This window comes from Mus musculus, chromosome 15 (assembly GCF_000001635.26).
Source record: "Mus musculus strain C57BL/6J chromosome 15, GRCm38.p6 C57BL/6J".
In the NCBI taxonomy this organism is placed as follows: domain Eukaryota; kingdom Metazoa; phylum Chordata; class Mammalia; order Rodentia; family Muridae; genus Mus; species Mus musculus.
In genome coordinates, this window is record NC_000081.6 from 5,141,888 (window position 1) to 5,247,144 (window position 105,257).

Here is a 105,257-nt window from a genome sequence, read left to right on the forward strand (position 1 = left end):
TCACAAAACTCAGCTTCCTTTCGCTCCTTGGCAACATCCTGTTGACGTAACGGGACTGTTTTGTGATTATTTGCTTTTCCCCTTTTAAAGCCTTTACTTAATGTATGCATGTGTGTACTGTAGGTAGGCCTGTGGAGATCAGAGTATAACTTCTGGGAGTTCACTTTCACCTTCGGCCATGGGGGTCCTGGGGTTCAAATTCAGGTCTTCAGGCTTGACAGTGTGTGCCTGTAACTGTCGAGTCATTTATCCCACTTTAGTTCATGTTAGTTTTGAGAATCTCAGGTAGTTCAAATCAGCCTTAGTGTCCCTAGGTGGAGAGGATGGCCTTGAACATGTGATCTCCCTAGCGATAATCCCCAGAGTGCTGGGATGGCAGGCATGAGTCATCATTCTCACTTTTATAGGCTACTGAGGATCTAACCCAGCACGCCAGGCCAGCACTCAACCAAACGAGCTACAGCCTGAGACCACTGATTTCTTGTAGATTAAAAGAAACAGTAGAACCTTCCTGGGCAAATGTGAAGTAACTTAAAATGCCAGATCAAGGGGTGGGAGAATTGAAAGGGTTTCCCCCTCCTTGAGAGAATCCAGAGCTATTTCTGCCTTATAGTAATCCTTGTAAAATAGAGAGTTGATTAACGAAGATTGCTCCCAGTTATTGTTCTTGGCGGAGAAGCAGGTGTTTCTCAACCCGTGGGTCACGACCCACTACGGGATCAACCCCCTTAGATCATCAGGAAACAATGATATTTACATTGCGATTCATAAAAGTAGCAAAAAAAAAAAAAAGCTATGAAATAGCATTGAAAATACCTTTATGATGGGAGACGGGTCACCACAACATGGGGAACTGTATTAAGGGTCATAGCATTAAGAAGGTTGAGAACTATTGCTCAAACCTTAAAGCAGCTTTCTTCCCCCTGAATACTTTTTCTTGGAACAAAAGCGTTTGATGTTACATTGCTTTGATGTCATAAGCCAGAATATGGGAAAACTAGGAGTGTTGGTAATTTTCATCCCAAAGAAAAATGACATTTTTCGTCTCCAAAAAAAAAAAAAAAAAAAAAAAAAAAACCACAAAAACAAAACTCCATCCTTTTTCTCCATCGACATTGATAGAGATTCAAATTGCAAAATCGAAGGATGACATATATATTTTTACCTATTGTTAGAACTGAGTAACAGATTCACTTCAAAATCCTGTTACAAATAAACACACTTCTTTGGTGACTGGATATGGCTCCATTTATACAAACAACACACTTTTTCAAGTGGACTGAAAATGTACATTTTATTGAAAATGTAAAAATATTAGTTTCTAAACACGATAAGTTCGGGATAACACCTCTTTCTGGAATTCACATAGCTCACACACATTCCACAGGGGAAATTTGACGGTAGCAAATTTCCTAGGAAGTCTCTCCAGGATGTGCGGTGTCCCATAGTAATTTACTGGCTCAGAGTTTTTTTTTGTTTAAAGCAGTGGTAAGTATTAAAAGTGCAAGTGAAAACACCCTTGGCTTCCAGATGACACCGAGATGAGATGAAAATCAAGATTTCAAGTCAGTGGTAGGGCGGTGTCCCCTGTCTTGTTTCAAAGCACGCCGCGCTATCCCCGGGCAACGTGTAAGCAAGCATCGTCCTCCTGGGAATTACGGGGGTGGGGTGCTGTACCGCACCCACAGACCCTCGGGTGGCCGCGGTCGGCTCCGCGGCGGGGGAAGCCCTCCCGCGCGCAGAAGCGCGGGCGCGCGCAGAGGGATGCGGGGCGCCGAGGCGAGTACCGGCGCCGCTCCCGCCGCCTAGCCCGCCAGGGGGAGCGAGTGCGCTCGGCGGCCGGCTGCGGGGACTGCGGGGCCTGCGCGGGCGGTGGCCGGCGACTGCGCCCCACCGCGGCGCACCCGCGTCCCCACCCCCTCGGCGCCCGCCCGCCCCCGGCGCGGCCCTGCCCGCCCCCTCCGCCCCCTCCCGCGGCGCCATGCGCAGACTCAGTTCCTGGAGAAAGATGGCGACGGCCGAGAAGCAGAAGCACGACGGGCGGGTGAAGATCGGCCACTACATCCTGGGGGACACGCTTGGTGTCGGCACCTTCGGGAAAGTGAAGGGTGAGGACGCCCGGGCCAGCGCGGACCCGGCGAACGGCGAGCGACTGCGCCTTTCGCACTCCGCATCCTCCCCCGCGCCCGCCTTCCGGGTGTCTGGGCTCCGTATCCCCGGTCCGGGCGGCGCTGGGAGCGGAGCCCGAGGCTGCCGCGGGCTGCAGAGCTGTGGGGTCCGCCGCGGTGGGGTGGGGGCGGTCGCCATGGCGACGGCGCGGCGCCGGAGGGGCGGGGATGGCTCTGGGTGCAACTTTCCCAGGCGAGGGAGTTGGGCACTGAGCGCGCGGGGGCGCCCGGCGCGGACGAGGGGGTCTCTTGTGGTCTTCTGATCCCCTGTGTGCCCTTGGCGCAGAGCCAGCCCATCGCGCCCTGGCGGTCCTCGGAGTTGTCGCTGCCTCGCTTTTAGGAGGTTGTGGACTAAAGTGCTTCTTCGGTTTCCTGAATCGAAATGTGTTCTTCCAAAAGCAAGGTAGCTGTGGAGATACCTTTCAGAAATAGTAATGCCCTTGTTAGGACTATTGATCTCCGTCAGGACTTTTGATGCATATGCCTGTGAACTGGCGCGGTGTTTCCTATGCGTGGTTTACAGTTGGATGCAGATGCTGCTTTTAAGTGATTCCGTTTTCGGAAGTTTTGCGGTTTCCGAGAGCTATACCTGGTAGGTAGGGCATATGTTAACTCCAGATGGTATTTATTAGCTTATAGGTATAGTTTCCGTTTATTCTCACAGTATATTTATATTTTAGTAATTCAGTGCACATCATTTGGACTTTTTGTTCGTTTTGGTAGAATCCCCTGTTACCGCCTTAGCAAAAGCACAAGCATTCTGTCTTCAACTAACTACTCTAGCCCACCACCTGTGACAAGGAAAATTCTGATTACAACCTTTGTGAGGTGGACTTTTTTCCCCTTTAAAATATTTAAGCCTGCTATTAAGTATTTAGAGGAAGGAAGTTTGGAGCTGATAAGAAATAATTCATACATTGGTTTTGGAGAAATAATAGACTATGGCCTGCATATATAGTAAGCTCCTTAGTAGATATTTGATTGAAGTGAAAAAGTTTGTCAAATTACACAGCAAGCTAACTGAGCTCCGTTCTCCCAGGAGGGCAGAAAGAGCCCTTCCTTCTCTTGCCCTTTCCCAGTCCTAAACGGAAAGTTGCTGTGTTACCCTCAGGGGAGCAAATGCCTAAACCTACCTAGGAAAATCAGCAAGCCAGACAGTGTGAAGGAGGAGTAGGTGTGGTCTAGGGCCTAGCACTGATCATGGTTCAGCCAGTGTTCGTGAACACTCTCAGGGTTTTGCTTTGTCTCTTTTTATGCATGCATGCATTTATTTATTTCGAGAGAGTGTTACAATGCTGTCCAGGCTGGCTTTGAACTTGTTATTCTTCGTGCTTCAGCTTCCTAAGTAGTTGGCATTAACAGGCAGCTAGCTCTTCCAGTGTTTTGTTTACCTTTAGCTAGGCATCCTTGTTTGCCATTAGAGGTGGTAAGAAGTGCTAATTAAGGCTCTGATGGAAGTGATAAGGCAGACTTGAACTCAGAAGGCTCCTTCCGAAGGCCCTGCTTGGAATGAATGTGGCATCCAGTCCGCCATTCCTTTGACACAGACCAGAGCGGATCAAGCAGACAAGAAAGGAAGAAGGGATTGTTTTCCCGGCCTGGGATTTGACCTGGGAAGTAGCAGTGCCTCGAACCTCCCTCCCAGTGACTCTGCTTTTCCTTAACCTTCACTTCTCCACCCACCCACACAGCCTTCTCTTGAAATCCTATACCATCAGTCATAAGCCTCCTCCAATACAGAGGGCCAGTGTGAGTCAGAGGATCCTAGGCTTCTCGGTTATAATTAAACTTGTCCTTGAACTTGTTAGTTGATGTGGGTCTAAATATTCAGCCAGTTCATTTTAAAACTGTTAAATGGTTGGGATGCTTTTTTTTTTTTGACATTAGTAATAATGTCAAATTAGTAACCACAGGATTTGCTATGATCCTCTCCTTACTAAGGAATGGCTGGACTGCCATATCCCATTTGGTTTATGCATCAGAGTGGGGATAGCATGACTGTCTTAGTTAGGGTTTTACTGCTGTGAACAAACACCATGACCAAGGCAACTCTTATAAGGACAACATTTAACTGGGTTAGCTTACAGGTCCATTGTCATCAAGGTGGGAGCATGGCAGCATCCAGACAGGCATGGTGCAGGAGGAGCTGAGAGTTCAACATCTTCATCTGAAGGCTGCTAACAGAAAACTCACTTCCAGGCAGCTAGGATGAATGTCTGAAGCCCATTCCCACAGTGACACACCTACTCCAACAGGACCACACTTTCTAATAGTGCCACTCCCTGGACCAAGCATATATAAACCATCATAATGACCATAGGAGGAATGTGACCCAGGTTTGGATATGTGTGGGAGGGGGGGGTGTCTTTTTTTTTGTTTTTTTTTTAACCTGGCTACAGTGCATATTTATGTGTGTGCTTGCCTTTGCTGCAGGGATACTATAAAGAATGAGTATTGTTAGGTAGGTGAGAAAGTGGGAGGCAGGAATGCACAGAGAGTGGGCCAAAATAACCACTGTGTCTGGTCATATTGGAAATTAACCCCAGGCTTAGTTTGACAAGAACTCTTTTTTTTTTTTTTAATTACTTTATTTTTATGTGCATTGGTATTTGCCTGCGTGTGTGCCTGTGTAAAGATGTTGGATTCCCCTGGGACCAGAGTCACAGACAGGTGTGAGCTGCCATTTGGGTGCTGGGAATTGTACCTGGGTCCTCTGGAAAAACAGCCAGTGCTCTTAACCTCTGAGCCACCTCTCCAGCCTCCATCTCTAAGAATTCTTAGAGATAATAGCATCATCCATAAATTCTTTGTTTCTATATATCTGTGTATGTATGTACATACCGATCTATATTTCTATGTATGTGTCTATCTATATCTATCTATCTATCTATCTATCTATCTATCTATCTATCCGTCGGTTTTTGAGAGAGATTTCTCTGGGGAGCCCTTCTATCCTGGAACTCACTCTGTAGATCAGACTGGACTTGTACTCAAAGATCCACCTTCCTCTGTCTGGGTCTAAAGGGGTACGCCACCACCACCCTAGCCTTAAATTCTAATTCAAAAAATGTAGAGTACATTTTTCAAGTATTATGCGTGTTGGAAAATTTAACATAAGAGATTCTAACAGAAACTGTGATGGTGATAGATGGATAAATCATCCGTGTGCTATTTAGTCCTTTCAGGGAATTTAAGTGTGTTTTGGTTTTCTTTTTTCTATTTTTTTTTTTTTTTTTTGTTGTTGTTGGCTTGTGTTGTTGTTTGCCCCCCCCCCCCTTTTTTTTTTTTTTTTTTGAGATAGGGTCTCAGTTAGACAGGCTGGCTGTTCTCAAACTCACTCTGTGAATGAGGACAGCTTTGGACTTTGATCCTTGGGTTTCTGCCTCCCTAGTGCTGGGATTAGAGGCCTGTGCACCACCATGCCTGGTTATATCGAGTGTTGAGGACTGAACCCAGGGCTTCATGCTAAATGCTCTACCAAGTGAGCCACTTCCCTAGTCCTAGAAATTGAATTTTGGGGCTAAATTGGTAGTGGCTGTCATGTTATGAAGTTAATAGTAATGAAAATAATTGGGTTACTTAATGATAGCATTTGGAGGGAAAGTTTGGGCAGAAAACAAGGGTTTGGGGTTGTGCTTGAATTATTATTTTCAAGGTATTCTTTTTTTCCGTCCTGTCTTTTTTTTTTTTTGAGGCAGGGAGTTTGAGACAGGTTTCTCTGTGTAGCCCTGGCTGTCCTGGCACTCACTGTAGACTCTGGCCTCAAACTCAGAAATCCGCCTGCCTCAGCCTCCCAAGTGCTGGGACTAAAGGTGTGTGCCACCACTGCCTGGCCTCTCTCCTGTTTGTTAAGGTGTCAGTCTCTACTCCTTTGCTTGCTGTCTTCTACCTCCCATAAAACAGTTATACACGCACAGACGAATAGTCATGCACAGTCAAATGGCTGTTCTTGACAGTTTTTATGGGTTGTGTCTTCACGAAGCAAGTAAGTCGCTTCTACATATAACCTGTTAAGTTGGTGAGTATTTCCACATTAAGCCATTACTTCAGGTAAATAGATACCCTTCTCTTTGAATGAATAAGGAAAATTTCCTTAAGGAAAAAAAGAAAAGATGTACATATGGGCTGGAGAGATGGCTTAACAGTTAAGATAACCGACTGCTTTTCCAGAGGTCCTGAGTTCAATTCCTACAAACCACATGGTGGCTCACAAGTGTCTATAATGGGATATTATCCCCCTTTCTGCTGTTTGTGAAGATAGAGCATGCACACACACACATAATAAACAAATATCAAAAACCCTACATGTAATATGTACATATACATATGTCATATATGTGGCATGAGTGACTCTTTAGAAAATAAAGTTAGGCATCTAGTGCTCCTAACCACTGAGCATCTCTCCAGCCTGCCACAGTCATTTTTAAGTACCGACATTTTATGAAAAGGACGAGGTGTTGCTATGATTTAATGGATTTATATGTAATAAAATAGGTTAGTGTGTGGGAGAGGGACACTGAATTCAGAGTTACTGGTCACCTCTGGGGAGAGATGAGGAGAGGCGCTGGGACTTCACATGTGTCTGTAATGTGTTGCTTAAGCTGCTGGTATTTGAAATTTTGTATGATTTAAAAATAAAAACGTTCTCTTTTTATTTAGTGTGCGTGTGGTGGGGGAGGGGTGGTGTTGGAGGTGGTTCTTTCATTGCGTTCACCATGTGGGTCCTGGGGTGTGACTTAGAGTCTGCTGCCTAACAGAGCAGTCCCGTGTTCTCTCACTGGCCCTTGTATGTTCCCATGTTCCTAAAAGAAATCCTTTAAGCTCCCCTCTCAATAGGATTAAACTATTTCCTTACAGTTTTATTAGTGGAATTTTCTTCTAATTTTAGAAAGGAAACGGAAATGGTTAGGTGGCTAGAATGCTTTCAGGGGATCTTTCTATCTCCGTGGCATCTCTAGCCTGTTAAAATCCTTTCTTTTAAAAATAGGATCTTGTTACACCTCAGCATTTTGTATATGACTATGAAACATCGTCATTTGTTGACGATGTTTTGTAGTTAACAGACTCCAAGGTTGAGAGAACAATGAGTTTGTGGTTAGCTCATCATTAGTTGATTAAGCTGTTGCTCTTGGGAGGTGAACCTTGTAGATGGCTAATGCCGGTGTTGCAGTTTGCTTAAAAGCAACAGTTTTAGCACTGTTGAAAACAAAGTAACAGTCTGAAATATACCACTTAAGCTTCAATAAAGGGCAGGCAGGGCCGGCCCCTCAGGGAATATATACTCTTGGCAAAGTCCTTTTATTACATTCACTGATTGATGGGAGCAGCAATTCTGGGGAGCAGCAATTACTTTGACTCCGCCTTAGTTTACTCAATAGAGACTCTTTAGCCCAGTTTTGAGAAAAACAGTTCTGATTCTCACATGATGCCATTCCCTCCCCGCTTCTCACTGCATGTGGTTGGTAGGACAGAGTGGATGGGTTGAAAGACTAAAGAGTCAGAAGAACTGTAGAACTTGATCAGAATAGCTGTCTTTACCCTGGCAAACTATGGACCCTGAGCGTCCTCAGTTTCTTCATCCTTAAAATAACAGGCTTTGAAGACATATCATTAGGCCTGAGATACTATGTTTAAAAGTGTTACACTGCCGAAATGTTAATGTTGCCAATCATTTGTTCAAAGCAAAGGTTTCTGTGTCCCTATAGGTCAACATTGGCAACATTGTAACACCATAGCTTTAAATGACGGACTTAACTGGGAAGAAGGAAGGTGGGAAGGACGGATAAAAGGAAGGAGAAAATACCTAGATGTGTTTGTTTGTTTGTTTGTTTGTTTAGACAGGATTTCTTTGTGGTGTAGGGCTGGCTGTCCAGGAATTCTCTGCAGACAATGCTAGCCTTGAACTCTGCAGTATATACATCTGCCTCTGAGTGCTGTGATTAAAGGCATGCATCACCATGCCCAGCTGAGATAAGGCCTATGGTGACAGAGAAAATATTTTATGATCATCAGGGTCTAGACATTGTTTGAAAACTTTGGAAAGCGAAGTTTGTATTACTTTGATTTATTTATTTATTTATTTATTTATTTATTTATTTATGAATCTGTGTGTTAGTGCCCCTTTTCTCCCCAGGGTCTGTCACCTTAAGTCAGAGCTCACACCTTTGGCTAGTGTAGCTAACCAGCCTGCTCTAGGGGATCAAAGCCAGTTGAAACAAGTGTAGCAGGACCTACTCCACACTTAGCTAACCAATGTGCGAGTTGAGCTCTAGCATATGGCAGAATAATCTGCAGCGGTCCCGTTAGTCTCCTTTAGTTCTCACGGATGAACCATGAAGGTTTAAAATGAAAACAAATTGGAGGGAAAATGTTGCCATTCTCCTTTCCAGGGCCACGATGCTCCCAGATCAAGTGCCTTAGTGGCAGGGATGGGGAAGTAGGAGCGGCTTAGTTACTGTCCAGTCGCTCTGCAGAGACACCAAGACCAAGGCAGCTAATAAAAGAAAGAATTTTGCCAGGCAGTGGTGGCACATGCCTTTAAGCCCAGCACTTGGGAGGCAGAAGCAGGTGGATCTCTGAGTTTGAGGCCAGCCTGGTCTACAGAGTGAGTTCCAGGACAGCCAGGGCTACACAGAGAAACCCTGTCTCGAGTCCCCCCCCCCCCCCAATTTTTTTAAATTGAGTTTTAGAGGATGAGTCCACGTCCCCTCCTTATGGTGGGGAGCATGGCAGCAGACAGGCAGGCATGGCACTGGAGCAATAATAACTGAGAGCTTACAGCTGATTCAGAAGCAGGAGGTGAGGAACGGGGCCAGAGACACAGACAGACAGACAGACAGACAAACACACAGTGAACCTGGTATGGGCTTTTGAAACCTTAAAGTCCACCCCAGTGACTCACCTTCACTAACAAAGCCATATCTACTAATCCTTCCCACATCGTCCACCAAGAACCAAACATTCAAGCCATCACCAAGAAATACCATATTTAAGTACAGTATACTTTATGTTTGAACAATGTACCTTAAGAAACTCAGTTCCAGTACTTTTAGCTGTGTGACTTTTCCAGCTAATAAGAAGTACTTAGAGCATGGAGAAGGGGCCGTGAAAGCTGACTCGTGATAGGCTGCGCAGGATGCAACTTAACTTCGATAGCAAAATCCCATAGGAGCATCCGCTAGTCATGGGAAGTCCTCTGAGCTGAACAACTCCCAGGGAAGAATCATACAAAGGCATGTTGTGTGTGTTTACTTAAGATGAACATTTGTGTCCCTGTCCTCGTGAATACTGTATTTTTTTTTTTTTTGCATTTTTTAAAAAATTTTTATTAGGTATTTAGCTCATTTACATTTCCAATGCTATACCAAAAGTCCCCCATACCCACCCACACCCACTCCCAAAATTCCTAACTCCATCAGAATAAATGTTATTTGTTTTTTAATTTATTTTTATTTTTATTATATGTAAGTACACTGTAGCTGTCTTCAAACACTCCAGAAGAGGGAGTCAGATCTCATTACAGATGGTTGTGAGCCACCATGTGGTTGCTGGGATTTGAACTTCGGACCTTTGGAAGAGCAGTCGGATGCTCTTACCTACTGAGCCATCTCACCAGGCCCCGAATACTGTATTTTTGAAACCTTGGAAGTATATAATCCAGTATAGAAAGCCTTTTTTATTCAACTCCTGTTTTTAAAGCTTATTTTTAAAATTATGTTTGTGTGTGTTTATATATATGCTTTTGATTGAAGGCGGGTGTGGAGGTCAAAGGTGTTGGAGCCAGCTGAAGCTGGGGTAACAGAGGGTTGTATGCCTCCTGTTGGTGGTGGTCCTGTGGAGGAGAAGTTTGTGTTCTGAACTGCTGAGCCATCTATCTATCACCCTTGAGTCCTATAGCTTGGTCTGGCCTGATCTCCCAATTCTCCTGCCTACTCCTCCAGAGTGCTGGCCAGTGTTTATTTTTTATTTATTTCTATTTTCTTAAAGATTTATTTATTTATTATATGTGAGTACACTGTTGCTGTCTTCAGACACACTAGAAGAGGGCGCCAGATCTCATTGCAGATGGCTGTGAGCCACCATGTGGTTGCTGGGAATTGAACTCAGTCAGTGCTCTTAACTGCTGAGCTGTCTCTCCAGCCCACTGGGCACTTCTTACATCAATAAGCATATCACCTTGCTAGGGCTGCAATAGCAGTACTAAAGGTTGGGGGCTTAAAACTAGAGAAAATTATTCTCGGACAGTCGAAGGTCAGAGGAGGGAAAATGGGAGTCTCAAGGGCTGTGCTCCTTCTGAAGGTCAGTGGCGAATGTGTGCCTTACCTCTTAGCCTCTGTTATTCCTGGTTTCTCCGGGCCTAGCATAACTCCACCCTCTGCTGCTGCCCCCACCGTATGGCTACTCTCCTGTTTCTGCGCTCCTCATAAGAGAGCAAGTCCTTAGATAACTGTGCTCATTCTAGCATCATACCATTTTGAGAGCCTTTTCTAAATTCTATTTTTAAAATTATTTATTTAATGTATATGAGTACACTGTAGCTGTCTTCAGACACACCAGAAGAGGGCATTGGATTCCATTACAGATGGTTGTGAGCCACCATGTGGTTGCCGGGAATTGAAACTCAGGACCTCTGGAAGAGCAGTCAGTGTTCTTAACCACAGAACCATCTTTTCAGCCCCTACTAATTTTAAAGATTTTAAAGAACTGCTTGTAAGTAAGACAACATTCTGAGGTTCCAGGTTGACGTGGTTTTCAGCTCGCCAGACTCCCTCTACTCTTTCATGTTTTGTTATTTATTTGTGGACACAGATCCTGGTGTCAGGTGTTTACCTGTGTTGCTCTCTGTTTTTCAAGGTCCCCCACTGAACCTGAAGCTTACTCACCTTTTCAGCTAGGCTGCTTGGCATTCTGGGATCTGCCTGCCTCTGCCCTCTAGATGCTGAGGTTACAGGCATGGGAACTGAAACGTTGAACTCAGGGTCTCTCACTTTCTTTTTAGGAAGGTCTCTCAAGGTTAAAGTTGTATGCCTTTTCAAAAGATTCTTTAAAGGACTTAGTAAATTGATTGTGTTGACTTTTTTTTTTTTTTTTTTTTTTTTGAGCAAGGTTTTTCTACGCAGATCTGGATGTCCTGGAACTTATTCTATTGAGATCAGATTGACCTTAAACTCAGAGATCGGTTACCTTTAATCCTGAATTCTGAAATTAAAATTGTGTGACATCATGCCCCTTTTCTTGATTTTAGGGTAACTTTTTTTTTTAACATTTATTATCATTATCATTATTTAATGATAATTTTAAATATTTATTCTTCTCTCATATACCCTTCCCTCTTCCCAGCCTGCCCCTCTCCTCCTTAGCACTCCTCTCCCCAGATGTTCTCTTCCCCCAGGGGTTAACTTGTAACTTGATTTGAGAGAATGCTTTAATCAAATGCCAATGTCTCTATAATATCTCTTGAGATTTTTAAATTTCAAAAACTAGAATAAAAAGATTTTGAAATTGATAGGTAGGTTTTCAGCAGGCAAGGCTTATGGTCTAATACAGGAAAAAGATCAAATGAAAGAGTGAAATTTTAGAGTGATTTTTTTTTTTTAAGTATGGAAAATTCAATCTATTTTCAAATTTTCATTATAAGGTATCAGAAGATGTTTCTGATATGTGCAACTTTTATATGTTTTATTAGAAGGATGCATATATATGCATTATATATACTGTGCAACTTCTGTTTTGATTTATCTTTTCCTGTTTTTTTTTTTTTTTTTTTTTTTTTTTTTTTTTTGGTTTTTCGAGACAGGGTTTCTCTGTGTAGCTCTGGCTGTCCTGGAACTCACTTTGTAGACCAGGCTGGCCTTGAACTCAGAAATCTGCCTGCCTCTGCCTCCCGAGTACTGGGATTAAAGGCGTGCACCACCACGCCCGGCGATTTATCTTTTCTTAAAGGCTAATTTTATTATCATTGGCATAATTTTAGGTAGGGTTTCATTCTTTAGACCGTGAGGCCTTGAACTCGGAGATTCACTTGCCCCTGCTTTCTTCGTGGTAGATATTACATGTCTGGCTATTTCATTATTTTAAATCACGTACATGTCTGTGGGTTTGTACTTGTGAGTGCTGGTGCCTACAGAGGCCAGAAGTCTTGGGTCTCTCTGGACTGGGGTTACTGGTAGTGACGCAGCCCAGTGTAGGTGTTGGGAACCGAGCAGATCCGTTGCAGAATCATTACGAGCTCCTAACTCCTGAGTTACCGCTCCAGCTCCTAGAGTTCTTCTAAAACTATATTATTATGGTCTGGCCTTGACTCTGTGGGTACCAACCCGCCTGGAAGGACGGTACTGTCTCCTGAAGCTTAGCCTCTGCCCTCTCTGCAAGTGCACTGTGGCACGAGGCTTCGCCACACTCATACGTGGATACCATGCATTCAGTAATAATACTTAAAATAAAGAATTTAAAAATGTCTAAAGAGTGCTGTCATGTTTCCTCTCCTGGAGGGAGCTTCCAGTGTTGAACCCAATCTGAGTTAGAGCTTTGGGCTGTGCCACGCACCAGCCGTGTACTTAGGACACATTGTGTCTGTGGGTGCCTCAGTGCCCCGTAGAATGGTATTCATAATGCCAGCCTTCCAAAGTTGATGACTGTTCCCGTCTGTGGCCATAGAAATGTTCTTGAAAAATTTTAGATAGACAGCGACCTCGTTGTAGAGGACTGGTGCTGTGTGTATGAGCGACCTGTTGAATATTAACTGTTGAGGAAATGGGCTGAACTTTGGAATCCAAAAATCTCGGCTCGGTGCTTGGAGTGGTGGGATTTAAGCTGCCGAGAGAGGGTGGCCCCTGAGGCTCTTGATAAGGGCAGGCTGTTGAATACAACTGAACAGAAGGCACTATTGGAAGAGCTGAGATCCAAAGCACCTATTCCCACATCCAAATGGATAGTTCAGGGATGATTAAATAGGAACGGGGGACTGGTTTGGGAATGGTGGAAACTTATCCCTCAGTACTAATAGCTACAGTTGTCTGTTCACTTAGGATGTGCTGGTAGGGGGGAAGGTCCTTTACAAACACGGTTTCATGTGTCATGTGGCCACCCTTGTAGAGCAGGAGATCACATTTACCAAGGGTTTTATATGTGTAAGTCAGAAGTCTGTTAAGTACCTTCAAAGAGGAACAGACCTGAGGCTACAGAGTGCACGCACACTGCCTTCTGGGTTGGAAGGACACCTGGGTATTCAGTCTGTTCCTGTAAAGGGCTGGATCTGCCAATGCCTAGCGTTGATGCCCTCCCCTTGGGTGGGCGAGCTTTCTTTCTTTCCTTTTCTTTTTCTTTTTAACTGAAAAAAATAAAAATAAAACAATACAATTTGAAAGACGGTGGCTACAGCATACCTTTCTTCTTATTTCTTCTGTAGCTGGCAACTGTGGCAGCCTGTGTAACTTTATTCACCATGGTGATTAGAAGGAACATTTCTCATAGTCTCCTACAAGAGTCTGCTGTATTGAAACAATACAGTGGATTAGCTGTTTTCTGAAATTAGTCATTAGGAGATCTGCAGGCTTTTGTTCTTACACAATAAGCTGTAATAAACCGAGACATATTTATGCATGTTTTCAGCTTCGTAGTTCAATTTGGAGACGTATGTTTTTTCTTTTTAAATACAGTGCCACCTTTAATTCTCAAGAATTTTTTTTTTTTTTTAAATTTGGTTCCCTAAAGTGTTCCCTTGGTTCCTGCAGCCATCCCCGTCAAAAACAACAGCAAAAGGAATCACTATGGTAACTTTCTGTTAAGCAGACGGAAAGCCAGTGCTCTCACTTTCTCTGTTCCGTCCATTCTGGTCCCTTCTGTGTACCAGGAGGTCGGCTGACCACTTGCTTTATGATGGCTGACGTGGCTCCTTCGCCTCCCAGTTAACTTTCTCAGTTTTTGTTTGAACACAGTTTTACTTAATGTGATTTTTTATTTTTTTGCACTTCAGTCAGTAGACCCATCCCCGTTTTCATTTATATGTGTGTGTGTGTGTGTGTATGTGTGTGTGTGTGTATGTGTATGTGTGTGTGTGTGTGTGTGTGTGTGTGTGTGTGTGTGTGCATACTGCAGAAGTCTTTCCTCCCCGTCAGCGAGTGAGAGAATAGGGGTTGAACGAAGGTCCCCGTGCTTGGAGGCCAGCAGTTTACCCACTGAAGGCTCTCTGGAGTTGTTTTGAAAGTGAGGACTTATATCTAAGTGCTCCTAATTACTTTTGTAGTTTGGTGAAACACTCAAGTATGAGAACAAGATGCAGTATGCTTGGATGGATATTGGCATCCTTCCTTCATTTTGCTTTTTAAACAGGGGGACGTCGTGTTTGCAGGTGAAATACTGAGATACCCCTTGCTGAAACTATATACTTGATTATATACTTGAAATGATATACTTGATTCCTATCCCTTGGAGACCTTTATCCTTGTTAAATTCTCTCAGTTCTTAGTATCCGACCATAGAATGTGCCACATTATTGCTGAGTCATACTAACTACTAAGTGGCACGAACTGTTCTATTGTAGAATTTTCATTGTGCCCTTTGTATCTCTGTACTCTTAAAAAAATAGTGTATGTTTGTGTATATGTGTGTATATGTGTGTGCATGTGTGTGTGTATATGTATGGATGTGTGCATGTGTATGTGTGTATATGTGTGTGCAAGTGTGTGTGTATGTATGGATTTGTGCATGTGTATGTGTGTATATGGGTGTGCACATGTGTGTGTATGTATGGATGTGTTATGTATATATGTGTGTATATGGGGGTGCACATTGTATGTGTATGGACATGTGTATGTGTCTATATGGGTGTGCACATGTGTGTGAATGTATGGATGTGTGCATGTGTGTGTGTGTGTGTGTGTGTGTGTGTATGAGTGTGTGTAGGCTTTATATCCATGTCAATTAAATGGGATCAGGGATCACTTTTGAGGTCCTTTCCCTCTCATTAGCCTATGATGCTACACAAATTCATGCTAAGGGGACATATTACTAAACAGACCTCTGAAAATTGCTTGCTGACACTGTAATGCAATAAGGGGGACAGAGAGTTACCAAACTGTGTACAGGATGAAATGAGAACTGCTTACCCTTCCATGTTGTGTTAGTGGAGGTCAGAGGAGAACTCTGAGGAGTTGCTTTTTCCTTCCACTTTGTTGGTCCCAGGAACTGAACTTATGTCATCAGGCTGAGTCAAGCTAAAATCTCTCTCTCTCTCTCTCTCTCTCTCTCTCTGAGAAAGGGTCTTACATGCTAACTTCTATTGGCCTTAAACTCATGGCAATCCTCCTGTCTCAGACTTCTAAGTGTTGAAATCATAGGCATGAGCCACCATACCCAGCTTTTCTTTAAAATGTCAGTCTTATGTGTCCCAGGCTGACCTTGAACTGGCTGTATATTGGAGGATGACCCAGAACTTGTGATCCTCCTGCCTCCCTCCTGTGGGCTGGCACCATCACACCCAGTTCAAACCCAGTGCCTGTTGTCTGTGCTGTGCAAGTACTTTACCAACTGAGCTACATCTGCAACCCTGCTTTGTTATTTTGAGACGGGCTTGCTCTGTAGCCAGAGTAGTCTCACATTCTTGGCAGTCTTTTTGCCTCAGCTTCCTCTGCTAGGAGGACAGGTGTCTGCCAACACTCAGATTGCTTTTTTCTTCTCCCCACTAAATAATTTATTTATCCACTTTACATCTCTATCACAGCATCCTCTCTTCTCGCAGCCCCTCCTCACACTGCCTTTCCTCTCAGCTCCCCGACCCTTCATCTCTGAGAAGGCGGAAGTCCTTCCTGGGGAACCAACCCACCTTGGCACCTCAAGTTTATGCAAAACTAGTTACATTTTCGCCCACTGAGGCCAGACAAGGCAGCCTAGTTAGGGGAACCAGATCCACTGGTTAAGCCCCTCCCCCAGTTTTGGGGGGGACCTGCTTGAAGACCAAGCTGCACATCTGCTACACAGTCCAGGGTCTCTAGGTCCAGCCCTTGCTTGCTCCTTGGTTGGTGGTTGATTCTCTGGAAGCCCCTGTGAGTCCAGGTTAGTTGACTCTGTTGGTCTTCTTGTGGAGTCTGTTTGTCCTCCGAGTACCTCAGTCCTTCCCCTAACTCTTCCACCAGACTTCCCAAACTTGGTGTAATGCTTGGGTGTGGGTCTTTGTGAGCCTCTCGGAGGACAGTTATGCCAGGCTCCTTCCTGTCTGTGAATCCAGGCTGACAGATACAAACAGCCTGGGACTCCAAAGAGGTAGAAGGGAGGACAGTAGTCCAGAAATGTGTCTGTAGCCTGGGCTAGCCTAGAACTCACTATGTAGACCAGGCTGGCCCGCCTCTCTCTCTAAGTTGCTGGGATTAAAGATGTCCACTTAGGTTTTTGAGACAGGGTTTCTCACTGGCCTGGAACTCATGGACTAGGCTAGATTGGATGGTTTACAATAAATGCTAAGTATATAATCCCAAATGAGTCAAAGAGAATGTTCAGAGCTTCCTACCCTAGTTTCTTACTTGATGAAAGAAATTATATCTACAGTTTTGGATAAACCTCAAGTGTTTTTGAGAAACACTTATTAATGTGTGTGTGTGTATGTGTGTATGTACATGGTAGGGGCGTGTGTGCCACAGTGTGCTTGTGAGAGGATGGCCTTAGGAAGTTATTTCTCTCCTTCTATTATGTGGACCCCATACTTTCAAAGGCATAGGATTATCTCTGTTGCCTCAAAATAAGGACGCTGGCTCCTCTGCGGGTTGCCTTGCCTGGGTTTGCTGCTGTGCAGACCAGCACAGCTGTCGCCGTTTGGAGGTTTCTCAATTTGCCTCCTGCATTGGATTCCTGCTCTTTTGGGGACAGAGTCTAAGTCACCAAGGCTGGTCTTCAGCTATCTTTGGAGCCAAAGTGACCTTAAACTCCCTGTCTCTTCTCACATGCTGGCAATTCAAGCATGTACTACCACAGCTGGCTTTGTTTGCTTTTCCAGGCAGCGGCCCTACCCCGTGCTGCAGCCAACCCTTGCTGGCCTGAAGCTACCATCGCTAGCAGCAATGCTCCCATGACCAGGACATCAAGCCTGAGCTGGCACTCTCTTCACTAGATGTGCTGACTTCTTGCTGACGTTTTTGTTTCTCTTCTGATTTTGATAGTATCTATGTTTTTCCATAAGTTCCTGAGAAAGGGTACACAGACGCCAGACTTTTGGGGACTTTGCCTCAGCAGCAGTATCTGAATTCTTATGTGCACATAGACTGTCTGGGTGAGTCTGGGCAAGATGGAATCTCTTTAAACATGATTTATCTACTTTTATTTGCATAGATGTTTTGTCTACATATATACCCTTGCACCATGTCTGTACTTAGTGCCCAAGAAGGCTAGAAGAGGTTCTCGTATCCCCTGGAACTGGAGTTATAGATGGTTGCAGGTCGCACGTGAGTGCCGAGAGTCTGACCTGGACTCTCGAGAAGCGCAGCTCGTGCCACTGAGCCATCTCTTTAGCCTAAAATCCATGTATTTTTAAATTTTCTATTTGAAAATGGAAACTACATGCCATTGAGCCAAAACTGAAAACAGAACAAAAACAACAGCAGCAGCAGTAGCCAATCACGGGGGCTGTTAATGATAGGGGATCATGTGCAGTAGCCAATCACCAGGGCTGTTAACGATAGGGGATCATGTCAGTGTCCCAGGGGAGTTCGTGTATGTAGTTTTGGGCATATGTGTGCTGTATGTGTATGTCAGGCCAGAGGACATGGCTTGCTTTATCATTTTCTGCTTTTGTTTCCTTGAGACAAGATCTCTTATTGAAACTAGAGCTAGGTAGTTAGCCAGTATCACCAGGAATCCCCCTGTCTCTGCCAACCTGTGCTCTTTCTCCCAGTGTTGGGCTGATAGGCAGGGATCATGCTAGGTTCTTCTCTTTTTCTTTTTAAAAGTGTGTTGTGGGAATTTGAATTTAGAGCCTCCTGCGTATACAGCTCTTTGTTGGTGAGCCATCATCTCTCCGGCCCTGCAGGGCAGTTTTCTGAGGGGAAGATACACCTATTCTATGTTATGGCTTTTGTTTGATTTTCTTGTTTTGAGATCCAGTGTTACCACATAGCCTGGGCCTTCCCTTAGTTCTCAGTCCCCCGACTGTGCATCTGACGATTGCAGGCATAGGCTACCATGTCTGGATCCTTGCCACATGATTATTTTAATGGTGGTAGACCAGTTCCTCTGTTCTTCAGTTCTACAGAAGGTTTTCCAATAAAAGATAGTTTCATTTTCTATGTACAGTAGTTGAGAAATGAATAGTGAGCTAAAGGGATTTGAGTACCTGAAGGCATACAGGAAGAATTTTTCCTCTTTCTCTCTTATGACTGGTCCAAATTCCCTTTTCCTAAAATCCGCTCTTGGTGAGCAGTTCCTTGTGTGTGTCAAACTAAGGAGGAGGGCGGCAAAGATGCTCCAGTATCTTCTGAGTGTTTAGCTTTCTAGTATAATACACCAAAGTATATTATCCATCAGAACCGGTGCGAACACACTAAAAATGATTCCTTCTGCAGTGGGCAAGCACGAGTTGACCGGACATAAAGTGGCTGTGAAGATACTCAACCGGCAGAAGATTCGGAGCCTTGACGTGGTGGGAAAAATCCGCCGGGAGATTCAGAACCTGAAGCTGTTCAGGCACCCTCACATCATCAAACTGTAAGTCCACCTCTTATCCCTCTGCTCTCCCTCACATCATCAAACTGTAAGTCCAGCTCTTATCCCGCTGCTCTCCCTCAAATCATCAAACTGTAAGTCCACCTCTTATCCCGCTGCTCTCCCTCACATCATCAAACTGTAAGCCCAGCTCTTATCCCGCTGCTCTCCCTCACATCATCAAACTGTAAGTCCAGCTCTTATCCCGCTGCTCACCCTCACATGATCAAACTGTAAGCCCAGCTCTTAGCCTGGTCCTCACCCTCACATCATCAAACTGTAAGCCCAGCTCTTAGCCTGTCCTCTCCCTCACATCATCAAACTGTAAGTCCACCTCTCATCCCGCTGCTCTCCCTCACATCATCAAACTGTAAGTCCACCTCTCATCCCGCTGCTCTCCCTCACATCATCAAACTGTAAGTCCACCTCTCATCCCGCTGCTCTCCCTCACATCATCAAACTGTAAGTCCACCTCTCATCCCGCTGCTCTCCCTCACATCATCAAACTGCAAGTCCAGCTCTTAGCCTGGTCCTCTCCCTCACATCATCAAACTGTAAGTCCACCTCTCATCCCGCTGCTCTCCCTCACATCATCAAACTGTAAGTCCACCTCTCATCCCGCTGCTCTCCCTCACATCATCAAACTGTAAGTCCACCTCTCATCCCGCTGCTCTCCCTCACATCATCAAACTGTAAGCCCAGCTCTTAGCCTGGTCCTCACCCTCACATCATCAAACTGTAAGTCCAGCTCTTATCCCACTGCTCTCCCTCACATCATCAAACTGTAAGCCCAACTCTTAGCCTGTCCTCTCCCTCACATCATCAAACTGTAAGCCCAGCTCTTAGCCTGTCCTCTCATCCCGCTGCTCACCCTCACATCATCAAACTGTAAGTCCACCTCTTATCCCCCTGCTTCCCCTCACATCATCAAACTGTAAGTCCAGCTCTTATCCTGCTGCTCTCCCTCACATCATAAAACTGTAAGCCCAGCTCTTATCCTGCTGCTCTCCCTCACATCATCAAACTGTAAGCCCAGCTCTTAGCCTGGTCCTCACCCTCACATCATCAAACTGTAAGCCCAGCTCTTATCCCGCTGCTCACCCTCACATCATCAAACTGTAAGTCCACCTCTTATCCCGCTGCTCTCCCTCACATCATCAAACTGTAAGTCCAGCTCTTAGCCTGTCCTCACCCTCACATCATCAAACTGTAAGCCCAGCTCTTAGCCTGTCCTCTCATCCCGCTGCTCACCCTCACATCATCAAACTAAGTCCAGCTCTTATCCCACTGCTCTCCCTCACATCATCAAACTGTAAGCCCAGCTCTTAGCCTGTCCTCTCATCCCGCTGCTCACCCTCACATCATCAAACTGTAAGTCCAGCTCTTATCCCGCTGCTCTCCCTCACATCATCAAACTGTAAGCCCAGCTCTTAGCCTGTCCTCTCATCCCGCTGCTCACCCTCACATCATCAAACTGTAAGCCCAGCTCTTATCCTGTCCTCACCCTCACATCATCAAACTGTAAGCCCAGCTCTTAGCCTGTCCTCTCCCTCACATCATCAAACTGTAAGCCCAGCTCTTAGCCTGTCCTCTCCCTCACATCATCAAACTGTAAGCCCAGCTCTTAGCCTGTCCTCTACCTCACATCATCAAACTGTAAGCCCAGCTCTTAGCCTGTCCTCACCCTCACATCATCAAACTGTAAGCCCAGCTCTTAGCCTGTCCTCTCCCTCACATCATCAAACTGTAAGCCCAGCTCTTAGCCTGTCCTCTCCCTCACATCATCAAACTGTAAGCCCAGCTCTTAGCCTGGTCCTCACCCTCACATCATCAAACTGTAAGCCCAGCTCTTAGCCTGTCCTCTCATCCCGCTGCTCACCCTCACATCATCAAACTGTAAGCCCAGCTCTTAGCCTGTCCTCTCCCTCACATCATCAAACTGTAAGCCCAGCTCTTAGCCTGTCCTCTCATCCCGCTGCTCACCCTCACATCATCAAACTGTAAGCCCAGCTCTTAGCCTGTCCTCTCATCCCGCTGCTCACCCTCACATCATCAAACTGTAAGTCCAGCTCGTTAGCCTGGTCCTCATTCTCACATCATCAAACTGTAAGCCCAGCTCTTAGCCTGTCCTCACCCTCACATCATCAAACTGTAAGCCCAGCTCTTAGCCTGTCCTCTCATCCCGCTGCTCTCCCTCACATCATCAAACTGTAAGCCCAGCTCGTTAGCCTGGTCCTCACCCTCACATCATCAAACTGTAAGCCCAGCTCTTAGCCTGGTCCTCACCCTCACATCATCAAACTGTAAGCCCAGCTCATTAGCCTCGTCCTCTCATCCCGCTGCTCACCCCTGTACTTAACCCACCTGACCTGGCAAACCAGAGCGAGGCTGGAGGTGTCTTCCTGCTCTTGTCTCTGACCCCGGTTCACTGCCAGTCACAGGGCCCGCCCTCGGGTTTTAGCATGGCTCACATCCACTGTATTCCTGTTCTTCCTGTTGTCTGGAAAGAGGCCCCTTTGACAGTACTCTGGGCTACTGTTTTTACAGGTTGGGTTGCTACTAGAAGTTTCTGTAGCAGGTGCCAGGCCCTGTTTGGTCTCCTGTACCACCTGAAAGGAAAAAAAAAAAAAAAAAAAAAAAAGAGGCGAGAAGTTCTTGAGTTTAAATTTCAAGTTTTTTGCATGCTGGGAATCAGGCTCAGGAGAGACTGTGTACTAGAAATCTTTTTTCTGTACCCTGCTTGTACTTGACCATACAGACCGGGCTTTGAGGAATCCAGAATTTCAGAAGGACAGTAATCCTAATGGTAGTTTTGAGAAAGCCTCACTAAGGCTTACAGGTAACGTACTTCTTACCTTCGGTGTTACCTTGTAGGCTATACTTTAACGCTGCCAGGACTTCTCCGTTAAACTGGAATCGTGGAGCTGGCTCCACAGTTGTTTTGCTTTTAGCTCTCATTCATTAAAGTGTTTGGCTCTATCATGTGTCCTGATGGCCCCCAACTGTACAGTCCTTGCTTTGAGACTCATTCTCTGAACTCCAGACCCTGTGCCTGCTCCTCACTCATTGGGGTGTCCGAGAGGTCTTTCAAAGAACCTGTTCCAGGTCTCATCTCCCCATCATCTCCTCAGCTCTTCTTCCTACACTGTTCTCACCATCATCGCAGTTAATTGTCACTTAACCCCGGGGGTGGGGTGGGGGGTGGGGAGGACAATGACGAAGACGGATGTAGGAGCATCTTTAACAATCCTGTTTATCCCTCTTCCCACCATCACTCCATCTCTTCCTCCAGAATGTATCTCTGACCTTTTCCTCCGTCCTTTAACGCCATCACACTGGCCTGTGCTACCTCACCGCTCAAGGGCATCTTCTGAGCGTTCTCTCCGGTCTTCATACCGCCACTGCTTACTCTTTTGACGTGACTGCCAGCATAAAAACATCCCATAGCTTTCCACATTCCTTTAAATAAAGGCCGAAGATTTCTTCCCTCCCGGCTTGTGGAGCTCTGCATCTTTGGTCTCCAACGACTAGCTTCATGTCCTGTTTTCTCTCCTGGCTTGTTTTGCTCTTACCTTACCATAAGTGTGCCAAGCAGGCTCCCAACTGGGCCCTGGCCCTGGCTGTTCCTTCCCCCTGCCCACTTCACCTTCCTCCTGGCCAAGGTAGTCTGCTCCTCCCTTCCTTGGGGCTCTGCTCTGGTGTACTCTGTGACCTTCCTGGCATGCTCTGCCTCTTACTTAATTACTGTCTGTGTCCTGGCCCCTGCATCAAGAACATAACAAACTTGCTTACTGTCTGTCTCCTGGCACCTGCATCAGGACCATAACAAAAACAGGAGATTGGCTTTGCTCCCCCACAGACTTCTAGCAGCTAGCACAGTACCTGGTATCTTATAGGTGCTTAGTAAATCTTTACTGAATGGATGAATACACGTGTTTTAATATTAGTAGATAATGTTTTCTCTCACCAGGTACCAGGTCATCAGTACACCATCTGATATTTTCATGGTGATGGAATATGTCTCTGGAGGAGAGCTATTTGATTATATCTGTAAAAATGGAAGGGTAAGCAGTTCTCATTTAATTCTGTACACAGTTTGGTAACTCTCTGTCCCCCTTATTGCATTATAGTGTCAGCAAGCAATTTTCAGAGGTCTGTTTAGTAATAAGTCCCCTTAGCATGAATTTGTGTAGCATCATAGGCTAATGAGAAGGAAAGGACCTCAAAAGTGATCCCTGATCCCATTTAATTGACATGGATATAAAGACTACTTGTTGAGTATTTGTTCAAGGTCACGTGATTTACTAGTGATTTACAGAGTTCACGTAAGTCCCTAAAATTTATTATCCTCAGATTTAAGGTTTTTAGCAAAACAAACTTTTATTTATTTTTTTGGAGACAGGGTCACACTATGCCACTGTGACTGCCATGTAGATCAGGCTGGCCTCCAGTGCATAGCCATGCCCCTGTCTCTGTCTCCCAAGTGCTGGGATTGAAGGTGTGCCTGGTCTGTGCTCACCCTTAATGTGCTTCCTAAACTTTCCTAACACGCTTTCCTATGTGGGCCTCCCAAAATACGTCAGTAAGTACTTAAACGATGTAGGCCTTGTTCTTCAACCCTGGCCACATTTCAGTTGTGCTCGTGTGTTGGTTTCTGATGTGCCTGCAGTAGAAAGGAATAGGGATTTTGAAGGAGCTAGGAAGTAGACTTACAGGGCTTAGTGTTTGAAGGAACCTTGAAGACGTTTAGTTCTAAGCACAAATTCTGAGCACCGTCCCCTGCCCATACGCACTCTCACGTTATCTGACTGGCACAGCGCCCTGCTGAAAGGCCCCACACCTAGGAGAGAAGAGAGCCTGGCTCCCCTTCAGTCGGAAGCTATTTGCATTCTTCATTCTTTCATGTTACGCACTGTCTCTCTTTAATCAGGATCAGACTCATTAAGCACGCTAGTCTGTTTTTTCTCAATGTGGTTAATTTCTACCTAAAGTTTTCCCTTTCTCATCCTTCAAGGCCCTATTCCTGTCCACTGGAGGAATTCTTCCAAATTGATCAATGCCTGCATTTCTCATCTCTCTCTTTTTTTCCTCCCATTTGTCATTTCTAGTCATTTTGCTATACATTGTGGGGACGTCTTTAGTGTTACCTTTTGAATGCCAACCTTCCAGCTGTCACATGTTTGTATTTCAGATTTCTGCCTTATTTTCTGAAATTCCCTTTGGATAGCTGCCTGTTTGGCCTTACCTGTTTGAGAATGACATTTTGGTTTTAAATGTCTTTTGGCCACTGCACCGCTCCGTTTTCCGTGCTTTCCGCTCGCCTCCTCTTTTTTTTCCCCCCTTCTGTTCATTTTGTCTCCCCCCCCCCCAACCCTCCCATACTCTTAGTCAGATATCTGGCCATTCTTAGCTGTCCACTTAAATTTCAGAACAAAGTCACACCACATGCCAAGCCAGTGGATGTGTGCTGTTTATGGTTTTCCCTCAGGTTGCATTGTTGGAGACATTAATTTTGGTAGGGTAAATTCTTTGCTCACAAGCACAAGTGTTTTTCTTCGTTTGATTTGGTATCTGCTTTTTCCTATTTTCTTGAAGGTATTGGTTTAGCTGTTGGAACTGAGTCGGGAGATGGGGTCAGGTCTTTCCTGTTAGTATGCACATAATCTACATCTTCCTTAACGGCCTGGCCAACCCGAGGAGCTACAGGTCTTACTCCCCCTTGGTGGTACCTACAGCTTTCTGCACAGGCCTGCTGTCTTGTTTCCGTCCGCCCCTCATTGCTTCAGAAAGTCATGGTGCACCCACTGCTCAGCGTTCCCAGGGTTCCGCTGTGCACTTGCGTTCATTTTCTCCTCTAGGATTTGGTTTTGCTTTTCTCTCTTTTGCTGAGTTTTCATCTGCTGTCCATACATTCCTCTTGATGGCCGCTGTCTCTCCATCTTTTTGTTTTATGGGCCTTGTGTGTTGCTGACAGCACCCTGGGGCGACACAACAGGGAGTGACACAAAAGACTCAGTGTGGGATGTTTATCAGCTTGGAGTGTTCTTTTACATGGCTCATCTTCCTTTAGTCGCTGCCATTCTTTGTACTGTATTTTTATAAATAAAATTCTTTTCACCTTTGCAGCCTTTCTGTTACTTATCATTTGTTAAGTTTTCTCTTCCTCTTGCATAATTTTTTTTTAAATAAACATCTACTTGAACAAAGGTGTGAGATTGCAAAAGTATTAATGTCTTTTTCTTAAGGGAGAGGACCTTACATTTCAGGGTAAGGGTATGCTACACTTCAGTAGCATTTTTAATTTTGTATTCAAAGCAATGGCTGGTTTCTCTTTGTCCCACGTTATCCATGCGGTGAAGGTGTGGGGTTCTGGATTTAGAATGCTCACTCCTGACCTGCCAAGGACCTCATGTGAGCATCCTTGCCTGGGCCAGTAGCTCACTTATCGAATCCCCTGTCCTGGAACCCGGGCAAAGCAGTGCTGCTTCCCCTGCTGAGCAAACGCCAGAAAATGCAGAGACTGGAAGATGATTTTTAAAAGATTGTACTTAAAAATTGTAATTGTAGTGTAAGTGTTTTCCTTCAGGAAAGATGCAAAGGGTAAATGTGCTAAGGATTTTCTTTTGGTGAAGTGAAAACATCTTAGACCTGAAGAGATGGCACCCATGTCAGGTGGCTCTCGATTGTAACTCCGGGTCCAGAGGACCCAACATTCTTAGCATTCTTGTCTCTGTAGGCACCTGCAGGCAGATGCACACACACACACACACACACACACACACACACACACACACACACATATACACACACACACACATATACACACACACACACACACACACATACACACACACACATACACACACATACACACACATACACACACACACACACATACACACACACACACACACACACACACACACACACACACACACTTAAAAATAGCTTAAATTTCAGAGTACAGGCTATCTTTGCGTTGTGGCTCAATTCCAATACTTACCTGTCACTTCTTTGTGGTCTGTAATCGTCCCCCATGCAAGCATCACTTGGTATATTCTCTTTTTCTTTCCCTTTTCTCCGATTAGATTTGCTCTTTGACAGTTGCGTCCATGTGTTCTGCGCCCTCTGTGTACGCTCCCACCCTGACCCCCTTCTCTTCCTTCCCCTCCTCCCTGCAGGTCCCTGGTTTACACTCATGACTTTGTTCTGTTCTGGGAACCACTGAGTTTGACTAGAAGCATCTGTTTCCCCCTGGGTTTGGATCTGCTCATTGGAACGCTTTCTGTATCACTCTGTGACCCTTTTTTCCCACTGTTACGCTCATGTTTGGTTTGGTTTTGGCCTTATTTTGTCTACTAGAGTAGGGCCTTCCTCTCACTCATCTCTGTGCTATGGATATCTAACCAGTACAGCATATTGAATATCTAATACTATGGATATCTAACCAGTACAGCATATTGAATGTGCTCAGTAAATATTTGTTGAAGGAGGGAAGGATTAAACACCACTAATTGGAAAACATTCCCAGTTTCAGGTAGAAGTTGAAAGTACTAGAAATAGCCCATGAGCTCCAGAAGAAGATGTGTTTTTAAGTGTAGTTTATATATGTGATAGGGTCAAAGAGTTGAGTTGCTGATTTGGTCCCCGTAAGCCCTTGCTTGGCATTTCAGTGTAGGGCTGCAGGCCTTACTTGCCCATTTCAAAGTACCTCATGGGTGAAGTTCGCCTGGAAGCTTTCAGGCGTTGACAGTCCACAGGCTGGAGAATTATAAGAATGTTTTCATTGAGAGACACAGCTTAAAATGCCTTTCTTCTTTTCCTAGTTGGACGAAAAGGAAAGCCGCCGTCTGTTCCAGCAGATCCTTTCCGGTGTGGATTATTGTCACAGGCATATGGTGGTCCACAGAGATTTGAAACCTGAGAACGTCCTGCTTGATGCACACATGAATGCAAAGATAGCCGACTTTGGTAAGGATGGTTGTGATGTTTAATGAGCATAAGTATCATCTTCTGGTAGTGTTTATGGGGTGCACTAGAACCCCACTCTGCAAGTGAACATTCAGAAGGGAAAACAGTAAGGTACGCGCGCGCGCGCGCGCGCACACACACACACACACACACACACACACACACACACACACACACACGCCACAGGATAGCTTTGGGGGATGTTTCTATTCTTCCAGCACGTGGGTCTTAGAGGGTGGATTTAGGTTGTCAGGCATGGTGGTAAGCACTTTTACCTGCTGAGCCTACCTGCCAGCCCTGAAATTCAGTTTTGTGATCTTAAATATTTCAACTTCTTAACATTAGAGAGATCATTTGAAAAGAAAAGACTATTATTTGTCAAGAAGGTAGCAACTTGATTTCTAATATTTCTTTTTGGTGGAGTATGGAGAAAATGGAAAGTGGGATGGAATTATTGACATAACATTGGAATCTAGAAAGATGAATTATATGAGGAAACTTTTTTTATAAAATTAATATTTAAATGCTGTAAAGTTGGTTTTCAGATGTAGTGGTAGGTGCCTTCAGTCTAAGAATTCCAGAGATGGAGGCCGGTAGAGATCTTTCTGTTCAGCTGGGTCTATTTTGCCTAGCAGTATCCATATTAAAAGGTAGACATTTCAAGGATCTTCTAGTATTCAAAACCACCACTAGCTTAGCACATACACATTAAACTCTAGATGTTGAAATTCATTGTACATTTTGTGTATAAGGTCAGAATATTTAAGAAATAAAGACTATAATCAAGTTAAAAGTTTTTGTTTTTTTGTTTTTTTTTTCTGTTTTTATTTTATTTTATTTTATTACATATTTTCCTCAATTACATTTCCAATGCTATCCTAAAAGTCCCCCATACCCTCCCCCCCCACTTCCCTACCCACTCATTCCCATTTTTTTTGGCCCTGGCGTTCCCCTGTACTGGGGCATATAAAGTTTGTGTGTCCAATGGGCCTCTCTTTCCAGTGATGGCCGACTAGACCATCGTTTGATACATATGCAGCTAGAGTCAAGAGCTCCAGGATACTGGTTAGTTCATAATGTTGTTCCACCTATAGGGTTGCAGACCCCTTTAGCTCCTTGGGTACTTTCTCTAGCTCCTCCATTGGGAGTTTTTTTTTCTGTTTTACTTGCTTTTTGTCCTTAAGAACTCTTGACTGGTCACTTTTTGTCATTTCAGGTCTTTCAAACATGATGTCAGATGGTGAATTTTTAAGAACAAGCTGTGGCTCACCCAATTATGCCGCACCAGAAGTCATTTCAGGAAGGTATTGCTGCCATTAGGCTACTTTTGATGTGCCTGTTGTTGCTTATTTCTCTTAAGTTTGTTAGTCTGTACTGTCGCCTTGAGGATGTGATGTCACTAACGAGGACATAAAAGTAACACATTGGCCTGTGGTAACTGTCATCTCCGAGGCTCGCTGCCTCAGTCTGCTAACGTAGGTCTAGGCCTGGAAGCTTCTAGCTTGTGTACAATCTAATCTAGGCCTAGAAAGACTTCAGCTGCTGAGGCTTGCTGCTGGGTAAGCGCGCCCCTTCCTTGTTCTTTCTGATCTATGGCTGATTCAACTCAGATGTTTTGGCTCTCAAACTCCTCTCCACGATAACTGATTCAATCTGGCTTCTCTGGGCTTCTCCTGAATTTGCCCTGCTTGACCTCCAACTCTGTCATCGTTCTAATCTGGCTCCTTCTCAGTCTCTGCTTGTTCTGTCTTCACCTGTGTCTGGCTTGTCCTTCCTCTGCAAGCTGTCTCTGTACATCTGTCCTGGTACAGTGGCCTCCTCTCCCTGCACTGACCCTCAAGTACTTCCTCTCTCTTCCCGTGAGAGGTTGGGCATATCCTATTCTGTCAGGTCTTTTTCTGATTTGTCATTTGTCTGCCACTCAATTAGAAGTTACTTTCAAACATGGGTGCTTTCTTCTATGAACTAACTTTGCCACAGGGATTAAAAGTGTGTGCTGAGGCCGAGGCACATCACAACTAGAAGCAGCTTTTTCAGTAAATAACACAATCTTGAGGTTTTACAATATGATAAGATATCCTGCAACAGAAAGAAGGGAATATATTTCTGTACTTGCAGATTTTCTATTTTATGAATAATCACAAGGAGCTGGAGAGATGGCTTATTGGTTAAGAGGACTTGCTGCTCTTCTAGAGGACTGGAATTTGGGACCTGGCAACCACAATCTGGGTGGCTCACAGTTGTCTATAACTTTGCCTCCAGGAGACCCAACACACTCTTGGTTTTTGCAAGCAGTTACATACATGGATGCACCTCAACACACACACACACACACACACACACACACACACACTAATAATAATAATAATAATAATAATAATAATAATAATAGAAATAAATAAAAAAAACAAGTGGAAAAACAAGTCCATCTTTGGAGGAGAGTGTTGGTTTGCAAGTCACAGTAAAGTAGTTAGAATGAAGTGCTTTCATTTTTGTCTCTGGTGGGCGAATTGAAAGCCAACCAGCTGTAAAGGTGGATAAGCCGCTGAGAACCTGCCTACTGCAGTACTCACTCCCGAGGAATGCTTTACTTAGGCGAACATTAAAAAATGTAACATGATGGGCAATCCTTGCTGGTAATTCTACACCTTCTCATGACACCATCTCAAGAAAACCAAACCAAACTAGACCGCACAGAGAGCAGAACAGAGTTACAAGTGTAACGTCACGTGTAGTTGTATAAGTATTCAAATAGCTGGCATTCATGTAGTAGCTTCATGTTTTATGAGGAAGGAAACTAAAGAAGTGGTCCTTTAAAAAAACAGACCAGCTGAATGTATTGCATGCCTATAGCCTGAGTATCGCACATGGATGCCAAGACAGGGCTATATAGGCCTGGTATCAAGGAAAATCGAGGTGAGGTGAGGGGCAAGAGGGTTATAAAAAGGGAGAAGGAAGGAGAGAGACTCATTTATGTTCAGTCTTGATCTAGATCTGCTAGAGATTGAAGTGTAAGACTGCTGAACTCTGAACTACTATCTAGCACTAAAGGACGGATGTATTTTCATTAGTTACTTTTTAAATAGCGTGAAAACAAAATTTAATTTGTGTTTTATTTCCTTGTTTTGTTCAAGGTTCAAGTTCCTCCTCCTCCTCCTCTCCTTCCTCTCCCTCCTCCTCTCCTTCCTCTCCCTCCTCCTCTCCTTCCTCTCCCTCCTCCTCCTCTTCCTCCTCTGTGATAGAGACAGTTCATTAACAAAGAGAAGGCACGCCTAAATTTGGAAGTGGGGTAGTGGTCTGGGAAAAGATATTTGCTTAAAGTTGTAAAATTTAATTTAAAAGACAGACTTTATTTTAAACCATATATGTATGTGTGTTTGTGTGAGGGTATGTGTACATTAGTGTAGGTGCTGACAGAGGTCAGAGCCCCCCAACCCCACCCCCCCAATCCTCACCCTTCAGCTATTGCTACGGGCAGTTGTAAGCTGCCTTGTGTGTGTGTGTGTGTGGGGGGGGTGAGAACTAAACCAGGGACCTCTATAAAAACAGCGCAGGTTCTCAATGGCTGAGACATCCCTCCAGCTCAGAGAATTTATTATTTTTTTCCATTTTTTAAAATTAGGTATTTACTTCATTTACATTTCAAATGATATCCCGAAAGTCTCCAATACCCTCCCCCAACCTGCTCCCCTACCCACCCACTCCCCCTTTTTGGCCCTGGTGTTCCCCTGTACTGGGGCATATAAAGTTTGCAAGACCAATGGGCCTCTCTTCCCAATGATGGCCGACTAGGCCATCTTCTGATACATATGCAGCTAGAAACACGAGCTCCGGGGTACTGGTTAGTTCATAATGTTGTTCCACCTATAGGGTTGCACACCCCTTCAGCTCCTTGGGTACTTTCACTGGCTCCTCTATTGGGGGCCCTGTGATCCATCCCATAGCTGACTGTGAGCATCCACTTCTGTGTTTGCTAGGCACCCGCATAGCCTCACAAGAGACAGCTATATCAGGGTCCTTTCAGCAAAATCTTGCTGGCGTAGAGAATTTATTTTTAAGATCAACGCTTTGGCTAGGCTTGGTGGTGCACCTTACCCAGGAGGTTAGACAGCAGTTTGTCTCCAGCTCAGGCTCCTTAGTGAGACAGGGCCAGCTTGGGAATAAATAAAATGCTCTTGCAAAAACAAGCAAGCAAAGAAAGAAATAAAAAACAAGTAAAAGTCAAAGCAAACAAAAACACATTGCTTCCTCATTGCTGCTGAAACACTAATGAGGTAGGGGAGGCCTGTTGCTCGCCAGTGCCCACAATCCCGTCCACCTCAACCATTTCCTTGTTTAAATGCTTCAAATGGTGATGGACCTAATTTAAAAAAAAATCCCTGTGCTTTCTATGTTCATGTGCTTATTTTTTTTTGACTGCTCAAAGAAAAGGTAATGAAGTGAATTAAAAAGATTCATTTGTGTTTTCTATCTTAATTCCTTTGATTTGAGAAAAATTCAAAATCTAGATGCTACAGGGAATATAACTAAAGAAAAAAGGCATGCGTCATGTTCAAGCATGCATAAAATGGGCTCTTGGGGAAATGTACAGTTTGGATGTCTTTCCTTGAGGTCTGTGTGAATAGGAGCACTCATTTTGAGAACAGTGTTTACTGCTGTCTATAGGAAGGAAGCACTCTCGTCACTCTGAGGGTTCGTTTTCCCCCTGAAGGCAGCCTCGGATGATTCAGCTGGTTTGCAGCTAGTTAGAATCCGTGTCTCCAGTGCTTCCTTCACGTAGACGCACTCACGCACGAAGAGGGCGAGTGTTCTGTGAGCTCCACTGCCCTTGGCTTGCTTCTGCAGCTCCAGCTTCCTGAACTGTGATGTGAGGGTTTTAGGAGAAATGGGTTCAGAGTCTGTCACTACAGACTTGAATCATGGGCCCAGCGAGTTGGCTCAGCTGGTAAAACATTTGCTGCCAAGTGCCTAGAGTCTGACCCCTGAATCCTGGGTAAAGGTAGGAGAGAACTGATTCCACAGAGCTGTCATCTCAGCTCCACACCCACTGTGGCATGTGCACACCATACACACGCACATGCATGTGCACACACACACACACACACACACACACACACACACTAAAAGTTACTTAAAGGTGAGGGTGGGGGAACAAAAAAGGTACTTAAAAAAAACTATCCCTGTGGCTCAAATCAACATTGATCATGATGGCTCAAGGGTTGACCTTATTGGTAGGAAGTTTGAGGGTCATAGTAAGGTAGTACAATTTGACCCATGGATCACAAGTTACAAAATAGCTTATTTTTAAACAGGTAATACTGATAAGACTAGTATCTTTATGTGTGATGTGCAACAACCACTATAGATACCATATTCTGACCACTGATTTCTTTAAAAATTATTTTCTTATATTTTTCATAAAGTATTTGTATTTGAAGAGTGTTGACCGATGCTTTTTGATATTGTGATTAATACAGTTAGCATTCTCTATGCAGATTGTACGCAGGCCCCGAGGTGGACATCTGGAGCAGCGGGGTCATTCTCTATGCTTTGCTGTGTGGAACCCTCCCTTTTGATGATGACCATGTGCCAACTCTTTTTAAGAAGATATGTGATGGGATCTTTTATACCCCTCAGTACTTAAACCCTTCAGTAATCAGCCTTTTGAAACATATGCTGCAGGTGGATCCCATGAAGAGGGCCGCAATAAAAGATATCAGGTAACTCACTTTATCTGCCTACTTGACCAACCAGCCAACAAACCATCTGTCTGTCTGTCTGTCTGTCTGTCTGGACTGTGTAGTCTTGGCTATCCTGGAACTCACTCTAAAGACAAGGCTGGCCCTGCCTCCCTCTGCCACCCGAGTGCAGTGCTAGGATTAAAGGCGCGTGGTATTACCATTGCACAGCAATATTAGGTGATTTTTAAACCAATGTATTTTTCTACCTTTTCGAGTCTCTAGATACCAGAGAAATTTCATTTTATTTTTTATTTTTATTTTTATTTTTTTTTTTTGGTTTTTTCGAGACAGGGTTTCTCTATATAGCCCTGGCTGTCCTGGAGCTCACTTTGTAGACCAGGCTGGCCTCGAACTCAGAAACCCGCCTGCCTCTGCCTCCCGAGTGCTGGGATTAAAGGCATGCACCACCACGCCCAGCTGAAATTTCATTTTATTAATGACACACTTTTCTTGTGGCAATATACTTTGAGTCATAGGAAATTGATTATTGTGCTCAATTGAGTATTGAGAAATGGCTGCATTGTGTATCATGGTTTAACCTGATAGTTTAAATAAGGCATGACTGATAGTGGCAGCTGTGCTTCCCGGGTTGCGGTAAGTCACGTCTCATGAACACTCAGTACTCCCTGGCCACCGTACTCTGTCATCAGTGTTTCTTTATTTTTGTTTTCCTTAGTTCTTTGATCTTCTGATGTCTAGAGTACACGTTTTTCTGATACTCAAAGTAGAAGGAACTAAAGACGAATAATAAGTAGAAAACATTAGGGCACATGGGACTTTGAGCTGGATTCCTTGCCACTGACTCCTTATGCTAGAAGTCCTGTTGAAGCTGGGTGTGGTGGTCCACGCCTTTAATCCCAGCACTTGGAAGGTGGAGCCAGGGAGATCCTGTTAGTTCATAGCCAATCTGGTCTACATAATGGTTTCAGGACAGTCAGCTCTGTAGAGAGACCCTGATTCAAAAACAATAACAAACAAAAAGACCTGCTGAAAAGAAGTCTCCATGTCGCGGCATGGCAGATGGGGAGGCAAACTCAGTTAATTAAATGGATATTATAAAATATGTAAGTGGGATGTATATTCGCACATGTTTTAGATATTTTTCATAACTGAAATGTGATAGCAAATGCTGGATCTGGTGGCGCACACCCATGATCCCAGGACTTGACAAGCTGAAAGAGTATGACCGTGAGTGTGTTTCCAGCCTGGGCTATGGAGTGAAGATTCCACCTCAAAAACCAGTCAGATACCCTTAAAAACCATTATTCTTTTCAGTGTTTGCTTTGTTTGTTTGTTTTTAAGTTTTAGTATAGTTCTTGTTATGGTTCCATGTCCTTTCATATATAGAATTAATGAATACAATATGAAATTGTTCAGAGGTTGGTCTTTTGAGTCATAGAACTGGGTTGAAAGGACGAGGGTAGATTTTAAATGGATGAATTGTTTATCGTGAAACTCAGCATGGAGTAAGAATGCATAGGATGATATTGCACACTGTTTTTGTTAGTAAGCTCTTTTCCTATAACATGAAATAGTGTAAAAAGTGAAGCCACACAACATAGTTTCTTTCTGGGCTGGAAAAAGACTGTCCTCAGTCATTGTCCTTTGGGTAGACATACCAAATTTGGCTGCCTTGATCCTCAAAAATTAGTGGCAGGGGACTAGAGAGATGGCTCGGCTGTTAAGAGCACTGGCTGCTTTTCCAGAGGTCCTGAGTTCAATTCCCAGCAACCACATGGTGGCTCACACCCATCTACGGTAGGTTCCAATGCCTTCTTCTGGTGTGCAAATTGTACATACAGACAAAATACCCATACACATAAAAGTATATAAATAAAAAATAGGTTGTAGACTAATGTTTTTCTCAGCATATTCAATGAAGTATGAGCTAGAAGGGGAAACCAGTTTAAAGAGAACAACTGTAATAATGTAGCATGAGTATGAACTCATTCATATCCTAAACTCTGGAAACTATTACTTTTATTCTTGGTTTAACTGAAAACCCTTCTTCCACCATTGCTGTCTCTCTTAGGGAACACGAGTGGTTTAAACAGGACCTTCCGAAGTATCTCTTTCCTGAGGACCCATCTTATAGTTCAACCATGATCGATGACGAAGCCTTGAAAGAAGTGTGTGAGAAGTTCGAGTGTTCGGAGGAGGAGGTCCTCAGCTGCCTGTACAACAGAAACCACCAGGACCCACTAGCCGTCGCCTACCACCTCATCATAGACAACAGGAGAATAATGAATGAAGCCAAAGATTTCTACCTAGCAACCAGCCCACCTGACTCTTTCCTGGACGACCACCATTTAACTCGGCCTCACCCTGAAAGAGTACCGTTCTTGGTTGCCGAAACACCACGGGCCCGGCACACCCTGGATGAATTAAACCCACAGAAATCCAAACACCAAGGTGTACGGAAGGCAAAATGGCATTTGGGAATTCGAAGTCAAAGCCGACCCAATGATATCATGGCAGAAGTTTGTAGAGCAATCAAGCAGTTGGATTATGAATGGAAGGTAAGAAGGCAAGTGCTCTCTCTGTTTGGTGAGCCTGTAGCCAAAGCCCTTTGTAGGAGAACTGATGTGATGATGTGCCTTTGTTTTTGTCCATATCCAATGCTAGGTTGTAAACCCCTATTATTTGCGTGTACGAAGGAAGAATCCTGTGACAAGCACATTTTCCAAAATGAGTCTACAGCTATACCAAGTGGATAGTAGGACTTACTTGTTGGATTTCCGTAGTATTGATGGTATGTACACGCAGAACCCTGGAGGTCATGTAGTTATATAGCCTGCTTACCTCATTTGCTTTATAGTCTTTGTTTTCTTTCTTTCTTTTTTGAATAAAAACTAAGCATGCAAAGTAGTAAGCTTCATATGGCGCCTTCCTCCCTTCTCTCTCTCTAGCTTTTCTATCCTCCCTCCCTCCCTCCCTCCCTCCCTCCCTCCCTCCCTCCCTCCCTCCCTCCCTCCCTCCCTCCCTCCCTCTGCATGTGTCTCAGAACACATGGGACAGGCTGCAGAAGTCAATGTCAGGTACCGTCCTCCTTCACCTTCCATCTTGCTTTGGAGACAAGGTCTCTTTGCACACGGGTGGTTGCCCTTCAGGGTACACTCACGGGCCAGCAAGCTCCAGGGATCATTTAATTTCCGACTTCCAGCTTTGGCGTAATGGGCGTGCCCTCGCTGGCCTGGCTTTGACATGGGTCTGGGGATCAGCGGCAGGGCCTCCTTATCTACTGAGCCTTCTCCCCAGCCCCCCAGTGCACGCTGCCATACATGTCCTGCGTCCTTGGCATCCTCCTCACTGCCCTCCACCTCAGCTATGTCTTAGGAAGCTTCCTGGCCTTTTCCTGCTAATTCATAGGAAACATGACTTCCTATGTTCTGCAAGACTGACGTTTGTGAAACCTGTTATTCTTGCTCCATGTAGCATATTGATTTATAGATTATTGGGGCTAGGGATTTAGGTCAGTATTGAAGTTCTTGCTTCACTGGCTTCAATCACCATCACCTGACTATTGTTCTGTAAAATCTTTAAAAATATACAGGGTTTTTGTTTGTTTGTTTTGCTTATGCTCTAAGTGATGTTTGAGAAGCTGCAGGGTAAGAGCGCTGATCTGAGGTGGGGAGGGTCGAGCTCTTGAGAGGTGGGAACTGTCCCTTTGGTGCCTTGGACAAGTCCCTCAACTTCTGGCTTTTTATATCTGTAAAATGGTTCCTAGGTGAGACAAGTTCCAAGATACCTTTCATACTGCAAGTGATCGATTCTGTATTTTTTGTTTTGTTTTGTTTTTGAGACAGGGTTTCTGTGTAGCTCTGGCTGTCCTGGAACTCATTCTGTAGACCAGGCTGGCCTCAAACTCCCAGAGTTGTCTTTGCCTCCTAATTGATGGGACTAAAGGTGTGCTTGCCACTACCCAGTGAGTCTGTGGTTTTAATAAATATCTCCTAGCAGTGATATTAATTTACAGGTTATTAGTTTACTGTTTCTTAGTTGGTGTGAAAGTCAAGAGTGCTATACTATGTATCCCATGTTGACTGGCCATTGTATGTATTTTTTGTGCTGTGTGTAGAAGTGGTAAGGTGCTTTACAAAGGCACGCTTGCTCTATTTGAGAATGTAAATAAAACCAGTGTGCTTTGGAGAACTGGTTAGTAGTCTCACTTAGGTGCTGCTTAAACACTTGAGGGAGAAATAGATAATAAAACATTGAAATTCTTTCCACCCAGATGAGATTACAGAAGCCAAATCAGGGACTGCTACTCCACAGAGATCGGGATCCATCAGCAACTATCGATCTTGCCAAAGGAGTGACTCTGATGCCGAAGCTCAAGGAAAGCCCTCAGACGTCTCCCTTACCTCATCTGTCACCTCCCTCGACTCCTCCCCTGTCGACGTAGCTCCAAGACCAGGAAGTCATACAATAGAATTTTTTGAAATGTGTGCAAATCTAATTAAAATTCTTGCACAGTAAACCTAAAATTTTGCTTATTTCTTTGATGCAATAAGCATGCATAATAAATAATAGCCAAATACTTCCACTTACCAAGTTATATATATGTGTGTATATAACTGAGGATTGGCCTTTTGGAATGCAGTTTGCACAGGGACTGGAAAACGATTGATCGTTAAAAGCCTGATGTGCAGAATTGAATGAGGATCACTCTGTTATCCCGTATTCAGTAGGTACACACAGCGTAACACACACACAATGGACTGTAGGTCTCAAGCTTACTTGACTTTTGGCCATTTGAATTTGCTGTAACAGGTCTCAGTCGACCATAAATTTACCATAAAGCCTTCACATATTAGTACATGTTGATGTATTTTATATTAGCTTCATGAATTTATTGAGTTGCCTGGAATCCTCATAGACCTTATTAGATAATGCTGTTTTCTGGGCTCCTTAACTTCCAAAATAGCTACTAGTTTCCATTTTTGGTTACATTGTGAACTATTTCCATATTCCTCTTAACATGCTATTTTTGTGTAGTAAGTCATTTCAGAGAGCAGTCTGGATTTAACATTTTTCTTTGGCTTGTGAGCCCCCAAAGCCCCAGAATTTATATGTTCAGACCCTCCAAGCCCTGAATTTACTTTTTCAGGTTTGCCCTTTTATATATGAAGTGCTGCTTTGGATCCAAGAGCCGAGTTGCTCACACTGTAGTGAATCGTGTTGCTTCTGTCAGTGCACAGAGACGCTATCATGTCAGCCAGTGTTGAATGTCTTTGGTATTTTCTAAGCCAATCCAGTGCATAGAAAGGACAGTGTTTATACGCTCTGAATGCTAGGATTGGGGTTTTAGCCCCTGATTTTATTCTGGACAATTTTTAAAGAAAGAAAAGTTGCAAGAATTTAGTGACTGCATGTGTATTTACTACTTAGCTCCTACAACTACTGTTTGGCCATATTTGCTCTCTAGATCCACACATGTATAATATACAGATATGCACATATATTCGAGTATATGTTTGCTTTTATTCTGAACCACTGAGATGTTAAGGTATATATATATATATATATATACCAGCCCTGAATACTTCAGCACTTCCTAAAAATAATAATAATGTCCTTTAGAAACCTTCTGAAACCATTATAAAATCAATAATTTCCAGATAGTGCCTGGTTTTCCAGATTAGCTGTAACTGCCCAGAATTCCATTTAAGTTACAGCCTGATTTTATTTGCAGTTCTTTAATCAGGTTAATAACACTATTTTGAAAAGATGTAGAAGAAATCCTTTCTTCAAACTGGCCAAGTTTATTTCAGGTTTTAATTCAAAATAATGAGTGGCTAAAGAAGTGTGATTTTTCTTCAATCTCTGATTTATATGCCTCTCTCCTTTTAGTGGTAGCATAGCATAATGGGTGTAAGTGAAGATTTAAGTCACGCTAGACAAAGCCGGTATTGTGTGAGCTAATAATTAATGTCATATTGGCCATATTTGGTTTCCTTTAAGTTTAGGAAATTGGTCAGAGGCTCTAGCCCAGTGGTGAGGCTGGGTCATCTCCAGCAACGTGAAACAAAATGCATTTTCTTTAAACATTAACCATCCCCCCTTTGTAAGAGAGACTTTTCCCCCCACTGCATTCATTTAAAAATATTTTGCCCCATCCCCAAACCTGTCCAGCACTTATGTAAGAACGCATTTGGAGGACATGATAGCTTGCATAAAAGATGACGCTATAGTTTATGCACTGATTTCCGGACAAAAATGATGCTTCTTTTTGTTCGGGGCTTGTTTTATTCAACTCCGAATTGAATGCTGTATAAAGTAATGGAGACTCCATTTACCTGAGTTCCTGACTGTATTTATACCTGTGTGTTTGTGCCCTCTGTGTGGGGCTCCCTGATGTCACGTATGCTGTCTGAATGCAGCGCTGTATTCCCGCTGTGTAGAACAGAAGGCTGCATTTGTAAAGTTATAGATTTGTAAATAAAACTGAGGAATATCTCTATAAACTGTTGGGGGGACGGGGCACAAAAGGAGGAGCCAACTAAATAGGACCTTCTAAAATTTGTTAATTTTGTAATCTTTGCTTCTTTTATAAGTTATTCTGTGATTCCTTTTAGTTACCGAGTTTTATTTTGAAGACATTAAAATATTGCACTTGTATAAATAGTATGATAAATGCAGACTATTGCAGTCAAATTTTTTAAAAGCTAGGATATCTGAAATGACAACTTTCAGTTAAGTATGTCAAGCCCAGGACAGGATTTTCACAAATGTATTGTAGTTTGCAAATTCTTACACTGAAAATGTAAAGGGAGTCAATGCAAATGATTTTTAATCTTTTTTTTATTATCTTTTCAGCAATTTATATTTTCTTGTGATTTTATGCAACCATATTTTTACTTTGTCTTGACAACTGAAAGCTGTGTGATGTTTTTGACAGAAAAGTACTGTATACATAGTTTTAAATATAACAGATTTTGCTGATATGTAAAAATTTTGCCATTAAAGTTGATTTCTCATGAAAGGAACTTTTCTACCAAGTCGGGAGACGCAAGAGCTTAATATATCTAATTTAAAATAATTTCACTGAAATAAACACCATTGCTTTTACTTTGATTCTATTTTTTTCTTAAGATGCTTTTATAGTGTTTGGGAGTTTTAGATAATTTTATATGAATTCTCTCCCTACCTTGCCCCATCCTTTGGATCTTTGATACCATTCACAAATAAACTCATGTGGCTGGGTGTGTAAAGATATGTACCCCAAGGGGCATCTTGGGAAAGAAAACCATAAATTCTTCTCCTTAACTCCTCCCTCTGCCTGTTCATTGTGGGCTCTGACATGATGAATGGAATGCCACACACAGCCTGACTGTAAGCCGTTGTTGGGAGGAGTCCACCATTGTGGCTTATGTATGTTTGCCCAGAGTAACCTGATTTAGAAAGATGGCATAATAAAGAAAAAAGTTCGTTTTTCATTTGTTACACAGTATTTCTTATTTCATCAAGGTTTGGGGTGGGGTGCACTTGTTCATCGTTGAGTATCGGGGCTCGTTCAGGTACTGAAATATTACGATGCAGACAGTAAATGCTGAAGCAGCTGTCACAGACCAATCACAAACACAGGCCTTGAATTCCATCCTTGCTAGAATTCAGTTACTATTCAATCTAGAAACTCAGCGTTCTTGAGGCTTTTGCAGGATTGCTAGCTTTCTAAATCAGAAAAGCTTCATTTTAGATGTTATGAACAGCATGTGAAGTTCTTTTGGAGAGCTAATTTTTCTAGATCTTCATTACAAGTTTACACAAGAAACTGGCATGTGGAAACTTGCATCCATTAAACTGTCCTGTTCTGAATGAGTAAGCTTCGGGTTGTTGTAAATGCCAATCAATGGTGCCAAATATTTAGAGGCTGTTCACTGACTTGGAAGACATGGCCAAGTCTTTACTAGAGTTGAGGGCATCATGGTTAAGCTACCCTGAGAGACTGGGAAGAGGAACAGAGCCTCAAGCACTGTGTATTCATCCATATGGCCACTGTGAACCATTCATGACAGATGTCACCAGGACAGCAAGATACAGGTCCTGCGCCAACCATCTTATTAGGGATGGATGGAGATAGATATAGACACTAAAGTACAAACATGTAAGGATGGACTGAGTTGTTGGGAATGTGACCACGTGAACCTCCATCCAGACTGAGGAACAGTGCATCCACCAGACTGTCTATTACGATTAATATGAGCGTGAGGTGCCACAGGCCAACTCTGACATGGAAAGACCTTCACAGAGCTGTGAGCACCAAGAGCAGGAAACACTGAAGTTCTTTTATAGGCTGACTACCACAGTAATACATTGGTTATAGTGAATATACCAACTTACTTGACAACATTAATGAATATAATCAAATTATAAATAAAAATTGTATCTGAAGTTACCATTGATCTCAAAGTCTAGACACACTGGGAAGCTGTCAAGATTATTATATAAGGAGTACAGTTTTGTCATTGGAACAGACATTGTCAACTTTTTAAGTGAGAAAATTTGTGTGTGTATGTGTGTTTGCATGTCATAGCACATGTACGGAGCCCAGATGACAACTGTCTTTCCAACGAGTACGCTCTGCAGACATAACTCATGTCACAAGGCTGAGCAGCAAGCATCCTTACTTGCTGAGCCATTTCACAAGCCCCTTGCTTTATTCATTTCAAGAAAAGGTCAAAGACCTAAATATGAATATAATCAGTTTGTCAGCGGTTAAAAAAAAAAAACAAAAAACAGTTGTGTTCCACAAGATAGTGGAACTTTATAATAGCCTTAAAGAACTGGGTTTATTGGGTCTGGAGAGATGGCACTGACTGCTCTTCCGGAGGCCCTGAGTTCAATTCCCAGCAACCACTTGGTAGCATACAGCCATTTGTAAAGGGATCTGATGCTCTTTTCTGGTGTGTCTGAAGACAGCTACAGTGTACTCACAGAGAGAGAGAGAGAGAGAGAGAGAGAGAAAATAATTGATTTGATTCTTATGTATGTGCAGCCACTTGCAGAGGCCAGAACGTGGGGTTGGAAACTCCCAGAGCTGTAATTACACAGAGGCTGTGAGCTGCCAGATGCTGGTGTTGGGAACTGAACTTTGGTCCTCTGGAAGAGCAGGAGCCAGTGCACTTAACTTCTGGACTCTCTGTCCAGCCCTCATGGTGGAATCTTCACTCGCTTTTGAGAGGCATCACACTTCCGTAGCAGTAAAAGCACTTGGTATCATAGAAATATGAATGCCATCGTTTAGAAATGCCCTTGACGAAGCAGTGATACTTGGCTTATTAAAGTGAGTCTGGAAATTGGGACTCTTGCTAGGTGACATAGCTAGGTCTCATCTCAGGAGAAACTTGTGTTCCAGAGTTTCACTGTAACGGCGTGACAGAGGACTCTATCACTACCATTAGAGTTTGCATCATTACCTCAAATCCACGTAGCTGCTCTATCACTGTGGCGTTTTAACAGCCAGCACCAATGTTTACTTTTGTGAAAAATGGCAATATGTACGAGTTCTGGGTACGGAAGGGCCTTTGACACTTGGTATCTGTGGGTGTCAGAAGAGGGCAGCAGTTCCCCTGTAACTGGAGTCACAGATGTTTTGAGTCTCTCTGTTGAGTGTTGGACCTGAACCCAGGTCCTCTACAAGAGCAGTAAGCCATCGCTGGGGCCAGCATCAGTGATTTTAATGCCAGCGTTGGGTAAGAGTGTCCCTTCAGGGACTATTTGACATTTTGGAGAGAAAGAAGTTAGTAGTCCTTTTGGTAATGTATGTGTGTGTGGGGGGGGTGGGGATGGGGATGGGGGTGGGAGGTGGGGAGGGGAGTATTACTAATGGTATCTCAGAATCCTACCATGTTTCTGTTTGGTTTCAGACCCAGGAACAAACAACTTAGGTGTATATTTTACATACCAAAGCAGACCTGGCCTCCTGGTTCTCCCAGCATCCCTCAGTCCCTAGTATAACTGGCCCCCAATCCTGAATTTTCAGCACAGGGCCTGGACTCCCTTCCCCCAGAGGATCTTTGCTATATAATCCATTTTGTTTTCTCCCTCCCCATCTCCCCTGCCCCCTTGTCTTAGCCTGAGGGCTCTCTTTCTCTTCCTCTTCTCTCCCTTTTCTGGCCTCCTTCCTTGGGGCCAGTGAACTCACCTGCCCGAGAGCAGCTTCTTAATAAACCTGCAGTTGTATATATTTTAATCTGGCTTGAATTGGCTCATTTTACCAGTGGAGAAATAACTTATCAGTTTACCTCAACAAATAACTAGCCAGTAAGACATGCGGTGGCGCGTTGAAAAAGCGTGGTCTCCATAAATCGATCTTGGCTTTGTGTAGCACAGCTATGTGGATAAACTTAAGGAGTTTTCAATTCCCTCAGTGTGCCCCATTGTTAACATCAGCCTGCTAATTTACTTGTAAGAAGTGACAGGTGCTACTTTCAGGCTCTGCTGTGGATTCTCACAGGAAGCTTGCAGTTCAGCCCAATCCTCCCTGATCGGCTCTTACTTAAGGTTTCTGTTGCTGGGATAAAACACCATGACCAAAGTCATCTCGGGGCGGAAAGGGGTTATATCAGCGTCTAGTTTCACATTATAGAAGGAAATCAAGGTAGAAACTCAAGCAGGGCAGTAATTGGTCCTTTTTAAGGCTTGTTCAGTTAGCTTCCCCTTGGGCCAGACCACCTGCCAAGGGTGTGGCACTGCCTGTAATGGGTTGGGTCCTCCCACATCAATCATTCATCAAGACAATGCCCGCATAGATTTCCCTACAGGCATTTTCTCAGTTAAGATTCCCTGTTTTATAGCTAAGTATATGTTTGTGTCAAGTTGACACAAACAAGCCAGCACCCTTTGCACTTATTTCAGCTCAGTCTCCGCCCCCCCCCCCCCCCCCCCCCTTCTGCATCTCACAGACCCTTCAGCGGCTAGGCCGGTCAGACTAGGCGGTAAGCCATTTATTTACCTGAGGACTGTGTGTATTGCAAAGCACAACCTCAAACACGGGAGTCCATTCCCGGCTGCAGTTAGAGGGCGCTTCGTCTGGTGTCTTTATTACAAATCCCATAGTCCCTAGGGCGCCGCAGTGACTTCTGGGATTAGTGGTCCTGCAGAAGGGCGCTGGCGGGTAAGAAAGTCTTCTTTTCTTCTGTCCGCCTTGCTGGACTTTAGAACGTCCCAGGATGATTTCATGCTTTTTTTTTAAAATAAAGAATCGGGAAGCACAGGCAGGCAAGGCAGATTAGAATCCCGGCAGAATAGTTTCCGTTTCCGGTGCCAAAGGGCACGTGGAATGTAAACACGGCACCACAGAGTGTTTTCAGGTAACTGGCTGCGGGTAGGCGGTAGACAGGGCTGAGGGTTGCTGCGTGCGGGAGGGAGGGCCGAGGGTGGCCCGGTGAGGTCCACAGAGCCCTGGGGCGTGCCTCCGACCTGGGCACGGGGCGCGGGGCGCGGTGGCAGGGTTCTGGGTGCCGGCCCGGCCGCCCGAGGAGCTGCTATGGCCGGAGCTCATTTTTATTGCAGCCGAGGCAGGGGCCAGTTTTGAATCCTGTGTTCTCCTCGGGTAGCATTTTAAGGGAATCCGTTTCTCTCGTTCTTCACCTGCGGATTCATCTCTCCTGTTCGGAGGGTGGTTGTTGTGATTCTCTACCTCCGGCCGGTGTTTTTCCATCTTGGGTGGCCGCATCCTCTCACGCAGTCAGTTCAGGAGGACGTTTTTAACTCTGTGGCAAGCACCCAGCTTATTTATGGCCCGGTAAAGGGTCAAGTCGAGCGGTTGCGGTGGAGAGCATCGTACATGTTTAGAATCTTAATGCCACTCATCGTTCTGTAGAGCACGTAGACTTTTAACTCCAGATGAGAGTTAGCACGAAACCTTTACAGTTGTGATTTACCCACTTGATCTGTTATCGGGTTGGAAAGAAGCTTGGTGCCTTATCCATCCAGGTACAGATCAAGCAAAGCTCCTTCTGTACGCGGTTTTTAGTGAGTACTAATTACAAGCACAGCCTAGAGGCACAAGAAGCTCATAGCGTAAGATGAAAACAGTTTAGTTGAGATGTAAGTGGCGTGTTATACAACTCCTCCTAATAGAGTCTATGACTCAGTAACCGTTATTGCTGTTCACAAAATCGTGCCATTATACCAATTGATGTTAGGACATTTTAATCACCGAGAAGGGGAGTCCCGAATCATTAATTGACTATTGTCTGTATTTTCTCCCCAGTAGCATTTCAGATCCCGGATCAGATCAGAGCATTACATTTTCCTTGGGGAAGATGTTCACACATGCCAGGAGTCTTCCCTCTTTTAAGCCTGGCCAGCTTCTATTCTCTAAAGCTCACTTTCATGCAGACACTAGTGTGCGTTTGTCTGACAGGTCATTGGATCACGCTTGATAGCACTTACCGGTATTGTAATTGAGTTCAGTCTCCTTGTCCACAGGCAGTTTGGGAGAAAATATAAACTTGGTATTATAAACTGGTAACACATTCCTGCTTTTTCACTTTAGTAGGCCCTTGATACCGCTTGCTGTTTCTTCATTATTAAGTCGTTTCTAATCTCCACAAGGACTTGTTAGATTTTTTTTTTCATCTTTCTCAGATGCATACATTTATTTATTTTTTTCCTTTATATTGAGTAGATGGCTATAACCTACTTTTCCTACTAATGTGAAATTTGGGAACATGAAATCCCTAGTTTTGTTTGGACTCTGCTCAGAAACTTTAGAAATGTGGAGGACAAGGACACAAGCTTCAGAGGGCAGCCGTGTGAGGCAGAGAGCTACCCTCTGAGACTTAACCCTTCCTTATGTGCCCTCAGCACTTAGCGCCCCCCCCCCCCCCCCTTAGCTTGGGAGGTGGGGATCTCAGTGGTTTGTTGACTTTCGTTTTCTCATTGTTCTCAGCTCATCCTTTCACCATGACTGGCAGATGTTTCCAGTGATTTAAAATGAACTTGCCTTCAGTAAGCAAAACAGGTTTTCTGTTTTTAATAGATCTGCTACACTGTCTGATGCCTCACGTTAGTCATGTAGAATGCAAGTCCCACATTCTCACTGCCTTTAGGGACATAAGTACAAGAGAGCTGCCACCTCTTCTTTCCTCTTCTTCCTCCTCCTCTTGTATCCTAGTATCCTTTGAAGGCATTCTGAGCATCCATTTTCCTAGACTGTCTTCACTCTATGCCTCTGGATTTGTGATCCATAGTAGCCATACTTTCATTTTACCTCCTTGTTTTCCCCTGGGATGATGGAGATATATATATATATATATATATATATATATATATATATATATATATACACCCCACACACATATATGTATAAATACATCCATATATACGTATACACACATATAAATGTATATATATGTTTACACACACACATACACACATATGTATATGTATATAGTAATTTTTCAGACAGAGGAAATACATTTCCTCGTGTTACGATGAGGCCAAGGAGGAAGCTTCCATAGCCCTCATTCTGTAGCACAATTTATACTCTATTTTGTACCCAGGATTTCCCAAAACTCACTGCTCTCTGGAGAGCACATGGTTCGCCTACATTAGCCTGTGATTGAGACTTTGTGATTGCTGTGATCTGTTACATTTTCTCTTGTTTAGTGACAGGCCTGTGACCTATAATTACTCAACTATGGTAGGACCTTGGGGTTGTCTGTGGGAGGGACTGATAGCCACCCTCACATGTTGCTGTTCTCTTCCTGGAACTTGTACTCAGCTGCAGCCATGTGCATCAGTGATGAACTTGGTGGTGCATGACACTGCTGTCTTCCCTACTTCCTCCTTCTCATAATGCCTGTTGTCGGATGATTTCAAAAAGACCTGAGCTCATTGCTTTCTCTTCAGGGTTACAGATTCCTTTAAGAACAGATAAAACCTTACATGCTCCTGAATGCACACAGCATCTAAGATATTATACCTAATTGTAGGGATTCTCATGTATCTTAAAGCCCAGCTGTGTAGTTCATGAATAACTGGGTTTCTTAGTCTTATTGCTAAGTACTACTGAAGACTTCCAGTGTCCGCCTTGTTCTATCGGCTACTCTTCCTTTTCCTTAACGTTCACCTATCACACTAGGCCCACAAAGCCATTTTATGGTTTTTTTTTTTTTTTTGACTTTCTTAATAGTTGTGTTGAGTCATTAAGTATTTAAACCTCCTACAACTCTCCTGTAGTCAGGGGCAGTGGCACACACTTGTAATTTTAGCATAGGGGAGACTGAGGTAGGAGGATAATGAGTCCACTCTGAGCTATAATTCTGAGTTTCAGGACAGCTGTCTGTATAAATAGTAGGTCTTGTTTCGAAAAGACAACAAAAACCACTCAAAGCATAAAAAACTTCTATTAAGGGAGGCTTTCAGGGTTTGTGAAAGGAAAGAGGCACAACGAGTTGTCCATGCTTGCCTCCCAGCTTCCTTAGTGACTTGAAGTGAGCTCTGTCATCCGCTCCATGCCACTTCTTACTGTTAGTGACTTTGAAGAATTCCTAGGTATTATATAGTTTCATAGCAAATACATTGCTGTTCTTAAAGGAAAAGGTTTTTTTGAAGTTCAATCCTACTATTATGAAGACAAGTAGAATCCAGGAGTGGCTTATTTGTACTGTTGGCTGTCTAGTCTGTATTGTGATTTAGTCTTTTATATGGTAGTCTTTCAGTGTTGTTTTAAAGTCAGGAGTGAGAAGAGCACACTAGGCTCCATTTTGTCTTGTCAGTCTCTTAACCTAAGGGCTGGGTTGCCACCTTTCTTTCCCCCGAGTCCCATCCCTTCTCCCATTTGTTCATTCTTGAAGAAACAATCTTATTTTTCTTCACTGTCTGCTTCCTCTCACCCACATCTGATGTGTTTTTTGAGCAAGCTTCACCATATCATGTGTTTTTTATGAATTGGCAGAGGCCTGTTGGGATTTAGAGTTTGTCTGCAAGAGCACAGCACTCCCATTAGGAGATGAGGTTAGCAGTAGTGTCCAGATGTCACCTTTGAAATTAGTAGTCCTTGGTGATTGCTACCTCAGCCCACAGGTAGGCGCTGAGAGCCTCCTTCTGGTAGTCTGCGTCCGCCTGCTCATGAGAATACGTTCATAGCAGTTTATGTTTCTGAAATCTTACAGAATGGCTTCCTTTGGGTGGAAGAGGAGAATTGGCGAGAAGGTATCCAAGGCCACGTCCCAGCAGTTTGAAGCAGAAGCAGCTGATGAGAAGGATGCAGCTGAGAACGAGGATGGGAACTGGCTTCAGGCCAGCAAACGGAGGAAGGAAACCCTGCAGGAGGGCTGTAAACAGAGGAGCCAACAGCTGAAGGATGAAGGGGCTCAGCTGGCTGAAAACAAACGGTGTGCTTTTGAGATTTTAAAAAAGATTTTCTTTACTTTATGTGTGAGTGCTCTATCTGCGTGTATGCCTGCATGCCAGAAGAGGGCATCAGGTGGTTGTGAGCCACCATGTGGTTGTTGGGAGTTGGACTCTCAGACAGTGCTCTTAACTGCTGAGCTATCTCTCCAGCCCCAGAATTTTTTTCTTTTCTTTTTTCTTTTTGTAAGTGGAGGACAGTTTACTTTTTCTGGTTCACGATCTCTAATGGAATCAACTGTTGTCTTAGGTAGGGTTTCTGTTGCTGTGATGAAACGCCATGACCAAAAGCAACTTTGGAAGGAATGCGCTTATTTCTTCCAGGTAGCAGTCCATCATTGAACAAAGTCAGAGCAGCCACTCCATGCAGGAACCTGGAGGCAGGAGCTGAAGCAGACAACATACCATCGAGAGTGCTGCTTACTGGCTTGCTCCTCCTGGTTTGCCCAGCCTGCTCTCTTGTTTCATCAACCTAGGGGTGGCACCACACATAGTGATCTGGGCCCTTCCACATCAAACATCAGTCAAGAAAATATGTTCCACAGGCTCGCCCACTGGCCAGTCTGGTGGATATGTGTTCTCAATTGAGGTTTCCTCTTTGAAAACTACTGTCGAATCAAGTTGATATAAAACTAGTCAGCACAGATTCATGTTTTAAATATCTGATTTCATTTGTCAAAAAGACACTTGCAAAACTGCCATTTTGTAATAGTTCTATTACAATCTATACAGTGCTTTATTATACTCTCTGATGTTCGTCTAGGGAGGTGACATTGTCACTCACTGTCCTCTCACTTTCTCATTGGGTTTTCTTCTGTTTGCGACAGTCTTGCTGTGTAGCCTAGCTGAGCTCCCTGCCCTCCCCGCCTTAGTCTGTGTAGTGCTAGGATTACAGAGCCATGCTGCTGTACCACTTACCGTTGATTCTTAAGTACTTTTGTAAATGTGGTGGGTACACAGGAACTTGAAAATAGCATCTTTTATTCATAGCCCTTCCCTAGCTAAATTTCTACAAATGTGCCTGTTTCTTCCTTTATTTCCCCTTGATTTCCTATTTCCTTTCCCTTTACCCTGCTTAGATCTTTCAATGGGAATGAAATGTCTTCACAAGTCAGTGGAGAACAGAGAAATGTTTCGTAGCTGGAAAACAAGATTAGAGGACAATAAAAATGGACCTTAATTAATTAATTACTTAATTAATGGTGACTGTAAGAGACAGTCTCTTGAAAACCGGCTCCTACAACCCAGTTTGTCCTCCACCTTTTGGCCCTCCTGTCTTTACCTCCCAGGTATGAGGATTACAGGTGTGAGCCACTGAGTCTAGCTTTATCTGGTGCAGCAGTGCTGGTCAAGCCCTTTCCTAAGCAAGCTACATCCCTAGCCTAGTAAAGTCTTTAAGTATGGAATATACGTTAATAGAAGAATTCTCGAGTAGGAAAGATTTTTTATTTTTTTGTCTTTTCAGTGTTTGAGACAAGGTGCCGAGGTCTTATGGAGCTCAGGCTGTTGGGACTTGTGATCTTGGTTGTCCCTCCTGAGCACTGTGGTCATTGGCAGGTGCCACCATCCACTATTCTAGTGCAACTTTTTACATTGACAGATGTCCTGTCTGTATTAAAGTTGATGTATTCTGTATGCCTAGACTAAACCTTTTATTATAATGTACTAACTATACATACTAATGGGTTTCATTGGCTTTATTGTCCTATGTGTATATAGTGTATATAATGTATTGTGAGCTGCCTCTCTTTCCTCCCCCCCTTTGCTGATCCCCTTGGTCTCTGTGCTCTTGATGACCCAGTGAATTTCATTAGGGTTTCCATGGGTGCATGGGGTGGATGGCTATAGGCACATGGGTTATTTTAGTGGCTATGTTACTAAAGAAAATGTCTTTACCTCTTCTAGCAAGCATTAGTTACTTATAGATCCTTATGGAAGGTAACTTTTTTTTGTTTGCTTTGAGACAGGGCTTCGTTGTATATATATATAGCTTGAGCTGCCCTAGAACATGCCCTCAAACTCATTGAGATCTGCCTGCCTCTGTCCCAAGAGCTGGGTGAAAAGTGTGTGCCACCAAGCTTAGCTTTTTGTTTTAGGGACTGGGTTGCACATGGCCAGGATGATCTCCAGCTCAGGTCAGTTCTCTTTCTTCAGTCTGTTGAGTGTTGGGAATCTAGGCATGAGTGCCTTACTAACATCAGCTAAGATCGTAATAGTGTAATGCTAGTGTGTGTATTGTTGTTTGTGGTGTTTTAGGCATAAAGGGTTTTCTCTTGGGGCTGGAGAGATGGCTCAGTGGTTAAGAGCACTGACTGCTCTTTCAGAGGTCCTGAGTTCAATTCCCAGCAACCACATGGTGGCCCACAACCACCTGTAATGGGATCCAATGCCCTCTTCTGGTGTGTCTGAAGACAGCTACAGTGTACTCATATACATAAAATAAATTTTTTTAAAAATTTTTTTTATAAAAGGATTTCTCTTGGAGAATTTTGCAGATTGTGTTTTACAAGAAACCAATGTTAAGTTTTTCATTTATGAGATTACTTTTAAAATATCTACTGAACCGTCTTTAGAGCTCTCAGTCAGCTCCTGTTACAGGTCACGAACACTGTTGCGTTGCCTTTTCTCAGACCTGCACAAGTGTGATGAGGAAAAGGCCACCGGTTCCTGCCAGGACAGTCCCTTAGGATGCTCTGTGGTCAAGGAAAGATAACAACGTCAGAGATAAACAAAATAGCTCATGGTTTCTGCCTATGTTTTAAACCCCTGAGTCATGTCACTAAAATCAGCTAGCTCAGAGGCTTACTTTAGGATCATGAAGTTTTTTCTTTTCTGTTAGCATTTGTTTCAGAATAATGTATACATAGCTTTTGGAAAGTAAACAGAATTAAAGGGATTTAGTAGAATTAAGTAATTTGGCTATTTAAAACCAAACAAACGTAGAATTAGTGGTTTGAAAAATGCCTGAAGATATTGAATGTAATTGAATTACATTGAATGATATGCAATGTAAGGAGCAGCAGTGAAATTGAAGTGAGAAGCAGCCACACAACCCAGCTTCTCCCTGTCAGTCACCTTTATCCTTAGCATGTCCTTGAGCTAAACTGGCCTTTCTTTTCCCCAACAGTATGTGTATACGTGTACATGTTTGTGTGTGGCTGTGCATGCATATTTGTCTGTGTGAGTGTGGAACCAGACTTACTCAACAAGCATTTTCCCGACTGAGCTGTCTCCTGGCCTCTCATCCCTGTAATTCTTTTATAATTGTGTGACGACCTTGTCCAGTGTGTTTTCCTGCCCTTCAGATTTCTGCACACCAGTTGTTCTTCGCTCTCTCTGGTAGGCAGGCTGCTGGGCAGCAGCACTCTGAGGCCCGCCCGCCCGCTGGCCCACCTGCCCTCCCTTCCTCCCTCCCTCTCTTCCTTCCTTCTTTCTTTTCCCCTTCACAGCCGCTTGTTTTTCCTTTTTGTATTTCTGCTGTCTTCAAGTCACTTTACATACTAAGTTACTTGTTTTTATGTCCCTGTGAGTTTCTCTTGTTTTTTAAATTCATATTTCCTCACTGAGCTTTATTGAGCATGTAGAATTGTTTGAACACATTAATATAGTCTTGTCCAAATAGGCTACTGTCATCTCTCCCCCAGAGAAGTCTTCATTCTTTGATACAGTCTTCTACTGCTTGTTTGATGGTGGCAAGACTGCCTTAGACTTATTTTGCCACTTGAATTTTCTCTTCATAGTATTAATGATTCTTCATGACAAAAGGCTTCCTTCTGTGTCCAGCCCTAAGGATGCCTGATGCTTTTTAGATGGGCAGTTGACTATAATGGTTACGAGTGTGGACTTTGAAGTAATTTTACCTCCGTTCAGATCTTACCGTAATTATCATTTCTCTCTGTATAAATTTTGGGCAGGTCATTAACTTCTCTACCAGTTTCAGGTTTCCTCATATATAAGTGACGACATACATCTTAAAGATTGTTGAAAGATTTCAGAACAAGTTACATTGCATAAAAATAAATGTGTGTGAGATATTATGTATTAGGATTTTTATGGTATTGGTTTATTATAATGCTAAGCTTTTTAGAAGTTACTTTCTCCAATTTTTTTTTTTTAGACTTATTTCTAACTCGGATTTGTCTTCCTAAGGTAAAGGGTATAATCGCTCCCAGCATTTTAAAATTGGTATGCAGTTTCAACCACTAGATGGTGACACTTGCATAGCTAGACAAGTGGCTTTGTTATTGTGGCATGGGTTTGTGTGAGTGTGAAGGCCAAGTGTAACTGGAATTTATCATGAAGGTTAGTTAGGAAAGTATACCAGCCAAAGTGAACTTGTATATGTTTTCCCCGTGTGATGCACATCCTCTGACTCCAAGCTTCAGGGCATTTGAAGTCAATGGCTTTGCCTCACGTCTCACAAGAGTGGATGCAGTCAGTGTAGTGCGTGGATTCCTTACTCTCATGTCCTTGGAATGTCCCGTATCTGTAGATTATTTGTCTTTGAGCTGTTATAATGAATACCAAATTCTCATGAAAGCTCTCCCCCCTTCACTTATGCACTGGACTCATCCCTTCTTACTTCTCAGGAACATGTTCCCTAATTATCTCCTGGTGACTGTCTGTGTTGCCCGTTCCTCCCACGAGTCCCTTCTTAGCTTGCTGGCATGCCTGATACCGTGTTGTCCTACCATCTGAACCCCAGCTCTGTCAGTGTCTCTTCGCACCTCCTTGGATGCATAAAAAGCATCAAACTTACCAAGTAGAACATGTGAGTGTTTACCCAGGGATCTGCTGCTTTCCCAGATAAGTGAAAGGCACTGCCATTTCCCTAGTTACTTCAGCCTCAAACCATGAGTCAGCTCGCTGGCTTACTCACCTTCTCGGAGCTGTTCTGCCCCACTTGCTTATAAGTCACTGCCTGTCTGATAGCTCCCTCTGTTTCTGTAGCCATGCAGTTCTGGTTGTTACTATTGTAATAGACTAGTGAGACCCCATTTGTAATGCTGGTAGAAAGGCTCTTACCCCTTGACATTGACCAGATGAGACTTGGTGAAATTCTGGAGCGAGTGGTGAGGGTTAAGGCTGTGTGCAACAAGCTCTGACTTGTGGGAGAACAGCACGTAGGAAAGAGCCTGGGGACCACCCCTCACCCAAGCCCCCGATCATGGTCTGCTTCCGAGACACACTGATTTCATCGCTATCACTGAGAAGTTTCTCATGATAACGGTCCTCTAAGTTCATTTGCATAGCTGTTGGCCGCATCCCATAGGCCTGTATTTTCCTTCTCCCCTTTGCCCCGACCCTGTCTTGTTTACTTGAGATCCCAGTAGGGTTAGCCAGGAAGCTCTCACCTCCGGCTCTGTTGTCCACATAACCACTGGACATCATTTCTAGATGCCTTTCTTTCACTCCTCAGGCCCAGCCCAAGTGGGGTTTCTTATACCATATATACGCTTTTATCCACTCTCAGTTTTCACTGCAGTTATCCTGGTCTTATTGGGAGATACCTTATCCCTGGTTTCTTAAGAAACCTGAATTGGTCTCATTGTATGTGGTTTATATCCTGATAGCTTATTCTGCTCCCTTGACTGGACATCTTTTCGAAATGTAGTCACGTCAGTGTTAATAAAGCTATGAATTCTTCACCACGACTACATTAGATGAACACCTCTAACCCTAGCCTGGTAGGTTTTCTGTGGCCATGATTTGGCCTACTTCTCTAATATAATTACTTCCTTTCTCCTTATACTGTAATCGTACTGGTTTGACTTTCTATGTTCTGAACATGAAGTGCTTAGTCTTGCCTTGGGCTCTTGCCTTTGTCTGCAATGGACTTTCTTCAAATTTTCATGTTTGTCCTGTCTTGTCGTTCAGGTCTCAGGCTATATACATTCCTTGGAAGAATCTCCTGTTTGCCTATCACCCATTTTGAGAAGATACTTGGTCATTACATGTCACATCCCTCTTTAAACCATGGAATTTACATTGGAATCTTTTTCTCATGCCCTTTTCCCCAAAAAGTACTTTAGAAAGTTCTAGAAGAATAGTAGAGACCTTCTTTATCCTCGCCCAGAAAAAGTGACCTATAAATATTTATTAAATATGCCATTAACTAAATAGCTCACTGAATTGTAGTAAATTAGAAATACAGTCGGGAGCAAAGTAACTAAGCATTGTGCCCTTTCGTCTGGTGAGTGAGCATGTTATCAAACTTACTGGGCTTGGTCACCAGCTGTTCTTTGTCTCACTGTTGGGCATTATCTCACCCTGCCCTGTGTAATCCCTGAGCTATTCACCTTGCTTCCTTCCTTGTGCTAGTTTAGTTCCATGTTGTTAAGGCTGCCTTTAAACTGGCTGAATCAGACTTTGGTCATTTATTAACCACAGTGACTTTAAACCAAGTTTTTATCTTTTACTGTTTCCTATCCAACAGCTGTAACAGGGCTGTGTCTTTTCAGTCTGTTCCAGACTGAAGTTGAATTAGGAGATAGACTGCAGGAATTGGGAGAGACCACAGACTGACTTATTGGGTGCCAAGCATCCTGTGAGCCCCAGATGGAGGAACTAAGTGGGGCCATTGTTGAGCGGTGGGAAGGATCAGCTATGAAATGAACAAGGGCGTGAACGAGAGCCAGAGGGGGTGGGGCAGCTCAGGGATCTGTTAGGACTGAAGCTCTTCATTGCTTGCTTCACCTTAACTGTTGGAAAACAGTTCCTTTGCTCTTTAAATGTTTGTATATTTAGGCAAGAAAGGTCTTACCTGGAAGCATTGATTGAATTTTCAAAATAGAAGTGGTGGTGAGAAGCCGTTCTTTTCTTTTTGCTTTACTTTTGTGTTCCATACAAATCTGTAGGTGTGTTTGTACATGTGTGCGTGTCTCTGTGTGTATGCATGCATATCTGCCTAATGCAAAGAGGAAATAGAAAGAGTTATAGTCACTGTCCTGGTGAATTTCCTAGTTTATCTTGTTCTTTGTCTATGGGCAGCTTTGTTGGGTGGTGAGATGGTAAGTCCTCGTCCTTTGCAGCACTGGGGCAGTGACGTTTTGAGCAGTGTAACCTTTTGACAGCTGTTTTCCTCATGGGCTCTTAACATCCCTGACCCCGTGTGGCCCCTGCCACTAATTCCTTAAACACATGTGGTGACAGTTGAAAAAGACCTCTGTGAATTTCCATAAATGATACATGCTGCATTGTAATAACTGCTTCTAGTTTTTTTAGGCAGATAAGAACATGTGAAGTTAAGAGGACATTTGGCTAACACAGTAAACTTGCATCAGTAGCTAGGCCAGGCAGAGACTGGTGACCAAACCATTGCTTGTGTTTGAAAGTAAATGTTTTGTAGTGACAGAGCCATGCTTATCTGCTTCCGTCGTGACTGTGGCTGATGTGTGACACGATGGTAGAGCTAAGTACTTGTGACAGAGGCCATCCTGCTCACAAAGTCTAAAATACTCACTGGATTGGCTAACAACATGCCATCCTTTGCTCTAGAGACCAGAACCCTTCAAGGTAAACATCTCAGAGCTAAGACCTCTCTGCTGTACCTGGAATCTTTGTCCTTCGCCTCTCCTCTCCTCTTTCCCCCCTCCCCCACCCTTCTCTTTTCTCTGTTCTTTCTCTCCCTACTCACAATCTTCTGTCTTAGGAGTTTTATAATACTGGTTACTGAAATGATGAGATGGACTAAAGTAAGAATGGTGACTGCTTCTTGTGTTTCAGGGAAGAGCTTGTTTTTACAATCCCAACACACCACGTGTGTTCCCTCTTAGCATTTCTTCTATGCTTCTCTCTGTTTTCAGAAGTCTTATGGAGCAGGTAGGACAAATGGAGTGGATAGAAACTGTGATATTAGTGTCTTTTAAGTGCTCAGACATTTTCCATTTTCTGTGGGCTTAAAAGAATTAACACACACACACACACACACACACACACACACACTATGGGCCTAAAAGAATTAACACACATACATACAAAAAATCCAAACACCTGCTCAGGCCAGCTGTCATGGCTGTCATGGCATAGTCAGGTAGATTTCTGAGTTCAAGGCCAGCTGGTGTACAATAGTGAGTTCTAAGCAGCCAGGCTGCAGAGTGAGACCCTGTTGCAAAACAACCCCTCCCCCCCCCAAAAAAAAACCAAAAAACAAAAACCTACTCTGATTTCCGAGTTCAGAAAAAAGTACCCAGAAGGACTAGAGGAAAATTAAGTAAGACATTGTTGAGGTCATTGTAGAAGGCACTGCGGCCTTGGAAGAGCTGGGTTACACACTGTACTATCTTGGGAGGATTACTGCCACCAAGTTTGGGACTGGTCCTGTGGCTTCTCTCAGCTTTTGCTTTGTAAAAGGGGAGCAAGTCATACCACGTTTATAGGACTTTGAGTCAACTCTCTCCCTTTCAAAGCGCCATAGAACAGAATATACATTAAAAAGATAAAAAACATAATATTCCTAAAAATGAAAGAGTTACTCTGAGGTCAGTCAAGTGGTATCATGGCTAGTGTGTGGTACCATCAGCAAAGGACAGCAGCAGGAAGAACAGTGTTTTAATTTATTAGAGAACATCTTTATGGATCAAAAGATGACAAGGTGGAAAAGACAGTCCTGATGTTGGGTGTGTTTTCACTAGGAGCTCTGTTCAAACAAAGGCATTGTAAGTGGCTGGGCTCAGGGTAAAAAGCCAGCTGAAGAGTGCAGAGGTGCGCTGAGCAATGCAGACAAAAGATTGGCAGACACGCAAGTGCTAACTTGAATTTGCTACCACTGCATTAGAAAATTTACTGCTATAGTATTTGTAAGGAAATTGTGAATGGAAGGATTATTGTGAATTCCAAAGAAGGAATAGACTTTGCAGTTCCCAGCTTTTTCTGTTGTCAGTAGTTACACTGGGAACATTGTTTAGAGAGGCTTGGAAGCACTCACAGTCTACCTGAGAGGCAGAGCACTTACTTTTCATGAGATACATGGTTACTACCCTGTGGGTAAGTCATGAAAACTTAGTAGGCATAGTAGCAACAGACTGTTTGGTACTCTGTAACTTTGCTGAGAGGCACACAGAAAGCATGTGTACATAACCAGAAATCGGCGCTTCTGGCTTTTGAGCGGCTCATGCATTTCCCCTCTATTTCCCATTTCATTAATCATATTTCTAATGTTCTGCTGAGATATACGTTAGATTAGTGTATGTATATTTTGTATTGTAAGTTTCTGGATGTAATTTATTAATCTTCTTAGAGTTTGCATATTCATCTGATAGATGTGAAAGTCTTCAGTAATCACAAGGATAGATTCTCTTACATTTTTAAATTCTCCAGATAGGCTGAAATGATGTCAGGACAGTGAGCTCCATTTCTAGCCCAGGTTACATTTTAATTGTGAAATCTAATGCTTCAGACTAGTCAGAGGCAGCAGTTTTCTAGTCGTGGCTTGTTCTGCATCATCCCATGTCATAATATAATAAATATCTTCACTCTAGACTGCTCTGTGTTTACCTCACTCCTCCAGAAATGTGGATCCCTGTTAGGGGAGCTGAGTGCCGGTCCCACTGCATGCACAGAACCTGTAACAGGCACAGAAACAGATTCAAAGTTTCAATTTGTTCTCTAAAGTGTTACTGAGAGAGTGCTATTACCAATATTTACCAGGATAATTTTGTACAGATTCATTTTTATTTATTTATGGTACATGTACATGGTGGGCACATGCCATTGTTCACATGTAGATGTCAGAGGGCAACATGTGGGATTTTGTTTTTTCCTTTTCATCCTATAGATTTCAGGGATCAAAGTCAGGTCGTCAGGCTTGGGGAAAGCACTGTTACCGCAGAGCCGTCTTGCTAGCATGTTCCTAGAACACATTTGGTAAGGGGGGCTTTTCTTATGAGAGAGGGGGTTGGGTTTAATTCAAGGGAAGGAGTGAATTCTATTTATGTTTTTCCATTTCCATATTTTGTGGACTTATCATTAAAATAGGCAGATTTATCATTAAAGAGAAGACAAGGAACCGGGCGTGGTGGCGCACGCCTTTAATCCCAGCACTCGGGAGGCAGAGGCAGGCGGATTTCTGAGTTCGAGGCCAGCCTGGGCTACAGAGTGAGTTCCAGGACAGCCAGGACTACACAGAGAAACCCTGTCTCGAAAAACAAAACCAACCAACCAACCAAACAAACAAAGAGAAGATAAGGCGCATGGGTGAAGGAGCGATGCCCTCTTCTGCCTCTCCTCTCCCCACCTGAGGCATGAGTCATGACAGCAGGAGAGATAGCCCTTCCCCTCACTGGCTGCAGCACTCAGGATAGCCAGACCTTCATTTCCCTCCCCTGGGCAGCACAATAGAGCTGGCCTTGGGGAGCCAGCCCCCAGCCCTTAGGGCATGACAGTGGGGAACACTGACCCTTCTCCTTGCCAGCTGTGGCCTTGGGTGAGCTAGCCAGAGCAGTTCTGGAGAGCCTGGCCTGGTGAGGCTAGCCCAGGAGAGCTGGTGGGCTGACCAACTCAGCTCCCCACAAGGTCCAGATCCAGGGCTCTGAGCTGGCTACCCCAGCATCTGCTCAGTCTATGATCTGAAGAGGCCTGTCCTGCACATGTAAAGCCCCAGGACCTCTCGGACACAGAGCAACAACAGGATATCTGAGAGGAGTCCCAGTGAGGATCCAGTGTTGATAGTGTAGCAGAAGCCTGAGGCCTCAAACCAGACCAATGACTCATTGCAACGAACCCATACATGTAAAGATGTGTAGACAAAAGGATATACTGTGTGACACACTGACACACTACAGCCTCCATGACAAGATATATATATGTGTGTGTGTGTGTGTGTGTGTGTGTGTGTGTCTATTTTAGCTTATTTTCTTTTGTAGGGAGGTTGCAATGGTGGAGGGTAGATATGAAGGGATGGGGAGATGAGAGGATATAAGATTCACAAAGAATGAAAACCAAGACAAGACAACTTGCTATGATCACGAGGCTTATTTTTTATCTTTTATTTGGTCAAAATTATTCTGTGACATTGATTTCTGTTGACTTATAATTTTCTGACATGTGTGTGAAATGAATGAAAATATAGGTAGTACATATATTTAATTATCCCTCTATCAGAAGTCAAACTTGGAAGATTAAAACTGTGACTTTGTACATATTTCAGAAAAATTCACTTTCTAGTACAGATTTTCAACCTGTGGGTCGTGACCCCTTTGAGGGGTTTGAATGACCCCTTCACAGAGATGACATATCAGATATTTAAATTACTGTTCACAACAATAGTAAAAATATGTAGTAGCAATGAAGTAATTTTATGGTTGGGGGTCACTACACCCTGAGGAAGTGTAATAAAGGGTCATAGCATTGGGGGTGGGGGTTAAGAAGCACTGTTCTTTCTATGGGTGTACAGAGGATACTAGAAGTGGGTAACTGTAGTTGGTACAGTAAAACCCTATAAGTTTCTTGTACTAGTAGATGCTGCACCATTGTGTAAATTTGCTTTGGAAATGACCTTTATCCAGTGTTGTGTGCACCATCTTGCAGCATCAGCGCCTTCCTGCTGTTTCAGTTAGTCTTGTGTAGATAGATGTTTGGTTCTTTCTGACTTCATTAGAAGCTTCTGTGTAAATAAGCAGCTTAAATACCGGAAGTGGATTTGTGGTTTAATCCCCATAACTGTATAATTTCAGTAAGTGATATCTGCTTGTCTTAGTTAGGGTTTTATTGCTGTGAAGAGACACCCCGACTACAGCAAAGAACAACATTTAATTGGTGCTTGCTTCAGAGGTTCAGAGGTTCCATCCATGATCATTGTGGTGGAAAGCATGGCAGCATCCAGACAGGCATGGCTGGAGGAGCTGCATGTTCTGAAGATTGGCTCCTGTGTGGTTAGAAAGAGGGTCCCATTGTCCACCCCACAGTTACACACTTCCTCCAATAAGGCCACACCTACGTCAAATAGTGCCACTCCCTGGGCCAAGCATTCTACTACACTGCTGAAACTCTGACCAGATTAGGATTTATTTTAGGGCATAGTTATATCTTCTCCTTTGCCTAGTAGGACCATACTAGTCCTTTCGGTCTGAGCACTATCACCGATCCAGTTTCCTGTCTCCTATATGTGCTTGTCTTATCTGCATATTAAATTTCCTACTTTGTAAAATGTATTTTTCGCATACTTATAAAGTTTTGATCAGTTACCATCTACTACTTCTGCTCCCATGTGAATCCCAATCCCTTTCACTAAACGTATTTTACCTGCAGTCTGTCCTTGTTGGATAATCACAGGGGGACAAGAATAGCGAGTCCTCTGATGAGTATATTCTCAGCTGATCTCAAACAAGGGTGTGGTCTACCATTGTTTCAGCTGATACTACTATAATTGTTATTCTCTTCATGGTATTGGACACTTTTATAGTTGTGTGCTTTCTGTTGATTTTGTTATGTACAATCACCCCTAGATCTAGTGTTGAAATGCTGTTACTTAAGAGGGTTTAAAAACAGTGCCCGAGGAGAGAGCATCGGAGCCAGGAGTTGATGAGAGCAGGCAAAGCAGTATTTCGGGGCTCTGACTCAGGTCTTCATGCTTGTGTGGCAGGAAACTTACCAAACAGGCTATCTCCTACCTCTAGAAAATACTTTGTTAATGAGAAATTATTCAAAGCTAGTCTTATCTTAAAATTTAGGCATTTGATACTTCTATTTCTTCTTATTCTTAAAAGGATTCTTAGTGGATTTCACAAAATTATCCTGATGTCTTAATATGCCTGTAATTGTTTCAAAGTCTTAGTACACTATGACTAAATATGTGTGCTATTTTTAAATTTCAGGGCCCTGGGCGTTTCTTTTCACTTTATCCCTTTACTACTGTGCTTAACTCAGGCTGGACTGTATTTTTCCCTATAAATCGTATCAAACTTATTCATTTCTGCTCTTGCATTCTCTACTTATATTTTTTCCCCAGATTTCCATATGGCAAGTTGATTTTTATTTTCCGTAATGGTCCAAATCATACCATTTCAGGCAAGTCTTTTGTAACTACTAAGACAGAAGGTACTTTTACCTCTGGTACTTTTAGACTTCTGATTCTGTACATTTTCTTTACAGCAATCGTGTTTATTCAATTACTCATTTCATGTCGTTTTTCATATTAGAATGTAGGTTCTGTGTAAGTAGACATTTTGTGTCCTTCATTGCTATATGCCCAACCTGTAGCAGCTAATGTGTGTTCACTATATATTTGACTGTGTGAATGTGGGCCATATCAATTTGCTTTGATGATTTTCTTCGAAGGATTTATCAAAGTTTGGTGGAAACAAAAGAAATCTGAAAGTTGATTTGATAAAAATTTAGAGAAATAATGTGTTTGGCAGAAAGGTAAAGGTGACTGAGATTTGTGTACACTGAATTGTTGAACTAGTTAGACAATAATAATAATATCTAGGCTATGTGAGCAAGGGAATCTTGTGATATATTAGAATCAAAGAAAGTAATCTAGATGAGCCTTTAAGCATAGGGCATTTATAATATGATTATCTGGGAAAAGAATAGTCCAGGCAGAGGAAATAACAATACCAATGCCCTAAAGCAGATGTATGCCTAGTGTATCTGAGGAATAGCAAGGAGTATGGTCAAAATATGATTAAAGCACACCATGGAAAGGGGCCAGGTCAGAGGGGAGGTTAGAGACAGAAAAGGGAGCCAGTCTTTATAGGCCTCTGTAGTCACTGTTTTATTGCTGTGAAGAGACCAATGTGCCTCTAATAAGAGAAAGCATTTACTTGGGGGCTTATTTACATCTCAGAGGTTTAGTTAGTCCTTTACCATCATGGCAGAGAGTACGGTACCATGTAGGCAGGTTGCTGGAGCAGTAGCTGAGAGCTACATTCAGATTCATAGGCACAAAGAAGAGGAGAGGAGCTGCAGGGGAGGAAGAGAGGGAGGGAGGGAGGGAGGGAGAGAGAGAGAGAGCTCACAGTGTGTATGTGAAAGGCTTTCTATGGTATTTTGAATCGTCAAAGCCCTCCCTCCAATGACACATTCTTTCAGCAAGGCCACACCCACTCCAACATGGCTATGTCTCCTAATCCTTCTAATCTTTCCAAATAATGCCACTCTCTTGTGGCTAAGCATTCAAATATACGAGCTTTTGGGAGCCATTTTTCCCATTAATTATTTATTTATCACTTTATATCCCCTCCTGACATCGCTTCACATATGGCCTCTCTTCTCCTCTGAGAAGTGGGAGGCTGGAGGCCTTTTTTATTCAAAGTACCACAGGCAGTGAGTTTCTCTTCTGTATCTTATTACTACTTTTCTTATTTTGTCAGTTTGCTTCTCTACATAGTTTCAACTCTTGAGTTTCCTGTTTTCAGATTCCACAAAGAGGAATCTGATAGGCTTATGCCGGTTGGACCAGGCCATAGAAGTTATACAGAGTCAACTAGACAATGGCTTGGCTTGTTTGGATTACATAGTTTTCTTTGTTCCAGGTAGCTATGGCCTGGGTGAAAGAACTTGTGGTCTTCCTTCACTTGAAAAAAGGACTGGTTAAAACCCAGTTTCTAATACCTACCAACAAAGGTGCTACTGAGTAACTATAATATCTCCTATAACTGTATAATAGTCAGTCTTTAAGCAAGTATGCTATAGAGAGAATCTTTTGGTCTAAAGGAATGGAGGAATGTTTCATATGTGTATAAAAAGTACAATACATTTAAAAACCGAGGTTTGTGATTTCTTGGGGAACAACCCAGAATTGTGCTGATGCGTCATAAAGTTGGGGTAGAGCTGGCAGGTTGCCCACCCTCCTGTGCAGTCCAGCAACCATGCTTACATGGGTAGCTCTGATTGGACCTCCTGGGCTGTGGAGAAGAGGAGGGAAGAAAAATTGGGAGGGAACCTGTTAGGGGGTGAGGGGGGCTGCAGGAGGGTAATGGGGTGCATGGGATTGTATTTCATGCAAGAAACTCAAGAATAGAAAACATGGTAAAACGATACTGACAAACAGCTGAGACGAATAAGGAGGTAGTCTGAGTAATGAGGGGGGAAGGTGGCCACACGGTCCCCACATTATTAGAAGCCTTTCACCTAGAATTAAACAGTGCTCAGGTAGATGTCTTTTCATCGAGGAATTCTGTGAGCTGCAGGTTATGAAGGAGCTGGGCTCAGTGGTACATTCCTGTAATCTCAGCACTCAGGAGTCAGAGGCAGGTGGATCGGACTTTGAGGCTACCCTGGCCTATGTAGTAAGTTCCAGGCCAGCCAAGGCTACATTGTATAAGAACTGGTTGCAAAAGCCCCTCAAAGCCCCAAAAGGCTCTAACAGTGGTCTAGGCTTACTTATTTCTGTATGATTTGGCTGGAATCAGAGGTTACCGCCTTCCTTTAATTGAACATTTAACTCGTAGTTAAGCTTTGAGCACAGACCAGCCTGGTCTACAGAGTGAGTTCCAAGACAGCCAGGGCTCCACGGAGAAACTCTGATCGGAAAACCAAAAAAAACCAACAAAACACAAACCTGTGGTTTGACCGCCACGCCTTTAATGAGTATAAAAGCAAACTTCGTAAAGCACACTCCCACTATGCACTCTTTGTGCTTTGTCAAGATGGTATGAGACTTACCTTGGCTGGCCAGTCCATCCGGGAGATCCTCCTGTCTGTCACCACAGTGGTGATATTTCAAAAGCTTGTGCTGTGTTTGAGGTTTATGTGTGTGCAGAGGAACTGCACTCACGCCCTCAGGCTTGTGCAGCAAGCACTTTCCTGATGGAGCCACCCCACCCCCACCCCCTGGCTTTACGGAGTCCGGGTCTTTACATGCAGCATATTTTCTGTAATGTAGTGGACATGTTCTGAGATGTGGATCGCTAGGCAGTTTCATGTGTATACATGAATATCATGTATAACCTCTGAAGACTGCATCATGGAGTATACTTACAAAAACTTACATGGCCTTTTGAAAAGGATGCCTTGTGAGGAAATAGGACCAAGTGTGGCTTAGCATGAGGCTCTGATGTTACACTTGGTGCCTTCAAATCCTACCCGACCCTTGTAGCTGCAGCATTAGCTATATTTGGGAAGGTAGCTTCTTTAATCTTCAGCTCTCTTATTTATGAAGTGGAGATAATGACTAATGCCACCTGGGGTTCTGGTGAGGGTCCAGTTCCAGTAGAGTAATGAAGGTCACGTAACTGGCACTGCAGTCTGCTCAGTGACTGTTAGCGTTTGCTAACATATAACTCACAAATCTCTTTGCTGTGTCCAAGTGCAATGGAAAAGTGAGAAATATGTTTAAGGCCCACACAATTATGCATGTGGTATAAAGAAAAAGAATTGGACTAAATAACAACCTGGATGGTTTAGGTTAGTCTCTTGAGTTGCCTCTGGTGTGCTGAAGGGAGACAGTGAGAACAGGATGTATGGAGTTTCACTTCTGGTGATTGTACAAGATACAGTAAACTTGCTCTCCTAAGTATAAGAAATGAACTCTAAAATAGCAATAAAAAGTTTGTGAGTTAGATGGGGAGATGACTCAGTTGATAAGAATTCTTGCTGAATAAGCGTAAGGACCTTTGTCCAAATCTCCAGCACTCATTTAAAACCTGCACATGTGTGCCTGTGATCCCCGCTTTGTTGACTGTGAGATAGTGGATCCCAGGAGCTCACTGGCCAACTACCCTTACAAAACCTGCATTTTTCAGGCTCAGAAAAGACCTGTCTCAAGGAAATAACATCGACAGCAATAAAGGAGGATGCTGTCCTAACGCCTGCACACACACATCAGCACAAGTGTACACTATGCACACACGCGCGCACACACACACTATTATATGTATTATATGATTATAATTTATATTAGAGAATATGAATAGCAGTTGTTTATTACCAGGTATTGTGCATTGTACATACAAAACACATACTGAGAAAGTGAAGGGTCTTGAAAACAACAAGAAATGATTTAAGAGAAGATAGTACACAATGGCACATGACAGAGATTGTCAGTGATTCACAGCCCTGGGACTGCAGACGTGCTCAAGTACCTGGAAAGAAGAGCAGTCATTAACATTGCCTAGAGAGCAGGAAACGGTGCACAGTCTCTGAAGACTGCAGCAAGTGTGCTAAGGGCAATTGTGCAGTTACTCAGGTAGTTTAGCTGCTTGTGGCTACAGTTGAAGATATTAATTGAATACCTGGCTCTCAATCTTAAAATAAAAGGTGGGGGTGTGCATTGATTATTAGTCTTGTTGCTGTGACTAAAGACTTGACAAGAAGCCACTTGAGGGAGGAAGAGTTTATTTTAGCTCCCAGGCTGACAGGATACAGCCCATCATTGCAGAGAAGGCATAATGGCAATAGTTCCACCCTGGCAGGAGTGTGCTGTTGGGATTTCTCATGTCTCACACCCTGGTGGAACAGGACAAAGGGGAAGGAAGGAAGCAGGGCTGGTATTTAAAATTTTTAGGTCAGACCCCGGTGATCCATTCCCCACTGAGTCACTACCTCTTAAAGGTTCTGCAACTTTTCCAAATAGTGCCACCATTTGGACCAAGTGTCCATACATATACCTTTAAGGGACATGACACACTCAAACCATAGCTTACCAGAAGTTATCTGCTTATTATTTTGGGTGCATTTTACCCATCTTTTAAGCTTGGCGTGTGTTTGTATTATGAGCAAAAATAGATATTTGTCCTTCCCATGACTAAAACCGTTGGAGAGGAAAGGGGTTATTTTGCTCACATCTTCTCATTACTGCTCATCGTTGAATGAAGTCATGGCAGGAGCCTGGGGGCAAGAGCTGTAGAGAGGCCATGCAAGAGTACTGCTCACTGGCTTGCTGGGCCGACTTGTAGAGAAAGACTGCCAGTCCAGTGGTCCCATCCATAACAGGCTCAACCCCTAATTTAAAAAATGCACTACAGGTTTTCCTGCTAACAATCTGACCTTATGGAGACATTTTCTGAATTTGGGTTTCCTCTCAGATGAATTTAGATGTGCCAATTTGTCATAAAACTAGTCAGGACGACTGCCATCTCTGCCAGGTAGATTGCTATAGCAGAACCTAGGCATGGAACTGGATTGCAAGCTTTTAAGACAAATCCTTTAGAGTACATATCCTATCATTGAAGTTAATTCAAAAAGAAAGACATTTGATTTCTCAGGCCACAAATCGCTTTTAAAGAATAATAATAATACTGTATAAATGCTGTGGTGTGTGTGGAGGTCAGAGGACAAGCCTATAGAGTTAGTTCTCTGCTTCAACCTTTAGGTGGCATCCAGGGATTGACTCCAACATTAGGATTTGCCCCTTAGCCATTGTGCTAGCTCAGGCTCCAGAATCTTAGAAGGCAATTTGTAAGATCTCTTATGTATATTTTGCCCTATTCTCTTTTGTTGTTTTCTCCTTTAATTTCTTTAATTTACCTATGCTTTTTAAACAGCATTATTAGCAATCTTTAATAGAAAAGTTTCTTAGTGGATTATTTTCAAGTTCCTGATTTTTAAATTTAACATGTACTCTGGAAGAGTTAAAATATGATATTAATGTAACTTTAACAACTGCAGATACAAGGAGGCAATTCAGAAGTGGGATGAAGCACTACAGCTAACCCCAGGTGATGCCACCCTTTATGAGATGAAATCACAGGTAATAATGATAAGGAATATGATTTTTACTTTGTAATTATGCCGTGGTTGTTCACTGAGCAGAGATGAACTAATTTGTCTGCTTTTGTTCCTCTTTTCTAATACAATTGTTTTTAAACATTTTTAGCATATTGTATATAGCTTTGTTTTGTGTATAAAATTAGAAATGCATTTCCTTTTGCAGTGAGCTCAACTATTATTTCAACCTAGCTCTAAGAAGATGTAACATATAGATAAAATTACTAGTTAATTTTTTAAATAGATGGAAAGTTTCTACATTGCTTATAAATCAGTTGTCTACTAGTACTATTTTTGTTTTTTTCAAAATGAAAATGTATTGTGTTTTGGAAGATACTTAAAAAGAATGTTGTGGGTCTATTGCTTCAGCATCCCAGAGCTGCTACTAAAGCATGCGTTAGTCACTCAGCAAAGATGCTGAGGGAACCCAGACCTAAGCCGGACTATGGAGGAGGAAGAGGTTGAGGTTGCCTCGCCTGTACAAATTGCCCAGTTAATGTTACTTGATTATTAATAATTTCTACTCAGAGATCTATCTTTCTTAGGGGGCTCATTTCAAATTTTTCAGGTGCTTTGGATAATGAGATGTGAGAGCTTAACAGAAACGAGACATGGGGAAGGAGCCTTTACTGCTCCTAGCAAACAGGATTAAATAACGCGTGTGGATGCTGGGATGAGAATGACCAGGGAGGACTTGATCAACAGCCTTGGTGCTGTACCAGGCTTGCGATGAAGCCTTCATGGAGGCTTTGCAGGCTGCTGCAGATATCTTTGTGGTTGGCCAGTTTGGTGTTGGTTTTTTACTGGGTATGAGTAAGCAGTTAATCCCTGAGTATATGGTTGTCATTACAGGGGAGGCACAGTCCAAGGGTCTCCCTCCAAAGAGTTCCTGTGATAAGTTGTAACAGCAATATTTTAAATGTTATCAAAATGAATTTGGTTAAAAATTGCCTAGAACTATTCACTGAACTGGCAGAAGATAGACAAGTTTTATGAGCAGTTCTTGAAAAATATACCTTGGAAATCATTGAAGACTCTGCACTGCAAGAACTTTCCAGGGCTGTTCTAGTATTCATCTGCTCTGGGGATGAGATGGTTGTCTAGGACTGCTGTACCAGAATAAAGGAAAGCCAGAAAGGCATCTACTCCATCACCAAGTACTTTGTGGTTACCTTGGCTTTTGGGGAACATCTCCAAGCACATGGTTAGAAATGATAAAAACAATAAAGCCCATTGATGAGTACTGTGTCCAACAGCTGAAGGGATTTGAGTAGAGGATTTTAGTGTCAGTCACCGAAGAGGGAGAGCATGAAATGTCTAGAAGATAAAGAAGAGAAAAAATAGGAAGAGAAAAAGATAAACTTTCTGCAAAAGTATACAAAGAACCCCTGGAGATAAATTTGGAAAAGGTAGAGGTCATCCCAAACTTACTGGAAACCTCTCCAGGCTGTCTGTCACAAATACACATGAATGGACAGGGAACAGAGTCAGGCCTTAAGAGATGTCAACAGCGAGTTACATGGCAGTAAAGACACACCTGTGGATCTGACAGCCACAGCAGTGAAGGATCTGCTCATCTTGCTGCAGGAAACTGAACTTGTGCCTTCAGTCTGGAAGATCGTCACACACGTGCCAACAGCATTTCCAGGTCATCAGACTTGGTCTGAGTATTGTGGAAGAGGAAGGAGTCTCTGCCTGGGATACCCCTCTGCTGCGACCGAGGAGAGGACGTTCCTGGAAGGAGAGCAGCTTCATCAGAAGAACCAGGACATAACATTTTCACTAGATCACTTTCATTTCTTGTGTTTTCCAGGATTTTTTGTGTGTATTCTTGTTAACATTTTAAAGAGAATCTTGATGACGTGATAGAGACTACATAATGGTTCTTTCTCTTAGTCATTAAAGGAAAGCTAGAAATGCCTTCTCTGGTTTCATCTGGGCTTACTTGAATAGGTTAGTAGAACATTTGCTATAGGAAGTTATATAACCCATGTTAACTTTGTGATTGATATCAAGATGGATTTCTTAGTGGACCAGACCTTGCCACTGGACGGTTCTGAGATATATCTTGCTTAAAAGAACAAATGTTAAGATAATTTGAGTTCATCTTCTAGGATTTCCTTTCAAAGTTTACACCCCCGCTAGTTATCTCTGCATGTGCTAATCTTAGAAAAAAAGTATGTAAACTGAATCTGTCTGATAAAAAGAATTCCCCACAGCCCTTGCTGCCCAAAAGAAGTACAAGGAACAAACCTTTAAGCCTCCCTAGGTCTCGAAAAGCCAATGGAACTTAAGTAAGCTTAAGTAAGGTTTATGAATGAAAATGAACTTCTCAAGTCACATCTGCCCAAAAGGTAAATACAGACGAGGTAACGAGAAAACAAATGTGCAGATCCTACTGAAGGCTGGATCATCGTTACTACCAGCATAGTTACTACCAGCTAGAAAACTAGTGTAGTAAGCCTACTTTGCTAATATTTTGTGGAAAAATTCTATACAAGTCTTTGAGCATCTGAATTCGGTATTTAAGAAATATTAAAAGTCTCAAGCAGAGATGGGCATTGGTGGCACGTGACTGAAGTCCCAGCACTTAGACTGAGACAAGAAGAAAGACTAAGACAAAGGCCAGTTTCGGCTCCACAGAGAAACTCTCAAAAGTTAAAATAACAAAAGAAAGTCTCTAGAAGAGCATTAAGTGTAATTTTTGACAACTGTTGCAATCAAGCCTTGATCTGTGTCAACAGGCGTTGCCACACAATCCTCTCAGATGAGAGTCGCATGCTTTCCCCGACTTGAGCTACTTTACTGAGGAGGAATCCACATTAGTTGAGTCCACTGAAGCAGGCTTGGTAAAGCCTTCCCTTGGATGCTTTCAGGTGCAGAGCTAAGATATGTGCAGATTGAGGCAAGATTTATAGTGAGATCCACGAAGAACTTAATTTAGAACCTAAGACTGGTACTTGTGTCAAGAATGCTCCAGAATGTTCATAGACCCAAAGATTATAAATGCAATAAACTCTCTTCCATGGGTTGAAGTTAAGCGTTCAGTTCTCCAGTTCTGTGATTGCTCTGGTTTGTGTGACTTGAAAAGCCCGGTTCTGGGGTCCACAGGCTGTTTCATTTTCTTAACAGGTAGATGTGTGCTTGGGACAGGGTGGTTGGTTAAACAAACTTATTTATCTAGTTTTAGCAGCAAGACTTGAGTGTTCCCTAAAAAGTGCATTGTAAATAGAGTAACTAGAAGTGAAAGCTGGCCTTCGGGTAGCTCCGAGCTACTGTGGCTGGAATACAACCTCTTGGTTTTGACCACATGGACATAGGGATGGTTTATATTTTCATTTAATTTGGGAGTGAAAAAAGGTAACGAATATAAAGCAGGGAATAAAAGTCATGGAAATGCTGTGTGACAGATTAAAATATATATTTTCTACAGGAAAATCATTGTTTGTGTATGATTACCAACCAGTAGTTTGTCAGTTTATCTTACGTATGCTTATGACAGGTTTTGTTTTCTTTCTTTCTGGCACACAGGTCCTGCTGTCTCTTCATGAAATGTTTCCAGCAGTCCATGCAGCAGAGATGGCTGTCAAGCGTAACCCACACTCGTGGGAGGCGTGGCAAACTTTAGGTCGAGCTCAGCTTGGATTAGGAGAGATAGTTCTGGTAAGGAAATTAGATTGTTATAATGCTCAAATTGAAGTCTATTTTGATCTTCAAAGTCGATATTTTACAGGTGCCTGTTACCCCTCACTGCCTGACCCTGGTCTCCTGCGTTCTCTCTACCCTCCTTTTTTTCCGTACCCCACCCTGTTACTGCACTTTGTTGCCTTAGACTCATTTACTTTTGTGTCATTTAATGTATATAGAGATGACTTTATTTGACTATAAAATCTAGGAACATTAGATGAGAGAAAATATATGGTGTTTGTCTTTCTGAGATTGGCTTGATACACTTAATATGATTGCATCCATTTTCCTGAGAACAATATAGCTTCATTCTTCTTTATAGCTTAAAAAATGCATTGTATATATATATATATATATATATATATATATATATATATATATATATATATATACACACATACCACCTTTTTCTTATCCCTTGCTCTGATGTTGGACACCTGGGTTGTTTCTTACTTAGCTGTTGTGAGTAGTTGTTGCTTAAGTATTGATGTGTAAGTACCTCCGTGGCATGTCTCCTTGGAGTCCTTTGAGTAAATACCCAGGAGTGCTGTAGCTGGATCAAAGCTAAGTCATCATCAGGGTCGAGTTGGTTCGTTTTTCCTAAAAAGCCCTTCATGCTTTTCACGATGAAATCTTACTGAGTTTTGATTTATGTTCTCTAATAGCTAATGAGGATAAACGTTCCTTCATGTTTATTGGTCATTTGTATTCCATCCTTTTCTATTTTGACATTTTTAAAAGTTAAAATGTAGTTTCATCATCTCCCCCTTTTCTTTCTTGCCACCAACCCTTGCGATGTCCTCCTTCTTGTTCCTTCTCAAGTTCATGGTCTCTTTTTCTGTTATTGTAGCTGTATAGAACATACACACATAGTAAATCTACAACTGTATAAGTATAACCCGCGTGGTCAGTTCGGTGTTAATTGCTTGGTGTGGTTTCAGGATTGAGCACATGGGGTTGGATCACAGTCAGGGTGCCCATCCCTGCAGTGACCGTCTCTCCTCCTCTCAGGGTTCCGTATGTGCTTGCAGTCCTTTTTCTCGTGGTAGGGTCCTGCGTGCTTTACCCCTTCTTCATTACAATGTCTGATGGAGGTGTAGGTGGCCTTGTTTAGGCACGCAGATTCTTGCGGTATAATGGGTGAGGCTTTTCTGGGAAATACAGTCTCCCAGCACATTTCCTAGACCTCTGCTTCTTAGTTGTCCTTGATGGCCCCTGGGTCTTAGGTCCAGAAGTTGTGTTGTGGACTTGAATCAGTTGTTTATATATTTTGGGCAGTTGTGCTTTTCTGTAATGGTTTCCATCTGTTGCCAAGAGGGGTTTCTTTGATGAGTGGTGAGAGCTACACTTACTCGTGGCTGTAAGGATAAGTATTTACAGTGCAGTTATATATAGTGCTGGTTTATCAAAGTGGCAGTAGAAGGTTCTCCTCTGAGGTCAGAGACCTCAGGAGCCTCAGCAAGTTGGCTAGGTTTCCAGTACCAAGCATCATTGAGTGGGCATTAAATCCCGTTAGATAGCCATTGGTACCCACCAAGATACAGATATCCTTATTGCAACCTTAGGGATAGTTTGCCATGCTGATTGTTGTAGTGCTTCAGAGGTGTCACAGCTGAGTAGGACCTTTGGTGGCTTCCCCTCCGTGGTAGTTTATATATACCTCCCAGTGCTATGAGCATTCATGCCAGGGAGGGGGCTCTCTGACCAGATCCTGCTCAGATCTTCTGAGTCTTGTATCTCAAATGTATGATTTCTTCAGCAATAGGGATTTAATGCTCACCTCAGAGGCAACCAAAAGCAGTAGCAATACCCTATAATGTTTTGGAGTCTTTTGGACTACCCTGATCAACGCCTTGAAAGTGAGTTTCTCATGCCTGGAACTAGAGTTTTTCCTAGTCTATGGCTCTTGAGTGGAGCATTACTAGTCCAAGTGACATAGCGTCACTTAAACCATGGATGTACATGTACACAGATACACAAATATGCATTGTCTATAATGTTAGGTACATAAAAAAATCAAATGACTCCTCAAGAACATTCCTTCAGATATCTTTAGTGCAGTCTTCCCTGCCTCCTTCTCCCCTCCCTCCTCACCCTATTTCCCCTTCATAGCAGTGTATCTTGTTCTCTAGAGAATACTTAGAGGAAATATACCCACCCAGTGGGACGGAGACTGAGAAAGCAAGAGCAGCTCAGAGAGGGAGAGGCGTGTTAGGAGAATTCTAGTTTAGGGTGATAGGGGCTGAGAGAGTAAGAACGTGGAAGAAAGAGGGCAGACAACAACAGCAGCAACAAAACAGTGACGGCGACGAAAGAGAAGAGGATTACTGAAAAATATTTCCAATTTCCTGGAGAAGTTGGAAGGGAAAGGAGAGCAGGCAAACGAGTAGGTGGTGAACACTGGTTCTGTTCACTACACAGCCCTTAGCCTCCAGGACTGAAATTCGCTGGGTCCGCCTTGTCAGCTGGGGCATAGGTCATTATCACCTTTTGTTTTCCTTGGTGGCTGTTTGTGATACACACTGCCTAAAAGTCTTCATTCCTTGATGTTTTCCCTCCTTTTCCTAGCCTCATTTTACTTAGTGGTTTTAATACTGTAATGATTCTTGTGCTACTTGTTTCAATTGCATAATCGGGTATTTCTTTGCATCACTGTACTACTGTTTTGTGAACAATAACTCTTCATTTTTATTATATTATTTTAGTTCATTTTATATCTTTAACTCCATCCCCCCTTCTGGTTCCCTCCTGCCACAGCCCCTCCCTCACGTGAGAGAGTGGAGGCCCTCCCTGGCTATCCTCACACTGCCACATCGGCTCTGTACGGCTAGGCTCTGCTCCTCCCATTGAAGACAAATAGGACAGCCGAGTTAAGGGAACAGATTTCACACATGTGCCACAGCTTTAGGGACCAGCCCGCGGTAGTTGTTCATGGCTTACATGAAGACCAAGCTGTATATCTGCTGCATATGTGTAGGGGAGCCTGGGTCCAGCCTGTATATGTTCTTTGGTTGATGGTTCAGTCTCTGAGAGCCCCCAAGGGTCCAGGTGTCAGGTATTGGTTCTTGCCCATGGGATGGGTCTCAGGTTGGGCCGGTTATTGGTTAGCTATTTTCCTCGGTCTCTGCTCCATCTCCTGTGCCTGCATTTCTTGTAGACAGGATAAATTTTGGGTCAAAAGTTATGTGGATGGGTTGCTGTCCCTATTGCTCCACCTGGGTTCCTGGCTGGCTACAGGAGATGGCCTCTTAAGGTTCTATATTTCCAATGTAGTGAGTCACAGCTAAGGTCACCCCTATTGATTCTTGGGCATCTCCTCTATCCCAGGTCTCTCCTATGTCCTCAATATACTTCCCTCAACCCCCCCACCGCCATGCAAATTTCCATTCATTCTCATGGCGTCTCCCCTGTCTCTCCCTACATGTCTTAGTCAGGGTTTCTATTCCTGCACAAACAACATGACCAAGAAGCACTTGGGGAGGAAAGGGTTTATTCAGCTTACATTTCCACATTGCTGTTCATCACTGAAAGAAGTCAGGACTGGAACTCAAGCCGGTCAGGAAGCAGGAGCTGATGCAGAGGCTATGGAGGGATGTTCTTTACTGGCTTGCTTCCCCTGGCTTGCTCAGCCTGCTCTCTTATAGAACCAAGACTACCAGCCCAGAGATGGTCCCACCCACAAGGGGCCTTTCCCCCTTGATCACTAATTGAGAAAATGCCTTACAGTTGGATCTCATGGAGGCATTTCCTCAACTGAAGCTCCTTTCTCTGTGATAACTTCAGTTGTGTCAAGTTGACACAAAACTAGCCAGTACACTACACCTGGTCCTGAGCCTCACCCCCTGCCCCTCACAACCCATTCCCTTCAATGTCACATCTCCTACCCAGCTCCCTCCCTCCACTTGCTTCCTATGACTATTTTATTCCCCCTTCTAAGTGAGATTCAAGCTCCTCACTTGGGCCTTTCTTCTTGTTCAGCTTATTTGGGTCTGTGGAGTGTAGCATGGGTATCTTGTATTTTATGGCTAACATCCACTTATTAGTGAGCACAAACTATGCATGTCCTTTTGGGTGTAGGTTACCTCTCTCAGGATGATATTCTCAAGTTCCATCCATTTGCCTGTAAAATTGATGATGTGTTTATTTTTGATAACTGAATAGTGTATTCCATTGTGTAGATGTAGGACATTTTATCTATTCTTCAGTTGGCAGACATCTAGATTGTTTCCAGTTTCTGGCTATCATGAATAAAGCTGCTGTGAGCATAGTTGAACAAGTGTCTGTGGTATAGTGGGGCATCTTTTGGGTATATGTCCAGGTGTAGTATAGCTGGGTCTTGAGAGAACTCGTCCCAGTTTTCCGAGAACCTGGCAGATTGATTTCCCAAGTGGCTACAATTTTGCACTCCCACCAGAAGTGGAGTAGTGTTCCCCTTGCTCCACATCCTCACCAGCATGTGCTATCACTTGAGTTTGTGATCTTAGCCTTTCTGATAGGTATAAGATGGCATTTCAGATTTGTTTTTATTTGCATTTCCCTGATGACTAAGGACTTTGACTCTTTCTTTAAGTGTTTAAGTGTTTAATCATAGAGATCCAGAATTTTGTCAAATGATATATCTTCATCTATTGGGACAAATCCTATGATTTTTTTTCTTTTATTATGTGGTATACTAGTTGTCCCATGGTGAAATATGTGAATAGCATGATTCTTTTAAGATGCTTAAGCCCTCATAGCAGTGCCCCTGATTTAGTAGCTTTTAAACTAAAACCAGAATTTTGTCAGCCTTCCCCATCACACTTGTGTTTTGTCTCTACCATAATTATCTAATTATTATGACAGAAGCCTATCTTTTTAAAAAATTGATTGTAAAAATTATATTTGTATAAATGTGTGTGTGCCAACATATGTACCCATACTAACTTGTAGGTATGTAACTGTACCTAACTTGGCGACTTTTAGAAATAACCCAGATAAAACCATCTTTCCTCCCAGGCAATTCGAAGCTTTCAAATAGCCCTGCACATATATCCGATGAACCCTGAACTCTGGAAGGAAGACCTTTCTTGGGCCAGAAAGCTCCAAGAACAGCAGAAAGTAGCCCAGAGGATTGAAAACAAAGAAATGCCCCCGGAAGGCCCGGACCTCTCTCCAGGGTCCATCCCGGACTATGACTTTGAAAGCGATGAGATTGTTGCTGTTTGTGCAGCCGTGGCAGAAAAACAGAAGTCGGTGTCTGCAAATAAAACAATGGTTATTGTGTCGGCGTCTGGGACTGTAGAGATCGTAAACGAGAAGGAAGAGGGCTCTTCCACCCCAGATGGCTCCGTCTTTATCAAAGCCCGGTGAAGCCATACACAATGGAGAGATGTTTGAATCTTTTTTTTTTTGTTGTTTGCTTGTTTGCTACTTAATGTTTTGATGACATAGGATATGCACTGTGGAGGAAGAGGGGGAAAAAAGAAATCCTGTTTTAAAACGATTTTTTAGGTGAAACATAGAAAAATCAAGTTGTGGAATTATTCTTCAGTGAGCGGACTATGCTTCTGTAACTTCAATATATATACTTAGAGTTAGCATCTTACGTGAAATGTGTTCTGATCGATAAGCATTTAATTTGACTGTATGGGAAAGTACCCTTAAAGGCACAGTTTGGAAAGTGTGTTCTTGAATAGTGTGTCTTGACAGGCGTGTTACTACAGTGCCGACATGGAGACTTTGCTTTGTGATAAAGGAAGTGTGCGGTTTCTTTCCCTCCTGTAAATCTGCTGTTGTCATTCTCCCATTTTTCTTGCTTCACCAGTGTAAGTTTTCATCAAGATTGAATATTTCTGACATTCTTTTGGATTCAAAGTTATTGCTTTGTTATATGTGAATATTTGAAATATTTCAAGTTTGCCTAAAAATGCATGCAGATGTATGTGTCCTGAACATTTCTTTGAAGGTTTCGTTGTTCTTGTTGTTGTGCTAATGTTCTAATTTGTGCTTCTGTTTTGACTTTAAAGTTAAAAAGTGCTAACTGTCTTCTTCAGGACTTGATAACTGGATACTGGTGTGTCAGAGATGGATTCATTTTACTGTCAAGATTGAGTCATCTTTACCACAAGTCAGTCCTTTGTCAAGATGAATGGCATTTGCAGATTGTCAGTAAAGTCTATTTCTGCATTATCCTGGTCAAAAAAGTTTCTTTCCTTTTATTCTTTTAGGGGAGAGGCTAAGTACCCCAGAGCGCTGGATTAGCACCTGCCCGAGCTGCATCCTCAGACCTCTTTCTTATTTTTGAAAGTGTGAAGAAGCTTGAAAACATTTCTTGTCTTTAGCCCATGCTAGCCTCAGGGTTATCTTCCTGCCTTAGCATCTAGACTGCTGGGAATACAGGTATGATCTACCACTGCTGACAAATACTTCTTGCTTGTAACTTTGCAGTGAACAATTTATAAACATCTTTCTAAACAGCTTTTTTGGGAACTGTTCAGTGAAATGAAAAAAAATAGTTACAATTTCAATTAAGTATAAAAGTAAAAAGAGAGAGTTCTTAGAGTGTCAGGGTGTGACTGACGGGGAGCTGGGATGTGATGAATAGTGTAATCCCACAAATACGGGACGGGTGTGGTAAGGAGGCAGCTCAGTGTCAGGAGTGGTAGCAGAGGCCTGTAATCCCAGCACTGAGGAGGCTAAGGCAGGAGAGTTGTAAGTTCAAGGCCAGCCTGGGCAACATAGTAAGCCCTTGCCTCAGAAAAAAGCAAAATCGGTGGGAAAATAAAACAACACAAGAAAAAGTTTATTAGAGATTCTCAGTCACAGTCACAAATCAGTACTATTATTGCTATGAGTTACTGTTTTTGTTGCATATATTATAGTGCAAGTATATGCAGTTTACTTATATATATGCATATATAGTGCAAGCATATGCAATATACTTATATATATGCATATATAGTGCAAGCATATGCAGTATACTTATATATATGCATATATAGTGCAAGCATATGCAGTATACTTATATATATGCATATATAGTGCAAGCATATGCAACTGTTAGGTGCTGTTCATTCTGATGCTCAGGCAGTTATTATTGATGTAACTTTTTTTTTCTTTCAGAGATACAAATTATCTCAGTTGTATTATGTAATCTTAGCAAAAACTGTTGTGACATATAAATGTGCTCTGTATTTTTATGAGGATGGTATTTTTGAAGTATTTTAGAGGAATGTTCACTAGTTTTTTGTTTTTTTGTTTTTTGTTTTCAGAGTTAGAGAATCAGCAGTTTTCTTAAGAAGTATTATATACCGCCCTCCCCAATTATATCTTCAGATAATTAGCCCCTGGATAGAAGAGAGTTTTAGAATGACTAAAAAAATTATTTTGTTAAATAACAAGGGATATTCTCAGAGAGTACCTAGATGCCAAGAGAATTGATATGTTACATACAAATACCTGTTTATTATATAATTTGTGAATGGTTTTCCCTCTGTTTTGGAGATTTTCCTCTTAGATTTTGACAATTAGATTTGTATATCTTTTTTTTTTCCTGTGTAGAAGTATATGTGAGCCACTTGGTATGGCCCCTTACACATGCTAGCTAGCTAGTTCTAGGAAGAACTTGTCTTAGTTCGGAAATACTTCTCACTTCTTCAGAATTTTGAAAAGATTTTTATAGTCTTTTATCCGAATGAAGTTACTGCTTGTGAAACTGAAAGATGGTTGTCAGCTAGAGATTGTTCTTAGCGTAGAGTCTGTGCCTCTACCTCCAAAGAGGCAAGCCCACACGTGGCCTGCATGTTGCTGCTGCTGAACCTGTTGTTTCAACTGTCCTGGAATTGGCGGGTCATGCTGGTCTTTCTGTTACCCCAGTATAAGGTACAACATAGATGTAAGATGTGGGGGAGGGAGAATGAGTTACGAAGAAAAAAGAAAGGTTCATTTCTCCAGACCCCAAAAGATACTTTAGCTATCATTCCGTGTAGGAAGCTAAACATGCATCCATTGTTTTGCTGGGGTGTGAGCAACAGTATATAAAAGTTTACTAAAGCTGTTAATTCTAATAACACTCGAATTTTATGAATCTGGAGAAGATGATACTCATAATGATATAATTATATTTAATGGATGATCATAAACAACAGTGTTAGTGATTAAAATTATATTGAATATGGATTTGTGTTGTTCTGGTTTCAAAATTTATATGCTATAGATACTTACTCAAGTGTTACACGTCGAGACCATACGTGTAAACTTGAGACTCGTGATACCTCCAAGGATGCAGGTGCCCAGGGTACAAAGCATTGTATCGTAATTATCTGACAGTATTGGGAAGTTATAAGAGAGGCATGTCAGAGCTCATGTGTACTGCAACCAGAGCCTTTGGACAAAGCAGGATGTGATGGCATAAGCATGCAACTATTTTAAATCGCTGTTAGCTCAAACCAGTGAAGGAGTTGTTTTAGAAAACTGGTATTTTCATGATTGTATCAGGACAGCTCAGCCCTGTCCGCTTGCAGATTATGCTTTGCACGGTGACTCACAGGCTGGCTCCTCTTTCCCAGCAATAAGAGAATTAATTATTAATCAGCTTTTACATTTCCTTCAGTCAGAAACCCTTCAAACCCCACTTTGTAACAGACATCCTAGGCTGGGGTTTCATGACATAGCGTATGTCTGAATGATTTAGGAGCTAGCACAAGAACCACAGTCATCATCTTCAGCGTGTGTGCTAAAACGGGATTTTCTGAGATGAGTTTATGATTGCTGGCATTGTAGGTTAGAGAAACTCACTTCTAAAACCAGTATTAAAGCAGGGCAGTTTGTCAATTACCCCTTTACAGAAGTAAGTTTAAATGAAATGAAGATTTTTATCTGAAATTGTGTCCCTTAACCACGTGCAAAATTGACTAGGGCTACATTGAATGAATGTAAGAGCCATGGTGTCCCTTTGGCTATATTCAGTTCCTTGTGAGTATTAATGTGTGAACTGCCTATGTTGTACTTGGAGGGTGGTGGGAAAGCTAACCAATGTGAACCTGTTGGGCAAGCAGGTAAGCAGGTTAGGTAGGAATGAATTCCTTTCATTTTGCTTCTTAGACCAGCCAGTGACCAAGGAATCCTGCTCAGCCTCCCACCTCCCAGGGAGATGGAGGACAGGATGTACTGGTCTGGTTCTCCTGTTTCTCTGGGTTGGTCACGGCTCCTTCCAGCTGCATTGTAATGGGGAGCAATGAAAAGGAGGGGATGGGTGGGGATGGAGGTGGGGGGTGGGGGAACAGCACCCGTGCTTCAGAACTGCCAGTACATCTGTGAGGTCATCTGGCATAACCTGCATGTCCCCAGCTCTTCCCTTAGGTAGGTCAGAGGCCAAAAGGACTCTTTTAAATGCTAGGATTGGCTTTGGGCTCACATAGGATCATCTAAGACCCCCTTAAATACCAATAAAGACTGTATTTCAAAGCAAGCATGAAATTTAGTAAAAACAAAATGTGAAAATCCTAATTTTTGCTTTCTTTTATTTTTTTAAAGTTGTGGAGGTTTTATTGAAAATGAATGATGTTTGTTACAAGACAACAGAAAGATTTGCTAACATTACTAAAAGGTCTACTGCTTGGAATAGTAGTAATGCGTAAAGCTGAAGGGGGGAATGTGGAGTGAGTTATAATATCCTGTACCCACCTTTGTCTTTTCTTAAGTGACTATAATTTAAATATAGGGAACAGCAACCACTTTAAGTTTGCTGATGGTGCATCTCCACCGTCACTGCCACCACGAGTAGTTCCCCATCCACCCAGAAAGTCTCCAACATTTTATGCATTCTAGTTCGCCTGCACCCAGGACCGTCTGCTTTCCGTGCTGTCAGTTAGACTGTACTTTATAGGACTACAAACACATAGACTGTACACTTGCACTCTTATGCCTGGCATGGTTTGCTGAGCACAGTGTATGTGATCCGTGTTAGTGCGTATGTCAGCAATGTTGTCTGCTCTGTTCCTGAGTATTCTCTTGTAGGAATATACAACAGCTTACTATTGAACGTTTCGGTTGTTTTGCTTTATTCTGAGTAAAGCTGCTATGTACAGATTATTCATTCTGTTTATGGACACATGTATTACTTTCTTTATCTTAAATGGATACAACTCCTGTTGTTTGTACAGCTTACATGAAACTTTTAAAGGTCTCCCAAATTATTTCCCAAAGTTTGCCTTATTTTGGATTTACGAGCAGCTGCTGAAGAGTTGTTCATTTTCTGATACCTTTGTCAATCTTGGTATCGTTCATCTTTATTATTTTAGACAGGCTAGTGGTTGTTATATTTTAAGTCTGTATTTCCCTGGTGATGTGGGGCTGCATTTCTTCCTTTTTTCTCCTCTTTTCTGACACAGTGCCGTGTGTTCTGGCTCAGGCAGCTGTGAACTTGCCACACAATTAGGGACGAACTTGAGCTACTGATCTCCCGTTTTCTTCCTTTCAAGCTTTGACAGTAGAGGCGGTGTGGCCCATCACACCGGGTTTATATGATGCTGGAGACTGAGCGCCAGGACAGGTAAGCACTTCTGGTTGGCCTGCATCCCAGTGCCTGCTGCTGTTTTTCATGGACGTACCTGACATTATCTTTTGGGGAGAAGTATAGATTCAAATTTCCCCATTTTAAATTTTGATTTCTTTACTCCATTTTACAACTAACACTGGATAAGAATTCTTTATGAGTTACTGTTGTGAATATTTTCTCTCCTCTGTAGTTTTCTTCAAACACTATTCAGAAAGTAGACACGTTAGACTTTGGTGAAGGCCGGTATAAAGGGGTTTTCTCTTCTTCCATTTCGTGCTGAGAGATCAATTCTTAACTAAGTCACAAGGAATTTCTGTATTTTCTACTATATATTTTCAGCTTTGCTTTTTATGATCAGTTTTGTTGTTTGCTAAGTTCATTTTATATGTGATAATAGTAAAATCTGAGGTTTGGTTTTTGATGTCTAGCACTGTTCATAGAAAAACAGTTGTTTCCTACCTGGCATAGGCCTGTCATCTTAGTACTTGGGAGCAGAGGTGCCATTGTGGTATCCAAGACAGCTGGAGCAAGACCTGCCTCAGAAAATAAGCAAGTACATAAATTAATTAATTAATTAATTATGTCTTTTTGTGATAAGGTACACAGTTACTATACAAATGTTAAGTCAATTACATTTCTAGGATACATTTTTCTGAGTCATGATGGATTATCCATTTTAAGTACTGCTCAATTCAATTTGGTAATACTACATTAAGGATTTTTGTGTCTGTTCATAACAGGATATTGGCTTGTAGTCTTTTATTGAATGTCTGTGTTCAGTTTTCAAATAGGAATTCTGCTGAGTGCCCCAAATGAGAAGTAGCTCCACCCACCTTCTTAGAACGTTTTATAGATGTTACTATTCTTTCTGTAGACTTCATAGAAACTTCACATGAAGTCACTTAGGCCGAGATTTTTCTTTGGGGGATGTTTAATTACAAATTTTGTTTTAAAAATAGCTATAGTGCAGGTATTATGTGACATAGAATGATACTATTAAAGCTCTGAAAGAGCTTCACAGCCATGTTGATATGTCTTACAGTCTGTTATTACTTGAAAGTCTCCTTCCTGTCCCCCACCAATATTTTTTTTAACTCTTACTTACTTAATTTTTTTAAAAAAATTTATTCATTTACATTTCAAATGATATCCCCCTTCCCAGTTACCCCTCTACACCCATTCCACCCCCCCTTTCCCCCTCCCCTTTACCTCTATGAGGGTGCTCCTCCACTCACCCACCCACTCCCACCTCACTGTGGCTCTAGCTGGGGTATCAAGCTTCCACAGGACCAAGGGCCTCTCCTCTCATTGAACTCAGATAAGGCCATCTTCTGTTACATATGTATCTGGAGCCATGGGTCCCTCCATGTGTACTCTTTGGTTGGTGGTTTAGTTCCTCAGAGCTCTAGGGGATCCGGTTAGTTGATATTGTTCTTTAAATTTTGAGATTATCATATACAATATCATTTCTCCCCTTCTCTTCCTCTCTCCAAACCCTCTCATATACCCCTCCCCATTCTCCTTCAAACTCATGCCCTCTTTTCATTAATTGTGTATGTATAAGTATGGAAGCACACACGCACACGCACACGCACACGCACACGCACACGCACACGCACACACACACACAAACACAGATTCTTTAATCTGTCCAGTCTGTATAGTATTACTTCTATGTATTACTTGTGTGTTTTTAGTCCAGTTGTCTCTGGACAACCAGTTTGTGTGTTCTTCCCTGAGGAAGAACACTTCTGCTCCTAGCTTTCCTCAGTTGCCTGTAGTTGCTTGTGTAGCAGTGAGGCCTGTGGGCTTTCTCCTCTGTCCAGTGTTTGTTCTATGTTTGGTCAGTCATGTTGGTGGGGCTTTTTGGATGTAGCTTCTAATGTTTCTAGGAGACACAATCTTGCAACTAATCCCTTGATCGTTTGCTTTTTTTTTTTTCTTTTAATTTGATGCGCATTGGTGTTTTGCTTGCATGTATGTCTGTGAGTGTGTCAATCCCCTGGAAAAGAAATTATAGGCAGTTGTGAGCTGCCATATGGATGCTGGGAATTGAACCCAGGTCCTCTGGAAGAGCAGCGAGTGCTCTTGACTGCTGAGCCATCTCTCCAGTGTGATCTTCTGATTGTTACTATCTTTCTGCCCCCTCTTCTGCAATGTCCCCTGAGTGTTAGGTGCAGTAGTGTTTTGTAGATGTGGCCCCTGGGACTGGGCTCCGCAGCTCTGCATTTTAATTGGCTGTGGTTTTCTGTAGTGGTCTCCATCTGTAGGAGAGGTGTTTCTTTGAGGAGGGGTGAACACTTCACTTATCTTTGGGTATAAGCACAACTCTTTAGAGTGTAGTTAGGGATTATGCTGGTTGAGTAGAGTGGTGATTGTACATGGTTCTCTTCTAAGAGCTATGACATCCCGACTCCTGAGTGGTTGGCTATGTTTCCAGGGCTGGGCCTGATTTCTCTCTTGTTGAGTGGATCTTAAGTTTAATTAGAGAGCTGCTGGTTACTGCCAAGCTCTGTGTGCTGCGGCTGCATGCTCAGGGTTATCATGCCCTGCTGGTCATTGATGTGGTTCACAGTCATCTAGCTGGCTAGGACTGTTTCTTGCCTCCCTCCGTTGGAAGTTTGCATGGTGCCTTCTGGTGCCAGGGAGGGGGCACTCAGGTCTTTCCACCTCAGGGGCCTCTAGGCATTGTTTCTGGGGTACATGGTGTCTTCAGCAGTAGGGACCACTTTCCTTCTCCCTGACACCCCCATTATTTTGAAAAGGAACTTGTCGTTTTTTTCTTTAGTATTTTCACATTTATATATCTTGCTTATTGTATTCTACCTGATACTATTAATGTTCCTCTGTGTTCACACTGCTTGAAGATATGGGCACAGGGGAAAAATTCCTGAACAGAACAGCAATGGCTTGTGCTGTAAGATCGAGAATTGACAAATGGGACCTCATGAAACTCCAAAGTTTCTGCAAGGCAAAAGACATCGTCAATAAGACAAAGAGACCACCAACAGATTGGGAAAAGATCTTTACCTATCCTAAATCAGATAGGGGACTAATATCCAACATATATAAAGAACTCAAGAAGGTGGACTTCAGAAAATCAAATAACCCCATTAAAAAATGGGGCTCAGAACTGAACAAAGAATTCTCACCTGAGGAATACCGAATGGCAGAGAAGCACCTGAAAAAATGTTCAACATCCTTAATCATCAGGGAAATGCAAATCAAAACAACCCTGAGATTCCACCTCACACCAGTCAGAATGGCTAAGATCAAAAATTCAGGTGACAGCAGATGCTGGCGAGGATGTGGAGAAAGAGGAACACTCCTCCATTGTTGGTGGGATTGCAGGCTTGTACAACCACTCTGGAAATCCGTCTGGCGGTTCCTCAGAAAATTGGACATAGTACTACCGGAGGATCCAGCAATACCTCTCCTGGGCATATATCCAGAAGATGCCCCAACTGGTAAGAAGGACACATGCTCCACTATGTTCATAGCAGCCTTATTTATAATAGCCAGAAGCTGGAAAGAACCCAGATGCCCCTCAACAGAGGAATGGATACAGAAAATGTGGTTCATTTACACAATGGAGTACTACTCAGCTATTAAAAAGAATGAATTTATGAAATTCCTAGCCAAATGGATGGACCTGGAGGGCATCATCCTGAGTGAGGTAACACATTCACAAAGGAACTCACACAATATGTACTCACTGATAAGTGGATATTAGCCCAAAACCTAGGATACCCAAGATATAAGATACAATTTCCTAAACACATGAAACTCAAGAAAAATGAAGACTGAAGTGTGGACACTATGCCCCTCCTTAGAAGTGGGAACAAAACACCCTTGGAAGGAGTTACAGAGACAAAGTTTGGAGCTGAGATGAAAGGATGGACCATGTAGAGACTGCCTTATCCAGGGATCCACCCCATAATCAGCATCCAAACGCTGACACCATTGCATACACTAGCAAGATTTTATCGAAAGGACCCAGATGTAGCTGTCTCTTGTGAGACTATGCCGGGGCCTAGCAAACACAGAAGTGGATGCCCACAGTCAGCTAATGGATGGATCACAGGGCTCCCAATGGAGGAGCTAGAGAAAGTACCCAAGGAGCTAAAGGGATCTGCAACCCTATAGGTGGATCAACATTATGAACTAACCAGTACCCCGGAGCTCTTGACTCTAGCTGCATATGTATCAAAAGATGGCCTAGTCGGCCATCACTGGAAAGAGATGCCCATTGGACACACAAACTTTATATGCCCCAGAACAGGGGAACGCCAGGGCCAAAAAGGGGGAGTGGGCGGGTAGGGGAGTGGGGGTGGGTGGGTATGGGGGACTTTTGGTATAGCATTGGAAATGTAAATGAGCTAAATACCTAATAAAAAATGGAAAGAAAAAAAAAATAAAGTGGCTGTTAGATCTGGAGGCTTGTGCAGATTCATTTCCTTGGTGGGAGCAGGTGTCAGGGAGGAGGGTGGCAGCCTGGAGGACTTCTACTAGAAGTTAAATATCATACCAGCACGCACCGATTGCCCTTTTCTGGTGTACTTTCCTGGTTGCAGAGATGGAACACCTCACAAAGAAACCTGAAGGCAGGGCTTGCTTTGGCTTCTGGTTTGAAGATGCAGTCCACCAAGTAGTGGAATGCAAGGTGACAGGAGCTTAAGGTCACACTGCATCTGCTGTCGGGAAGCAGAAAGAGCTGGATGCTGGCACTCAGCTCTCTCTCCTTTTTATTCAGCCCAGGACCCCAGCCTAGGGGACAGTGCCACCTACATTCAGAGTGGGTGCTGCTTCTCAAAACACCTCTTAGACATTCCCAGAGGTCCGTGTCCTTGGTGATTACAGATAGCAAGTTGATGAGAGTAACCATCTGATCTAGGTTGTTATTTCACTAGAAGTCATAATAACACTAATAATTCTGTTTGTCTTTTGTTCCCCCCAAAAATTGAGGAGAAACTTTCTAAAACAACTGTATTTTCTTTCTCTGGGGAATAATTTATGTAGTGAAGCCATTAGGAGTAAAGACCTGCTGCTGCTGCTGCTGTTTTTCTTTTCTTTCTTTTTTTTTTTTTGCCTCATTTTCAATGTGAAAACACACAAAATGATGGGTATAATTATGACACTGTTATATGGATGTACTTTGTTCTTGTTCTTCATCCCTCCTCACGGGCCTCCTTGCTTCCCCTGTCCCTCTGCCCAGGTAGTCCCCCTTTCTGTTTTCTTGTCATATACAATCCATTATCTGTTGTGCCTCTCATGGCCTCCTTCAGGTCTCCTCCTTCCTTCTCATGGTCCGCTAGTCTTATATTTCACCCTTCTGCACACAGATACCCCCAACACAGCTAGGGTGTGCTCTCTCTCTGTCTGTCTCTGTCTTGTCTCTCTCTCTGTCTGTCTCTGTCTCTCTCTCTGTCTCTCTGTCTCTCTCTCTATCTCTCTGTCTCTGTCTCTGTCTCTCTCTCTCTCTCTTTGCTTGCTTTCTTGATTCTACATATTAAAGGAAATAAGAACAGGATTTGTCTTTCTGAGTCTGGCTTCCTCACTTAATGCAGTGATCTTTGGTCCTGTCCATGTTCCCACAAAGAAGTCTTGCTGTGATTTAACATTTGACAAATAGTATGTTGCTTCCCTAGCATTCTCCGGTGAAGACCAACGAACTGTTTAGTTTTGTTGTATTTTATAATGCCCTGCATTAAGACATATTTTGGTATATTTCCATTCCCAAAATTACCATGCAAGTTAGTTTTCAAGGTGGTTACATTAATTTTGCACTTCTACCAACAGTGTAGAAAATTTTCTGGAGTGTACATGCTGTTCTCAAACTTTTTGTGGTTTTACTGTCTTTCCACCACCTCTTCTGAGTTAAGACATTATTAATTGGCCTTGTACATCTAGCTTGTGGTATGTTTATTTACTACTGTCTCCATGGAGTTCATTATGATTTGCTTGTCTGTATTCACTATTATTTAGTGATTATGTGTATAATTGCTGCATATAGTTGACTGAGGTATAGCATACTTATACTTTTGTTCCAGAACTTCTTGTTTTTCCTGGAGTTAAGTAAGCACTTTTTGATTTCTATGTATATATTACAAAACCGCCCCAACTTTAATGAATTTAGAATTCTCCTTTTTGTAATGCAAACAATTTATTTTAAAAACAGAAATTTTGGAATGGCTTAGTGTTCCTTCTCTCTGTATGGCTTCACTTTGTTCTCGAGCCGCTGCACAGTGGATACTGACTGCTCTCGCCATGCGTGGAATTCTGTTCTCATTTGAATTAGAGTCTGTTTTATGCTTCTCGAGAAAGCAAAGTACTCACGTGACTATTGAAATTGTGAGCACGTGTTGTTTAAGACACAGGTAAGTTCTGTATTCTCTTCTGTCCCCTTCTTCCGTGGTGTGAAGTGGAGAGAGTGCCACAGCAAGGATTGAGTGAATGAATGAGTGAGTGAATTAATGAATTGGTGAATGAATGGCAGAGATATTGATGCTGATTTGAGAACTAGAGGTCAAGCTCTCTTCCTCTCTTCCTTTACCCCATGCCATACTTGCTTGGCTCTAAAGCACCGACTGTGGCCCAGGGCAGCTTCATGTACAATGTGACTAAATGGTCTCTTTTGCTGTAAAGTTTTGTTGTCTAGTTCCTGTTCTCATGGACGTGGAAAGCAATCATGTGATCAAAACTTCAGAGTCAGGCTTAGGTTTGGATGTGGTAGTCAGAAGGCATGAGGCAGGGGGATGGTAGAGACCATATCATTATTTTTTGTTCTGAAACTAGTTCTAATAGTTTATGGAAAATAAGTGTTTAATATTGCATGAAATTTTCTAATGTCATAATCAAGGCTAAAAATCATAGCTAACAGTATTATTGTGCCTGGATTTACCATGGCCCTTTGTGTTGTGTCTCCACGAGGAAACCCATGGAGAGAAACATTTGCCATTTGGGAAAATACCAATGATTGCACGACTCCTGACCCACTGCATTTCAACAGTTTTAGCAATCACATTTCTTTCTTGAACTTGACCCATGTTGCATTTACCTGCTTGTTCACCATGTCATACTAGACAAGACAGGACTCTGTACCAGCCAGTTAGTCAGAATTTTCTTACATAGAAAATCTGAGACCAAGTGATCTGAGCAAGTATTCTACAGCCAGGAACTGAACAACGCAACAGTTTTTACCATGGAAATGTTAAATCCTACAACCCACCATGGGCCGGAAGATGGAGCAATGGTGGCTTTCTTTTCCTTGGCTGTTCTTAAAGTATATACTAGATTCAACAATAAATGAAATTGTATATCTGTCAAGTTCATTTGTTGACTCTCAAATTCCTTAATGACAGTATTTGTAGATAAAGCGTTCACAGGAAGGATATCAACGTGAGGTCCTTTTCAGGGTGCCTGGTGTTTTAGAATGGGGTAGGGTTGGGTTAGGGGAGATTTTCACACAACATGGAAATACACACAAAGGCCATGTGGGAATGTATTGGGAAAGTTGTCAAGCCAACAAGAGAAGCCTCAAGAGAAACCAACCCTGTCAACACCTTGATCTTCATCTTCCAGTGAATAGAACTCTGAGAAAATAAATACCCGTTGGTTAAGCTATACTCCAGGGTATTTTTTTTTCTTTTTTAATATTTTTATTAGGTATTTTCCTCATTTACATTTCCAATGCTATCCCAAAGTCCCCCATACCCTCCCCCCCCACTCCCCTACCCACCCACTCCCACTTTTTGGCCCTGGCGTTCCCCTGTACTGGGGCATATAAAGTTTGCATGACCAATGGGCCTCTCTTTCCAGTGATGGCCGACTAGGCCATCTTTTGATACATACGCAGCTAGAGATACTAACTCTGGGGGTACTGGTTAGTTCATATTGTTGTTCCACCTATAGGGTTGCAGTTCCCTTTAGCTCCTTGGATACTTTCTCTAGCTCCTCCATTGGGGGCCCTGTGATCCATCCAATAGCTGACTGTGAGCATCCACTTCTGTGTTTCCTAGGCCCCAGGGTATTTATTATGGCAACCTTGGCCAAATATTGTACTCAAATGAACCACTAAAAATTTTTTAAAAATTTCTTCAATGGACATTTCTCTAAAATATAAAACTAGCAATTTCTATATGTATATGCTTTCAAAACATCATCTGCAGGAAGTGGGTGTGGCCGGCTGCAGGCCCCGTGAAACCCACTTGTTTACTGCCTTGTCCGAGCATGCGCAGTGAGGCTGCATGCGTGGGCTGCCTGCCAGGCTGGACAGTTCCTCGTGATCCAGACCTGTCAGCCTATCTGTGAACGACCTAAGCTCTTGCCTGGAGCGTGTGTGAATTCTGATTGGATGAGGTGGGGTGGCGCTAGAAGGAGGTGAGTAGACGGGAGTAGTAAGATTTTTTTTTTTAGCCCTTGCCCTAGGTAGAAGGCAGAAGTAGAATAGGTGTAGGTTAGCCCTTGCTCTAAGAAGAAGCTGCTGGGGAAGAGAACTGTAAAAGAAAAAGTCTGAAGTAAAGTTGCTGCTTGAACCCGACTTGGTGTGTGTGTCGTTCCGCGGGTCGGAGACTGCGGAGACTGCAACAATCATCAGTCAATAGGGACATGAAATTAAGCTATTACACACCCATTAGATGGCTATAATATATACAACCTTGTAATATTGACAAGGTTATTGAGAAATCAAGGTCTTTATGTTGTTGATGGGAGTATAAAATGGCAGTCATGTAGAAAACAGGTCAACATTGCCTCAAAACCCTGAACCTAGAACTTCTGTATGTACCAGCAGTTTCACTCCCAGTTATGAGCCCAAAGGATTAAAAACATTCATGCACAAGAAAGTTCTCAGCATTATTTATAGTAGCCGAAGAGTGAGATCAGTGGAGACTGGTCAATTAGAAAATTGGTATGTCTATTTCACGGGCTGTTTTTCAGACATGAAAAGGGCTAAAGTATTGACTAATGTCGTATTAGTGACTCCTGAAAATGTTATTCTACCATAAAGATGTACAACAAAATGCCAGTTATTACATTACTTTCTTTGTATAAGATGTTCACAGTAGAGAAATCCACAGGCATATACTGGTTTTCAAGGGCTGGGGCTGAGAACAATGGCCATTGATTGCAGCTGGCATGGGATTTCATCTTGGGATGATGAAAATGTTTGGGAATTGGACATCAGTGATAGATGCATTTTTTTAGTTGAACATACTAAAACATTTCAAAGGCTGTATACCTTAAAGAACAAATGTCATGTGACTATTTCAGTATACTTTAAAGAATAAATGTCATGTGACTATTTCAGCAAACATGATGAAGCCGTCAGTGTTTTGGATAGTGAACCTGAGGTAAACATGAATGAGGTATGTCTTGCTTATTAGTAATACCAATTCATGAATGAGGTTTTTGCTTGCTCCATAGACATAGATGAAGTTATATACACATTAATTTGTGTATCTAGGGATGGATGATCTCTATGGGTCATGTTTGTGGAGGCCTGCAAAGATAATGACTTGCTCTTTTGCCACTCTCTCAAAATATCATTCAACATTTGCAAAGAGTAAATAGTGAGTTTAAGCCTAGAGGTTGTTGCTAAAGTTTATCCCCATCAGTGTCACCTTAGAACATTTTAACATTGTGGATACCCACACTACTGATTCCACACCTACTGTAGATACCCACACTACTGAATAGGAGCCTTGCTGGGTGTGCTGGTACAGTGCCGTAATCTCAGCACGCCACAGGAATTACAGGCCAGCCTGAACCATACAGCAGGAGTCTGGAGAGATGGAGGGGTGGGGTGGGGAGGAGAAGAGAGGAGAGTGGAGAGATGGAGAGGAGGGGAAGGGAGGAGAGGAGAGTGGGAAGGGAAGAAAAAAAAAAAGTCTTAGAACTGGTCCTGAGGAAGCAAGTAGGAAGTATTAATGCCAATAGTTAGTGATGATTGTTTGGGTATTGAACTGGTTCTCCCACCGGTGGCATAAATTGGTGAAACCGAGTACTAGTTTATCTGTTCACTTACATCATGGTTCCTAAGTAAATAGACTGAAGGGTTTAGACTATGCTTGATGACTTAATAACATTATTTTAAAATTATGTTTAAAAATTCTAATTTACCTCATTAAGGGGAAAATTAATGCCTCCTATCTCTTTAGAATAGCTTAAAGTGGACCCTACTTCCTGAGGGTAGGGTCCCTTGGTCAGGTGATTGATTGGGCCAACAGGATTAACTAGATCTCCACTCTCCACCTAGAGATAACCCCCCCTCCCCCCCTGCTGTCGCTTCATGGCTGCCGTGAACTTCTTTTGGGCCCATCCATCTGGTGGCGTCCTCACCCAGAAAAGCATGACTTTTTCCTTTTTATTCTTTTCAGATGCTGGCTAGAGCCTACATGTGCTTTTTTTTGGTACTCTGGGCTTCCTTAAAACGCCTCTTCCGACCATGTGGCTGCTTGTGTGCCACGTGGCTGACCTCCATGTCTCTTAACTGAATGGCACAGCCTTTACTCTCTCCTCTGGGCAGCTGGTGAGATTTACAACTTGCTGCCTTGGAGTTTTTCTTTAAAATCAAATAAAAGGGTCTTCAAGCTTCAAGTCAACCAACCAGCCAGCAAACCCTTTAAGTTTAGAGTGATGTAGGTGTCCCAAAACAAAACAGCAAGGAAAAAAATCTGTTCATGTTTTCCAAAATTGAGACTATGGAACTCAGATTGAATGCAATTATTTATTGTAATCTCCATAATAGTTTCAGTCGGTTCAGCTACGCTTTAAAATCATATCAGTATCAGGCTCAGACTTTAATCAAAACCAAGCAATTCACAAGGACACGTTAAGCAACAGGACATGCTTGCTATTTCTCTGAGAAAGCTCCTCCAAACACAGGTACAGTATTCCTGGGAGTTACACGAAACTGTCAGTGTCTCTCGACACACGCAACAGAGAGGACACCACTGCAGAGAGCCAGCTGTGTCTCTTTCTGCAAAGTTGTCTTTCTCTTTAAGTTTTAAAGGATGCTGTCGGACATTCTGTTGAACAAGTAAAACTACACACACTTTCAGGACAGGATATGCTACTTAGACTTTTTATGCTATACACTTCCCTTGTGGGTAGCTAGAGACCTAAAAAAAAAAGTATGTTACATCTTTAAAAATACCAATTTGTGGGGACAAAGGTTGAAAATATTTACCAGCAATGTTAGGTAATCCTAAAATCACAGTTTTCTGGATAAATAAATGTAATGTTTTTATTTTTCATTATTATATATAGCTTGGAAAATATATTTTAGGTTGTTCATTTTTCACATCTTAAATACTACTTATTTTTTCTTTGATGATACTAAACTATTTTAAAAATTTATATCTATTTTATAGATATTAGTTTCACTCTGTTTTCAACACTTTGGCCTGAACTTGTTTATGGAAAAAAAAAAATAACATCGACAATATTAGCTGGTTATATTGGCAGGAGAGGGCATATCATGTGTTTTTTATACCTTGTATTAACAATAAACCTTCTCACAGAGAAGAACATAAATACCTTAAATTATATTTCCAACAATAAAAATTCACATTTCATGCTTTAGTGAGACACTTAAGTCAGCTGTAAGGTAGTCCTCAGAGTTTGGGGTAGAGCCCTTCCAGTAGCTGGACCCCTGGTATGTGCCAAATAGAAAGCTCTTTTGCTATGACAATAGCGTAGCTTCTGCCATCTTCCTGTCCAGTAGAAAAAAGCTGCCAAGTTGCAACTGCAATCTCGAGTCACATCAGAATGACAGCCAATGTGCTTCAAGCCTGGGCACTCAAGGACCTCAGTCTGCAGCCTTGGAGAGCCCTCAGGAGCTCGCCTGTTCTCTAGTGGGAGTCCAGATGAAGACAGCCCTTCTGAGTACAGCTATGTATGTCTATTGCACAGGATTTTATAAGATTCCCCCTTTAGCTACTATATACATTTTTCAGATAATTTCAGAGTTTCACTGGGGAATGTGACTTGCAGAGAGTTTCCTTTAGAGGCAGGCTCCTCTCTGTGGCTCCCACTAACCTCATCCACCAACAGGACACTCTCAGAGTCCTGGCCCTGGGAGGAGTCTGAGGTCTCGGAAATTCGCAAAGTTCTCAGCGAGGTGGTGTCTGCTTGGGTCAGGCCCATGCCATGCGAACCTGGAAGCAAATTCCTGCCTCCGAGGCTGCTTTCAGTCAGGTCTGGCAGGTACAGGAGGGTCTGGGACGTGCTGCTGATCTCCTTTAACTCCCGGGCGAGGAAGGAGCGAGAGTGGCCGGACATGGCGGAAGATGTCCTCCGACTCTCTGAGCAGTGCTGGGCCGAGCTGTCTCTGCCGGAACCGCCAATGCGGCAGAAGAGGCACTTGATCTTCTCTATGGCTTTACTGAGCACAGTCTTCCGAAGAAGGATGTAAATCCAGGGGTCCAGGATGGGGTTCACAGAAGCAATCCTGATGGCCTGCAAATCTGGGTTTCTGCTGATGTCTTTCACCACGTTTGGCTGATATAACTGGTTAATGAACACTCGCACCTGTGTAAACGAGAGGCAGGCCCACGTTGAAATTTTTATAATTATGCAATTTGGCAAAATACTTAAGTGCTCCATTTATCTTTGCCACGTGACGTGATGTAGCTGCTCTCATGTGGGAATGCCTGCTCTGCTACAGCAGTTGACACAACAAGCTAGTTACTGTATTTTAAAGGAGACTCATTTTGTAAGCCAATTAACGGTGAAATCATTACAAAAAGCTGAGTTGTCTATGCTTTACCCCCAGAGAAAATGCTTTGTTGTTTTGACCCACCGACGATCTCTCCTGTCACCCAGAATCACTGGAGAACTATGTTTTCAGCGAGATGGTGTCCGCTTGGGTCAGTCCTAGCTCTCCCTGCTCTCCCTAGTAGTTACATAGTGTTACTGTCTCTCAGCTACTGCACGTGGGCAGGCTCGGGAAGAGCCCTTCCTGAGAAGCAATAGCATTGGGCTTTGATGGAGGAGGGGCAGTCTGCCAGCTTCCCACGGAAGGAAATAAGATTCGGCAGGCAGAGAGAAAGTGCAGAGTCATGGAAGAGTGAAATGCTATGTCATCCTCCAGGAAAGCCGGATGATTCACTGGAATGAGCCAGGTCACCATAAGCCTAGGCAATGTTAGCATTCCTTAGCGGAGAAAGCACTTGTTAGTACTCTCAAGTGTATTCCCAATGTGTTGTAAAACTTGCTTGTAACCCAGGTAAAGTGAAGCTCTGAGATCATAATCACTGCCCTGCTCGTGGGAATTATTTTAGGTGAGGAAGAAATAAAAAGTTATTCTCGTAGTCAGGAAAGAGGAATACCAGTTTTAAAGGGCGAATGAGCACCCACAAAGAGCCTGTAGCAATTAGAAACAAACGTTTGTAACAAGACTTGATGTTTTCACTGTCATGGTGTTTGGTGTAATAACTAATGATTCATGCTATATTGCTTACCAGAAAAGGGCATGGATATGTTAAGAAAAATAGCAATTTGGGTAAAAGCTTTAAAAAATTAAAGATATATTTTTAAATTAATTTGTAAAATTCAATTTATATGCAACTTATTTCTTGATGATCTGAGCCAATGATACAACTCTATGTCTGTTTCTTCATTGATCCCATTTAGGCAAATGCCCAAGAGTCCTTGCACGTCCCCAGTGTTCTTAGTAGTCATTGTTTTTCCCCACTGGTTTTGGAAATATATTGGTTGTAAAACTTGTAAAAACCTAACCTAAATTTCTATCGGTTCCGATATGTTGTTAGCAGCTACTCTTCTAGGAGCCACGGAATTGTGAACTCTAAAGATTTTGGAGAAAGGATTATCAACCGCAAGTCTTGTAGAATAAAAGAGTCAAATGGACTTCAGATGAAATTCATCTTGTTCTCTTGAGGGCAGATCAGTAAAAATGATGGAAATTAAACAGCAGGGGATGTTTCTAAAGATGAAAGAAGTGTTGGGTAGGAACGGGCTGGTAGCCCTGTCGGTGGCAGGGTTTGTGTGAAACGGACACGCTAATCAGCCTCCAGAGGGCAGTGTTGCCTCACTCTGGAGCGGCTAGTGCTGTCTCTCCTGGGACAGGTTTTGTTTTGTTTTGTTTTGTTTTGCTTTGTTTTGTGAAAGAAGCTTTTAAAACAGAATCTTGGTTAAGTTTGGACTTTGAATGATATATCTTAACATGTTTTTATACTGGTTGCTTCTCCACCAAAACCTCAAAGGAAACACGGTTTACCTCTGAAAAGAGGAAATTTCTGAACGGTTAAAACAAAAAGCTGTAGTTACTTAAAGGAACGCATGAAGAATTCACATTTTGTTTTTAAATTAAGTCAATGTTGTAAAAAAAATGAATGATGTATTGTTTCATTTTATCTTCAGCCATAATTAAATTTGACAGCTATAAAAGGGAATGAAAACAAGGCATACACACACACACACACATATGTGTATATATGTATGTATATATATACACATATATGTATATGTATATATATGTTGTAATGTCTTTCAGTAAATGAGAGCTCATAGGGGTAGCATATGGATGGGTATAGAGTATAGCATTCTGGGCTAGGATACGATTCAGTGGCCTAGCATGCATGAACCCTGAAGCTTAATTCCCAAAAGTGCAGAATAAATTCAATAAATAATTCCAAATTCACATAAAAATTTCTCAAAAGCCCAGTTGTGGAAGCACGTGTTGCTGATCAAACAGAACCTTTGAGTCAGAGGGGGCGGGAGGAAACTTCTAAAAACCTTGCTGAATACAAATGAAGCTGCTTCCTTCCACTTCAGACCACGAGCGGCTGCAGGCCTTGAGACTGTCACTTGTGCCTCATATTGGCAGCGATTCAACAGTTCCGAACATCTTAAGACTGATCAGACAGTAAGCCCAGGAGCACTGAAATAGCACTTGGAGGGGCTCCAATAAAGTGAGAGGTATGGCTTCAGGAAAGTTGATGGGAGGGTGTATGGTAATGTGGTAGAGAGGCCTGACTGGACAAACCTCTCCATCGTTAGGCTGTGATGTGTAGGTGTTTATCATTTATACTTAAGTGGTTTGGATCTTTTTGTTGTTATTGTTGTTGTTGTTTCGAGACAGGGCTTCTCTATGTACCCCTGGCTGGCCTGGAACCCACAGAGCTTTCCCTGCCTCTATCTCAGGAGTGCTGGTCTTAAAGGTGTGAGCCACCACTCTGAGCTGTGCATACATTCTTACAGTGCTTGGAACAACACCTAGGACCAGCGTGTATTTCATCACCTTACTATTTTCTTATTAACCCACGTGTGGAAACCTGGCCCCTGCAGACTACACGGATAACTGCAGGTAAAACACAGCTTCGGGGTACAGCTGATGGCTGGCATTCAAAACATACTTAAGAATAACCTGTTCGAAGGGAATGTTGACTTGCATTGTTGAACTCTTGACTAGACTAATGTAATAATTGATTGTCTGAATTGAAACGCCGTCTAGTTAACGGCAGGCTCTGTCACTGGATTTGAGCATAGGGCTACTTGTTCTGTTCCAAGCACAGGAAAGGAATTATCTCTGTGTGCTCTGTTATCTCGTTGCCTTGTGAAGAGCCTAGAATTGACACAGCTGTTACTAGAAGTCCTCACCACACCCCTGGAAAACAAATGGCCAAGGAAAATGCCCTTAACTGAGTGGTGGTATGAGACTGTATTTCTTGTTACTTCTAGGCTACTAACGGGTCATTCATTGCATGCCAGTCGCCTAATCCCTACTGGTTAATATCTACATTGTGAATCTATTTTAAAAGTTGTTTTGCATTCCTAATTCACAGCTTTCACATTTCAGCTCTAAGGGAGACAATGTCCTGTTATAGATGTTCAATAAAAGCAAAGCTTGAGATGTCAGTAAAGATGATGAGAAGAACTGAAGAAAGATTCATTCCCAGCCATCCAGTTAGACACAGTTCTTCATCTGCAGCTGGGGAAACAGAGGCGTGGAGTGGGTAGGGACATGAGCCACTGAGCTGATTCCAACAAGCTGCTGGGTTTGGCAAAACCCTGTTTTTCTGTACTGCTCTGCAGTCCTCCCAGGGCTCCTAAAGGCCTTCCGTTTCACATTATGACTCAAACATTGCTTCTAGGAAGCGCAGTTCTTTTAAAACTTGGTTGCATTTTTTTTTTTTTTTTAGAAAAGTGATCCATCTCATTGGTTTTGCTACAGTGGCATCTAAATTAATCACCTCCCTTTTACCTGTGCATTTTCACTCATGCGATCATTTAATGAGTCCACTTCCAGTTTGCCTCCTACAAAAAGTGTCCCTGTTTACAGTTTTCATCTGCTTTTATAAGCTGCTGGGGATGCCTTGATAGACTTTCCAGTAAGCAACCAGAGAAACGCAGGAAACTCTTTCCCTAAGGATGAAAATTTTACCTGACTGAGGTGGAAGATTAATTAATTTGCCATACTACTGGTAGCTCCAAGTAAGAAGAAAAATAAAAAAATAAAAAATAAACAAGCAATAAATATGTCCCTGGCTCCCTGCTTGTGGAAGAAAATACCTTTCCAAATCTGACAGTCTAGTTCTTTAGCCCCGAGGCAAAAGATCTGATTATAACTGTTGTCTCAACATTAGTATTACAACCGCAAAAATAAGTACCAGGAATTGATCTAGCTGCCGTACTTAATATGGTGACCTTAGGGGTTTCCATTGATTATATTGATTGATTCTAAAGAATGCAAGATATTTATCTTAAGCATGAGCTTTCACTTCTTCAGCATCTCCTGAATCCAACAGCAGCAGCCACCCAACCCCAGAGCAGTTATCAACCGCAGAAAGGACACAAAGACAAGCAACCCGCCTCCACCCAGCATTGTTTGTGCGATGGTGTGTGCTTCCACTGTCTCTAGTCCTTGGTTATTACCCACGTGGAGAAGTTTGCAGACTGGGCCCATTCATCATATCCACAGTGCAGTTCTCAGTCTTTCTCAGTTCTAGCTTTCAAGCTGGGCTCTGTTTTGCAGAACAAATTAAAGTTCACCTTCCAGACTAAATTATCAACCTTTTGGTAAGACCTCATCTAGCCTCTTCCTCCCACAGGTCCAAAAGACAGACACTGGCGTATTTTTCAGTGGCCGCCTGTCCTCCCTCTGCCTTGTATGTAGCTCTCTGAAAGTCCAAGTCAGCTATAGTTGCTCTGCCAAGTAGCCTTCCTAAAGCATTGGAAACGACCTGGACACTTTCCCTCCCGTCCAATGGTATGAGAACTCAGTTTCAGTCCATAATGTTAAAGCAGATGCTTTGCCAGTTCCCTCTGAACTGAAAGCATGTACGCCCAACTGCTTTAACTGTCAGAGAGCTTGCAAAGCTTTAATCTCGAGTATTCCCAGAATATGGGGGCGGGGCTGTAAAAACAGCCAAGAAAAGACTGTAACTCTGACAGTTTCTTTTGGTCCTTTTAGCAAGCTTTGCATTGTGGGTGACCACACTGGGTTCCATAGTGCCTTATCACTTGTCACAATTGGTCTTTATTTAAACTGCCTCTGAGAGAGGAGATTTTTGTAGCCCAAACTCAAGGGTAAACCGGAAGCTACTCTTTTATTTGATTACTTATTTCTCACGAAAGCAAGGAGCATTCTGACCAGCGTGCTCACCCCTTAGCTGAGTCCGTTTCAGCTCTCAGAGAGAGATTATAACTTAACATCCTCTACCCAGGGCTGACTTTCCACAGCAGTTTTCATTAGCTAAAATGTGATCCACATGCCAGCTGTGAATACAGTTCTGGATCCTCTCTCACGCTGCAGGCTTTGTCATAAAGGGCTCTGAACCCGAGGGCCAGGTTAGCCCATTGTATTGGTTTCGTGTGCCTCTCCAGAAGACAACGGAGACTACTTTATTGGTAGCTTCATGTGAATTGTAGAGTCACATGTTCACTTCTAAGCATAACATCTAGGGAGCCTGTGCACCGTTACTAATGGCCTAGCTCCGATTCCTCAGTTCTGTGAAGTGGATGTCCTGTAAATAACAGCTACTTACTTTGTCATTTACTGTCCCATAAAATAGAAAGCAGAGACTAGAGGCCTCAGCTCTTCCCTTCCAGATCTCCCTTTATTTTAAGTTGCCATTACAGACAGTAAAATATATTTATGCGGTTCGAGTGTAACTTAACCCTGTAAATTGCATTAGGTTCTGAGATGGCTTAAAGGCCCTTCTGGCCAGTCATATTTACGTCTGTTTACACACATTGGCAAGGAGCTACTGTATGCTGGCTCTCAGACACCGCTAAGTTTTCTTCCATTTACAGTCACTTTTGTAAGAGATAGAAATATGTCTAAATCAGAGATAGCTGGTAGTATTCATAAGAGATAGAAAAGAGTAGTAGCCCATTACATGTACTTCTACTTGCTCCCAGTGGACATAGATGGTAATCTTTTTTTGAATAGGTAGTTTAGAATTTCTGGGAAAGCAGTCTTTTGAGAGATAGAGCTCAAAACAAGATAAATTCTAGATGAAGAATTCTGCTGGACCAATGATTTGTTTCTGGTGCGTTCTGTCAGTGTCACATGTAAAAGCAGAGATCGGAAGAGGCATTTGCTCCTTTCTGCTTGCAATATTTTCGACATTGCTGATGGCAGCTTTAAAGACTCTGGTCCTCAGAGATGAAGCACATGAAGACACTGACAGATGTTCCACAAAGGAGCAAATTAGAAGTGTTCTAGCGAGAGACTAATACTACAGTGGTGAGGGCTAGAGTCTCCCTCAAGGAGAAACTGCATTGCTCCTGCTCGTTAAAAATTAAAGGGCAGTGCACACCAACTAGTCCGTCATGCTTTCTTAGCTTGCAAAAAGAATAAGGAACTTGAATTTGAACCATACCCAGTTCAGGAGTCTGTTCAAGGTTTTGGGTGGTAGGCGGTGGAGGGGCTAAGGGAGGCTTGGGGGAGGGCAGGGAGCAGTGTGACTATGTCTGCAAGATTATTCTAAGCAAGGCCCTCTTACTCCTCTGTGAAGCGAGTCCTTAGGCTTTTAAGTGGAAAAGCAACTCAACTATTCTAACTTTAAAATTCTGCATAATTTAGAAAAAAGTCAAGGCCTGAAGAAATCAAAAAGGCTGAACCCGCACTCTCTCTCTCCCAAGGAAATGAATTCAACAGAGCTTATCGCCCTGGGTTTGCAGACTCTGGGCCACAGAGTGGAGCGCTAGAGTAAGTAACGCAAGTGAGTTGTCCCCTCCCCCCATCTAACTGATCCCGCCTGAAGGTTCAGGGAAGATGCAAAGCAAAACAGGGCAATAAGGGGAACCTGGCAGGGGAGGGGGCACAGGGGGTTGTCCAGGGGACCTCAGAACTTTTGCTTTCGGGGAAAGAACCTCAGGGGACCTGGGGGCGGGGAATCACCTCCTGAGTCTCTTTAAGGTCAGGACTTAGAAGGAAAACCTGGGTTTGCTCAGAGAAGCCTTGAAGTGGTCCCAGCTCAGAACTGGAGAAAACTCTGCCCACCTCCCCCCCCCCCAAAGGAATCAGGGAAAAGGAGGGGAGCGTGGAGGCGGATGGATGCAGGAGAGAGGCCCAGTGGGTCTCAGGCCCCAAACACTTACCACGAGCGGAATGGAGCAGATGAGCACCACCAGAGAGGTGGCGATGAGTAAGATGACCATCTGGATCTCCGCACCCGCGATGCGCCGGAAACTCCTGCGGCGGCGAAAGTCGCTGAGGCGCTGCAGGGCTGGGGAGGCCCCAGCGTGGCCCCGACAGGCCACCGAAGCTACCGCGGCGGCGGCAGCCGCATGGTGCTGCTCCGTGCCCAACGAGGTGCGGCGCATGAACTGGCGGTGCATGCGGAGCAGCGCGCCGCACACCAGCACGTTGCAGAGCACGGTGGCAAGGATGAGGAAGGAGCTGAAGCCGGCGTACATGTAAGAGAAGGCGGCGTAGGCCGTTACGTTGGTGGTCCAGTCGATGAAGCACCAGGTGCCCGGGTACTGCCGCTCGGATCTGCCCAGGCCCATGTTGGGCAGCGCGCAGAACAGCACGTTAGATGCATAGATGGCGAAGAGTGTGAGGCCGGCCAGCCGCTTGTCCACGTAGTGGCTGTAGAAGTAGGCGTGGTTGATGGCCAGGTAGCGCTCGATGCTCATGGCACAGATGATGCTGAGACCCGACAGACCGAAGAAAAGTAGGATGAAGGTGCTATAGTCACACAGTGCCTGGTCTCCGGGCCACTGGCCCTTCATGTATGTGGCGATGGTCACCGGGCTTACCAACAAGGTGCCCAGAAGGTCAGTGACAGCCAGCCCACATACTAGAGTGTAAAAGGTCGTCTCTTTCTGCTCCTTGCGCGACTTGCACAATACTACGATGGCCACCAGGTTGCCCACCACCCCGAAGATGAACATCACTGCGGGAATGGTCACCGGGCTGTTCAGCCTCTCCGGAGTGGAGGAGAAGGACGCGTTGACTCCGGGGATGGACATGATGGTGGTGGTTAGTAACACACAGCGTTGGAGCTCACGGTTCGATCTAGGAATGGTACCTAGAGAGAAAGAGAAACGAGCCATTTACCACTTGCAAGGTGTTCGACCCATGGCCAAAATGCTGTGTCGCAGAGATAAGGAGAGCACCCAGATCCAACTTCCTCATCGGTAGCTACTCATTAACTGTGACTACTTAAATTCCCAAGGTCTGGATCCGTTCTGTCAAGAGCACCGCTCTGCTGACATTAATATATTTATTTCCCGCCTATCCCCACCCCCACCGCTCCATAATCAGCTCATTCCCTCGCCGAGATGAGCAAGACCCTTCTCAAGGGAAAAGTGACTCCCTAGTGATATTCCCCACAGAATGGATAAAATGCTCATCGAAAGAAGTTATGGACATTTTGGGACACTATGGGACATTCTGTTCTTTGGTTTCCCGGAAGAGCGCCTGAACACGCAAAGACCTCCATCCCGACTTACCTGTAGGGTGGGGTTAGGAGCCCGGTGTGCCCAAGGCTCAGGCCTCAGATGTTCAGGACCTACCTCCAACCTCAGCCATCAGTCTCTTCCCACGCAGTGCGGAACTTGTCAAGCTTTTGCTGTCTCGGAACCGGGGCTCGGTGGCTGCCAACTTTCCGGAACTGAGGTCAGAGTATCTTGCTTTCAAAAAAGCTTGGAAAGCCAGAGAGGCTAGCGGGATGGGTCGGTGAAGACCAGTCTGGGGTTTCTTGTTTGATTTACTAACGCCTCCTCCTTTCAAAGGCGAGTCTCAGCTTTGCAGGGCCCGCGCAGGTCTAGTGCGGGAGGTCAGCGTCCAGGTGTGTCGCCGCCACGCGTGCAGGTGGAACAGAGCGTAGGTCCGGGCTCCCTCCTCCCCAGCAGCGGGCTGAACGGACAGCTACCGGAGAAGGCGGCTGCCGCTGAGGCCGCTCCTTGGGCTCTGGGGGCGGCACGGGGTCCACTGGGCCTGGGGCTCTGACCTGAGGCCGTTCATCTTCCTCTCCCGCTGCCGGGTTTCGAGCTTCGCTCTCGGCGTCTCCAGCCTCTGAACAAACTTTTCTCCTCCCGCAAGTTTCCCCGGAGGGGGCGGAGACAGTCATAGCGCGGCCCGGGCTTCCATTGGCTGATCTGGAAAGGGGGCGGGGCGAGACCTCCTCTAGCACCGCCTAGGAGCCCGGTGATGGAGGGCGGGGCGGAGAGCTGCGGAGGTCTGGAGGGACCTGCGGGGGTGCCACCCGGCTGCGGGTGCAGCTTCAGTGCCTTCCCTCCCTCGAAGGTACCGAAACCCCCCAGATCGAGTCCCCAGGAAACGCCAGCTCGAGCTTCGCCACTCCCAAGCTGGGCATTTAGCGGGAATGATGCTGGGACCTGTGTCTGGTCTACATTGCTCTGCGGGTTAGAGTGGTTAAATTCTCGCATCTTCCACCCACAGATCAAACATGTGGGTCTTGAGATGTCGGGACAATTGCTTTAGGGCTCTACCCGGGAGCCACAGAGCGGAGAGGAAAAGTGGGTGTGTGGTTGTCCGTGGGTGTGTACGCCCGAGAGCTCCGGGTGGGACTTGGCAGAGGCACGGTGAGTAGGTACCAGGCTTGGGCGGGGAGGCGACTAAGAATCCATCCTCTCACCATAAAAGGAGTTACTTGGCAGTGCCCTAGCTGCGCTCAATAGGGCACCAAAGCGGAGGCGGGGAGGAAGGCGAGCAACACGGAACTGCAACTTCTCACTTAGATGGCAGAGTTTAGGGCTTTCTTTGGAGACCTGTGGCCCACAGGCACACCTGAGATTTAGTTGAGGGGGACTGTTTAACTGTAGAGAGAGAGCATTCTTCCTCAGGAAGGCTGAAACAAGTGCTTTCCTGTTCAGTTTCTGCTAGCCATCTTCACCTGCGGGATGAGAGGGGTTTGAAATTCAAGCAAATTAACGAATTTCCAGGCGTTGCCTCTTTGTTAACTCGGAAAAGGTCTATTTGCCTTTCCCTATTCTTTGGTTTATAGTTTGTTCGGCTTCTTCTTTGATGAGGAACAATCATTTCTTAATTATCAACTATTCTCCTAAAAAACAGAATTTAAGATCGGAAAACACCAGGGGGCAATTAAAACCCTGTCACCAGATCCTTTAAAAACTACACAATGAGACTGTAGTATGGTTTTCTGAACAATTCAACTTCTTACAAAAACCTCACTCCATGCTTAGCATCTAACCGGGTAACTAGGTGGCTTGAATCTTGTGTGAAACAAGTAGGTATGCCTCTACTGTTATTTATGGGGGCTGGAGAGATGGCTCGGCAGTTAAGAGCACTGACTGCTCTTCCAGAGGTCCTGAGTTCAATTCTCAGCAACCACATGGTGGCTCACAACCATCTGTAATAAGATCTGATGCCCTCTTCTGGTGTGTCTGAAGATAGCTACAGTGTACTCACATAAATAAATCTTTTTTTTTTTTAAATCTGCCAAGAATTTATGATTCTTCAGCAAGCCTCAGAAACAAACGAGTAGTGAGAGAACCAAGATTTTACGATTTCAACTAACTTCAGCCTAGAGAAGTACTCAGAATTGTGTTTACTTGTATAAGGGAACATGTGGGTATCAAAATACATTTCGTGTGCAAGCCTTTTCATCAGGAACATCAGAAGGGAAAGCATTCTTAGCTGATAAAAAAAAAAGTCAGTGGTGATGTTCAGTTTTTGAGTCTGCTGTCACCATTGATGTCGTTTTGGTGTCTGCATGTCCTTTGGAGAGTAATCTCTAGAATGGTGTCAGCACAGAACACAAATCAACACCAGAAAAATAAGGACGGAAACTACCTTGCACCCCCATTCCTCACCGGCCACACTGTATGATTGGTACTCATGTTAGCTGGTTGTCAGAAAAACATGAGACGACATTCCTCATAGCCTGCTAACAAACTCCTTCCCAGTTTCTTTCCTCTTTAAGTTCCTGAAATGCAAAAAATTAATACTGGTGTAGTTCAGGCTACAGGAAATAGTTTCAGTCCACACAGATGGCCTTGGATAAACTAGATATAAAGCAAGCCCAGGCTCACAAAATTTGGAAAGGGATTGGTTGGAACGGAAGAAAGGAGGGAGAGGGAGACAAGCAGAGATCTTGGAGGTAAGAGAGGGTTTGCAAAGAGAGTAAGGATGAATTGTGAACAGTTATGACATTTCAGAGAAATTTCTAATTAAAAATTGTTGGTATTAATTTTTCATGACAGAGAGTATATTAAGGTGGGCATAGCGGTACAGACCTGTATTCACAACATTTGAAAGGCTGAGATAGGAAGACTGAGTTCAAGGCTAGTCTGGGCTGTATTATGAGACCTTATTAAAAACACACCTAAAAAGCACGATTATTAAGTATCTTAAAGTATACTATTGGGAAAAATCAGTGTCTATTATTGGATGTGTTATTGACTGAGACATTTGCTTGCTAATCTTTTAGACTTTCTTCACGATAGCTTTAAGCTAACAGAAAATAAGAATCCAGTTTACGAAGCTGAAACAAAATGCAGTGAAGCTCATCTATATCTTCTTTTTTTTGTCTGTTTTTGTTTTTTCGAGACAGGGTTTCTCTGTATAGCCCTGGATGTCCTGGAACTCACTTTGCAGACCAGGCTGGCCTTGAACTCAGAAATACGCCTGCCTCTGCCTCCCGAGTGCTGGGATTAAAGGCATGTGCCACCACACCTAGCGCTTGGTCTACCATTTTTAAAAAACACAATGTTCCTTCTTATGTTCTGTAACTGTAAGGAGTTGCCTTCTCTTTCTCCTTAAGATTTATTTATTTTCAATGCATTTGGGTCTTTTGCTTGCATGGATGCCTGTGCACCACATGTGTGTCTGCTGCCTGTAGAGACTAGAAGAGGTCACTGGATCTCCTGGACCTGGTGTCACAGAAAGAAAGCTGAAGGCTGGTCTGTGGATGCTGGGAATCAAAGCCGAATCCTCTACAAGAACAGCAAGTGCTTTTGGCCACTGAGCCATCTCTCCTACCCTGGTTCACC

At 43.2% G+C, this 105,257-nt stretch overlaps 3 protein-coding genes and 1 pseudogene across 9 annotated transcripts; 3 read left to right on the forward strand and 1 right to left on the reverse strand.

Annotated features, from left to right (window-relative positions):
• The first annotated feature begins 1,973 nt into the window (after positions 1-1,973).
• Prkaa1 (protein kinase, AMP-activated, alpha 1 catalytic subunit) lies at positions 1,974-40,012 on the forward strand. Of its 3 annotated transcripts, none has more exons than NM_001013367.3 (9): positions 1,974-2,108; positions 18,716-18,857; positions 22,825-22,918; positions 26,681-26,825; positions 28,042-28,129; positions 32,321-32,545; positions 34,599-35,085; positions 35,192-35,318; positions 36,801-40,012. In NM_001013367.3, exons 1-9 carry the CDS (start codon positions 1,982-1,984, stop codon positions 37,043-37,045), a joined length of 1,680 nt encoding a protein of 559 aa, NP_001013385.3. In that variant the 5' UTR covers positions 1,974-1,981; the 3' UTR covers positions 37,046-40,012. The 3 variants fall into 3 exon arrangements, with proteins under 3 accessions (NP_001013385.3, NP_001342569.1, XP_011243623.1); XM_011245321.3 differs by lacking the exon at positions 1,974-2,108 and adding an exon at positions 17,406-17,427; NM_001355640.1 differs by lacking the exon at positions 22,825-22,918.
• A 3,590-nt stretch (positions 40,013-43,602) lies between these two features.
• Ttc33 (tetratricopeptide repeat domain 33) lies at positions 43,603-76,449 on the forward strand. 4 transcript variants are annotated; one of them, NM_001355621.1, is made up of 6 exons: positions 43,673-43,881; positions 45,468-45,526; positions 47,695-47,916; positions 66,482-66,563; positions 70,112-70,243; positions 75,263-76,449. In NM_001355621.1, the coding sequence occupies exons 3-6, from the start codon at positions 47,696-47,698 to the stop codon at positions 75,614-75,616; spliced, it is 789 nt and encodes a 262-aa protein (NP_001342550.1). In that variant the 5' UTR covers positions 43,673-43,881; positions 45,468-45,526; position 47,695; the 3' UTR covers positions 75,617-76,449. The 4 variants fall into 4 exon arrangements, with proteins under 4 accessions (NP_001342549.1, NP_001342550.1, NP_080489.1 ...); NM_001355620.1 differs by lacking the exon at positions 45,468-45,526 and having other exon boundaries at positions 43,603-43,685; NM_026213.3 differs by lacking the exon at positions 45,468-45,526.
• Gm15937 (predicted gene 15937) lies at positions 67,393-68,329 on the forward strand (annotated as a pseudogene).
• A 15,062-nt stretch (positions 76,450-91,511) lies between the features above and the next one.
• Ptger4 (prostaglandin E receptor 4 (subtype EP4)) lies at positions 91,512-102,300 on the reverse strand. 2 transcript variants are annotated; one of them, NM_008965.2, is made up of 3 exons: positions 101,796-102,300; positions 100,374-101,308; positions 91,512-93,335 (listed from the first exon to the last, which is right to left on the reverse strand). In NM_008965.2, exons 1-3 carry the CDS (start codon positions 101,809-101,811, stop codon positions 92,745-92,747), a joined length of 1,542 nt encoding a protein of 513 aa, NP_032991.1. In that variant the 5' UTR covers positions 101,812-102,300; the 3' UTR covers positions 91,512-92,744. The 2 variants fall into 2 exon arrangements, with proteins under 2 accessions (NP_032991.1, NP_001129551.1); NM_001136079.2 differs by having other exon boundaries at positions 101,733-102,300.
• Positions 102,301-105,257: the final 2,957 nt, after the last annotated feature.

Excerpts from the sequence above, each read along its gene's own strand:
- Prkaa1 (NM_001013367.3), top strand. The coding sequence starts at position 1,982 with ATGCGCAGACTCAGTTCCTGGAGAAAGATGGCGACGGCCGAGAAGCAG. Across the intron at positions 26,826-28,041 it reads TGCAAAGATAGCCGACTTTG|GTCTTTCAAACATGATGTCA; the intron begins GTAAGGATGGTT and ends TTGTCATTTCAG. Across the intron at positions 32,546-34,598 it reads GCCGCAATAAAAGATATCAG|GGAACACGAGTGGTTTAAAC; the intron begins GTAACTCACTTT and ends TGTCTCTCTTAG.
- Ttc33 (NM_001355620.1), top strand. The coding sequence starts at position 47,696 with ATGGCTTCCTTTGGGTGGAAGAGGAGAATTGGCGAGAAGGTATCCAAG. Across the intron at positions 66,564-70,111 it reads TTTATGAGATGAAATCACAG|GTCCTGCTGTCTCTTCATGA; the intron begins GTAATAATGATA and ends TCTGGCACACAG. Across the intron at positions 70,244-75,262 it reads GATTAGGAGAGATAGTTCTG|GCAATTCGAAGCTTTCAAAT; the intron begins GTAAGGAAATTA and ends CTTTCCTCCCAG.
- Ptger4 (NM_008965.2), bottom strand. Across the intron at positions 93,336-100,373 it reads TCTGCTCCATTCCGCTCGTG|GTGCGAGTGTTCATTAACCA; the intron begins GTAAGTGTTTGG and ends TCGTTTACACAG.